The sequence below is a fragment of the Megalobrama amblycephala genome, linkage group LG20 (assembly GCF_018812025.1).
Source record: "Megalobrama amblycephala isolate DHTTF-2021 linkage group LG20, ASM1881202v1, whole genome shotgun sequence".
Lineage (NCBI taxonomy): Eukaryota > Metazoa > Chordata > Actinopteri > Cypriniformes > Xenocyprididae > Megalobrama > Megalobrama amblycephala.
In genome coordinates, this window is record NC_063063.1 from 22,037,717 (window position 1) to 22,181,895 (window position 144,179).

The following is a 144,179-nucleotide window of genomic DNA, read 5'->3' on the forward strand; positions in this document are numbered from 1 at the left end:
GATTATGTCTGACAAAAACAAAAATGGACAAATCACACCGACTCACTAATAATGGCTAAAAAAAACCCAAGGCTGTTGCTTAAAATCAGAGCCTGCAGGATAAAATTTAAGGGCCAATGAGTAGGCTATAACAAAGAACGTTAGTGGGCACTCCATCCCCTGCTCAAGAATTCATTACAAGCTGATTTCAATGAATGATGACAAGGACCAAGCAAACATAATTTCCTTACCATTTTTTCCCATCAATTTTTATTGAAAACAAGTATAATAAAACAAGTAAATGACTGGTAAATATCTGTAAGAAATGGCTTTTTGATGCATTGTGGATCTTTTTAGTAGGACTTTTTTTTTTTTTTAAGATTAAATTTATTAACATTAGTGAATGCAATAGCAAATGTGAATTTACAATGAACAATAATTTTAAAGCATTTCCTGATTTAGTTCATTTATAAATACACTAATACACTTTGTACAAAGTTGTACAAATTAACTTCTGTTAATGTATTATGAACAAACAAGAATTAACAATCAAAAATATATTTATAAATTAACCTAGATTAATAAATGCTGTAAAAATGTTCACTGTTACACCTAATGCACTAATGTTTGAACTAATGTTAACTCTTTACAAAAAGGTTCAAATTTTATCTTTTTTTTAATATATATAGAAAATCCTTTTAGATTCACTTAAAGTTAACCAGGCAGTTCTATTGTTCTTGTTTATGGTGAGATTGTATCATTTCAACTTCAACAATACCCATATTCAGGTCTCATGCAGTATCATCATCTCAACTCTTAAACCAGCTTAGAAACATCAGCTGGTGTGAGAATCGAATTCTGTTGCATTCCAAACTGTCTCATTAAGAGCGTAACAGACCCTGATCCGATGGGCCTGGAGTCACAGTCTAACAGAATCAGGTGCGAGTTGAGGTAGACTCAATTGTCCTTGGAAGCTCCCTTCAGGCTGGATTTGAATTTCTTCTTCTCTTTTTGTCCCATTGAAGAGAAAGTCTTCTTTCTCTCCTCTTTCAGCCTTTTCAGCCTCTCTGCATCCTGTTTCTCTTTCTGCTTCAGGAATTCACTGTGCTTGGCTTTCTGTTCTGCTTTCGCCTTCTTATTCTTGTATGCGTAGACTGAGCTCAGAGCTTCAAGCAATGCTGCCACCTGGTGGAAAAGGTTAAGAGGTTTTATTAATAAGCTGAGACATGAGCCCTGAAGGGTAAAACATAACATATCAGGGTCCCCAAAAGCACCTGGACACTTAAAAATAAGTCACTCTTAACAAAACAAACCAAAAGTTTGGAACCACTAAGATTTTTAATGTTTTTAAAAGAAGTTTCGTCTGCTCACCAAGGCTACATTTATTTAATTAAAAATACAGTAAAAACAGTAATATTGTGAAATATTATTACAATTTAAAATAACTGTGTACTATTTAAATATGTTTGACAAAGTAATTTATTCCTGTGATGCAAAGCTGAATTTTCAGCATCATTACTCCAGTCTTCAGTGTCACATGATCCTTCAGAAATCATTCTAATATGCTGATTTGCTGCTCAATAAACATTTATGATTATTTTCAATGTTGAAAACAGTTGTGTACTTTTTTTTTCAGGATTCCTTGATGAATAGAAAGTTCAAAAGAACAGCATTTATCTGAAATACCAAGCTTCTGTAGCATTATACACTACCGTTCAAAAGTTTGGGGTCAGTAAGAATTTTTATTTTTATTTTTTTGAAAAGAAATTAAAGAAATGAATACTTTTATTCAGCAAGGATGCATTAAATCAATCAAAAGTGGCAGTAAAGACATTTATAATGTTACAAAAGATTAGATTTCAGATAAACACTGTTCTTTTGAACTTTCTATTCATCAAATAATCCTGAAAAAAAATATTGTACACAAATATTTTGTACAATTGTACACATTAAATGTTTCTTGAGCAGCAGATCAGCATATTAGAATGATTTCTGAAGGATCATGTGACACTGAAGACTAGAGTAATGATGCTGAAAATTCAGCTTTGCCATCACAGGAATAAATTACTTTGTCAAATATATTCAAATAGAAAACAGTTATTTTAAATTGTAATAATATTTCACAATATTACTGTTTTTACTGTATTTTTAATTAAATAAATGTAGCCTTGGTGAGCAGACGAAACTTATTTTAAAAACATTAAAAATCTTAGTGGTTCCAAACTTTTGGACTGTACTGTATATATGTATATATATATATATATATATATATATATATATATATATATATATATATATATATATATATATATATATATATATATATATATATATATACACACAATACACACACACACACACACACACACACACTCAAAAGTTTGGAAACATTACTATTTTTAATGTTTTTGAAAGAAGTCTCTTCTGCTCATCAAGCCTGCATTTATTTGATCAACAATACAGAAAAAAAAAACAGTAATATTGTGAAATATTATTACAATTTTAAATAACTGTTTTCTATTTTAATATACTTTAAAATATAATTTTTTTCTGTAATGCAAAGCTGAAGTTTCATCAGCCATTACTCCAGTCTTTTGTGTCACATAATCCTTCAGAAATCATTCTAATATGATGATTTGATACTCAGTTACCATCAAAGTTGGAAACAGTTGTGTTGCTTAATATTTTTTGGAAACTGTGATACTTTTTTCAGGATTCATTGATGAATAAATAGTCAAAGAGAACAGCATTTATTCAAAATAGAAATATTTTCTAACAATATAAATCTTTACTATCACTTTTTATCAATTTAACACATCCTTGCTGGAAAAAAAAGTATTAATTTCTTCCAAAAAAAAAAAGAAAGAAAAAAATACTGACCCCAAACTTTTGAACAGTAGTGTATATTGTTACAAAAGGTTTAATTTAAATAAATGCTGCTCTTTAACTTTTTATTCAAAGATAAATAAATAAAAATAAATAAATAAATCACGTTAAAAAAAATATTAAGCAGCAGAACATAAATATAGTAATAAATCAGCATATTAGAATGATTTCTGAAGGATCATGTGACAGTGAAGACTGGAGTAATGATCACAGACATAAATCATATTTTAAAGTATATTATAATAGAAAACCATTAACTTAAATTGTAATATTTTATAATATTACTGTTTTTTTCTGTATTTTTGATCAAATAAATGCAGGCTTGATGAGCAGAAGAGACTTCTTTCAAAAACATTAAAAATAGTAATGTTTCCATTATATTCCTTGACTGGTTAATGGGCCAGAATCCTCACAAAAAGACAGCAGGTTGCATTGAGAGTGACCAAAAAACTGGAAAATTATGGGCTCTTAACCTTGTGTTCCTTCGAGCGACTTGTCCAAGTAATTACTGTTTTGTAACTGAATAAAACCACAAAGTGAGCATTTTACTTGTAAGAATTAATACACCAACCTCTAAAAGAATGATTAAAAAAAGTCTTCCAGATTAAATGACGGCGATGATTAAAAACTCTTTATTACTTTCTCACGTCAGTGCCTACCATATCTTGGAACAAGGAGTAGAAGAAGAAATTGATTAAAAATGTAACCCCCTGTGTCATCTTTCAGACAAGAGGATTTCAAAGGGGATTGGTAAAGAAATTGGCCAGCAAGCTGTCTTGGTATTTGCCAGGGACATGGATTAAAAAATATGATATTTCGCAGCCAACACTCTGGAGGTTTCCTTGGTGGATTAACTTTAGACTAATAGTGGATATTAAAACCGTCTTAGTATAATGACAGTAAAAAAAAGCTCACAAAGGCATGACATATGTAAAACAGAGATGGACAAGTCAGACAGCTCTCCAGACCTTTTTCTCATGGGGCTCTCGTATGACAGCCGGTCTCTGCAGGTCCCGTGGGGTTTTGCCTTTGGCCTGCCTCAGTTTGGGTTTGCTCTTGAAGGGGAGGGCCTTCTGCAGCTCTTTTGGAATGTGGAGCGGGTTGAAGTGTCGAACTTGCCTCTCAACCGGCTGTGGAGATTAAAGGACAAGGTTGAAGATGAAGAGGACAACAGCGAATAATAATAATAATAACAACTAACTGGTGACTTAACATTTCTGGAAGAGGGCTTACCTTGTACAGAGAGTCCTTGTTGGGTTTATTGCGGATTCCCATATCGTGTTTAAGTTGTCCAAGGGTCCTCATACCTGCCCATGTGTCCTTTTGTCCAACCGGCATTAGTAGAGATGTCACTGGATTATATAGCTGAGGAACCGAGACCGGATACCAGGAGCGCAGAAACACAATATCTAAAGACACACATTCATATAAAATACAAGACTGCACTATTTGATAAACAATTGATGCAATTATTTTATAAACTGTTATAAAATATTATTGTAAATATTATGTTATTATATATATATATATATATATATATATATATACATATACACACTCACATGTGTTTTGAATTGCAAATAAATAAACATTTAACATCTTACATTGTTGGTGCCATTAGTTAAAAGAATAAAAAAGGCATTAAGTCATTGAACCGGTGGATTTCCTAACCATAAAAGTGGATTTCTGTTCCCTTATTTTTTTTTCTTTTTTTCTTTATTTATTTATATTATATGCACTGCAATTCTAAAGATTTGGGGTCAATAAGATTTTTTTTTTTTTTTTTTTTTTAAGAAATAACACTTTTATTTATTAATTTGATCAAAAGTGACAGAAAAAAAAACATGTTAAAATGTTACAAAAGATTTCCATTTCAATTAAATGCTGTTCTTTTGAACTTTCCATTCATCAAAGAATCCTGAAAGAAAAATGTATTACCGTTTCAACCGTATTAAGCAGAACAACCGTTTATTATTACTGATCATCATATTCATCATAATCAGCATATCATCAATCAGATGATAACAATTCATCATAATCATCATAATCAGCATATTAGACTGACTTCTTAAAGGGATAGTTCACCCAAAAATGAAAATTATCCCATAATTTACCATCAAGCCATCCTAGGTTTATATGACAATCTTCTTTCAGATGAACACAATCCGAGATATATTTAAAGGTGCCCAGGAACTTTTTTAAAAAAAGATGTAATATAAGTCTAAGGTGTCCCCTGAATGTGTCTGTGAAGTTTCAGCTCAAAATACCCCATAGATTTTTTTTAATTCATTTTTTTAACTGCCTATTTTGGGGCATCATTATAAATGAGCCGATTCAGGGCTACTGACCCTTTAATTCTCGTGCTCCACGCCCACGGAGCTTGCGCTTGCCTTGAACAGTGCATAAACAAAGTTTACACAGCTAATATAACCCTCAAATGGATCTTTACAAAGTGTTCGTCATGCATGCGGCATGCATGCGTCGGATTATGTGAGTATTGTATACTGTTATATTGTTTACATTTGATTCTGAATGAATTTGAGGCTGTGCTCCGTGGCTAACGGCTAATGCTACACTGTTGGAGAGATTTATAAAGAATGAAGTTGTGTTTATGAATTATACAGACTGCAAGTGTTTAATAATGAAAATAGCAACAGTTCTTGTCTCCGTGAATACAGTAAAAAACGATGGTAACTTTAACCACATTTAACAGTACATTAGCAACATGCTAACGAAACATTTAGAAAGATAATTTACAAATATCACTAAAAATATCATGGATCATGTCAGTTATTATTGCTCCATCTGCCATTTTTCGCTGTTTTCCTTGCTTGCTTACCTAGTCTGTTGATTCACCTGTGCAGATCTAGACGTTACTGGTTGCCCTGGTCTAATGCCTTTCATAATGTTGGGAACATGGGCTGGCATATGCAAATATTGGGGCGTACACCCCGACTGTTACGAAACAGTCGGTGTTATGTTGAGATTCGCCTGTTCTTCGGAGGTCTTTTAAACAAATGAGATTTATATAAGAAGCAGGAAACAATGGTGTTTGAGACTCACTGTATGTCATTTCCATGTACTGAACTCTTGTTATTCAACTATGCCAAGATAAATTCAATTTTTCATTCGAGGGCACCTTTAAAAATATCCTTAGTTCTCCAAGGTTTATAATGGTTGTGAATGGTAATACACATACTGAAGACAGAAAAAATGCATCCATCCATAAAAAAAGTAATCCAAACGGCTCCAGGTGGTTAATAAAGGCCTTCTGAAGCAAAGGGATGTGTTTTTGTAAGAAAAATATCCATATATAAAACTTTATAAATTCAAATATACAAGCTTCCGGCAGACGACCTTATGCATACTGCGCATGTCAATTTGGGCGGAAGAGCAACTTTTGACCTGAATGCAATGACGTAATTACGAACGTGGAGGCGAAGAGGAGAGAGCAAAACAAAACACTGGTCGCAAATTACAAGTCAAAAACGAGAAATTTTAAAGATGTCGGAGGATTTCGATATAAGAGAAGAGGAGCTTGAGTTTGTTGCCCAGCCATATTTGTTTAAACCGTGAGAGGCGTCTAAGCTTACGATACTCCTACATCCTGCGTCATACATCGCGTCAGAGGATTACTCATTTGGCGCAAGTCAACTTGCGCATTCTGTGTGCGGTCGTCTACCAGAAGCTCGTTATTTGAATTTATAAAGTTTTATATATGGATATTTTTCTTAGAAAAACACATCCCTTTACTTCAAAAAGGCCTTTATTAACCCCTTGGAGCCGTATGGATTACTTTTTTATGGATGGATGCATTTGTCTGTCTTCAGAATGTTTATTACCATTCACAACCATTATAAACCTTGGAGGACTAAGGATATTTTTTAAAATATATCTCGGATTGTGTTCGTCTGAAAGAAGATTGTCATATAAACCTAGAATGGTTTGAGGGTGAGTAAATCATGGGATAATTTTATTCTATGTCCAACTGCGTTCAGCACTCTGTTAGTGAGGTCTGATCTCGCTCTGACAACGGCAGTGATGTCTAGCACTCATTGAAGTATAAGCGCGAGACATCACTTCCGCTGTCAGAGCGCGATCAGACCTCACTAAGCGAGTGCTGAACGCAGTTGGACATAGTGGTGTTTTAGAGGTAAAAAATGATATAAATACTGTTCGGTTTCTTGCACAAAACCGATCGAGCCGCAGGGTTTAATTTGGATTTGTCTATGCAAGTTTTATTTACTCTTATAGTAGAAGTTCCCATTCACTCCTATTATTTGACTGACAGACTGCAGCGGTTGCAGTTAAAAATCATCATTTTTGTTCTACTGAAGAAAAAAAGTCACCTACATCTTGGATGCCCTGGGGGTAAGCAGATAAACATCAAATTTTCATTTTTGGGTGAACTATCCCTTTAAGGATCATGTGACACTGAACACTGGAGAAATGGCTGCTGAAAATTCAGCTCCATCACAGGAAATACATTTTAGAATATATCAAAACAGAACACAGCCTTAGTAAGATAACTATTTAAAAAACATTTAAATCTTACCAACCAAAAAGTTTTAAACAATGTTATATTAGACTACATTAATATAATAATAATAATAATAATAATAATAATAACAACAACAACAACAATAACAACAACAAAATTATTATGAATAAACTATTGTTGTTATTATTAACAATTGTTAGTAGTAGTAATAGTAAACGTAATAAAAAAATTATATATTTCTTGTTGGGAAACTAAAGAAAAATATTTGTGTAGCTGAAGGTTTTTTTGTTTGTTTGTTTGTTTGTTTGTTTGTTTGGGTTTTTTTTTTTTTTATTCCTTTTCTGTGACCAGGGGCCTGTTTCATAAAACAAGTTTACCAAATAATCCAGGTTTATTTCAGTAAGTCTGATTTATTGTCAGTTGATTTGGTTCAAAATAATCAGACTAACTGAAATAAGCCTAGCTTATTTGGCAAACTTGTTTTATGAAACAGGCCCCTGGTGTCATGTTATTAGATTTGTATAATTCTTTGTAGCAGCCAAAATGTCTGGAATTATACAAAGTGAGCATTTTGCCTGTGCTTGGAGTAAGCTATGTGTAGCAGAATACATAAACCACAGAATCATGCACCTTCACTTTGAAACACAGTGCATGCATACTTTTTTTTTTTTTTTTTTTTTTTTTTTCATATTTTAATTAAATCACAGCCTTGTGTGTTTTAATAATCACACAAGGCCATAACATGATTCTGTTTTATTATTCCGATTAATTTCACAGCCCTAATATAAACAATCATCTAATAAAAGATGCAGTAGACCTAACAAGCCTCGAATCCGCAAACTGCCTCACTGCAAGATTTTCCACATGCCCGTCTCTCCAGAGAGGACCATAATAATCAGCAATAATACCCTCCATTTTAACAAGGTGGTTGTTTATGTACAACAGATCTTCTTGGGAGTCATTACATTTGTAGACTTTCTGATAAATAAAGCATATTGAAGTCCCCAAGCACAGCTCATATACAAATACAAATAAATAAATACTGTGGTAAAAAACTGAGGCAACAAAAATATTTATAAACAGAGAAATAAGTCTGACTCACCACTCATCAGTAGTCTGTCCTCAAACGTGGCTCTTAAGGCACCTGGCGGGGTGCGCAAGGCTTTCTTTATCTGCCCTTTAATGCCGCTGACTGTGCGGATGGACGCGCCCTCAAACTTCGCAACCTCCAGGACGGTGTTAAACATTCCCTTAGAGTCCGAAAAAAGACAGAATGTTATAACCAAAGATGAGAGGGTCCAATTATTCCGAGAGAGGATGAGGAGTATATTATTATAGTTCCCTGGTGTGCTGTGCCGCTACGCTACAGAGAAACCCCTGACTCTGCAGGACTCCCTACCTGGATAAAGCAGGTGTTCTTAAAGATTTTATAAGGGTATCCAATCAGTTTGAGTTTCTTCACAATAGTAACAGATTTGTCCAGGTCCAGAACCACTCCTGTGGCAGCAATGCGGAAACTGGCCTGAGGGGAAATAAGATAGGATGAGTCCAAGAGAAAAGGCAAGCCTTTCATCTGGCTGTGGTTGTTGAACTGGGGACTCAGACTGAAGCTGTGACCCAGGCTGCTCCTGTGCAACCATCATATGCTGGTGTCTTACCTTGATACCTCCGACCGTCTGCACAGCCAGGAAGCCTGTACCCTGGGGTGTTATAGGTCCTGGAGAAGAGAAGAAAGAAAGAGTGGAATGTGCATGAGATGACAAGAAAGAGAAGTGAGAGACAGAGTAGAGCTTCACAACTAATTGTCAGCAAGCTTGAGCCGAACTGCTCAAGAATTTTAACCCTGGTGAATACTGACATTGTCATCCTGGAATATGGCCATGATGTGTCTTCCTACACGGTTCAAGAAATAAAAAGCTACACGTTCCATCTTTAAGGGTTAGAAGAACCGTTGCCAAACGTACACTGCCCTCCAAAAGTTTGGAAACGTCCTAGAAAAGTGGGGTTTTGGACAATATTGGCATGAATCCTTTTTAATTTGTGATAATTTTGCACTGATAAGAGACAACACAAACTATGAAAACATATTTTATTACATAAACCGTTTATACATAAAAAAATAAAATAAAAAAAAACGTATATTTTCGATTCATCAAAATATCCACCATTAGCAGCTATCTGACCTAAACTGGGTTCTAATTGGTTCAATGTATTCTAAACTTAATTGGCAATTAATTGTTGAAGCTATTAAGGTGTGCTGACCCAAACATCTTTTACAAACCTCGGTCAAGTTTAAACCAGTAACCAGGCATCACAGCTGGCAAAGGGGCATGTCTGACTTTGATATGTATATATTGCCATTATTATGTAATCAAAATGAAAATTATTATTGCAGGTCTTCAATGATAAATGTCAAGTTACTGTAACGTATTTGCACCAAAAAATGATAAGGATTTATGCTGATATCGTCCAAAACCACACTTTGCCAGGGGTGTTTCCAAACTTTTGGAGGGCAGTGTATAACATGCTAGAAACAAAATGATCACTGCAATAATGATCCATTCATGGATTCTTAAGTATTTGCCAATTAAAATCCAAACAGGAGCTAAATATTATAATAATAATAATTATTATTATTATTATTATTATTATTATTATGGATGCACCAATATTAAAATTCTTGGCAACACTATTTTAAGGCGACATAGTTATTACTACATGTCGATACTACAGTAATAACAGTAAATTATGCATAATTACAAGTAACTAACCCTAATCCAAACCCCAACCCTAACCTTAGTAAGTACATGTAGTTAATAATATTACTGAGTACTTATTTGAGTAAGTAAACTTTAACTATTTCATGTCACCTTAAAATAAAGGGTTACACTATGCATTTAAGTACTGTGTAATAATAATTACTTGCTACAGGGTTAGGATTAGGATTGGGGGTTCGGTTTAGGGCTAGTTACATATAATTATGCATAATTTATAGTTATTACTACAGTAACGACATGTAACGTGAAACAAGAACACTATAAAATAGAGTAACCAAATTCTTAAATGTTGATAACCATCTTCATGGCCATAATCCATATTAAAAATCTCTACAATTTATAATCAAACTGAAAATGTATTGGCATGAAGTATTATTATTATTATTATTATTATTAAATATATTATATATTTTATTTAAAAAAGAAAAATATTACAGATGCACCAATAGTAAATCATTTTTATGGTTAATAATTATCCATAAATAGTCAATAATAACATTATATACTATTTATAATTACATAGAAAATAATTTTATATTTATAAATTGAATGGATTTTTTTAAATCAATCCTTTCAAATATTGCAAGTTAACTTTAGGCATCACATTTTAATGTACAGTATGAAAATAGATATTCATTTTGAGATTTTCTAAAGATTACATTTTTTACAATTATAAAATTTATATTAGTGTTTTAAATATTACATTTAATGAGCGTTAGATGGTGGGAAATGTAATCTAAATGTAGAAATAGGGAAAATGAGCATGTTACATTTCCAATATCGGAGAGGTGTCTGTACAGTTTGTCTCTCACCCCAGATGGTGGCACCGCAGTGCATGTGTTCAGGTGTGTATTTCAGCAGACGGTGACGCCCGTTATGGTCCTCGATGTAGTAGAGGGGGATGGTCTGAAAGCGCCTCCAGCCCAAAGACAGGATAAGAGGGTCACGGGTTTTCAAGATACGATTGTGCCAGCGGTGTTTCTTCAGACGCATCTGTGAGGAGGAGATAAAGAAAGGACCAGAATTTTTTTTTTAGCAAGTCCTGCCTTGTAATGACATTTGGCTTGGAGTCACAAGTGTCCTTCACTTTATTCACAAGGTTATCAACTACACTAGAAGTTGTAAAACATACAACTGTCCAAATAAGTCCTTATAGGCTTACCTGCAAGTAGCCTACATTGCCCTCACTCGCTCCCAAACCGCCAAGGATGATGGGATAGTGGGGGTCAAAGTTGGTGACGAATTCACAAGGTAAAGCAGGGATCTCAACACGCACATACATGCCAGGCCTGAAGCCCTCGTACTGAACTCGAACTTCATCCTCCATGTCTTCGAACTCTTGCCTGTTCAGCTACAAAATGAAGGGGAGAGTCGATATAAATTAAATTCTCGATTAGAAAGATAGTTCGCACAAAAATTAAAATCTTTTACTAATCTGTATGAACTTTTTTCCTTCTTTGGAGCACAAAAGAAAACATTTTAAAGAATGTTTCAACTGTTTTTGTCTATACAGTGAAAGTCAATGAGATACAAAACATCACTGGACCCAACTTTCATTGTATAGGCAAAAAAAAAAAAAAAAAAAAAAAAACTGGGGCATTTTACAAAATATCTTCTTTTGTGTTCCACAGAAACAAACAAATGCATACAGGTTTGTACCACTAGAACAAAAAAATTAAGTGTTACACTTATTCTTGCTCTCCTCTACTAGGAGTCTGACTGTTACTGACTAAACTATGACCTCTGACCTCAGCCTGTTTCTGCATCTCCTCCTTCAGGTCATCAAAGTATGTGGCATCACCATCATCATATTGTGCATTGAACCTCTCCTTCAGCCGCCTCTTCTTCTCCAAATGCTTGTTCTTTTGAACCTCATCATCATCAAGTTTCACTTGGGGAGCCTCCTCTTCTTCATCATCATCATCGCCATCATTCTTTTCATCATCATTCCCTCCCTGTGTTTAAATAAACAAAATAGGCAATAAATAAAGCACCACAAAACACATCAGATGCAATCAGAAGATAATGCTTTAAAACTAGTTTGATTTTAATACCTCAGCTTGGTCTTTATCCCCAGCCTTTGCTTTGTGAACTTCTCCTGTTTCCAAATCTTCAAAATCTCCATAGAGTTCATCTAGAAAGATGAGAGGGATGAAATAAATGATATAATATGGATGTCACAGTACCAAAATGTCAGTAATCAATATCAAAACCAGTGAAATTTCATGTTTAATACCAATTCTAACATGGGCAAAGACAATGAAATTGAATTGCACTCAATTACTTAAAAGGTTACATTAATATAAATAATAATACATTTTAAACTTGTTAAATTCTAGAGGGCTAACAAATTGATTTTCTTGTCAATATTATTGTTATTAATGTTAATAACATACTAAACAGCGGCAAGAATTATCAGCTGCTGATAACGTCTGGTGCATTTAGTTTTCTTACCATCTTCCTTAAGCAGTGTTCTAGCATCTTTATCCTCATCCCATTTTCCAGTCACAAAACAGTCCTTGATAGAGGCTAGCATCTGAAAACACACAATTTTTAAGAAAACAAAACATGGACAACAAACGGCATATTTATACAGCATATCCTGCCTCTCACCTCCTCCTGATCCCAATCATGGCTGCTGTCTGGCTGAAAGCGAGAGCAGTCCATCGCATCTCCTCGTATTTTCTTACTCTTCTCTGGTCGGCTGACTTTAAATAAACCACCCAGCTCTTCTTCATTATTAGAATCCTCCTCTTCCTCCTCCGCCACTGAGAAACATACAAATATCAGATGCATTATAGGCACTAGCAGTTCATAAGCTTTATGAAAATGAATGTTCATCCTTATGTAGCGGCTTATTTTCAGTAAGTGAATTAAATGTCACTCCTCATACATATCATCAATTATGGCTTCAGATTCAGAAGACTTGGTATTCAGCAGCACACAGGTCACATGGACTAATTTTACAGTGCTTTTACCATTTTTGCAGTTTGAATGTCATCACTGGAAATATTTATTATATGGAAACAAGCCAATTGAATGGTTTTCAAAATTTCTAATTTGTTTTACTAAAGAAATAGCCAACATGTTGGAATTGCATTAGGGAAGTAAATAATATCAGATTTTTAATTTTGGAGTCAGCTAGATGATCAGAGACTCTTCCTTGTCCTCACCTGTGCCGTACACTAGCTTGCGCAAGTTTGGAGCTGCACGCTGTTGTCTTAAATATGCCTCTGTTGCTTTCTCGGCCAAACCTTCCTTCCACCGTAGTGCTCCTTCAACATAAACATCCACATAAACAAAATACATTTAAAATGGGCTTTCAGAGCAGTGAAATTCAATAATAATAATAATAATAAGACACAGAATTCCAAAATCTGAAAAAAATCAAGATTATTTGAAAAATAATAAAGTCCTGGTCTCACAAACAGGGTTTAGATTAAGCCAGGATTAGGCCTTAGTTCAATTAGGACATTTAAGCAGCTTTTATAAAAATGCCTTGGAAAAAAAACATTACTGGTGTGCTTCTTGAAACAAACTAATGGCACACTGACATACTTTAAGATATTTTAAGTTGCTTTCAGTTAAAACGTGCATTTTAGTTTGGGACTAGGCTTAAGCCTTGTCTGTGAAACTGGGGAAAAATCTGATTATGTTGAGATTATTTGGGAGAATTTACAGTGCACAGCATAAATGAGAACACCCCCTCTCAACAAATAGAAAAGATGTATTTTCTTTATGATCACTAATACAATTCATAGAAAGATGGCAAAACTAAAATGGCCATTAGGCCATTTTTTAAATTAAGGACTGCAGAAATGAGTACACCCTAGATTTAATTCAACAAATGTACATTATTCTAGCACTTAGTATGCTCTCCATAATTTTGAATATACTGCTCTGACCCTTCTTGGCATGGAGTGTACAAGTTCATGACAAACTGTCACATCTGTCCTTTTTAACTCCTGGATGATGAGCTCCTTAAATGTCCTGATCTTTAATGGGGAGTGTTGCTCAACTCGTCTCTACAGAATCCCCCACAGGCACTCAAGAGTGTTAAGACTGAGTGCAAGGTTTTTTACCTTGGGAGAATGCATATCCTCATTGTCATGTTGAAAAAATTCCCAACAATGCAGGGAATGAGGAAAGGGTAACATCTTCTGTTTCAAGTTTGTGTATTAAAGTACACAGTGGTGTGGGAATCCATGACAGCATTGATAAAGCACAACTCCCTCACACCTTCAGGACTCACACATCCCTATATAAGAGCTTTTCTACCACTGAACTTTACTGTGGGAACCAGGCACTTCTCACTGTACTCCTCCTCTAGCATCACCATAACTTTTTGGATGCTGTTAGATCCAAAATGATTGATTTGGTCTCATGAGACCAGAGCATTGATTCCCAGAATCTATATTTTGTAAATATGGGCTTTGGAAATGACTAACCGACTTAACTGTGCTTTGGCTACAGTAGGTAGTTCCAATGAGAACAACAACCATGCATGTCATTTCTGCATCTTACTTAAAACGAAGGCCTGATTATTTCAGGGGCCTTGTCACAAGTCCATTGTTTTTAAATTTCTGTGTTACTTTTGCTATATTTTCACACTTAAAAAGGTGCCGTAGAACGTGTTTTCAAAAGATGTAATATAAGTCTAAGGTGTCCCCTGAATGTGTCTGTGAAGTGTCAGCTCAAAATACCCCATAGATTTTTTTTTTTATTAATTCTTTTAACTGCCTATTTTGGGGCATCATTAAATATGCGCCGATTCAGGCTGCGGCCACTTTAAATTATCGTGCTCCCCGCCCCCAGGCTCGCGACTGCCTTAAACAGCATAAACAAAGTTCACACAGCTAATATAACCCTCAAAATGGATCTTTACAAAGTGTTCGTCATGCAGAATGTCTAATCGCGTAAGTATGGTATTTATTTGGATGTTTACATTTGATTCTGAATGAGTTTGAGGCTGTGCTCCGTGGCTAAAGCTAACATTACACACTGTTGGAGAGATTTATAAAGAATGAAGTTGTGTTTATGAATTATACAGACAAGTGTTTAAAAAAGAAAAATAACGACAGTCTTGTCTCCATGAATACAGTAAGAAACGATGGTAACTTTAACCACATTTACATTAGCAACATGCTAACGAAACATTTAGAAAGACAATTTATAAACATCACTAAAAATATCATGGATCATGTCAGTTATTATTGCTCCATCTGCCATTTTCCGCTATTGTCCTTGCTTGCTTACCTAGTCTGATGATTCAGCTGTGCACAGATCCAGACGTTAATACTGCCTTCTCTTGTCTTATGCCTTGAACATGAGCTGGCATATGCAAATATTGGGGGTGTACATATTAATGATCCCGACTGTTACGTAACAGTCGGTGTTATGTTGAGAATCGCCTGTTCTTCGGAGGTCTTTTAAACAAATGAGATTTATATAAGGAGGAGGAAACAATAGTGTTTGAGACTCACTGTATGTCATTTCCATGTACTGAACTCTTGTTATTCAACTATGCCAAGGTAAATTCAATTTATTTATTCTAGGGCACCTTTAAAACAATGATTTGGTAATCCTCTTGTAGCACCGTCCTCTTTTGTGCTAAAAAATAAGTCTCCTGATGATTCTCTCTCAAGTGGTTCCATTGTTGTCAGCATTAAGTCTGAGAATGATTCAGTGGGCTATATAACACTTAATTGTCAAGAAAATACTTCTCTTTCGTTTTATTAAGTAACTTTTAGGAGGGTTTCCTGAATAATTTTGACGTGCTTCTTTGGTAATTGATTAAGCAGACTTGCTGGAACATTACATCTCTAAAGAACCCTAACACGTCTTCTAAGCAATTGCTGACTTTCAGAAGTTTCAGAGGGAGTGTACTCATTTATACTGTAGTTGTTTATAGTTTCTGAGCAATGTACTTTTTAGAAAATTAATAATAATTAATTTTATTCATAAAATTAGGCACAAAATTGTGTCCTTTTTGAGCTTGTAAACACTCAGAAATTGGAATTATTGGAAGACAAAGTACCTGCAGTTTCATAACCCATCTCTGCATCCTCTGTGTCCATCTCTTCTTCCTCTGGGTGCTTGGAGGACATCTTTGATTTTAAATTTTCATCTTCTTCATCCTCATCATCTTCCTCATCCTCATCATCTTCCTCATCCTCATCATCTTCCTCTGAGCAGAGACCAGAGTCTGGACCTGAGGTTTTTTTTGCAGGCTCCCCTTTTTCCATCTCCTCATCATCTTCTTCAGTTTCCTCTCCTTCACTCTTTTCCAGTTCATCATCACTATCAGCAAATGCAGGCATCTCTGCAAGCTCCTCAACTTTCTGTTTCTTCACAGGAGGACCTGCCACCTCCATTGATTTCTTATCTTGTTTTTTCAGTGTTGCCACCCCCTGTTCTTTTTCCTCACCCTCTTCTTCTTCTTCTTCATCATCCTCCTCTTCATCACTCTCTTTCTCCTCTTCATCACCCTCTTCCTCATCTTCATCACTCTCTTCCTCATCATCACCTTCATCGTCATCATCATCATCTTCCTCGTCTTGATCAGCAAAGACAGCTCTCCTCCTCTCTCTCTGTGATTTTTCATCCCATTCAAGGCTTTCCATAGGGTTCTGCTTCCTATTGATTCATTCAAATGCATGCATACAAAAATGTTTTTTCATCAAACTTTGTTGTCAATTCTACAATCATCACATCACAATCCCTGTTTGCATTTCAATAACATAATCCGAGTTATTAAACAAATCTTACCCATTTTCCTGCACCTCCTCCGTTGTCAGTGCAGCAGTTCCTGTGAACAGTGACACTTTGCTGGCAGCCATTTTTGCATCCAAAGTGGCTTGCGTTCCAATAAGAGACTGAACGAGTTCAGTGGTGGGCCGTACCTCCTCCTGGGACAAACATTTCTCACACCATTAAAACACTTAATATCCATCAGATCACAAATCGTCTTTAAAACCTCAAGGTCATATTCGCTGATGGAACAAAATTGAGTGTAAAAAGTGTTATTACTTGGTGTAATAAGCTGTGACTGCCCTGTAAACTGCAGAGATTATTGCGTCTGGTATTAAATCAACTGTAGGTAATGCTGTCATGGGGGACGTGCTGAGACTGAAATCTGACCTGCTGCTGTTTGGCATGTCCAGAGGGCATATCGATGTAGACTGCATCCTTATCATAGACCAATCCACCTACGCCGGCCATGGGGGCATACAATAATCGTTCCTTTACATTCAGCGCTCTCTTCTTAATCACCTCTGGAAGAGGGCAAGGGTCTGGCAGGAAGCTAACATCCGCCACAGAGAAGTCCCCCACACCTGTAGAGGGAGTTATATGACATTTACCAGTAGTTCTCAACCTCATAATCATGCATAGTTAGCAGAGCAAAATACACACTTCTGTTTGGGATCTGTGAGGATTTTTTGAGGAACAGAAAGTTCAAAAGTAAATTTAAAATAGAAATCTTTTGTAACAATGTAAAAGTTTTACTGTCACTTTTGATCAATTTAAATGTGTCATTGATGAATCAAAGAATTAATTTCTTTCAAATAAAAATCTTTCTACTCTAAACTTTTGAATGGTAGTGTAGGTGTATCAACTTTTAAAAGAGAGTAGACAAAAATGGGTTTCCATAGTCTTTATTTTGCTGCTGACATCAAAGGCTGAGTGTCCAATCAAACTTATGGTGCAAATTCATCTGTCAGTTGCTTAAAGCTAAATTAACCAGATGCCAACATGGACAGGTTGTGTGACTTTCCCATATCCTTAAAAACCATGAACAAAACTATGTGAAGTTAACAGAAATATGACCCAAATTAAATTAAATGCAGGTTCACTTGCAGCAAACTGTTTCGCTGACCACAGTGTGCTTTGTGCAGCAAATTATTGGCTAACAAGAGCATAAAATAGACCAAATTCTATTTTGTAAAAAGAAAATACTAGGTTGCTACATGTATATCTGATTCTTGAAGCAAAACCTGTTTAAAAAAAAACAAAACAAAAAAAACATCTGAATATCTGTAAAGAATATTGCAAACATTATTGATAACTCACCAGGAATGTGGACCTGACATTTATTCTTCAAAAATGTCCCACGCAGGTAGCCGTACAGAGAGACGGTTCTGTCACATTTGGGATTTAGTCTTATCGCCTCAGGATCAGTAAGATCCTCCATACTGTCCGGAAAAACAAACAAACAAATCATTGCCTGATTATAAAAGGCAGCATATGCTTAGAAAGATCATGAACTGAAGAAGTGTTGAAAGAACTGAAGAAAGAAATGTTTCCTTCGGGTCACTCACCGGTCAGCCAACACATAGGGGTGAGAAGTCTGCCAGACAAGAGGCCTGAACTTCATGACTGAGATGAACCGCCCAAGATTCTTTATTTCCTGTATTTGGTACTCTCCATACACCATTCCAGACAGGTAAAAGAGCTTGGCACCCTGCAAGACTTTTATGTTTAGACACTAAACAGTTCACTGTAAAGATATGTCAGTTATATGCCGGGTTGTTGACGTACCTGGAAAACTTCGGTCCAGAATCTGTGCTTGAGGCGTTTTTTTGTTTTTCGTAATGTCTTGTTGTTCTTGAAAGTGTCCAAATGTGTGAGGACCCCCATGATCCGAGGGAAGCCATGAACTTGGCAAATATTCAGGAACTCAAAGGTCTCCATTTCAAAGCCAAAACTTGCATCTATCAGCATCAGAACCTAACAAAGTCAAAATATCAGTGCTGCTTTACTGAAAAACATAATATTAATACAACTAAGTAATAATACTGTCTATGAAACCTTTTTATTTTAAAAATAAAAATGTGGCTACTAGTTAATTCAGTTAGTACATGTACACTACCTTTAAAAAAAAAAAAAAAAAAAAAAAAAAAAAAACTTTTATTCATCAAAGATGCATTAAATTAGTCAAAAGTTACAGTAAAGACATTTGTATTACAAATGATTGCTATTTAAAACAAATGCTGTTCTTTTGAACTTTCTGTTCAACAAAGAATCATGAAAAAAGTAACATGGTATTTACAAAAATATTAAGCAGCACAGCTGTTTTCAATATTGATAAATGCTTCTTGAGCAGCAAATCAGCATATTAGAATGACTTCTGAAGGATCATGTGACAATAAAGACTGGAGTAAAAATTGGAGAAAATTTAGTTCTGCAATCACAGAAATAAATCCTATTTTAAATTATATTGAAATAGAAAACAGTCATTTTAAACTGTAATAATATTTCACAATATTACTGTTTTTATGGTGTTTATATCAAATAAATCATGCTTTGGAGAGCATAAGAGACTTCTATCGAAAAACTTTTAAAAAATCATCAAAATTTTGAACAGGAAAGTAGGGGGGCACAACACATTCGCAAGGCAAAACAATGCATGTTTTTTTTCTCATAGTAAGTTATCATTTAACTTATGAATTGCTTTCATAAGTCAGCTTTACTGATGATGCAGGCCTGCACTCACCAAGTCAGCAACCTTTGCCAAATCAATCATGGTGTTGATGTCATTGTTGCACTCAATGAAGGTCAGGCGACGTTTCTTTCCTACAAACATTTACAAGAAAAAAAAAGTCACCTCACAGCTTATTGATTCTGTCTGACAAAGTCAGTACACTGTTGCTGCCAATAATATGTCAATCTTACCAAAAATGTGACATTACTTTTGACATGTGACACCCAAGGCAGATGTTAATACCAGGAGTAAATGGGAGCTATTCTACACGTTTATATATATATATATATATATATATATATATATATATATATATATATATATATATATATATATAGTACAGTCCAAAAGTTTGGAACCACTACGATTTTTAATGTTTTTAAAAGAAGTTTCGTCTGCTCACCAAGGCTACATTTATTTAATTAAAAATACAGTAAAAAACAGTAATATTGTGAAATATTATTACAATTTAAAATAACTGTTTTCTATTTGAATATATTTCACAAAGTAATTTATTCCTGTGATGGCAAAGCTGAATTTTCAGCATCATTACTCCAGTCTTCAGTGTCACATGATCCTTCAGAAATCATTCTAATATGCTGATCTGCTGCTCAAGAAACATTTAATGTGTACAATTGTACAAAATCTTTGTGTACAATATTTTTTTTCAGGATTATTTGATGAATAGAAAGTTCAAAAGAACAGTGTTTATCTGAAATCTAATCTTTTGTAACATTATAAATGTCTTTACTGCCACTTTTGATTGATTTAATGCATCCTTGCTGAATAAAAGTATTCATTTCTTTAATTTCTTTTCAAAAAAATACAAATAAAAATTCTTACTGACCCCAAACTTTTGAACGGTAGTGTATAATGCTACAGAAGCTTTGTATTTCAGATAAATGCTGTTCTTTTGAACTTTCTATTCATCAAGGAATCCTGAAAAAAAAAGTACACAACTGTTTTCAACATTGAAAATAATCATAAATGTTTATTGAGCAGCAAATCAGCATATTAGAATGATTTCTGAAGGATCATGTGACACTGAAGACTGGAGTAACGATGCTGAAAATTCAGCTTTGCATCACAGGAATAAATTACTTTGTCAAATATATTTAAATAGTACACAGTTATTTTAAATTGTAATAATATTTCACAATATTACTGTTTTTACTGTATTTTTAATTAAATAAATGTACCCTTGGTGAGCAGACGAAACTTCTTTTAAAAACATTAAAAATCTTAGTGGTTCCAAACTTTTGGACTGTACTGTATATATGTATATGTATGTATGTATGTATGTATGTATGTATTACAAAACTGACCAGATACTATAGTCACAGGTCCACAGATGTCAGAAAGCTTTTGCCGTGTGAAGCTTTTAATCAAGCATCGAATGAGGGTGCTTTTGCCCACTTTTGGAGGTCCCATCACCACTATAACAATAGGCGGGGGCTCCAGGGGGGTCCGGTCTACCAGGGGAATGTGATGTTTCTTTGTTTTAATATCCTGAGTTCTACAAAACAATGTTAAAAGAGATTAAAAGCAATGAAAGGACAACTAATTTTACTTCAATTATAAAAAAAGTGAAAGTTATTGGAATAAAGGGAATGGCATGGGAATAATCTGAAACTATTATACTCATTAATAATGTTGAATGAAGCTTTCTGAGCACTGACCTATGGAAGGTCTTTGCCATGCGAACAGCTGACTTAACACTGAACGCTCGTGGGTTCCTCTTGCGCTCATCCTGCTCTTGTTCAGTGCCATGCAGCTTCTTTCTGTTCTTCTTCTGTGCTTTGGGCCCACTGTGCTTATGCTGGTGCCGCTTATGTTCTTGCTTCTCCATCTTTGCTCTTCGGGAAATAAGACAGGTTATCAGCAACGATCTTTATTTGACTTCGTAGAATGATGTAGATGTCTCCCATCTTGGTATTGACTAGGCTAAACCCTGCTTAACTTTAATGGGAAGCAAGGCAAGAGCTGCAGTGTGACAGCTGCTGTTTTTACATTGCATATTGATATTCTCCTGCATCAATTTAAAATCTGACAAGTCAAAAAGCAAACCACACCTATTGAACATCCAGCATTAATATGACATTACCTGCTCCTAAGCATTCCAATAACAATTAATAGTTGTGAATATTACACTGGCTTTAAAGACAGAATAAATTACACAATGTGTTTCTACAGCCACACGCACTGGTAACCTTCAAACAACTAGCAATTACAAAAAAGACAATGCATGAACAATGTACAGAATACGACTTGGGCTAACTGATTATCTATTGTATTTTAATTTCAGGTATTTTACGCTGGAACAATTGAGGAATAAATACGTTTGTCTTTAAATCAACATCAATGCAGTCACTTTTAGGCATGGGAAATATAGGCTCACCTTTTTGTGTTTACAGTTTATTTCAATCCGCTCCACATATGATCTCAGAATTCAAAACGATAACTCATGTTTTCACATCAAGCGCACAACGTGAATCCCTCCACTGTTTACACGTGTGCTGCACTTCCGGTTAGAGGCGGAAGTGGTTACGTTCGACAGAGTCTGTCGTGTTAAACAGGACCCTGGAAAGAACGATCTTGTCACACGTTCCGCATACAAAAGACTTTTCCTGAATGCTGATGTTATGGTGCTGGTAAAACTGAACGTTAGAACAAGTTGTTTAGCAAACCATAAACTCGTTAAATGTGCATGCGGTCTTTGAGGTCAAATGGAAATGTCGAATAGGTGGGAAATGTCTTAAATGAAGTCAAGAGATATTATTATTTGTTTCTCAATTTTTTGAGTGAATTACTGGACTTTAATGAATTGATATTTTTAGCGAATGAAAGACTTTTTTTTGTTGAAGAGAATCAAATATACTACTAAATGTTAAAGGTGAAATATGTAAGAATTTTGCAGTTAAATATCCAAAAAAAACACTAGGCCAGTGTTATATATTTTATTCACTTGAGTACTTACAACATCCCAAATGTTTGCAACTATTTGTAAATCTTTGAGAAAATTGCAATTTTAACCAAGGCTACGGGACGTGTGAGGAGTCGTCTGTCAATTGCGTCATACCCGCGTTACCCTCGGTTTCCGGTTTTATTTTGTAGAAACCATGGAAACACCAAAGACGCTTTAATATATTACATGTTTTAATAGACAAGGGAACGACTGTTTTGATATATTTATAGACAGAAAACTACTTATTGTTATAGCTCAACACGTTTAGTCTTATTGTTTAAATCTAATTTTCTTGATTTTTTGCGAGTACCATGCTTTACTATGCCTCAGAGAAAAACACTATGTTGTGAAGTAGCTAACATAGCATAATCAGATGCAGCTTTATTTGTAGTAACAGTAATACAGAATTTTCTCCATCATATAATATATTTTAAAATTAAGTCCATGCTATTTATCAACACAAGCCATCCAGCATTTAATATGATATTCTAAAATCGATCTATCTGAAGTGTGCAACAGTGTCTCACAGAAGCCACCGAGTGAACGCACAGAGTAACGTTATAACATAATTTTCAACACACTCAAATGTATCTAATATAATAAACAGAGCTGCATTACTTCATACTCATGACTGGAAAAGCGGAAGCGGCGCCAGTGACTGCGGCATTATAAAAGTTCTGCTGCTCGTGAGGCGTGTGTTGCACACCAACAGCCTCGACAGCGACCTCGTTCAGCTCCCACAACACTCGGTCCTCTTCTGCTTTATACTACAGTAACATTAATAATCACATCCATGAGCATGATTTCTGCCCGAGTCCTATCCTGATTATTTTCCACCGGCTGTGATGTGAAGACCACATGTCCCAAGATTCCGCACTCAAATTTGGCATCATCAAACTACACCTTTGTTTTGAATAGGCCTCTAGCGACCTCTAGCAGACAGAAAATGTTACATATTGTACCTTTAAGTAGTCACCCTGTATGTTATCAATGTAATACGTCTGAGCATATTAGGCCTTCATTGGAGTCGAATCTAACCTTGTGACTTTTGATTCCCAATGCTTCGGAATCAATGAATTGACCCTTTTTGATGAAATATACAAAACAGTAAATAAAATTAAATGTGTAAGCAATCCAAAGACAAGAATTCATACATTTTAACATTTTATTTCAAATAAATATCCAATATTTTACAATGTGACAGTATAGGTTGTGTGACCTTCATTAAATGTAGAAATAAATATCCCAACTGCACTGTAATACCTTAAAAAGAGCATAAAGAATAAATAAGTTACTTTTATGGTGCAACCGTAGGCTACTGTTTCCAATCTACTCCTTGGTAGAAAAATTTAAATAAATAAAGTCCATTAAATAACTGTCCAATGTGGATATCTGATATTGCTCTGTAACCGGCACTTGCACAATACCATGCTAATACAGTTCAAAAGAAAGAATCCTTCCCCTCAAGTTAAACCCATGTTAAAACAGTGTTTGTCTCCTTTAGGTTATGGAAGTTTGCTAGATTACTGTAGATCCATCTGGCCATTGAAGTTCCACCAGGCCGGCTCCATTTCCCCAAGAACATCCTCCAGATACTGAGAGGACAGATCTGGAAGTGGGGCCACAGGCTGCTCCTCAGCAACCCTGTCCCATGGGCTTCCACAGTCGGTGTCTGGCACAGATGGAGAGCAATTTTCCAGTCCCATGTCCCAAAATGCTGAATCAGGAGAGGCAGGAGAAGTTGGAAGTGACTCAAGGCCACTAACACACCCAACTTTGGCACTTCCATGTGGATAAGGAGGTGGTGGGTAGAGGAAGAAATGACTCTCATCCTTGTAGGAATCCCCAAAACTCTGTGCTGGTAGACTCCATGTAGACTCAGGAGAGGTCTGTGTGCTTCCTCCAGAGCTCCAGCTGTCTGTCACAGCTTGCAGATCAGAGGGAAGAGAGGGAGAACAAGAGCTGGTTCCCATCAACCTGTTTTGCCGAGGCTTAATGGCAGGTGTGCTATAGTCACTTGGAGGGAAAGTAAAGTGCTGAGGAGACATTTGAGACATCTGAATGTTGAAGGACGCCTCTTGAATGCCTCTCTGTTGGCCACTGACCCCAACGCTAGCCATGTGAGGGGGTAGGAAAGGGCTGGGCAGAGGAGAGGTGCTGTCTAGCTGAGGTGAGTTCTGAGTAGCTCTGTTCTTTAGGGTTCTGGCTCTCTTGTTCTGGAACCACACCTGTAAAAAACAACATTTATGTTAGAATGTTGATATATTATACATTTTTTAATACTTTTTAAAGTTTTTGAAAACTTTAAATTGTTATTTTGTTATTTACATACCTGAATACGTGACTCGGGTAGGCCGGTGGCTTGAGATAGACTTTCCCTGACACTAATACCAGGGTAGGGGTCCACACTGAAAGCCATTTTAAGTAGTTCCAAGTGCTCTTTGGTGAAACAGGTTCTCTTCCTGCGGCCTGCAATTTTACTGGCCTGTGAGTTTCCATCCTGAGCTGTAAGAGTAAAAAGATGTATGTTATTATAAAGGCACAAAATAAATAATTATTCCAGAGGAAAAAAATCTTAAAATCTTAAAAATAAATGAATAAAAACAATAATACTTACAAATGCAGTCAGTCCACATGTCTTTCAAGGATGTTTTGATTATCACTTGTAGAATGTAATTCTGTAAGGACTGAGTAGGTCAAGCTGAATGCTTTCTTACTGCTCCCTGTGCTACTGACCAAGAACTGAGAGTTACCACTTTTTATACCTGCCCACTTTGGTCCAGAGGGGGCGGTCCTAACACTTGTACACTTTAAAATTTAAGTGGGCTCTATGATCTCTAATGGGCAAGTCACACCTTCATACATGCCACACCTTAATTTACACTTCATTCATCCATCCTCTTTTATTGTTCATCACAGATACTTGACAAATTTGCAAGTATGTCAAGACATTTGTAAAACTGTTTATGGAAATATTACTTATGATATAATACTGCTTACTACTTAAAAAAGAAATATATTTGCAGATAAACTGCCATATTTTTATAGTAATATTACATGCTTTTAAATTTCTTTTTTGTAAATAAATAATGTAATTATACATTCAGCATGGATTTACATTTTACTTTACAGTTTTACAAATATGTATATACTAATTTACATGTACTTATATGTATAGACTAATTATATTTATATACTATTTAGTTTATACATTTGTTAAGTAAATCGCATAAAAATGGTAATATATAATTTATGTAAATTAGTATATACATGTACTTTATATGTATACACTAATTTACATTTATAAACATTTATCCATTTTATTATTTGTAAATATTATTATTTTAGTTATACATTATAGTAATATATTGTTACAGGATATACATAAAAATAATATAAAAGTAAATGTTCTTATGTGTTTATTTTATAATCATTACACACACACAGTTATATATATAATTCAAATGCAGATCATGAGCTATTTTTAAGTACCATTAAAGTTTAATGTAAAACCACAGTGATGTTTTACTGAATCATGTAATATTCTAAAGAAGGCTTAAAGCATTGTTTCATTATTTAATATTGATATAAATATTTATGATCATCCCACAATGTTTTCATCACTCTTTACTTAAAGTTTGTATTAAATGACCCTAGAAAGTATCAAGTGTAGGACTAAAACATGATTCTGTGTTGAAACATAAAGAAGTCACATACTGTATTTGTTTTAGATCAAATAAACATAAATAGTGGGTTTTCATATCATACAAGAGAAAGATTTTAATCTGCACTCAAATTTCAACATTTTGTGCTAATCAAATTTGAAAAGATTATGACTTCTGTCATAGGTGTGAATAGGTTTGATGAATCTGTTTACACCTCTTTGATTGATATGCCCCAATCAATCTATACAATGGCTCCTATAGAGCTAATTCATACCCTTTAACAGCTGTGAATATGCCTTTATTAATATGAATAGACCCCAGTCATAGATGCTTAGGTCTATATGATTTTTTGTTGTTGTTGACAATTATAAAAGTGTGATTAATTAAACACCTATATCCCAAGCTACTTAGGCTATAAAAAACATGTCAAAAAGCATGCACTGAAATGCTCTTATTGAAACAATGAATACAATAACAACATTTATGTAGCTCCTACCTGACAATCCCTGGCTATACTTATTTCAGGAAAGTCTATTTAGTATCTTTTATAAATCTCTCAAAATTCATGTTCCTGATTAAAATCTTTTATATGCTTCAAGATAAATGTAAAATAATACTACTAATAATAAATAAACACAACCAACAATTCTATCATGCATGCAGACTGTTTGACTCTACTTGAATACAGATCAATGTCAGAAATTATTGTTTAAATAAACTGCTATATTAAATCACTACTAAACATATAATATGCTTGTGCCTAGAGTAGAATATTAAGACATATATTTGAAATAAATTAAATTCCATAATATTTTCAATATTCATTTCATTTTTGTCACTTTTGGTGACCTTATTGCCCCAAGGCCTGGTAAATTTCTCTTTGGTCATCATTATATTATAGCTTATAGCTTATGGCCTACAAACAACAAACATTCAATACAGTAATACCACAAATCTGAATTTTGTAGTAAGTGGGCTGTATGATCTCTAATGGGCAAGTCACACCTTCATACATGCCACACCTTAATTTACACTCCATTCATCCATCCTCTTTTGTTGTTCCTAACACTTGATCAATTTGCGAACATGTCAAGACAATTTGTAAAACTATTTATAGAAACATTACTTACAAGTATTACCGCTTACTACATTTAAAATACAATATTTGCAGGTTCATTACCATATTTTTTTCAGCATATTACATACATTTTCTTTTCTTTTTTGTAAATGAATCACTGATTATATGCAGCTTACAAATAGTTTATGATCACTTTATTGAATTTAAAATAGTAAAAATACACAATAGTAGACATTTTATTCAATGCCAGGAATATTTTTATAGAATAGGATATTATAAAATATATCTGAAATATATCAGAGTAACATTTTAAATATTTAGGTAATTTTTGTCCCAGTTATTTTTTCTGACCCTTCATCATTTACTCTCTCGGCCTACCTATGGCCTGTAATGACAAACAGCATAAATTACATAAAGTTCTTCTTTTAGGAGCCAAAAGTTGCAGTATTTTTCTGAAAAGGACCATGATTGTCTGATTTGTCGATTCACATCATTGTTATTTAGCTATTTACATAAAAACAACAACAGCAGCTTGAAAATGTTTCTTTGATTTGTGTAAAAAAAATCATGTTTTTATGTAATTTATATTGTAGAACAAAATGTAAAAGACTTGTATTAGGCTAACTAAAACTGTATTAACATTCTTTATAATAATATGTTGTATGAGCATTTGTTACATAAATGTTACATAACTACCATGAAAAAGTAGGCTATATCTAATTCCTCAAATGTGAATTGTAAAGCCTGCAGATGCATTATAAGAACAATTAACATCACTGTTGTAGGCCTACTTATTTACTTATAAAGAACTTACAATAAAACAACAGCTTGAAAATGTTTGTTTGGTGTAAAAAATTAGCCTGTGTTAGTGTGAAAGCCTTATCAATTTTTGAATTAACATTCATTGAAGTAATAATTTTACTTAGTCTACTATTGAAATTATGTTTACCCTGATATATGCGTGTTTTATGATCATTTGTTTCATAAATGTTAGATGACTACCCTGGTTGTAATGTATTATTATCATTATCATCATCTCACTAGCACAATATACATACATACATATATTTGCGGATCTCAGTGCGCCAGTATTTATAACCTAGTAAACACTATTTTAACTCTATCAGAGTGAATGATATTGTAGGTCAAGATGGCGCTCCATGATCTAGAGTGAGTCATGGCGTCCCTGGAGTCTACAAAACAGCAGTATGCACGGCCACTTTTATAGATGGACACAACTGCATCTGAAACAGAGCGAAAACTACACGGACTTTAATTTAAACAACACGTTCTATTCCTTAATTAACCAAAGGAAAATTGTATTCCATTTAGAGAACTGGCTTTGGGGTTTAAAAAGAAATATATGTTTGTAAAGACGACCTAATGAGTGTTTCAGGTAATCCATATTCATCCGCTCTGAGTTCCTGCCTCACGCGCATTGAAGGCAGCGGAACCCGGATGGAACTGTCATGGCTGCCGTCACCGACCTGCCAGTCTAAAGAGAAAAGAGAGGTAAATTTCTCTAAACAGCGTCTATTTGAAACAGCGCTTTTAATTAAGACATAGTGACATTAATTTCTAATACAACTGTGACTTTTTTGAGTAGTGCGCTTTTGCGTTGACTTCTTTGTTTTTTAATCGTTGATTACATCCAGCGTGGGTGGGGGCGAGTTGCTTTATTTTTGTTGATGTGGATAAATAACATGGCTTATGAGTGAATTACTTTGAGCGACGTTTGTAGATGTGTTCGCTAAGAGAGAAGCGGGATAGTCGGTCTGCATCCAGAAATGCACGGCCATAATTGTCGTGTTGAGTCGATTGACATGGCACTTCCTTTAGTTGGCTGTGCATTGTGCGTGTCCGCGTTGCACAAAGTTGGTGAATGTCAACTTAATTCAAATAACTTTATTCATTCGCAGATGCATGGCTTTGTTGTTGGGTGTTGCTGGTTTTGTATTATGTTTTTAAAAAGTTTGTTTGCGCATCTGTAGGAAGATTGTGAAGTAATGAAATTCTGATGAAAACTTTGGCTAATATAGCAAATGTGGAAAATGAGTAAAGATAAATCAACGCTGTCTGTTACAGATGTGCACGGTCGGATATGCGGATGAGATTACGATCATGCAGATGGAGTTTAAGCTACAAATGAAAAAATGTTCCATGCATCACTTCACATCTTGTTTGTAAAATAGTTTATGGAGGTTATCATACAAACATTAATCCATTTAATACCAGTGTTCTTCCAGCTCGTTAGATGGCACAGTAAAATGAACTGCTTGCATTTTCTACAGTTTTGAAGTTAGTGATGCTGGTCACTCACAGTTATAGCTATTGGGAGTCAGATTGCTTAGTAAGACCCAATAGTTGACAAAGGATTTATTAATTTATTTATTTTACTATCAAGATATTCTGCAGAAAAGAGGAATAATAATAGAATAAATTCATTTTTACTTGGTTTCGTTTTTGTAACAATGATTTGAAATCTAAAATTGAATTTATTTAAAATAAGTCTCTGGCTTTTCCCACTGTTCACAAACTTGACTACTGGCATGTTTCTGCTACATGTATTACGATCCTAGTTTGTGTGCCAGAACAATTTTAAAAGTACATTAATAATAGACTATTTTGTCTTACATATCTTAGTTCTTTGTGTATTTTACATGCTTGCTTTTGTCTTTTATGTTAAACTTTGACACAGATGCTAATTTTTCAGAGGTGTAAACTAGAATTAAACTGCTGTAGTCATAAGACAATTTACACCAGTCATGTAAAAATGATTCCATGAAATCAAAACAGTCTGCATTTTAATATTTGACAACTATGTGTATAATACATCAACAACTTTTTTGACCACATGTTACAAGTGAGATTAAATTGGTTTATGGCAGATTTCAGATTGTACTAATTGCTGTAGAACTGTTGGATCCCAAAATCTCTCTCTCTCTCTCTCTCTCTCTCTCTCTCTCTCTATATATATATATATATATATATATATATATATATATATATATATATATATATATATATATATATATATATATATTATATACAATTTGATTTGATAGATAGTGACAGAGTTCTAAATTATTAAGTTTCAACAGGCTACAATGTACTTAGTTAAATTTGCATTTCTCAGGGTTAGACACTTGGCATTCTTCACAGAACACATTTCAGATAGTATTGTGTATTAAACGGTGTTACAGCAGCTGTTGTTGTATGACCTACACTACATCACTTTTGTGAACCACAAATGAATGGGAAGTGCTATATTCTGCACAGCAAATGGTGTACTGCTCATTTTGGAAAATGTAGTGGATCGTCCATATATTTTATACATACAGAAAATTTGCATGCCATGCACTGTATACACGTTATAAACTGCTGCAGTAGTATGATAGTATGCTGTTCTGAACATCTTTTAAACAGATAAAAATTGTGATGTGTAGGTCCACATGGAAATCTCTGCAGATTTTTACAGAATTTGAACAACCAATAATCACAAAATTCTTCAGATCCTATGCCCCTTATCAGTTTATTTATCAGATATTGTGATTATACTTTGTTGATTATAAATCTGAGTATTATTTTATTTATTTTTTATTTTTTTACAATGTTTAAATCCATTCTGGTGAATATTCTCAAAATTGGCACAGAAAATGACAACTAACTCCATTTGGGCTCATAATTATTACATTTTTGCAACATTCATAATTACAAGTTTTTCACACTGCTTACTGCTGTAGTATATTATTTACTGTAAAGGGCTATAATGTGACATCCAGTTTTTCCGGATGTATGCAACTGAGGTGAATGGCATTAAAATGTTTTCTGTTCTGCTTTCTTGAAGCAAACTTTAAGACAACAAGCATGAAAGGCAAGAAGATGTTGCATGTCATTTTTAAACAAATATTAGTATTGTAGACTGCGCTGGAGAAAATATGTAGCCTATAGTAACTTAATTTTTTTTTTTCACAAAATGACTTAAATTAATTTGTGTAATACTTATATACTCAACATGTTGCATATGTTTTTTTAAAGCATAAATTAAAGCATAGTAGCTCTTATAAAATGTATTTAATAGAGGTCTTTTTCCTTAAATGCTGTAATACATTAACTGTACAGTAGTGTTATTCACATATTACAATATAATAATGCTTGTTTGTTTTTGTTTCAAATATTGTAGGAGCCTTTATTCTAAAGCATGGAGGTTGACCTGACAGCATCAGATGATCCCCCTGAAAGCCATGACCAGAGCCAGGATGATGATACCTTACTGGACCACACTTTGCCTCTTGAGTTGGCGCATCAGCTTCCAGAGACAGCCCCTTGCAACGAGCATTGTGACCAAGATGAAACACCCCCTGAGGAGTCAGTCACTGATAATCTTCACAGCAAAGCTTCTGGAAAGACTCCATGTAAGATGCAGCAGGGTGCAATCTTCTCTGGAAAAATACTGAGTTTTTGTTGCTCTGAATGCAAAGACGACACCACTTACAGCCCCAACGACTTGCTGAAACATTTTCAAGGATCTCACAAGGGAACCCTTCCAACTTATCCTTGTGATCTGTGCTCGTTTGTCACCAATGAATTCTCATCTCTTCAGCGTCATCGCATCGGACATCGAAACACTTTGGTCACGTGCGAGATTTGCAACGATGGGGTGCAGTATTCACTTCTTTTGCTCACCAGGCACTTTACCAACTGCCACAGCCGTAATGGACAGTTTCGCTGTAAAAAGTGTGAGTTCTCCACCAGAGATGCAGGAACCTTTGTTCAGCACACCCATCATCACAACGAACGTAATCACAAATGTGTGAAATGTCCGCATGGTAGCCCCACGCAAGGAGAGCTTCAGAAGCATACCTTGGTGCATTCTGGGACTTTTCCTTTCTCTTGTCAGATTTGTGGATATAGCGCAGCTCGCAAAGAGTACCTGAACAAACATCTTACAGTGGCTCATGGTGAGGAGATGAACAAGAGGAGAGCAAATGAGGACAATTCTGGAATCAATTCACCTGGACTAAAAATCCTGCTTAAGAAGTCTCCTCCTGTTGGAGGATCTAGAGAACCGCAGTGGATGTCAAAACTTAACTCACTCCCTGGTGTAGGTCTGCTCGATCATAACGGCAGGTTGTTTAATCCTGAAAAAACCTTGGAGGAGACCCAGCAGTTTCTTGAAAGAGCTGTTGGGGTTAAAAAAGAAAATAATAAATGGACAAAGTCTCCCGTACAAACCGAGCCACAAACTTTGCACCTTATTCCGTCAACAACGCCACAACCAAAGTTACAAGAGCATGAGATTAGTCCAGGAAGTCCAGGACTTCTGAATTCAACCAACAGCAATGGACTGACTGTTCTTATGGTGAAAAATAAAATATCTATTCCACCAAACTGTACCACTAAAGTCATGGGCTTTAAGATAGTAGATGGTAAAAAACATTTAGTTCTAAAAGTCATACCGACAAAACCAGAAGACTCCACTGAAAATGAGCTTTCTGATTCACACCTCGGTGAAGATGAAGATAAAACAACCAGCAGCCCCTGCTCTTCATCCTCACCAATCATAGGATCTCTCCTCAGTTTAGAGTCTGGAGAATCAAATGAGCCATCTTCAATAAAAGAAGAGTCACCAGAAGTTGAAAATCACATTGGCAACCATCTCCCCCTGACAGATGAGCACAAAGTTAGCTTTATGATTGCAAGTAAGGCAAGGCAGGTTACAAATGAGGATACAGAAGTCTCACATGGTGTTAAAGTACTGTCTACAGCATCAAAAGATGCTGCGCTTTCCCTGAGTCAGAGCCGCCAATCGAATGGGAGGTCATCGCCTCATCTTCATGACGTATCTTTCCTCTGTTCAAGTGAAAAAAGCTACATTGATAATATCCAAACAGCAAATCCAGCCGCTTCACCTCATGTTTCAAAATCAGAGCTTCCCTCTGCTTATTCTGAGAGCACACTCTCTAATTTGCAAATTGCTCAAGTAGACTCATCTGAATATGAGGCTACAGCATTAGCTACAGTTATGGATCAACATTCAGGATTACAGTCACCTGGTGATGCAACCACACATCCTTCCTGTGACTCTTCCGATTCAAAATCTGACCCTGAAATGTCTGTAGATGACAAGTTCACACACGTTGATATCCTGGAATCTAAACTTCCAACTGCAGATGCAACATTTTCTGTGCTGTCAGAAGAATCTCTTATCCAGGAACCTCGATTCAGTTCAGTGGCTGCAGAAGGGCAGGATTCTGACAAAGTTGAGACATCTTTTTGTGAGATGACTGACATTAAGACCTCTAACGCAAAAGTTGGAGAGAGCTCTCAGTTTTACCCAAATGCTCCTTCTGACTCAAGTCAGACTAAAGCTTCAGACAGTGTAGTTGTAAAGTTCTCTGAAGTAACTAAAAACAAAACAACTGAGGCAAACTCAGAAAATGAAACTAGTAAAGGTGCATCACCTGATGCCAAAGATTGTAACACAGAGGTTGAAAATAACTTTCTCAATTCCCCAAGTCAAGAGGTCTTTAGTTTCCACAATTATTCTAAAGATTCCTTCGGGAGCTCTCCTGATTCATTGCAGCCTGAGGAAGACTCACTGGAAGGGCTGGAGGAAGAAGAGTGTGAGGAAGATTTTGGTGACTGGAGCTTAACTCTGCCGGCATCGCCTCCTCTTCCAGCTGAAGAAGATAGCAAGGCAGTGGCTAATGTGAGTGATCCGCTCTCTGAAAGTGGAGAGAGAGCATTAGAGCGAGTGTCGGATAGCGATATCGAGGTAGATGAGTGCATAGCTACTGTTGATGATTCACTCATTCCTGTGCTTCCAGAAAAAGGAGTAGAAATGGCTTGTTCATCAGCATCAGAGAAGAAACCAGAAGGCATCACATTTGCAAGTGAGAACACTGCGGCAAACTTGACTAGTGCAGCTGTTTTGGGCAAGATACTTGAAAAGCACTCGGATGCTATTATCAGCCAGCAGCTTGAGAAAGAAAGAATGAGGACTTCAGCTACAGGACAAGAAACTGTTAGGCCGACCAAAACCACACTTCGGATTTTGCAAACACCTGAAGGAAAACAGCAGATGTTCCTTCAGACTACAGACACTCCATATGCTGTGCCAGTTCAGCTGAAAAGTGGGGCTGGGTTCAAGCTGATTACTAAGTCCAGTTCTCCCAACATTAATGTGTCCTATGTGAAACCTGGGATTGAGACGGCCAGCAAGACAAAGGGAGTAGCTCTGACTTTAAACGGAGGCAGAATTGGCATGTCTGCGCAAAGTTCAGGTCTGGAAACTAAAGGTCAAACGTCTATCCAAATGGCACCGAGCGGCAGTGGAAATCGCTACTTTGTCAATGCTGCAGCTCTTAAAGCATCTCTTCTCTTGTCAGGTGCTGTCAAGTCCTCATCCGGAGAACAGGCGACCAACGTGCCACAGACTTGTTATTTAGTTCAGAGACCAGTCCCCGTTACCCCAGTTAGTAGCGAGTCAAATGGCCCAAGTTCTAAGACTGTGCTTGCAACTCGTCCTGTATTGGCCATGCCTGTGAATTCAGCAGATAAAACCAGTCCCTTGCAGTCTGGGAGACAAGCTTACCTGGTTAGATACATTTCTCCAGCTAAGTCAGGTATACTTTTAAACAATTCAGATGGGAAAGCTTTGAACCAGGGCAACCAAGTCAATGAGGCTGGCAAAAACAGGGTATTCCTTAAGATAGTTAGAGGTCCCAACGGCACCAGATTTCTCTCCACCACTCCATACACCACATCCAAAAAGTCAGTATACCTTGCCACAAGCTCTTTACAGTCACCTTGCTTGTTAATGTCTTCAAATAAATCTTTAACCAGTGTGTCTGCAGGTCTGAAAACCTCTACTAATTCCCAAGGTCTCACTCATAAACTCGTCCCAGCATCCCAGCTTAAACATATTCTACCCCAATCCAGTGTTCAAATCAAAAGCAGGGCTGATCATGATGTAGCATTACAGAAGTTGCCACTTGTTCCCAGTCCCATCCGTCCACGAAGCCAAAGGAAACGGAGCCGAAGGGCTTTGTTTGAGGAAATGCTGGAGCGCTCCTCCAAAACGAGGAGAATCTCAAGCAAGTCGACTGAGAAAGATGCTACCTCAATTTGGGAGCCTGTTGCGAAAGATGCAGTGAGAACGCTAAAGCTCTGTCCCTTTAGTCCACTTCAAGAAATCAAATGTCCCCGCCGAAACCAGCCTGTGGTTGTGCTGAACCACCCAGATGCAGACATTCCTGAAGTTGCTAGCATCATGAGGTCAGTGAACAAATACAAAGGTGAAGTTCTCAAGGTGGCACTGTCCCAAAGTACAGTTAAAGCCCTCTCTGAGTCTCCAAATACACTTTCAAAGCAGAATGCTTTCAATGGAAATGGGAGCGAAAGATCAAGGCCAGTTGGAGGCACTGTTCAAGAGAGATTCATACTGAAACTAAAGTTAAAAAAGACTAGCAGAAATAAGTATGAGGTGGTGAGGTCCTCATCCGCCGGTTCAGAGCAGCAGTCAACATTTTGTTGCTGGTTTTGTGGCCGAGTTTTCAACAACCAAGAGGACTGGATCGGCCATGGTCAACGGCATCTAATGGAGGCAACACGAGACTGGAATAAGCTGTTCTAATGCAACTACAGAGCCCCTGGATTGGGCCAAATGCCATCCTTCATTGTAGAAAACAGATTTTTTGTAATCTTTTCTTTTTTTAATAGTACAGTAAGATACAGTTAACCTGTTGATATTATTTTTCCATAGATTTTTCTCCAGAAGCTTTTAAAGGGTATAGTGTTATAGAGAAGAGTTTGGTACCTGAAACAAGTTTGTATGTAAATAATTTTCACCCTTGTATATTTAAGTCGAAACCCTTGAGTATGTACAGAATGGAACTGTGAAAACTGGACACACTGTATGTTTATGGTGCAAGCAAGAAGATCACTGGTATAAGATGGTGCTGTCTCTTATAGACCTTTTTTAATGCAGACAATTGAACCAATTTCTCAGGTAATTCCATAGTCTTTGAATGAGTGAATGGTCCAGTTGATAAAGAGGTAATTATCTTTCATTCTGAAGCTGTGTTTGTAGATTGAAACATTATGTACCATTTAAGTACAGTTTAAATTGTCTACATATGTCATGCCTACATCACTGAACCATACTGATTTCACATTAATGTTCTTTGGGGCTTAGATATTGTGAAAAGTTCAAAATACATTGATCTGCAAATTTAAAGAGATGGTTCACCCAAAAATTAAAATTGTCATTTAGTTCCAAACCTTTATGTCTTTTTGTTCTGTGGAACACAAAAGATGGTATTTTGAAACATTTCCTTTGTTTTTTGTTCATACAATGAAAATCAGTGTCGTTTAATGTTGTTTTGGACCCCGTTGGTTTTCATTGCATGGACAAAAACTGAAAAAAAAACAACATTCTTCAGAATGTTCCACAGAAGAAAAAGTCATACAGCTTTGGAACAACACAAGGGTGAGCAAATGGCTATTTTCATTTTGGGATAAACTATTCCATTAAGTATTATTTTAGAATATTGCCTAAAAACAAGCCCAACTGGTTCCTGTGGAAACCATCCTTTTGAAATGATGTGTCCTTTGAGGTGGTTTGCCATTAATACGCTGAATTTGTTCTCATGTTGTTTCTTAGGGTCAGTTTTATGTTTTGCCTGTACCATTCATCTCCCTTCATTACATCAAATCAGACCCGGTGTCCTTCCAGTAGCAATAATGGACTTTATAATAGTTGGAATGTTTTTCTCTGTAAAGATATGCTGAACCTACATCTGTTAGTTATGGCTTTGGTGCTTTTTGTTTGTCCTTTCCCTTATTCGAAATGAAGAAATGCACCTGTAAATGTACTATTATGCTTTACTAAAAAAAGATAAAACGGGATGTATTGAGATGCAAGCCAACAAACCTCAAATAGCCAACCAAACACTAACTGTATTTTCATTTTCTGTGATACTTGAGTGCCTCATTCTGCCTCAAAGTTTTAACAAGAAGGTCTGTTTCATTTCATTTTAAAGTCCACTTTTGTAAGATTATTGTGTGCTTAGCAGAGTTAAAAGATTGACCATTCATTTGCGCTAGACTACATTGATTTTTGTTTTCAACTGATTTGTAAACCATTGAAGTTGAGAATTCCTTTAAACTATTTTTGAGACACTGTTTTCTCATTGATAGCCCCAATATCAAGTCTTTTCAATATGGGTTTCTGTCCCGTATGAACAACTGTTTTTGTTAACATTAAGTATATCCTTTACATTAAAAGAATGCTTTACTAGACATTTGATCCAACTACTGTTTATGTCAACTCAGTTAACACTGACCAGAACTGATACAGTGTACTCAATGGTGCTTTTGAATTGATCTGTCAATCTGCTAATTTTTGAGTTTCTTTTATAGAATTTCTCTTTAATTCTAGATAAACGCCTCACAAGTGCTCTGATCTGCTACGCCGAACTCTCAATGAGAAATCTCTGTAATTGTAAGGACAGATGTATTAATTTGTCTGTGTATATTAATTGTTTTCTGTCCATTGTGCTTGAAAGAAGCTTTGATGGCAGAGAGGTAATAATCCATCCTTGATTTAAGTAGCGAGTGTTAAGTGTATTATAGTTGTCAGGATAAATCAGTGATTTCTCTGTAGCTTTACTTTCCTGTGTTTGGTCATTTTAACTGTTTCTAACACATGAGGACTGTTGTTGGCTTATAGCGTTTTATTTTCAATATTCACTCAGTATGTACGTCACCCTCTCTGTGACATGACAATCACTGTTATACATGTGAAGTAGTGGAATTGTTTATGCAAACCATAACAGTTGGCTAATATTCAGCTCAAATGGCCCAGCTTGAAACAAGTAATGTTATGCCATGAATGAGCAAAAAATATAGTCCTCACTCAGACACCTGTCAACCAAATAATGTTTGTCTTGAGGCAAAAATGTCCTTCCTTTTTGTTGTAAGGCCCATGTCACACAGGTTTTATTGGATTCTGAGAGACAAGTTTATTTTTTTATGCTAAGTGCCTAAAATGTGATGCACCAGGTTGACACTATATTGTACTGTATTTACCTCCTTGCAGTTCCTTCTTTAATAAATGTAAATACCTTTGAAGATGATGGGTTTTTTATGACTGAAAAAAATGTTTTCAGTTGTATTGCCTCTGGGGTTGCCTATTTATATTTTGGTATTTATGTGACTCTTAATCTTGAAAATGGAGGTGTGAGGAAGCACTCACCTCTAGGTGGCAGTATTGCATTAAGTTAGTAATTTAGTACTGCCATTATAATATAATTCAGAGGGTGTTTTACCAGCACATTGGCACAATTTTAACTTCATTGGTATTCAACAGTATGATGCAAACACAGGAGTATCTTTATTCTGGTAAGAAACATTCTCAACTCCACTTACTCTTGTGCCTTCTCATTCAAAATACAGCAAATGTATGTTGACCAAAGCATTATTTGCTGTGATGTCTAATAGTATTAATCTAATAGTATAAATCATTCACTTAATTTTCAAATATATAACCAAGTTGTAGATGCATGACAGATTAAGCATTTAAGATAACTATGCTAAATCTGTGAGCTGTGTGTATTGTAACAAAACCACTCCTTATATGGACAGCAGCTTGTAACTTTGCACAATTAACTTTGATTGTGTCTTTAAGTGTTCTAAATTCACTCATCACTTTCATATTCTCTTAAAGGGGTAGTTCACCCAAAAATGAAAATTCTGTCATCATTTACTCACCCTCAAGTTGTTCCAAACCTGTATAAATTTCTTTGTTCTGTAGTACACAAAGGAAGATATTTGGAAGAATGTTTGTAACCAAGCAGATCTCGCCCTCCAGTGGCTACCATAGTAGGAATATAAATACTATGGTAGTCAATGGGGGCGAGATCTGCTTGGTTACAAACATTCTTCCAAATATCTTCCTTTGATTACAGGTTTGGAACAACTTGAGGGGGAGTAAATGATAGCAGAATTTTCATTTTTGGGTGAACTATCCTTTTAACAACTACATATTAGTAACTCATCCCTAAACTAAAAATTTGTATGTCAATTCGTTAGTTTGTGTGTAATCAAATTCAACACGAGGACCAAGTTGTCACAATGGGAACCTGCCATTACACCACCTAATAAAGGCTTTTCAGCATAATGTAAAAAGTAAAACTATTATGAAGCACAAAAATGATTAAAAAAATCAAAATGCTAAAGATAACCTTCTAAAACATCACAATATTGTTTGGGCCAACAAATATTGTAATTTTATAAATATAAAAGTTGCCTTCATTAATACTTGCCTGAATGTGTGGTTTTGTGTTCTCTTGTACAAAGATTTTTTTTTTAAATAAATTCTAATATGGTTCTGAAACCAACACAAAACCACAGCTAGAGAAAACATGCATCACTGGGCTTTTGACTCAAAACTTGAGATAAACTGTGACAACTAGCCCCAGTCTCTCCTATAACCTGGGCTATTTTGTGCAATCTTTGTGGATCTTGTACTACGAAGAGTCATACAACCCTCTCTATCCGGTAAAGCTAGTGTTGATGTTGCATATCAAATTAAACAAGAGAATCTATATAGGCTATGTATACAGTACATGACACTCCAAATGAATGCATTTATTATACTATTTAAGATGCCGTCCCATACACGCTCTAATTTACTAGGCCTGGTTCGACTTTCACCTTCATTTTCATTAAGGCTCTGTCATCATAATAAGGGCAAAATCTCTACCCAGGCTATGATTTGCCGTGAGTCATTATCCTATGTCACGATGAGGATATTTGAGATGCGCAAATGGGGCGTTCTATCAGGAGAGACTTATAGCCTCATGAGCGGATCACATGTCACCCACAATCAAAAGAATCCCAGATCTGAGACTGACTGTTTAGTCTGGGATCAACTGAATGATTGTATGTGCTGGCATTCAGTGCTGGGCTTCAGAAAACCTGTGGACCATCACTGAGCAGGAAAGTGAGAGACAGGTCGGCTCGCTTTGACAGGATTTAAATAGGTCAGGCTTGTACCAGAGCTGTCTGCAGACTGCCTCTGACTTCCTGCCATTGAAGTGGTTCAGGCCATGGAATGGCCTGCGGGAAGGAAGGATGGCAGCCCATTCAATGAGAAATGAAGCATTAACACACAAAGATAAGAAAAGCAAGGAAAAAGAGAACAGACTTCACTGATTAAGCTATTGTTATACAGTCACCATTTTGTTTCACTGCTCGATGAAACAAATAAAGACAAATTCTGCTGTATTTAAACTTCCATTTAAACAAATTAACTAGGATATTTAGTAAGTGACTGCAGAAGTAATACCCCATTTGCCATTTTTCAATGTTGAAGAAAATGTTAAGATGGAAAAATCTCACAAATACTGCAGTTCAGATGAAGTCAAGATTAATAAGAACCCAACTAATCAATAAATGTTCAATAACTAAATAAATTAATAACTGGTGATGTGATACATTTGACATCATATAGTCAAGAATTCCAAAATGTTTAAAAAAAGAACCACCCTTACATTTTTAACAAAGGAAGCTATTTATAAGATACCTGTCCACTTCTCCAGCTCACCACACTGTTCTATTCCTATCCTGTGCCATCCCCCGCCTATGGATCTATTTATCCTCCTTCCTCTTCGGTACATCATTTTCACTGCTTCCTCCTACTCTCTCTTTCTCTGATAGTTTGTCATCTGACTTTCAGTTGTACGATCTGTCCATTACCACTCAAACCAAAACCAGAACATCAGAGTAACCGCATGCCCGCATCTATATAAGGCACAAAATAAATAGGTCACGCAGTCCCATGAAACTCTAAATAAGTAATGTCAAAGGGTGAAGTAATTGTAATGTTTTTAGTGGTACTCAAATACTATGCGATTCTGAGTGTAGACAGTCATATAACCACTAAGCAGTGGATTGGAAATTGTGAAAAGGCTTATCAAAAAAGAAAGAGAGAAAAAAAAGTAGGGCAAGACTTAATTTAGTTAATCAGGAATTGATTGGATATTAGAAAGTGGAAGCTGCAAACTAGATGGAGGTAGATCTGAATGCAAGTTTGCAAACAGTTGTGGAGTGACAGAATGCTTGAGGGGAGGGACTGAAACTTGTGGCCATTGGGGGGGATATACTATGAAAAAGTGCGAAATTAAATACATTTTTTAACGTATATAATCTGAATAATCTATAATAAACAAGGGGCATAGGAATGATCTGAATAGTTGGGTTGGGGGCGCTGCATGACTTAAATCCCAGACAGCAACATACTGTTGCCCAGATCTGGCCCACATCTGGTACATGTGGATTACACGCGGATCAGATGTGGACCGGATCTGGGCCGACACTATGTTGCTGTCAGGGATCTCATTAGCCGCTTTTCCACTGTCGGGCCAGTGCGAGCCAAGGCTAACAGCGTGCCGGGCTGGGCCTATGGCCACAGACATTAGGCACCGAGGCCAAAATCAAGTTGCGTTTCCACTGTCGGTCCGCTAGCTCCGCAGCACTGATCTAAAAACCGCCCTTAAACACACCTCCCTTGATCAAACGTCACACAACCCAACCCATTTCAGCGTGTAGACCATCACCTGACTATGATTAGCTCCGCCTTTCACCTGGACCGCGCCTCAAGCCCCAGCTGGCCCGCTTTGGACCAAGGTTTTCAGCGGGCCAAAAAACCCGTGCCTTTGGCACCGAGGAAGCACGATCAAGCCCCGGAAGTGGCAGTGGAAACGCGACCGGCCCTGGCACGCACTAGCACGCCCGGCAGTGGAAACGCGGCTATTGAGCAGTTTTAAAAGGCTTCCTATGAATATTTCAAAGCACAACATAACATTTAAGAAACGTCAGTTAATCAAGCATTTTTTTTTTGTGCAAACAATTTTTGCAGCTATGTCATACATTAAAATGCATATTTTGGACATCAAACAGAACTTACAGAACTATGGGCTGGTGGTGGAACTTGATTGGTCATTCAGGGTTTCTGTGAAAAAAGACTAAAAATCATAAGGTCCGGCATTAGGAATACATTAAACATTTCTTAAAGGGATAGTTCACTCAAAAATGACAATTTTGTCATTACTTACTCACCCTCAAGCTGTTCCAAACCCGTACGAGTTTCTTTCTTCTGGTGAACAAAAAAGAAGATATTTTAAAGAATGTTGGTAACCGGACAGATGACATCACCCATTTTCCATAGTAGGAAAAAAAAATTAAGTCAATGGGTGCCATCAACTGTATGATTACCAAGATTCTTTAAAACATCTTTTTTTTACAGAAGAATGAAACTCATACAGTTTTGGAACAACATGAGGTGAGTAAATGACAGAATTTTAATTTTTGGGTGAACTATCCCTGTAAATGTTAAATGTTTTTATCTATTTAACAACATTGAAGGGTTAGTTCACCCAAAAATGAAAATAAATGTCATTTATTACTCACCCTCATGTCGTTCTACACCCGTAAGGCCTTCATTCATCTTCATTCAAAAAACAAAATAATGACTTTTCAACAATATAGTGATGGGCCGATTTCAAAACACTGCTTCGGAGCTCGAATCAGTAACTCGGTTCTCCTATCAAACGGCTAAACTGCTGAAATCACGTGACTTTGTCTCTGAGTCACTGATTCGATTCGCAAAGCTCCAAAGCAGTGTTTTGAAATCGGCCAATCACTATATTGTTGAAAAGTCGTTATTTTGTTTTTTTGGCGCACAAAAATATTCTCGTCGCTTTATAATATTGAGGTAGAACTACTGAACTCGCATGAACTGTTTTAAATATGTTTTTAGTACCTTTATGGATCTTGAGAGAGGAAATATCATTTCTGTGAATGCAGACCGCACTGAGCCATTGGATTTAATCAAACATATCTTAATTTGTGTTCTTACAGGTGTGGAAAGACATGAGGGTGAGTAATAAATGACATTATTTTAATTTTTGGGTGAACTAACCCTTTAACTTGTAATAGTCAAAGTATTTGCTCACAGATTGCAGCTGCTCAGATACATTTGAAACGGTGAATGGTGAGTACAAGTCTGTGGGGTTAGCATTTGCACATTAGTCCCATCAACTGCCAAAGCAAGCAGCCATTGGTTTATGTGTTTTTCATCAAAAAGTGGGGTTATAAGTAATTTCGGGGGGTGACCAGCCTGACCAGCTAAGGCCACCCTTCTAAAACCAGCCTGCTAAACCAGATATGACCATGCTAGAAGACCATCTTCAGACCAGCCTACCAGCTTAGGATGGTTCTAGCTGTTTATTATTATTATTATAGTATAGATATGTTTGTAAAACAGAATCTTTTAGTTCAATTTAACTATTGTCACAGTGCACATTTTTCGTCCTTGCTATCATTATGAAATCAAAGAATCCTTGAACAATGAACAATTTGTTAGTAATTTTGTCTTAGGACCAAATACAGACTCAAACCCATCAGCTCAGGCAAGTCATCCCATGACTCTAGCCCAAATAACTCCCTGACCTGAGCCTGTCAAGTCTATATTCTGTCGGACAGTGTTGAAATCCACCAGCAGATGGAAGTGAGGAGCAGCTCCCCTGCAGTTCTGACGCGATTGGAAGCGAAGGCGCTCATCTCCACAGAACATTTTAACGACAACACCCAATGGGTTACTCAGTGAACACGACATTGCTTATACGCATTTAGCCGTGTGAATTAGTTGTGTGGCTTGAATGCATTTTGCTGTTTGTCTTCCACTTCAACAAATGACCTCTTTGCCCCTTGCATTTGCATTCTTCTTGATCTGAATTCTAACGTAGACTTAAGGCCTCTTCAATTAAATATAAAGGGCTTTTTTGTGTTTCTACTAGTCAGGACCTCAAGAAGCCTTGTGGGCAACTAAGTGTTGTAGCAAAATGTTCAGTATAAAACATTGAAGTTCCCAAGCATGTACCAGTGGTAATCTCTCACAGCTGTTGAGTTGGAGGCTAAAAACTCCTATAGAGGTTCAGTAAGGATAAGCTGGCAGTTCTTCATCATCTCTTGGTTCCTACAGTTCCGAGCTGATGTCAGAGACCTTGACAACAGAATGCGTGAGCAGGGATCAGCTGCAGAACGGGGAGGACTGATGAATAAACAATCGTCCAGGCCCTGCAGCTCTGAAGACTGTCAGCAAGAGCTGAGACACAGCCACGATAAGCACACGCCCGACTCAAGGCAAAGGCGATGCCTTTTCTTCCTGCTGAATTCAGGGATGATTTTGACAAAGCGCACTGGCCTTCACACAACACTGCGAATGGGCGGAATGAGAAATAGATCTAGTTAGGGAAGCACTCAGGCAACTTTGGGCATTATGCATTGCATTTTCGCACAATACTTTGAAGCCTCTAGAAAGAGAGAGAGAGAACAGGAACACAGCATCAGGTGATAAAATACATTTATTGGAAATTGTGACGTAAAAAAAAAAAGAAAAAAAAGGCTTTGGGTCAGGTCAGAGCACAAATCACATGTACTCAAAAAAAAAAAAAAATCACTGCAGTTCTTTCATATGCTATAAATGACAGGTGAGTCATGTGGGTGAAGATAAAGCACAACACATGGCAAATCAGGCAGCTAGACAAAATTAATTTCCTCCAGGGATTCAAGGGAAGGCTTAATAGTATTCATTTGCTACACATCTGCAGAAGCATGGGTTGGCTGGTGAGGGGCATTTCAAGTTAAAAAATTATTTTATTATTATTATTATTTGGTGACACACTCTGGGGGACAATAGCCAATATTAATTCCATGCAAATTTATATCTTGTGTGGTTGTACTTGTGAAAAATGTAACATGATCCCTGAGCTCACAAAGAAACACGACAAAGAATTTTCCAGATGTTCCACAAGACACTTCTGTTGGCATTCTGACTAAATAATGGCACACAGTATTAAAAACAAAATGAGACAAATATGACCACATGGTATTGAAATATATATATTACCCCTTAAATGTGCACAGAAACAAGTAGCTATTTGCTAATTTCTGTGGTCATGTGTTTGCCTTAATTTAAATCAAAAATAAAATAGAATATGCTCACCAAATCACATATTAAATTTAATGAAAAGACAAAGTTGCATCTGCGCCAACTTATATATTATAAATCAGGTGTTGCTTCAAAATGAAAAAATGAATAAATAAATAAATCAAGAATAATTAACATTCAATAACCAAATTACATATCAAGTTCAATGAAACCAAGAAAGCCAAAACTAATGATCATCAGTTTTACTGGGAAAAAAAATCTAATTTACATAATCACTCTTTAGTGACTTTTTAGTTGCATTTTGTAAATTTGATTCATTTCTTGAATTAAAATTCAGTAAAACATTTAAATATTGCACGCCTAATGTTTCAATGAACTTATTATATTACTTACTATATGATAATCAGGGCTTGACATTAAGGTTTTTTGCTCACCAGCCACTGTGACTAGTGGCTTTCCAAAGTTATCAGCCACTCAGCATTTAAACTGGCCACAATTTTGACATTGATACCATGGGGAAAAACTGCCATATAGATATTTTTAACATTATCTTATAATTTGGCAGCAGGTATATTAGGCTGCTGTCACTTGAAGACCTGATGCTTGGATCCATTATACTGTTACACATGCGATTTCTTTCTCAACTGTTTATGTTAAAGCATAACTGATGTGAATATTTGCATTTTGACATTATTTTGTATGTATTTCACTGTTTAAGCACAATAAGCAGTGAAAAATAACTCACTTTAGTACTGAGGCGGCTTTATGTGAGAGCAATTTGGGTGCAAGTACAAAATCTGCAGGAATGAGTAAAATTATGCACAATACGTGCAATCCCACGCCAAAATTCAAGCGCTGTAACATCAACGATATTCATCTGGAGAAAATGAAATGAGTGAGCAAGGGTAGGCTGAAAATGAGTATTGGAAGTGTTTCAGATATTTTTCATTTGTATTGGAAAAAAAAAAAAATTAGATGTTTTCAACAACAATACATTGCACTTAGTTTATTATTTCAGAAGACTTTTACAATTGAAAATTGTATGTGTGTGTGTGTATATATATATATATATATATATATATATATATATATATATATATATAAATTCAACCCACGCCACTGCTGAAATCCACCCAGATTTGGCGGGTTGGTGGGTGTTAATGTCAAGCCCTGCCGATAATAACTTACAATATGAGTTGCCGCAGATTTTTTTTTTTTTCTTAATGGAAGCTCATCGGTCAAATGAGCAGTGGGTAAATTATGTTCAAATCAGACAATTTTTATGAGAAAGTGAGTTGGCACAGTGATATAAGCTGTTAATGAGTCTCGTATCTTCTAACGTAGAAAGTGAAGCCCTCGATATTTGGCTCAGAATAAATACCATGAGTGTTTCCAGTAAGCTAAGATGCTTTCCTGTCAATCACATGAATGTATGTAGCTCATTAGATGTGTAAATGATTGCTTCCTAGATTATAGTGAACATGCTTTAGTGCAACGTAAGACTTTTGATCAATGCAAAACTGACGGGTTCTGTAAGGCCATTGACTTGAACTGATTGCACCTCAGTGCCAGTAACTAAATACTGTATATGTGCATACATCACATGTGCAGTTCAAAATGCATTCTGACTGGGTACCTCTCTTCATTATTTGTCACCATGGAAACACAGGGAGACTATTTGTTTGCTGTTTTTATGTCTGTAGAAGAAAAAAAATGACAGCTTCGTTTTGACAACCACACACCATTATCCACATATCACAGATTGCTTGGTACTTTGGGGTAGATCTCAGTTTTAAAAGTCTTATTTTAATTATTGTACTATTTGGCACATATAACTCGCATACTATATGCTCATTGATTAATCTTAATTTCCTTAGTGATAATTCACAGTTTTCTTTAAAAGTGAAAATCTAATTAAGTGCTGGTGTTTTTTACACTTGGCAATCATTTAGAGTTTTTTACTATAATACAAAATGGAAATGTGGGAGATTTTGTCTCTAAAAGAGAGGACTCATCTTGCACGAATGGAAATCTTGCTATCTGGTATATACACACAAGCATGTCGTCACATGCAAATAGACACAAACACATGCACTCGCTTCTTTCTTACCTGCTAAACACACACACACACACACACACACACACATCCACAACAACATAATTGCACATTATGTTACCATACCCAAAAACACATGTACAAAAATCAGTTTGATTATAAAATACCATCCAAATTAAAATGTATGGCATGTGATCTTTGCTGCCATATCAAAATGGCAAGAGAACCAACCGAATGGAGCAGGGATGAGACATGAAATGAAGTCTGAGAAGAGGTAAGCAGAGGTTCAAACCTCTTTAAAGGGGAAGAGAAGGTATATGGGGTGGGTGAGAAAGGGAAGTCACAGCAGAGGGACTACACAGTAGCTTAGCTCAGAGAAGAGAGGGCCTTTGGGTAACAGCCCTGGGACTACACAGTAGTTTAGCTCAGGCGAGAGAAACAGGTTTGCACATCATTCACAAGCCTACACGGTTGTCTCGTTTTTCCAAGGTCCAGTCCTAATGTTACCTGTGGAATCAGAGGTAAGTAGGTAGTCCTCCTGCTGACTACTGTTCCGACTCAGTGTCCCTCTCCGGCTGAGGGTGCCTTTCCTGCCAAGCGTGGCCTGGGAGCACGACAGAGGTGCCCGCGGAGGTGTTATATCCAAGTGCAGCATGGCTTCGTCCTGTTTATCTGCCATTTTTGCGCAACTGTACATCAGCGGACCCATGTCAGGATCCTCCACCTGGCAAGGGCTGACAAACGGTTCAGCTTTAGGGCAGCATATGCTCGAGAACGGGTCTGCTTTGGCACAGCACATGTGTCTGTGGCAGGAGAGCTGACTGTCCAAGTGCCCGCTATGGCAGGAGAGGCTATCGTGAAGGCTGTGCGAGGCCAGACTCTCGAGGTGAGGACTAGGACTGGGGCAGCGTAGCTGGTTGTCCGGATGGGGGCTGTGACAAGAGAGTTGAGTATCCAAGTGCGACGTGTGGCAGGTGAGAGGGTTGTCCAGGTGTACGCTGTGGGGGCTGTCCAAATGGGAGCTGTGCACGCTGCCATCCATGCTGGTGGAGGTCATGTGGTAAGAATAGTCCCTGAGGCAGGGCCGAGGTCGGTTGAAGGAGCGAGTTTTAGACCTGTCTTTTAGGCAGCTTTGCAGGGGAAGGGTTGGCCGGGGCAGTTCATCAGGGAGGGACTGCGGACGGGTCACATTCCCGAGCAAGGAGGAAGGACTGTGAAGTGTGGCGCAGCAGGTGCTCGTGTGGTTTTGGGTGGAAGGCAGAGTACCCAACTTGCAGTGCGGCGATGGGGAGTGGAGGTGCGGGGAGAGCAGAGGTTTTCCCAGGCAGGACGAGTCGACCTGGCAGTGGATTTGGTTCTGCCCGTGGGATGGGGTATGGCTGTGACTTTGGGTGGCGGGGACAGCGTTCCCCGCCGCTTCCCCATTGACTTCCACCTTTGGTTTGTTGGGGCAACAGGCCCACCACCGGTGCCACACGTCATCACGTTTTGCACAGTGCTGAATCAGCAGAAAAAGCCCCAATGTGACTGAAAATGCTCCGTACAGGCAGCTGAAGATCATGTCTAGAAAATGGCCCTGTGATACAGCCAGTGCTCCAAAAACCCAGGTGGCCAGGAAGAGAAAGAGCGTAAAGGCAGTGGCCCTCAGCTGAGCTTTGAAAGAGTGCTCGTTGGCCAACATAGAGGCTGTGATGGCCGTGCAGCCTGTGTGATCACCGTGCTCACCTGGCTCTCCACTGACGGCGTGGCAGTGGCCGATTTCAGCCGCGGCTAGACGCTGCTGCTCTTCGGTCATGGCCTTGAGCTCGTACTTGCGCTCCGGGTGCCGCTTTAGCTGCACGAATGTGCACAGAAAGTAGATGCACATTACCAAGACCAAGAAGGCAGTGGGTCCGTAGAAGCCCCCCAGACTGGGTTCCCAGGCCATCCAACAGCTGCAGCACAGACAGTGACAATGATTTAACTGACAGTGTCGTTACCACCCACATCTAATTACAGACCTCATGGTAATTTGTAGCATTAATCAAGACATCTCCCGGAATCAGTGACATTTGTGATTTTTACTGGCATACAAAAAATGGAGTAAACATATTAAAATTGACAGCTAATTGGGCACTACCAGTAAATATGATACTTACTAAGGAGCGTCATCTCTGCTGCCGTAGTTTTCCAAGCTAACAGCCGCTGTAACGCCCACTATGATTAGGGGTACCCCACCACTGACCAGATAAAACCTGACAAAGAGGTCAAAGAGGTGAAACAGATTTTCATTTTTATAAGGAATTTCATATCTGATGAAAATGATACTTGTCTAGGGATGGCAGTTGTAAAGCATCTAATTTTGGTTCCCTAATGGTTTGTTTTTTTGTCCTTTTTGAGGAAAAATGATTATATATGTTTGATCTATCTATCTATCTATCTACAAACTATACTACTAACTTTCTATTCAGGCCTCCTCAAGCCAACATCAAAGTTTGTTCACAAACTTTACTCCTCTAGTTTAACATCAATAATGAATCATTATTAATTATAAAATCCCTTTTATTTGACTGAACATTAAGATCAAACCACATTCTTAAAAGAAAAAAAATACACACTACTGTTCAAAAGACTGGGGTCAGTAGAATTTTTAAAAAGAAACAAATACTTTCATGCAGAAAGGAATTTCTAGTTAAAATAAACGCTGTTCTTTTGAGTCCTGAATAACAAATGTTTCAGTTTTCACAAAAATATTAAGCAGCACAACTGTGTTCAACATTGATAATAATAAGAAACGTTTCTTGAGCACCAAATCAGCATATTTGAATAATTTCTGAAGGATTATGTGACTAAACACTGGAGTAATGGCTTTGCCATAACAGGAATGCATTTTAAGATTTATTAAAATAGAAAATGGTTATTTTAAATTGTAATAATATATCACAATATTACAGTTTTTATTGTAATTTTGATTTTAAAAAAATGCAGCCTGTGAAAACATTAGAGATATGACATACTAAATACTCCTGAATGTTTTGAAAAATAAACTCAGTTCTTAAAGGTGCTCTAAGCGATGTCACGTGTTTTTAGGCCAAAACATTTTTTGTCACATACAGCAAACATCTCCTCACTATCTGCTAGCTGCCTGTCCCCTGAACACACTGTAAAAAAACACGGTCTCTGTAGTCGCCACCAGCTCCAAAAACGGCAACAAAAACTACCTGGTGCAGCCTGGACCATGAAACATAATAAACATGCTCCAGCCAATAACCGACAAGAATGATTTTAAATGCGCGTTCATGACTGTTTCAGGAAGCACGGAGGGGAGGAGGAGGAGGAGGAGGAGGGAGGGTCTAGCTAGCCTCTGTTTTGTTTGACAACACTTCGAACTTCAACAGGAAGTTACTCCACCCAGGATCGCTTAGAGCACCTTTAACTAGAATTCTCAATCATTAGTCAATTCAAGGGCATTCATTCCCCGTACCTGAAAATGGTGGCTTTAGGGCGTGGTTGTGTGGGAGGGTCCCTGTCCTGAGGTATGGGCGGAGCCTTGGACACCTCCTTGCAGATATTCCTGGCAGTGAAGAGCAGCCAAAGCATGCTAGAGAGGGAGGAGTAGTGCAAGATAATGCCAACCTGTCAACGGACAAGATGAAACATTAAACATTGAAAGCTCACTCACAGAGAGCAGACTGGCACAGAAAACCTAAACAGAAGTGTGTGTGTGTGTAGCCGCCTTGGTGTGTGAGGAAGGATGCACTGAGGGGGAGTTTGAGGTAATCCTCCTCAGACAGTGAGGTCATGCTGTTGTCCTCTTTGCTCCAATGCACTTACTGCATCCAAGAAACCTACCCATCCGTTCATATATGAAATGCATTATGTTTATATGGGGCACTGGATGTAAATTATTATGTGCTGTGAGTATCTGTCATGTTTTTTCAATAAATTGTGTAAATGTATAAAAAAAAAAAAGTGAATGTGAAATTCCCTTTTTGTTTACATTTAGGAAAATGTAAATACTGTCACGTAAATATATTAAATACTTTTTAATATTAAACTAAATATTTATATTATGCAAATGATTCCTAAGCAATGTGAATGGAATGATCTAGCAGGAATGCTTCCAGAAACCAGACAGGTGTACTCAATATGAAGAACACTTTTTCCAAACTCTTAAACAGTTTTCTTTTTCAACATACAGCTTGACACAGCGGTTAAGCACCAAAACACTTCATACAGGTCTCAAAATCAACTCAATCTACCATAAAAGCAGACACTCACACCTAAAACACTTCAGCCTTAAAACACTTAAACCTAGTAGAAGTACAAGACTATTTCAGGCACACTACTGTTCAAAAGTCTTGGAAGATTTTTTTAAATGTTTTTGAAAGAAGTCTCTTATGCTCACCAAGGCTGCGTTTATTTGATTACAAAATAGAGTAAAAACTGTAATATTATGAAATATAACTATTTTAATTAACTGTTTTACTCTATTCAGCAGCCATTATTCCAGTCTTTAGTGTCACACGATCCTTTAGAAATCATTCTATTATGCTGATTTGGTGCTGAAGAAACAAACAGTGCTGGTAGTATTTCTGTGGAAACCATGATAATAAGATTTTTTTGACAAACAGAAAGTCTAAAAGAACAGCATTTATTTGAAATAGAAATCTTTTGTAACATATACTGTAAATGTCTTTACTGTCACTTTTGATCAATTTAATGTATACTTGCTAAATAAAAGTATACATTTATTTAAAAAAAACACTATATAAATGGCAGTGTATCATGTATTTCAGATTTTTTACAATCTAGCACTGGATCATATATGGAATAAACCTCAAATGTTCGACAAATGTTGTAAATGTTTCCTTTAACATTAATCATTATTCATATTTTGTGAAATGGGAACATTTGATCACTGAAATACAACAAAATTTGGCTTGGATAAGCGAATTTTTCTGCATCTGTCATGACTCCTGTTTATCAGACAAAGATGACATGCACTTTATGGCGTGCCCTCCGCATCCTTCCCTCTGATGCCCACCACCTTCTCTTGGCCCATGTCTGCTTCTTTGAGAAGGCAAGAATCTACATTTATCCATAAAATACATCCATACACAATTAGCACGATATGAACACAATGCTAGTCAAATCAGCAACATTTGGCCACAAGTGCTCATCTACATCACACTGTTTGTCCATCTCTGGCTATTCACCTGGGGGGGAAATGCATGGCAGTGTCCCATTCAACTGGCCAAACGTTGGCATATTTCACATCATTTGCTCTCTGTCTTCACCTGGCACAAGTCTTCCTTTGACATCATCCAGCAATGAAACACTACATTTTGTATTGTGTGACTCAATTACAGGTTCCTCCAATCAAACTTCCTCTGTCAGCCATGATTACATACATTACTGATCATGAAATTTAGAATTTAAAGGGTTAGTTCACCCAAAAATGAAAATTCTGTCATTTATTACTCACCCTCATGTCATTCCACAGTCCTTCGTTCATCTTCGGAACACAAATTAAGATATTTTTGAAGAAATCCTTGATTTTTTATCCCCTATAGACAGCAATTTAACCACCATTTTCAAGGTCCAGAAAGGTATTAAAGACATTGTTAAAATGCTGGCTCAGTATTCAACCGCCTTCAGTATTCACATTATGAAGAAAGTGTAAACTGGCATTGTGTCAGTTACTCTTTCGTAAGTTGAATAGGGAAGGTGTAGGATGTAGCGTAAGCTTTTTGAACTTCAAGAGTTTTACACTTTCTTCGTACCTTGAATACGGAAGGCAGTCTAGCGGAAGCTAGATATTTTACTTCATAACTTGTATAAATATGGATATTTTTTTACACAAACGCATCGCTTCGCTTCAGAAGGCCTTTATTAACCCCCTGGAGCTGTGTGGAGTACACTTTTATGATGGATGGGTGTGGGTGGAAGCACTTTCTTTAGCTCATACTCATTGGTCCCATTCACTGCCATTATAAAGCTTGGATGCGTCAGGATATTTATTAATATTTCTCCGATTATGTTAATCAGAAAGAAGAAAGTCATATACACCTAGGATGGCTTGAGGGTGAGTAAAGCTTGGGCTAATTTTCATTTGAAAGTGAACTAATCCTTTAAATTGCTGTCTATGTGTGATAAATAAAAACCTCTCAGATTTCATCAAAAATATCTTAATTTGTGTTCCAACATGAATGATGGATGGATGGATGGATGGATGGATAGATGGATTTTATATATTTAATCAGATTTGATAAATGTACTGATGAACACTTTATTACCCAGAATGCATCATCTGTATTGAATTTCTGTGAATTGCAATCCAATAAATTTCTCTTCCTGTCATTCCCATTCAAATTCAACTCACAACCCTGATATTTTCATGTTTTTTGATACATTTTACAAATTACATTTTTCACATTTTTAATGTGAAAGAGGAGAAATCTGACAGTCATCACCGCCCTGGTGTATATATATACTGTGAACAGGCCGCATCTCAAACGCATATTCATTATGTGTCCAGTCATAAACCTGATGCTTTTAAACCTAGAGCTTTACTGACAGTGAATCAACTGCTGTCATTAAGTAAAATATGTTTAATAAGCAAGCAGCAAACATAATCAAATTAATCTAACTCACTGATTCTGGCTGGAAATGGTCTGTGATGAAGGAATAAGTGCTACACTTTGAAAGGCTATGGCAATCCTAGAGCCCTGGTGCATTAGCCTCTCAACACTGAGCAGCCCTGCCAAACAAAGCCCTCTGTGCCTTAGTAAATGGCGACCATGCTAATTCAGGAGTCAAAGAGGCCATATGCTAGTGACTCTGAGCTGAGAGCCACAGACACAGGGCATGAATAATGTGGTTCACTCAGGCCAAAGAAACAGGGTAGAGAACTGGGAGACTTACCACTTGACAGATCACAGGGTACTTGATCTGGTTGATGCCTCCTGCAAACACCCCAAACGTCATGGCAGTGTGGAAGAGGAAGTTGAGGAGCATGTGCCATCCTTTCCTGCTGATTCGGATTATGCTACAGAGACACACACACTCATATCAGATGAAGAGACAGTTGCGCCATGAGTAATGCATCAACAGCTAACTACTGAAGGGAACAAGTAACTGCCTTTGAAGCACAATGCTATGACTAAAGAATCTTTTTGACCCCGTCTGCAGATTGTCTTAAAGTAGAGTGGCTTACTAAATTTGGCACCAACCCTCTAAGGTTAGAAGTAGTCCCCTCTCCACAGAGCAAGCATTACTCACTGAAAATAACTGTGACAGTCAGGGGTGATGATACTATAAATATTGGCGGTCTGACTCAGGATCACAGCGCCATCGTTGCAGTCTGTCCCAAAAACAATCCCTACTGTGACCTTCCAGTGTTAGTACTGGTGCTACAAATGACCGCTGTATGTTTTCAGTGGAGGAAAGCTTTAGAATATTTTTGACTGAAGCATATGGTTCAACAATACAAAGAGGCACCATGTAAAACGTAACTTTTTGCTAGTAAACTTCATTGCTGAAATTCGGCTGCAGAAATACACAAATATATTATGACTGTACTATTAGTCATTTTTATTTATCAGTACCAGAAGGCCTATAGATATTTATTGGCCAACGTTTATTATTTAACTGTGGATTCATTTCAAACTCATCTCAGCTCCAAATTATCCTTGTTTATTTATCCATTTATAAGTGTAATTATTCATACTGTGTCCTCCATCAAGCCTTTGAGTTTATACACACATTCCACACACAAACACTATTATATAACAACCAAAGTCTTTTTAAGGACAGTCGAGCAAGCATCCCAAAAATCCTACCTCTATTATAAATCTTGTTTTTCTCATTCAAACAATGTTTTCAAAAGTAATATTGATCCATCTGTCATTCTACACACTGTAAAAAAATTCCCTGTTAAATTTATGGTAAAAAACCTGGCAACTGTGGTTGGCAGAAATTCACCGTAAAAAATATATTGTGACAATGTTTCCAGTTTTACAGGATGCCTGTATATTTTACAACTTATAATCATATATTTTGTAAAATTATATAATGTTAATATACCTACTTAACTACTAAACTAAAATCTGCCTTTTTACCTTAAAATGTACTAATAACCACCACAATAATACAGGTGGCACAATAGAAAGCCACATAATGAATCAAAGTTCAGTTCATTGTAAGCCTGTTATAAAACATGCTCAATACTTCATTAGATGGTGCACAGGATCATACATACAATTTTTTTTTTTTACCATAAATTATATGGTAATTCATAGTTTTTACTTGCAGATAATATAAATTTGACAGCTTTTTACAGCAAAATTACATATAATGCGATGTTAAACCATTTAAAGTTTTTCAGCGTATATGGTAAAGGTAACTTACAGTTTTTACTGTTAGTTTGATCAAATTCAGATTTGGTGAGCATAAGAGACTTCTTTCAAAAGATCTTACTGACCCCAACTTTTGAACTGTAGTGTATATGATATAATATCAGCAAGAATTTCACTATCAGTGCATGCTCAACTCTAATTAACTAATCTTTTTTTTTTTTTTCAGATCTATGCTGTATATTATAATTTATGGTGCAGCTTAATTAAAGTACATACCTGTGGTGTACAATGTATGTCATGATAGAAATCAGGAGGCAGAGCAACATCACTGCAGTGCAGGCGTACACCACTGGGTGCAGATAATCCCCTGGATATGGAGGAAAGGACAGCACCCTCTTTAAATCCTGTCAATAAAATCAGAATAAGTGATTACTTTCTTAAAAAGAACATGTCACACGATAAAAATGCAATAGTCTTTATATTGTACATGTGAATCTCCCTAATGGCGGCAGCCTGCTAATTTGTTTCTATATATTAATGAATAAATAATGTTAGTGTTCATCTTTGGTTGCAGACTTTCATCTGACTCTTCATACCATTTTGTTCATGTAGTGCTTGAAAAAGTTAGTCTCTTGGTAATAAAGTGTGTGATGGTACAGATGCACAACATGAATAAAGTTGCTGGATTTAAGAAACTGACCAGTAAAAAAAAGTTATATCTATTTAAATGTGAAATAAGAGGAAGAAAACGGGGGTGAGTGGGAGGGGGAGACTAGAAGAAAGAAAAACAATAGAAGGGGAGAGCGTTGTCCCTGTGAGTCAAAGACTACGCCCCCACACACATCAATCTCTTTCAGCATGTCTATTTTATCACCCAGCCCGAAGATCTCCTTTGTTGTATGCCTGAAGGGCTCCTTCCCCTCTGGAAAGCAGCACCACAGATGTACATGCATGTCTTTAAACTCCAACAGACTGAATACACTCTACGCTCAACATTAAAACAGCCACTTTCCCTTAGTCTCCATCTTTAAATGTGTGAATCATATGCAGACCTCATTCAATACCTCCTTCAATCTTCTCTGGGAGTACAGCCATTTATATTTAGGTCAAGAGAAATCATCAGATGAATGTTATTATCCACAAGATTGCCCATTTCAAAAATAAAAGACAGCCTTTAACTACAGTAGGACATATAAATTTGACCCACGAAGGTAAAAAGCAACGTGCATATTGAAGTTATCATACAATGAAAAGCAAATGTAACCCTAAAATTTACATGTCCTGCATAGTATATGATTTAGCTTCACTGTATTTTTTGCACTTGGACCCATTATGCCCTGTCTCCAAGAGTGCATGTCTGCTTCAATCCAAGGTGAGATCAGCACAATTGCTGCCCATTAATCAGTTTCCCATAAAGCATCACTCAGCGTCACATTATTGATCCTCTGACCTCCGTTCTTCAGCAAGATACCATACCTTTAATGCCCTAAGACATCAAACCACTGTTGTACTGAAAGTTAATGCTGATTAGTATCAAGTCCTTTAGTGCCCCAAAGCATTTGAGAGAAAGTCATTTCAAACAGTGTGCCCACAAAACATTTATCAAGGCTTTGGGGTACGCTATAGTCATTTCTCTATACGCTATAGAATTTTCTCTAAATAAAGATTTAATCAGTGTCAACTCAATACAGGAAAATCTAGGAATTTCACTGAATGCCTGCATAATATAGGCTTTATTAGTAAAAGCAGTGTTTGTCACCCTTTTAAGATATTTATTTGATATCAGTAGAGCCAGCCAAAGTTCTTGTTGGCACACCAAAGATTTGCTTTAAAGAATTCTCAAAATATCAAGTCAAATTACAATCTGCCATTAGGATTGGGTAAAAATAAACTCCATCTGATGTCATCGGTGATTAGACATAGCATAGGCGACACTGCAGCCGCCCTGCATACACACACACTCCATTGCTCATCCACCCATCCATTGCAGCTTGATGAGATTGTGCCCACTCTTCAAGTTCTGTGACCATCCACCCCTTTCACTGTCAATAAACTGTTTTAGTAAGTTTTCCAGGCAAAAGTTGCTTTAAAACTATATACATTACCGTTCGAAAGTTAAAGAAGTATATTACACTCTTTAAAAATAAAGGTTTTTTATTGGCATTTATGGTTTCATAAAGAACCTTTTCATTCCACACAAGGTTCTTTATACTTGAAAAAGGTTCTTCTGATTAAAAAATGAATGTTCTTAACACTAAAAATAAAATTGTTCTTTTAAGAACTGTTCACTGAAAGGTTTTTATATTGTATTGCTGTGGAAACTCTCTTTTAGAAGACTGCATTTATTTGATCAAAAATACAGTAAAAAAACAAACAGTAATATTGTGAAATATTAGCACATTTTAAAATAACTTTTTTTCTGAATTATTTAAAATAAAAATAATTTGTAAAATTACAAATTGAAAAGGCACAATATATAAGATTTTTGGATTAAAATATCCAAAAACCATTACAACAATATTATATATTTTGTTGACTTGTGTACTTACATTATGCCAAATGTTTCCAAGAATGGTTAAATCCAGAGAAATAAGCAGTTCTGTTTTGTAGAAACAATGGAAATACCAAAGATGCTTTTTAGATATTATGTTTTATTAGACAGGTGAGCGACTTTTTGGATGGATATATTCATTGACAGAAAATTAATAATGTTATATAGCTCAACACAGTATGTCTTATTGTTTAAATCTAATTTTCTTGATTTACAGCGAATACCATGTTTTACCATGCCTAATATCGATCTAGCTTACTGCAGTGTGCATTAAAGGGTTAGTTCACCCAAAAATTATGTCATTAATGACTCACCCTTATGTCGTTCCAAACCCGTAAGACCTCCGTTCATCTTCGGAACACAGTTTAAGATATTTTAGATTTAGTCTGAGTGCTTTCTGTCCCTCCATTGAAAATGTATGTACGGTATACTGTCCATGTCCAGAAAGGTAAAATAAAGTCGTAGTTTTTGTTATTTTTGGACCAAAATGTATTTTCGATGCTTCAAAAACTTCTAACTAACCCACTGATGTCACATGGACTACTTTAATGATGTTTTTATTACCTTTCTGGACATGGACAGTCTACCGTACATACATTTTCAATGGAGGGACAGAAAGCTCTCGGACTAAATCTAAAATATCTTAAACTGTGTTCTGAAGATGAACGGAGGTCTTACGGGTTTGGAACGACATGAGGGTGAGTCATTAATGACATAATTTTCATTTTTGGGTGAACTAACCCTTTAAGTGTCTCATAGTAGTCGCCGAGAAAATGCAGAGTAGCACTATAACAACTTCCAACACACAAATGTGTCTAATATGATAAAACAGTGCTGCTTTACCCCACATACGCTTGACCGGAAGAAGCGGAGACTGTGGCGTAATAAAAGTTCCGCTGCTCTCTGCTCACACAGCACTCTGCCCTGCTCTGATTTATACTACAGTAACATTAATAATCTCATCCATGAACAAGATTTCTGCCTGAGTACCATCCCGATTCTTTTCCACCGTGAAATCAAGGCGTCATCAAGCTACGGCTTTGTTTTGAATAAGCGACCTCTAGTGGCAAAAAATTACATATTGTGCCTTTAATACATCCTAACTGAATAAAATTATTAAATTATAAAAGCACATTTTAATTGACATGGTAATGTAGATCTATTTCTCTCACTTTCTCTCACGCTCTTTCACTCTCTTTCTCGATACTAATTTCTCCACCAATACCAATAACCAATTATTCAGAATGCTAACTGCCGATGCTGATACCCGTTATTTTATAACTGTAAATGGGTTATTGTCGTTCAGCACGATTCAGCACGAGAGATTTTCTTCACACACAGTATGATTCTGACACATATTTCTGCACTCATTTGATTGACAGTTTATTCACTATAGTTTAAAAAAACGGTAATAAAATATGACAAGATCTCAGAGTTGAGATGTTGTCATATGAGTTGAGTTTTTCTAACTGTGTCAGAAAAAAATAATCTTAATTAGTGTCCAAAGTGAACCACTATTTTTGGTTCCAAATTTTAATCAATTTTACTGGTAGTCCACTGTATGAAGAATTTTTGGGTATAATGTCACAGTTTACTTTATTTTGCTATCCTCACTTACATAAATGAACTATAGTGTCCTGCACCCACTAGTAAAAATATATCAAAAATGTATATATATGTATTGAATCATGTGACTGAACCTGCTAAATTCACTTCTCAATCTAAGGCCAGTTGCATAGCCGCTAACTTAAGACTGTCTTAAAAACTAGTCCAACAAACAGTTAATTAGGTCTAATCCGTATTACTTTTTGAATTCAAATTAGACCAATCTATCCTTTTAACATGACTGACTTAAAAAAAGTTATGACCATTCTTGAAGAAAAAAAAAATAGATGACTAACTTGTAAGACTACTCTAAGCAGTTTATGCAACTGGCCACCGGTCTACTCCAATCAGCAAGCAAGTAGAAAAAAGGTCAGTGTATAAAGAGCGAGTGAGATGTCACTTCAGGTCTCAGCCAACGAGCATGCAGAGAGGAAGAGAATCATTAGAAAACTGTACATGAGTCTGGCTCGTGCATCTGGTTCATCACTGACCAGAGAGAAGGATAATACTTAAAGGGATAGTTCACCCAAAAATGAAAATTATCCCATGATTTACTCACCCTCAAGCCATCCTAGGTGTATATGACCATCTTCTTTCAGACGAACACAATCAGAGATAAAAATATCATGAACAATGCATCCATCCACAATAGAAGTAATCCATACAGATCCAGTGGGTTAAGGCGGGCGTACGCGGTGAGTTTTTTGCTGTCGTACAAGCTTTTTCAAACGCGTGGAAATCATTGATGCTCGTATGGTCGTTTCGTGTGTGATGAATTATGAGCCGAGCAGAGTACCTTACGAGCACTTCCCAACCTCCTGATCATTTTTAAACATGTCGAAAAAGTTCGGGAGCTATCGGTTTGAATTCGTGAATTGTGCGGTTGAACAAGCCAATTTGTCTATCTATCTTAAGTTGACCAATTAGGAACTAAGGAAAATAACAGAAGAAGAATTTGGACCATTGAAAAGGAGGATAAACTCACTGAACTCTGGCAGGAACAGCGAGCGCTGTATGATGTGTCAAGCAGTGTGTACCATGATAGGGTCGTCCGAGAGCTATAGTTATCAGATGAAATGTTACCTATAGCTACAGCTATAGCTAGTTATAGTGTATAACGAGGCTTTTTAATTCTCTCTCTCTCTCTCTGTCTTTCTCACACACACAGACCGACACACACAGATTGCGTCGGAAATCGGCAGGTCGTAAAATCGCGTCGTATGTCACTGCATCTGTACGATTTTCAGATAAACTCACACGTGATGTGTGCGTGGACATATGATCTTCCGAACGTCAGAATTCGCACCATGTACGCCCGCCTTTAATAAAGGCTTTTTTAAAGGCATATTTAAAACTATACATTCAAATATCTAGCTTCCGTTAGGGCTGCACGATTAATCGTACGATTTGAAAAAACCCATTGAAATCGCGCTTAAACGATTTGTCTTAGTGCGATTATGAAATTGCATAGCTGCAATTATTTTTTTATGTGTGGCTTGTCAATGAATTATGGCTCCAAATGCTAATCCATCTGAAAACATCTGAAAGTTTGAATCGCTTATAATGTGCATTTGAAAAAAACAACACGCGTTAAACATCTTTCCAGACATGAGAAGCGTTTATTAACATCTTGTCCAACAAAAGAAAACATTTAATAATGTTTTACTCCAAACTCACTTCATAACAACAGTTGAGCATCCCTCTGTCAGATGAAGTGGCTTCTTACACAGAATATGGCAGTCGTGTGTTTATTAATCATGTTTAATCAATCAAAACGTTTCAATCTTCTGTTTATTCAGCTACAGCGATTGTATAGGATTTCCTGGAATGACGCGTGTTCAGCAAGGCATATTTGCAGTTTCTGCCCGAGAGCGCCCTCTGGCTTTCAGATGGAGAAGCATTTACTACTGATCACAGAGCCGTACAACTCTGACAAGCTACGCATGAAATAATCGCAGCCTTTGCCAAATCACGTGCGATAAATTTGTGATAAATAGTGCAGCCCTAGCTTCCAGCGGACGACCAAACACATACTGCGCAAGTCGACTTGCGCCAAATTAGTAACCCCCTGAAGCGATGTATGACGCAGGATGTAGGAGTAGCATAAGCGTAGATGCCTCTCACGGTTCAAAAAAATAGGGCTGGGCAACAAACTCAAGCTCCTCTTCTCTTATATTGAAATCCTCCGGCATTTCTCTTTAAAAATTATCGTTTTAGACTTCTAATTCGTGACCGGGGTTTTGTTTTGCTCCATCCTCTGCGCTCCAGTCATCGCGTCGGGTCAGGGTTTACTGCAAATCAATGCGTATGGCCTTCTGCCGGAAGCTAGTCCCTGTTTGGACGAGCTTGGAGGGGCAAGGATATTTTTAAATATATCTCCGATTGCATTTGTCTGAAAGAAGATGGTCATACACACCACATCATGGGGTAATTTTCATTTTTGGGTGAACTATCCCTTTAATGTAATGAACTTAAAAGTAGAAACTGATACCATTCTGCGCACTGACCCTCTTTCTTCAAGCAGTTTTCAGAGCACATTTTGGTGGCAGAAGTGTAAATGCAATCACAGTATCACAGACTTGCAAAAAGAAAACTAAATATACTATGTGGATGCTATAACTGATAAAACATGACATCTAAAATCAGTTTTAAAATGTGTGCCATTGAGAGACGAATTGTTGGGAGTTTTGAGAGGGTGAGCATATGAAAACTGACAGATCCAATTCTAAAGCAAATGGAGGCAGTGAAACAATGGGAAAGGACCGGCTGCTGTCACTAAGACACCATGCTTTCTCACTCAGGCTGTGTTTGGATTCAATATGATTAGCGAAATAGCTTCAGCCTATGGCTCTTAAATTGATTAGGGTACATTGTACGTTCAGGGGCCAAAGTGATTGACACTTTTCTCACAGAAGTATGAGGAAAGTGATATTTAATGAGGCACTGAATTGATCGATCAATACAACGCCTTCACAAAGCTGAAACTGTTCACTCTCATAAAACTGTTCATACTAATATGATGTTATAAAAATTGCTGTGACTCCTCCATATGTAGGTCTTTGATGCATCTTGAGCATTAAAAGTGTTCTTGGCTTCTCCTTCTGTGTGCCTCAGTGAGCATGCTTATCTTAGAGACAAAACTTGGTCAATCAGTCTGCTCCAGTGCACAGACTCATCTTTCCAACAGAATATGACGGTTTGGGTTTGTTGCAGGCGTTTACAGATGTATTCATAAACATATACCAACTGTGCACACTCACATTTACACACATGTGTACAAATGTTGCAAACATACATGGCCTAATATATAAAATTCACATGCAGATGCATCCAGAAGGCCCATAGGCTTTCATGCACACATTCACACATATTCTCTCTTTCACACTTGGCACAAAACAAAAAGCAGTAAAACACCCATTATATAACAACCATCTTTGTATTCTTTCTACAAATACTGTTTAATATTCAAGATTTCCCTCCCGTATAAACAACTAAAATAAATTACCATATGAAGTATAATTAAACTAACTTTAGAATGCAATTCAATTGTCATCTGCAATGTTGGTGGTAGGGAACTATGATCTTCACTGTAATCCTTGTGGAAAGTATGCACTTGTGTGCTGTTTAAAAAGGCTGCTCTGCACATCCCTTGCACTTTCATGTCCTCTGTAATCTGAAAAAGCTCTTTTGCAAGGTCTAATGGATAATGTGGAGCTCGGGAGAACATACTTTGTATTTTTACACAGCTCTCTGGAAAACTCGATTCTGATTGGTCACCGCAATATTCAGCAGTCAGATATTTTTATATACGGACAATGCTGCATAACTGACCGCTCATCCAGGATATCGGTTTCCTATTTAACTTGTGTTCTGTCTCTCCACAGTTCGCTAATGAAATAATCAATATTTAATGTTCATTTATTTATGTCTATTAATATTTAAATATCTTCAGGGTGGTCATGACCACCTAATTTATAGAAAACAGTAGAAGCTGGGATATTAATTAGAATAAAAATGTCATACCCATAAGGCACTACATAGAGAAAACCGATTAAACAGAAGCAGCACGGGGAAACTTGCTGCTGATTACATTTAAATGCATTTTTAGATCTATAGACATACATTTAGATAGGGACTGTAGGAAAATGCACTGATATTTGGGCCCAAACTACTTTGTTTCAACATTTATTTATTTAATTAATTAATTAAATAAATAAATAAATAAGCATGCACCCTGTATTGCCTATGATTAGTTTCACTGACCAGACAGAAGGATAATGCTTAACGAACCTAAAAGTTTTAATGACACAGAAGGGGACGGTTCAAAATAACTCAGAATGCATTTACAGAATAGGTCAGCTGTAATATATAAAATTGTGGATCTTAAGAAAAGTATATAAATGAGCCTTGTGATATGAGAGAATAAATATTATTTTTTTTTACCATGAAGTACACCCATGCACCAACATCAACACTCCTGTGATTCGCCGTTTTAAATGGTGGTTTGTTTAAAAAGAATATAATCTCATCTTAATCTTTTCGCCTGCCACCTTGCAATATGTCCCTATTTTCAAAGCAAACCTACGCCCTTGCTGAGATCTATGTTGTTAAAAAATTATTAGATCAAGGCAATTTTTAACACTTGTCATTGACTGTTGGCCTAGTTGGTTCGGGTCTCTGTCCTTGGTGCTTAAAACAGATAAAGCGCTAAAGGCACTCTCCATGGTGCTGCTGTGATCTTGTGTGCTTTTTATACGGTGAAAAAAAAAAAAAAAGCGTTTGCCTGGTTGGTTGATACCAGTGACTTGATTGGCTGGATATCTGAAAAGAGGAAGCGGCGACAGCCGACGTCATACAGCCAATGCAGACGTCATAACGCACACAATTAAAACCTCTATCCACGTCATACAACCACGAGTAGGCTATACTTCGGTACTGGCACAGATAAAAACAGTGTAATCGAAAAACAAAGTAAAATCGCCTTTGCCTCAGGGATAACCAAGGCCACGGACACGCCACAGCCCCTTGTGATGATTAGCTGACAATGACAATTGATATTCATCGCACGCGCTCTCCAGCTTCCAGAGCCACCAGTGCGGTTACCCTCTGACTAAATCCCTTCTACACAATCTCTACCATTTTCAGAGATTCAAAGACAGTGCGTCGACTATACGTAATTGAATAAAGTTAATTTAACAGTGCAGCGATATTGAGCAAGTGTCTGGCACTACAACAAATGGATGCTCTTTCTCTGCCCCTGAGAAAATGCAACGTTAATCTATGATGCGATGCCATTGTGAGGCATCGCTTTAATTTCGTATCACATCGAAGATCAATGTTACTGCCCATGTGAAAAAACTCTCAATTCACCGCTATTACTAAAAAGAGAAACAGTTGGTCATATCACCGAAAGTTTTTTTTTTGTGTGTGTGTGTGTGTGTGTGTGTGTGTGTGTGGATAACATATTAAGAGACAGCAAAGTTTTACCTCGTAACATGAACAGCCCTAAACTGTAACTAAAAATATAAATTAGGTGCTTGGAATCACTCACCATCAGATCCGCAAAGTTAAGGTCCAGCTTTAGTGCAATAGTATCAAGTATCACAGTCGGTTATGATGTGGCCATCTGGCGCGTGGCCCTTGTGCACGCGGAGAGAAACGGCATTCCGACAGGAGCTGAGGGGGGGTCATTCTCCAACAGGAGAGGCTGCAGAACATCCGAGAAAAAGCAAAAAACAAAGCGAACATCAACACGAACCGTTCCTCGTTAGAAGTAGGCTCAGAATTATTGAACTTAAGTAATTTGCGGCGATTTCCTTTAGGCACGTGCGCATTCGCCGTGACGTAAGTCTTTGTAAATATCACTCGTGCAAATGTTAAAGCACAAGCATCCCAGAAAAAGAGCAAGATGACCTCTTCACAACGTAGGCAGGTTTTAAAAATAGTCTTTCTGCTATTTGAGAGCCCTAAGAACGGTTTGACACTCTCGTGTCTCCAAAATCGTAATCCTATGACGAGCAAACAAAGCCAACACCCCTTACCTATACCAAAATGGCACACTCAAGACTTTTATCGGAAAATGTTTTTAAATGAACGTAGGTGCGTGAATTCGTGAGCTACCCTATTTTGTGAATATCAGAACGAGATTGCCAATACTATCTAAAACGTAACGTTTACTGCATCCTTACCTATTTTAAAGAGAGCAACTGGTGTCGTACCCCATCTTTACGTCCCGTTATCTGAAAGGCTTGGCGAGCGTGAGCCCATGTAATACACTCCATCTCTAAGGAAGACAAAAATCAGGTCTTGGGTTGTGAACCGAGAACCGAAGAACCGGTTCCATTTTTCAAACAAAACAGCAGAACCAAATGATTTTCATTTCCGTTAACGGTTCGTGAATCTGCATTGTTCCGCCAATGCAGAAGGAACACCGTGGCGAAATACTCTGACAGGGTTTCCCGTACTACCATGCACAGCAACACCGCCACTGAATCAGCAGGAGACATACTACAGCGCGACCAATGTTTAACGAAAGAGCCGGTTCTTTTAGTGATTCAAAAACATATACCACAAGAGGCTAGTCCGATTCTCGAACAAATGACTCTTATGAGCCGGTTCTTTATACTGAATCAAAACACTTTTGATCATTGTTACTGAAATTGTGACTCACTTGCTGAACCCCAAGGTAATACTTTCCTTATGTCCGACTAGAAATGAACAAAGAACTGTTAGTAGGCTCGTGAGACTGGTGACTTGTTCACATGATGCGTTTGATTGTAATCAGTAATATTTTACAAAAACAAATGAATACATGACAATGTTACCACATGTTTTGTATTCATTTGTCACCTCTAATGACCTATAAAAAAGTAATTTTGAAGTAGGCCTATTCGTAAACATAGCCTACCTTATTTGGATTAATTCTGATTTGGCTATCTGTTTCTGGAATCTGAAAAGATCCATCATTAGCAACAGGCTGCCGATGGCCTTGAATTTGAAATGGAAACAGCTGCTGTTAAAGCAATAATATGAAGGGGAGAAAAGTAAAAAAGTTTCTCCAGAAATATCGTGGGTCGAATTCTTGGTAAATGTATTCTTTCCCCCTTGAAGGCGTCTGATAAGTTTTCACCTTAGCGTAGGATCTACCAATCTGTAGAAGAGAGAATGTGAGTGGAAACTGAATGTCATCGGTCGCGTGAGAGGCGCTGTTGAGAGCGCGCGATTAAAGTTACCCATTGCAGAGGTGGAAATGGTTGTAACCATCTAAGCTCGCGGGCACATCAGCGCTGATTTAAAGAGACAACCTACCAGGTTTTACCCTTCGCAAGCAGCGCGTTTTGTAGAGTCGCATCGGGAGGTTTCACCCCACACTGTTATTGCTTAAAAGCCACACTGAAGTGTGCGTTTCTTAATCATCCTTAAGATTTCTATTTGTGTTTGCCTGCTTAGCCTATATATGTAGACATACAGCCTATGTGTGTGTGTGTAAAAGTGAGAGAGGGTTTTTTCGGAAAAGTTTGCGTTACATAGTAAATTTTGGCACCAGCCGTGCCATGCAAATGACACCATGACTTAATGTCACCATGGAATCAAAATTGACTTTTTATGGAGTATTGCAGTTTTTATTGTAAATTATTTATCCGTGCGCATGATTTTTTTTTTTTTTAATTTAAATCATGTGCCCTCATAATCTTTAATCAAAATAAGTTCCGCTCCCTCTTGCAGAAACAACTCTTCTGATGACGTGTTTTTCGGCTAGTGGGCGGGACAACCTGTCACTCACATGAGATAGCGGCAAGTTCAACATTCAGGTCCTGAAGTAGGCTAAACTCCATTAATTTTCTCCATAGTAAAATTGATTTTTAATGATAACTTACTGTGAGCTGCAAGTTTAATCAATGGTATATGCTTCTGTTGAAGCTGTAAGCCTGCATTATTTCAACTTATTTTTTAAATGACCATGTTTAACAGTGGAGTTTGTGGTGAAAAACTACATTACCCATGATGCTGTACAGAAAATTCCACCAATCAGAGTCGAAACAAGCAAACCTTGCCAAAAGAGCTCTTGAGCTCAGTCTACTCCAAGAGGCAACCTCCCCCTGTTTCTCGTGAAGCCAATACGGAAGTGAATTAAACTGCAATTCACCGACTGGCCGCTAGGGACAGGCTGCAGAAGTGAGCAGAATCTCATTGACCATCATGTTAAATTAGCCAAGTTTACAGCAGAAAAAAACATGTTTACAGTCTGGTTCATATTGTGGTTTTGGTCTATACTGCGAATTTTGCCCTTCGTGACAACTCTGAGGGGGGTGAATTTTTTTTATAGCTCATCTGTTTAAATTATATTAAGCCTTAAAGTTCTGCATAATTAAGGGCGTGGTCACTTGAGTGACAGGTATGCCGCTGCTGTCTGTGAGCCGTCATGTTACCTCAGCAGCGCATTTCAGCCGCTGAATTTGGCATCTCAGTCGTATTTGTGCTTTTTTCTGTATTATTTTATACAATATATGGCTTGCTGCATACTCAAGACAGATGTCAGTCTGTGTACATGTGCTCGCATGCGGAACACACGTTGTTGGATCGTCGTGGCATTGGCTAAAAGTTTTGTTCCTGAGATTTACTACAATGACAATACCAGGAGGATATACAACTCTGACAGCACTGCTTGGATATTATAACTAAAACTGCTGCACTATTTTGAAAAATTATACTTTGGATACGTGCTCATTAGTTTGAGAGAACATTTGAGAGATATACATCTGGTACATATATATATATATTTTTTACCCAAGTGCCACGGATTGGATTCATCTCGCGATCTCTATTTTATTATAAAGGTATGAAATCCCATTTGATTTGTGTTATTTGCACACTCCACACAAATTAATTAGCCTACTGGTGTTGGAGCATCTATAACGTTATCGTAAAAAAATCACCGTAGATTGACAGTAATCCTTTAGTACTTTCTAATGATATTGCTATCTTTATTAATATTTTAGATAGTATCTAAGATAGATAGCTAGGGCGGGCGTGGTTTCAGCAACAAGTCACATGGGCTCCAACTTCGTCCCGCCTCTTTGCCCATTTTCAGTTATCCGTGAGTGACGTGCGGTCACGTGCAGCTAAGATGGCCGCGGCCTCATTTACGTGTCAAAACTGCTATTCAGAACTCTATGGGTGACATCACGGACACTACGTCCATATTTTTTTACAGTCTATGGTCTACTCCCATGAAGCACTGCGAATGACGTAATCAAGTTGGTCTCCCTACACTCAAATACTGAAATATTTTCATGTATATGCATATTTTGCATTGAACTTAAAATATGCTGTTTCCATAGATAATCAACATTTTTAAATGAGTAGTTTTATATTTCTACATCATTTTTAATTTGATAATGTTGTTCACTATGCTTCATGGGATTGTAGTTCTTTTCCTCACTAAAGCTGTTAAGCCATACACAGTCTTGTACTTTTGTATCTTTGTCCAATTTTCAAAAACTTTTTTGCTTCGAAACAAAGTTTGTAATGTTATGATTCACCTCATAGATGGTTGGCTTGGTTCATGGCTTTACGAAGCCTTACAAGCCAACAGTTAACTTTTTTTTTTTCAAATCCCTATGGGAGAAACGCATGGAAAAAATACTGCCGGAACCAACACTGCTGAAAAAAAGGGCCGGCACTGTATAGCAAACTGCAAAAATCCAACAATCTAATCAATTCCCAGTAGACAAAATCCTGCCCTATTTTTTGTTGTTTGAGAAGGCGTTTCACTCGGATATATATCACAATAGGGAAGAAAAGACATGCCGACTTTAATAGTAATAATAATATCCAATATCCCACAAAAACCCACAGTTCACATGTCACCATGCCACCAATAACATGCAAAAACACAATATTAAATACATAAAGTAGCTTTATATAAATAACTCCTATAATCCATAGAAAATAAGCAATAAACATAAGCTTATATGCTTGGGGAGAAAAGTTATTTAGGAATTTACATTCAAATGTGTAGACTTTTCTAATCCACAGTTACACTCATGCAAGTAAAAGCATCTTCCAATTATCTATAAGCTAGGCTTTTATATCTGGTTTAAGGTTAGAAGCAAAATATAGATAGGACTACTACAAAGACATCTATATATAAACCACAGATGTGTTGTTGTTTTTTCCTGATGCGGTAAGTCTGTACCTTTTTTTAAATTCCTCTTCAACTATGACCACCCACTTGTTCTGTACCATGTTAGGTCTCAGTATTGCAATGCCGTGGGGCACACTTCTACCCTGTCACCCACGTCGTTAAATGAAAACAGTCCCCAACTAAACATTTACCTGTTTTATCAGCAGTGGAACAGCTGCTAGCTTTCATGCAATGCCCTCATGATTTTTTTCACAAGTGTTCCTAGTATTTTGTTGTTGTTGTTATTGTTTTCTCTAAGACTCATTATATGCAGTTACACTACAATGGCATTCAATATGGTTATATTAGCATGCTAATTGAAATTTATAAAGCAATTGCCCTAGAGAATGCTGAAAGGTCCCTGATCCAGTCGTTGTTGCGTTAAAAGCACAACTAGCCAAGCGTAATTAAACCCTGTAACTTGGTTTCTATGCCAACAATATCCCTATTGAATGTTTTCAATTTAAGACAAGATGAAATAATTGCTTCTAGGAAAATTCTTGGCAATTCCGATGTATTAGATTGTGCGAATAGATATTAAATAAACTGACCTATCGTTTTTGCCAGACAAGCACACATTCAGATTGGTTAGATAAATGGTAATATCGTCAGTCTGGGTGAATCGAATCTGATTTTATATTCTGAAAGTGCTGTTTATATGAACCCGAAACTTTGCAGTCCGATTCACATTTTTGTTTACATATGCATTATATGTATTCTGAACAAAACTTAAGCACATGAGCAGTGCCCAGTCACCACGTACAGAACAGGAGAAAGTCATCGCAATAATGTCACTGGAGCTACAGTGAGTATAATTGTCATTTTTGCCATGAGGACATCTAAAAAGAAACCTGACATAAATGTCAGAATAGCTTTTATTAGGATAGAAATATTCAATCCGTAAACATAAAGATCACGGTGCTGCGTACATGCACAAGGTATTTTTGAATCCTATTGAGAAAATAGTCAGATTCAAGCATTTACATGCTTAATTTTTCCTGTTGAGCAGATTATTTTAGGTCTACACCATGCCTGCCAATCCAATAGAAATTTAATACAGATCAACTTCAATCAGGGCTGCGTTTCTCAAAGGAATCGTGAGCTAAGTTAATTGTAGAGACCATTGGTGCCAATGGTTCCACGATCTACTTAAGCTTACAATGCTTTTGAGAAACACAGCCCAGATCGATTTAGACATTTACATGAAGGCTTTTCAGTATTATCGAGCCATCAATGCTAATGGATTATTTGGTTGCGTGTAAACGTAGCCATTGATGCATACCAAGCACAATTTATAAATCATTTGTTGACTTTGTTGATGAATGTTTTAAGAACTAATTGCCTTGGCTTAACTTGGCTCATACTGATGGTCTTGACAGTAGGAAATGCAGAAAAGAGTCAGTGCGCATGACAGAATGAACTGTGAAATTATTACATGATTAAATCCAAACTGTTTACTACTCAAGATGTGCAACATCTGCCAGAAAAAAAATCTGTATTTCTTTTAGCATAATGGCTCACAAAAGTCTTACTATATTGCTAGATCATCAAAATGGGAGACTGACTGACATTCCAAAACCTCATTTGGAATTTTGTGGCTTATAATTAATGTCTGTTAGCTGTGAGATCATCTACTGTATATATGCTAGTGTAAGCCTTACAGTCATTGTTTTAAAGGGAAACTAGACCAAAATGATGACTCTTTCCCTTCCCTTTCCTTTGCCTTTGCCTTCCCCTTCGCCTTGCAACAAACATAAACAGTAAGCTGGTAAAATATCTATTAGCCTATATCAATCTGATATTCTGTGGCCTTGCTCCTCCACATGAGGCTGCAACTCAGTGACAGCATTGTCTTGGACAGGAATTGCCTGTCAACTGTCACATATGATTTACAGGCAGGTTAAATATTTTGGAGAGGCTGCCTATTCTCTAGAAACATGCATTGTGCTACTGTTAAAATACAATAGGCTGGTGACTGCTGTGATGACAGGCTGGATGGGGCATCAACCTCCCAGCACAGCTCTGTGAGTGTCACATCCCAGAATAAAATCATTCTGTAGATACGGATCACTGTGCAAGCTTCAGCAGAGAGGGGTGCAATTGGAAAGTTAGTTTAAATGCACTAACAAAACCCAAATGCAAACTTGCCTGCTAACAATCAAAATGCCATTATATGTTAAGCATGAGAGCTATTTGGTGTTTTGTTCATCTTTATCAGTAGCATAACAGTATTGTGGATGCATTGTTATTTTGGGATTTTCTCTGGAGACTGTGCTAAATGTTGGGCAGTAAGCCAAAGTAATGAATGCACAATAACTAGCTGGTGGCAGCACTATGAGTGTATAGGAGAGAATTTCCTATTCATCAAAGAATCCTAAAAAAAAAAAAAGCATCACAGTTTCCACAAAAAAAAAAAAAAAAAAAAAAAAAAATGAACCCCACTGAAAGTCTCTGGAGCAAAGCTAAATTTTAGACTACAAATGTCTAATTTAACAAGAATTCAACCACAGGTGAGTCTAATTATTCATTACACAGGTGTCCAGCAGACAGTTGACTATAAAAGGGTGTTAAAACCCCTTCCCATTTCATGCTGTCAGCAATGGCACCACATGGAAGAGAAATGTCACAAGACCTGAGAAAGAAAATAATTTCTTTACACCAGAAAGGTGAAGGCTACAAGAAGATCAGCAAAGCTTTACTTATCAGTCAGAATACTGTAGCAAAAGTGGTACAAAAATTTTAAAAAGATGGAACTGCAACCATCTCACAGAGACGTCCAGGTCGTCCACGGAAGTTAACAGAATATCGGCATGCAAGTTCACTGCAGTTATCTAAAGAAGCAGAAAGCCAAACTGGGGTGACTATTTCCCATGACACAATACGGTGTACACTGCAGAGGAATGGCATGCATGGGTGCCGTCCACAAAAGAAGACTTTCCTAAAGAGCAGGCACAAAAAAGCCCGCCTAGAGTTTGCCAGGGCTCATGCTGACAAAGATGAAGATTACTGGGACTCTATACTCTGGAGTGATGAGACCAAGATAAATGTTTTTGGAACTGATGGCTTCAAAACTGTATGGCATCGAAAAGGTGAGGAATACAAAGAAAAATGCATGGTGCCTACAGTGAAACATGGTGGTGTCAGTGTCCTTATGTGGGCTGCATGAGTGCTGCTGGTGTCGGGGAGCTGCATTTCATTGATGGCATCATGAATTCACAGATGTACTGCTCTATACTGAAAGAGAAGATGCTACCATCACTCCGTGCCCTTGGTCGTCAAGCACTTTTCCAACATGACAATGATCCAAAACACACATCTAAGGCCACTGTTGGATTTTTGAAGAAGAGCAGGGTGAAAGTGATTCAGTGGCTCCTGATCTGAACCCAATCGAACACCTATGGGGATTTCTGAAGAGACAAGTTGAGCATCACTCTCCATCCAGCATCCAGTCTCTAAAAGAGGTCATTCTTGAAGAATGGAAAAAGATAGATGTTGAAAAATGTCGCCAACTTGTTCATTCCATGCATGCCTAGAAGACTTGGTGCTGTCATTAAAAATCATGGAGGCCATACAAAGTACTAGATGGAGTAGTTTTTGTTGTGGGGTGTACTCATTTTTGCATCAATGTGTAATCTAAGTTATATTATTAACCTTACTTTCATGTTATAAGTTAAATAGATGTTATATTAAACTTAGTCTTGTCAACATTTTGGAAATTGTTTTTGTGTTCATTGAGATATTGTTTAAAATGTTACTTTTCAAGGGGGGTGTACTCATTTACGCTGAGCACTGTAATTTATGTTTTTTTTAAACTTCTATAGGTGCCATTTCAAACACTGATTGTTAATATCATCGTAACATAATCCGCAAGGATGAGCAGAAGAAGGGATGCCCTATAGTCCTTTAATCAAATGAAATGCAATTATCATCAGAAATCATAACAGCTTGTATAAATATACACAAGACAATACCAGATGAGAAACAGAACCAAACTTAGGACATAAATACTAAGGAGATAACAATGAACTAAATAAGACACATCTTATAATTATAAGTAACCATAGTAAAGAAAAGAGGGACATAATCAGGCTGAATCCAAAATCGCCCTCTAAACCCTCAATTAGTATTCCCTATTGTTAACCTTTTACCATATGCCTTGGAGTATCGCAAAAATATTGTATTGTGAGTTCAGTATTGTGATATGTATCGAATCGTGACATGAGGATATCGTTACACCTTTATAGTCCATTAATTCAGTTCACTTGAAAGAGTGAATGAAACAAGTGAGCACACTCTAACAGCCATTTAGTGAAGATTGGTTGTACACTCGTTAGTGTGGTGCATTGTGGGATTGAACGAGTGCACTCGATAATGTCCACTATGTTTTCGGACACCACTACAAATGGCTGTCCCCTCAAATAATGACCTAACTGAAGGAAATAGGGGGCAATCTCAGAATCAGCCTCAGAAACAAGGAAACCAAAACTAAACAGAGCAGGGAAACAGGAACTAAGGGAAACAAAATAGAACATCAAAATAAGAGTCCATAACCATGACAATCATCTAAAATTTCTAAAAAAAAAAAAAAATCAGTAAATTATAATGGATTATGACTAAAGCAGTTAAATTTCATTTCATATTATATTTAGCATTTGAACTGCACTTTTAAATGGCATTCTGTCTCAGTTCGATTTTGATATACATAACCTTAATACCTATGAGCAGCCAAATTCGTTATGGAAGACTAAATGGTTTTTTGGTCCTTGGTGGCTAAATATGAGATCATTCTGAACTAACTGATTGCGCACAAAGAGTTTCATAAATGTCAAGAATAAAAGAATCCCTTATAAATGATTCAAATTACTTTCAACAAAGCAAAGCATGTGCTGTCACAGGAAAACAGCAAGGCAACAGCATGACTGAGAGGTGATGATATGGTTAAGCGACAGGCAATGTCACCTGGGACAGTGAATCACAGTTCATTTTCTACATGGATCCGCACACATCTTTGTTACTATGGAAACAAGGTCAAATGAGGTCAGGGGTCAACAAAGTTCGAGATTGATATGTTAAGGTTCCTTATCAGATCAGATGGTGAAAACAAGTGCCATGACAACACTTCCCAAACAGTCAAAGAGCACTTAGGAGACAGCATGTGATGAAGGGTTTTTACTGTACATCAGTCCATGTCAGTGATTTAAAAAGTCATTAATATTGTATGAGAATGTGTTGAAAGATGCAATGACACACAAGCACGAGAACATACACTCTGACACATAAGCAAACAAACCCCTGAAAATGGACGTTACTCTAACATTTTAAGACACGTATAAAGCTTGAATGAGCATCGCCGCTGCACTGTCAGTAGTAAGATGAGTCAAAGAGATAGCTTGACAGGGTTTTAAAATCTCAGGTGAGATGCATCTAAAGATTTCAGAAGGCTAAATCACATACCTCCGATAAAAATAAGGAACTCAAAGTATAAAATTAAACTCAAACCAACTCAGTAGGGCTTCTAAAAATGCAACATTGGGGACAGGAAAATCTGCTCAATGCAATAGGCAATTTTCTTTGTAAACAGAGTTAACCCACTTTCTACAAGGTATTTGTTATCAGATTTCACAATGATTCATGCTGATTACAATGAAGAGTGCAGAGCTCTCTAAACATATGTGTAATGATTTCTGTGGTATTATTCCCCTCAGCACATCAATTTAGAAAGCTCTTTGTGGATAAATTGTGTGAACTTTTAGAAAAATATAATAAAACAATGGTTTTGAGTGTGACTCATCTAATCAGAATTTAGGCTCTTTTATAATGTAATTAAAGAGTGATGAACCACTACTAAACAACATTCAAATGTTGGCTACCTAGTGAATAATAGCACTGTACTGCTAACATTAATACTTGTACAATTCTCCCTTTTTCATAATTTGGTCAAGAGGACTGATATCCTATAATGCAGATACCCTGCATTTTGGCACAGAAACAAGAAAGTACTCTTATTCTTCAAAGAGAGAGAGAGTGAAAGAGTGCTGGAGAGCAGAATGTACATCACCATGCAAGTGTCAGTGCTGATGGCAGATAAGTGCACTGATAGCTATGCACAGTTTTACTTAATCATGTAATGAGAATGGTGAAAGGGGGCAAACCCTGAGAGCAGCTGCAGCAAGAAATTAACACAAATGAAGAGCTTTTTCAGCATACAGCAAAATATAGCCACTGACATGTCCCCACCAATAAAATTATAATAAGAGGTTCTGTAAAAAAAAAAGTGTTGTATCTTCAGTGGTCATTACTTTCAGGTTTCTTTCAGGAAAGCAAAATCTATTAGCTGCATTACAGTCATTATATATATTAAATATATAACAATTTATTCAAATCAAAATTAAACAGTAACAAAGTCTTATTTGGTAAATGTTTTTAACACAAAAATATTGAAGGGAACCGGACTGTTGACAGTAGCCACTGACTTCCATGGTATTTATTTTTTCATACTATTGAAGTCAATGGCAACAGTCAACTGTTTGATTACCAACATTCTTCAAAATCTTCTTTTGTGTCCAACAGAAGAAAGAAACTCATACAGTTTTGAAACAACTTGAGGGTAAATGATGACAAAATGTTCATTTGTGGGTGAACTATCCCTTTAATGACTTATCAAGAAAAGCAATTTTCAAGAATGTTTCAATTATATTTTTGTCTAATGAAAGTCAGTGGGGTCCAAAACAATACTGGACTTTTGAATTTCACAGAAGCAGCAAAGTCCCACATTATGATGACAAATGTTTAATTTTTAATACAGCTATATTGGAAACCGACTGCCTGAGAGTTAATCATACAGTTTATTTTTTAATTATTAAAAAATATTTTACCTCAGAATGCCACAACTGACCAATCAGAATCAAGTATTTCAGTGAGAAATATAATAATATCTTTTAATTTACTCATATGTTGCATCAAAATTTCATTTTTATGAGTCATTAGCATCTATGAAACACTTGCTATACACTGCAGTGGTGAACAGCTGATAATATGTTAATCTATTGATTTGCAATGAGCTTGTTAACTACTGTAGTTAACCATATTGTGGACCAGAGCTGGGGCTTCTGTGGGATTTCTCTCATGGTGCCCAGTTGGGGAAAAAAAGTACATTTCTATAATGTACTTAAAGTGCTCTATTTTCACACACTAATTTTGTAATTAATATACAAAAAAATTCTTCTTTAGTACTTTTTAAGATAATCTTAAGAACCATGAAATATGAACTAAACCCTGGACCACAAAACCAGTCATAAGGGTACATTTTTTAAAATTGAGATGTATGAATCATCTGAAAGCTGAATAAATAAGCTTTCCATTGATGTATGGTTTGTTAGGATAGGAGAATATTTATTTGAGATACAACTGTTTGAAAATCAAAAAAAAAAAAAAAAATCAAAATATTGAGAAAACCAAAAAGTCCTTAGCAATGCATATCCACTCACAAAAAATAAATTTTTTATATATTTACAGTGGGAAATTTGCAAAATATCTTTGCATAATTTTTGACCCATACAATGTATTGTTGGCTATTGCTACAAATATACCCGTGTGACTTATGACTGGTTTTGTGGTCCAGGGTCACAAATGTGCTTTTAACATATCTCTGTATTTAAAAACTGTATATACCACTTATAGTACTCGAGTCCATAGTGTACTACAAGTGGTAACTAAATACATTTTTTTAATACAAAGATAGTATGTTAAAAGCACATTTAAGTTCATATACATAGTATCTCAAAACAGCACAGTTGAGTACACTTAGATGTTCTTAAGATTATCTTAAGAAGTACTTAAGAAGAATTTGTAGTATATTAAGTACAAAATTAGTGTGTGAAAATAGAGCACATTAAGTACATTATAGAAGTGTACTTTTTTTCCACCTGGGTGCAGGAGAAGCGTTATAGATTAGATATTTGCATTAGATAATGTGTAAAAGGATTATCAGTGTCCTGTGGCAGTCACAGCAATCAATTCATTAAACTATCAAGAGATGTTACTTGTTTTCTTTCTGAAATGCAGTTGGCAGAAGCTTGGTAATTAAGGAACAACATCTGTTCGTGTTGTTATGAGGTCAACATCATGTACAATTTGTGCCATTAGTTAAACCTCAAAAGAGCACAGAGGTGCTAAAAGGTTGTGACATAATGCCGGAGGGTCAGGTTTTGTCTTAAAAACAGCACTTGGTTGCAGAAAGAGAAAGTAGTGGTGAATATTACAAAATTGATGTTCAAATATTCAAATGACATCACAGGACACTTTAAAGGTGCCCTTGAATGAAAAATTGAATTTATCTTGGCATAGTTAAATAACAAGAGTTCAGTACATGGAAATGACATACAGTGAGTCTCAAACTCCATTGTTTCCTCCTTCTTATATAAATCTCATTTGTTTAAAAGACCTCCGAAGAACAGGAGAATCTCAACATAACACAGACTGTTACGTAACAGTCGGGGTGTACGCCCCCAATATATGCATATGCCAGCCCACGTTTCCAACATTATAAAAGGCATTAGACAAGGGCAGCCAGTATTAACGTCTGGATCTGTGCACAACCAAATCATCAGACTAGGTAAGCAAGCAAGAACAATAGCGAAAAATGGCAGATGGAGCAATAATAACTGACATGATCCATGATAACATGATATTTTTAGTGATATTTGTAAACTGTCTTTCTAAATGTTTCGTTAGCATGTTGCTAATGTACTGTTAAATGTGGTTAAAGTTACCATCGGTTATTACTGTATTCACGGAGACAAGAGAGCCGTCGCTATTTTCATTTTTAAACACTTGCAGTCTGTATAATGCATAAACACAACTTCATTCTTTATAAATCTCTCCAACAGTGTAGCATTACCCGTTAGCCACGGAACACTATCAAACTCATTCAGAATCAGAAGTAAACAATATAACAGTATACAATACTCACATAATCCGCCGCATGCATGACGAACACTTTGTAAAGATCCATTTTGAGGGTTATATTAGCTGTGTAAACTTTGTTAAGGCACTGTTTAAGGCAAGCGCGAGCTCTGTGGGCGGAGAGCACGGGATTTAAAGGGGCCGCAGCATAAAATTGGCGCGTTTATAATGATACCCCAAAATAGGCAGTTAAAAAAATTAATTTAAAAAAATCTATGGGGTATTTTGAGCTGAAACTTAACAGACACATTCAGGGGACACCTTAGACTTATATTACATCTTTTAAAAACATAATCTAGGGCACCTTTAAATTATTTGGATGACAGAGGCCTTTGATGCAAAGCAAAATAAAAACTCAAAATTAAATTAAGGCAACATTTTCAAACTACTTTTTGTAAGTTTAGTGAACTTCTTGGTATTTTGAGTTGGTAAAAATCAATATTATGTATTTTACTGTAAGCTAAAAATGAAGTAGAGTCTACAAGATAAAAGCAAAACATTTGAGTTTGACCATTGTGACAAAGAGCAGCATATTGAACAAATCATACTTAGTTAAAATAAGTAACATTTAAAATAAAAAAATAAACTTTTTGATTTTAATTAATTCATTTACTCTCATTAATTTAGACAAATTATTTTTTTAATCCACTTGAAATAATTAGTTAGCATTGCCATAACTTTAATAAATAAGGAAAGAGAGGTATTCGTTTCCAATGTTTATTACTCTATAACAGCTGCCATATAAAAACAATTGCGTGCACTAATTTTCTGTAAACAATTTTAATGTTAATGTAACACAATAATGGTAATGTAAACATTTTAACATTAAAAATTAAAGAAACTTCTGATCTCATCAGCATAGAACACCTTCAAAGTGCAATCTGTGTACTCTTAACACTGACATTAAAATACAGTGACTCTTGACCTGAGCGATTTACATAAAAGGACTGACTTTAGTGCACAGTACAGTACCTTTTCATATGTATTAAAACATAAACTAATACAAGAACACGTTTTAAGTACAATCTGTGCCATATTCTACTAAAACATTTGACAATGAAATAAAATAAAGGGCCTCTGACCTCAGCATTTGACATAACAGAACTGACTTCAGCTCAAGTGCCCAGCAGCTGGAGGCTTATCCAGGAACTAAAGAAGTCTTTGCTTGACTACCACGTTGTTCTCAGTTAAACTGCCCACCGAGCAAGAGTGGTGAAGCAAAGAATACATCAAAAAAACAAAAGCATAATCTTACATATATCGTTACAAGGACATAAAATAAAACACAGTGTGCAGGTGCCAAGTCCTGTTGGAAAATGAAATCTGCATCTCCATAAAGTTGGTCAGCAGCAGGAAGCATGAAGTGCTCTAAAACTTCCTGGTATATGACTGCGTTGACCTTGGACCTCAGAAAACACAGTGGACCAACACCAGCAGATGACATGGCACCCCAAACCATCACTGACTGTGGAAACTTTACACTGGACCTCAAGCAATATGGATTGTGTGCCTCTCCTCTCTTCCTCCAGACTCTGGGACCCTGATTTCCAAAGGAAATGCTAAATTTACTTTCATCAGAGAACATAACTTTGGACCACTCAGCAGCAGTAAAGTCCTTTTTGTCTTTAGCCCAGGCGAGACGCTTCTGACGCTGTCTGTTGTTCAAGAGTGGCTTGACACAAGGAATGCGACAGCTGAAACCCATGTCTTGCATACGTCTGTGCGTAGTGGCTCTTGAAGCACTGACTCCAGCTGCAGTCCACTCTTTGTGTATCTCCCCCACATTTTTGAATGGAACTTGTTTCACAATCCTCTCCAGGGTGCAGTTATCCCTATTGCTTGTACACTTTTTTTCTACCACATCTTTTCCTTCCCTTTGCCTCTCTATTAATGCAAGGTGTCAATGGTCGTCTTTTGGACAACTGTCAAGTCAGCAGTCTTCCCCATGATTGTGTAGCCTACAGAACTAGACTGAGAGACCATTTAAAGGCCTTTTCAGGTGTTTTGAGTTAATTAGCTGATTAGAGTGTGGCACCAGGTGTCTTCAATATTGAACCTTTTCACAATATTCTAATTTTCTGAGATACTGAATTTTGGATTTTCCTTAGTTGTCAGTTATAATCATCAAAATTAAAAATAAACATTTGATATATATCAGTCTGTGTGTAATGAATGAATATAATATACAAGTTTCACTTTTTGAATGGAATTAGTGAAATAAATCAACTTTTTGATGATATTGTAATTATATGACCAGCACCTGTAAAACAAGGATTTTACTTCTGTGAAGCTGCAGTTGAAAAATATGATAGTATTGTTTTAAATCAAGTCTACTTGCCACTGGAAGACCAAAAGGTTAATGTTGGACACTGGTTCCTGCACATACATTTGGGTGTTTGTAGGTGTGTTTTTGAACTGTTGACAGAGCCAGACTAGCCATTTCCACTGAATTATAGTATTTGTTCTAAGACAAGCTAACCAATCCCCAACTCCAGTACTAAACTCAGACAGACATAAGATTGATATCTGAGGAATAAGTGCTTTTCCCCCAAAAAAGTCTACTATGCTTTTTAAACAATACTTACACAGTAGTCAGAGATGAGCTCTTGCCCACTCTCTCCCATGTATTCAATGAGGCATCTCAGAGTCACATCTCTCTTCTTCACCACAGAGGTACTTGGATCCTATAGTTGGTAAGTGAATAATGAAAAACGTAATCTTGCAGGCAATATAAATAGAAACATACAATGCAATTATCAGTGTGGGTCTGTACTACCTCTTCAACAGAGCTTATATATACTTTTTTTAAATATTTAACCTTAAAATGAATTAGGAGCTGTAAACAAAAAGGTTTTTTTTTTTTTTTTTTGCAATATTCACCCAATTAGGCAAGACAAGAGAATAAAGTACTTATTGTATTAATATGCCCCTGCAACATTGTTACCACTTTTGCCTCACCTGTATCAGTTCCATTAACAAGTTCTTGATGCGTTGACCAACCGCTCCACCCTTCGCACTAAACAGGTCGAGAAGTTTTGGAGTGTACTTGTCCAGCTGAGACATAAACACTGATTCTAGTGGAACTGCAGCACACCTTCGGAATTCTTCATTTATCTGTAATACATCAATTGTTTGACTGTTATTTGGAACACGCAAGATGTGTAAAGAATTGGCAACCTTTCATTTTTATGCAATCCAATACTTCATAAAATATGTGGGGTGGGTCTTCAGTGTGTTTTCAGCAAAAAGTGTGTCTAGCATCACATAAACAAGCTTGTTCACTATTATTTGCCTTTTTAAAAAAACTGAGTGAGCAGCATGTCAGTGATAAATCATTTGCCTGGAATGGTTCAAAGAGGGCAGGCCATCTTTCTTTAAATTTTGCCACATTTGGGGACTGGACAACTACTTCCATTCTTCTCCAGCTATATGTCCTGGCCATCATGTCATTTATGCTTTTGACGTCCCTTTTCTTGCTGGGGATGATATATATATATATATATATATATTTTTTTTTTTTTTTTTTTTTTCCCTTTTTTCCCCCCGACTCTCAATAACTGACTTTTGGTTACCCTAATTCCTCTAAAAGACAGATAACAACAAACCTCTGAAACATTTACCTCAATTCCACCTACTAAAGAGCTTACCTACTCCATGAACTCCTCCTCCCAGTAGATCTGATGGTCTTCTAAAGAAGCAACACAAATGAAAGAAGAGTTTATTTATGAAAATATCAGGATCATTGATGTTATTGCAATGAAAAAGAAATATTTAATCTTTCTACTTGAACAAATGGTTTCAAAATATATCAGACAAATATCGCAACATATTAAGTTAAAGCATTTAAGAAAACTGATAAAACAATGTTAAAGCGGACTAGGTCCATAAACAGCTGCTTTGCTGAACATTATGTCCTCGTCTTTTTCAGTCATGCAGGGCAACAACAGTAACTACAAACATAGGAGTTAACGTAACTTTTAATGTTAATGTCAAGACCTTCGGTATAGCCTCATGCTGCGCCTGCAAAACTGACAAACTTAACGTTTATAGTGCAATAAATGCGTGCTCATTCGGCTAAAACCTAACTTTATGCAATGTAAATAGTTACTTACATCGGTTGCACGTTGTATAAAGCCCTCAAAAACTCCACAGAAATCCGAAACTGGTGATAATCCGGTACAGGTGACAACGAGCAACGATCTCGTTGTTGTTCTGCTGCAGCATGTGGGCGGGTCGTGACGTTTTACTTTGGATATGAACACTTAAATAGAGTTTTGTAGAAGCAATTTATTGTGAAGGTCAGTAAAATCATTTTTTGATAGGTAATAATAAGTTACAAAAACATTCACACTTTTTACTTATGTAAAACTTAAATGAATTCAAAAAGAAAAGGGAATCAATTTATTGGAAGAAATATACTTTTTAAAATGAATTCCTACAGACAACACCCTTGAAGGGCTTTGTACAGTGAACTTTATATATAACGCTCAGTGATAAACAGGAAAATAGTGATGCAAACGAAATTCAATTCTGCAGCCTTGAAAATACAATAGTAAACGGTCATTGTTCAGTTGAATTCAGTTCAGTGTTGATTCAGTTTGGTTCAATAACTGTGTCAAGTTCATCAATTATGGAATGAGTTCATCTAGAAAACAGTGATGTCATCATCCAGCTTAGTTCGGTTCTCATCCAATAGTGTGTGTCAGTGCATTCAGGTCAATAATATTCCAGAATATTAACTGTCCCCAACTAAGCAAGCCAAAAGGTGTCAGGAACCCAAAATCCATTAGTGACCAAAAACCTTGTGAGAAACCAGGCTCAGTCCAGGGAGAGGGCAGGGGGTCAGTTCTTCTCTGTCCAAATGAATGAACATAACCCCTATTCGGACAGGATTAGTTTTACATGGAGAGGTGGGGTAAAGTAATTATTACCAGAGCTTCACAGTGATTTTAGTTCTGTCCGAAAGTGCTAACTCAGTAATCGTTACGGACAATTTCAGTACACTCTAAAAAATGCTGGGTTGTTTCAAACATAAATTTGGGTAAACATGGACAAACCCCACCGTTGTGTTAAAAATTAAATTGTAAAATTTAACCCAGTGGCTGGGTTTGTCCACATTCGACCCAAATTTGGATTGGGTTTTAGAGTGTCCCAGTTTCTATGGGAGATTAAAAAAAAGTCTCAGATTTCATCAAATATATCTTAATTTGTGTTCCGAAGATGAAAGAAGATCTTGCGGGTTTGGAATGACATGAGGGTCGCGTAATGACTGAATTTTTTTTTTTTTTTTTGTGAACTAACCCTTTAATTTTCAAAGTACAGGTCATTTTCAGAAACATCTGATATTAGCACTTGGCATATATGTACAATATTACACAAGCATTGGATAGATTTCCCGACTTTCTCATGATCAGGGTCATCACAGTCATTCCAACACAAACTCTAATGCCCTTAGTTCAAGGGCTGTGACAAAAGCCTTCGGCTCAGCTCTGCTAATTAAATTAGTCTCAACCTCGAAGCGTGCAGAGAGGCAATGAGGGAACATTAGTTATTTTATCTTGATGCCTCTCCCTTCTGTCTCTCCCTGATGTATTAATTGTAGGATGGAGAGAGTGAACAAAACTGTTGTTTTTAACACTGTATCTGGCAGATTCTACAGGATGGTCAGCTGACATTTAAAATGATCTCATCAGCTGGCATTTTTTTCAGCCCTAGATGCAATGAGTCATAGACCAGGATGGTCAATCATTAGATCAACCAAGAAATTCATTGCAAAGTCTACAATCTGATGCATATTGCATGGAAAGTGCTGGCTGAAACTACCACTTTTAATAGAATAAGTTACAATGAGGAATGGACTTTATCCATAGTTAAAATTCTGGCTACCTGAGCCTATACGCTGAGTGTAGTAGTTGTGAAAATATGAGGTGAGTCCTCAAATGGGTTTACAGTAAGTGTAACTGCATTACTTCTTGCACTCCGGTGGTACCCACAGTGTTCTGCATGTTCCCATCACTTCTGTTCAATTCATCCAATGCAAGAAACATGTCTCAGCTAGTTACCTTTGCAAGTCCAGCACATAGTTTAAGGGGATCCGCTGTCATCATCTATCATTAGACATGTCGTACATGATCAGTCATATAAATCTCTCCATCACTCCCTATCTGCATTCTCTTGCTCCTGTCTGCATTTATATATGCTGTTTGCAAATATAAACACATTTCTGGGTCAGTACAAAGAGTCAACATGAGGGCAAGTATTCAGACATTAGCATGATCAAAATCTGGTCTGTGCTCTTCCAAAAATAACAACACAGCCACCCTGACAGATTGTGTGAGCTTAAGTGTGTGTGTGTGTGTGTGGGCAATGAGCATCTATGTAATGTTATGCATGAAATAACAATAAACTCTTTCTCTCTCTTTGGACTACAATGGTAATGGGAGCGGTCCATGTCTCTTCGCCTTTCTCCTTACAAAGGTTAATCTCTTCATTTGGTGCTGCTCTAAAAAATAAAGGTCTAAAAATCAGCATAAAATGCCATTTGCAATCCATTTTATTTATATAATATGATGTATTACCAAGTGAACTAGCGTATTAAAAGAGAAAACATAAATCATGAATTAATTTTTCCCATTTTACATTAGCTGGTGAAAAATGGGGGTTATGTACCAGAATGGAGCCTAAAACACTATAGCTATTCAACTGTTGCTTAAAATAGGCCTATGTGTTGATAGTCAAACTCCAGCTCTGACCACATCGTGGAGAAAAAGCAAACAACATTTTTTTGCTGCTGTACTGAGGAAACATACATACACTTACGACACAAGTCTGAACGTAAAGCTGAACAGGCAGAGGTGAACAAACAGCACTGAAACGTCTTTTGTGACCTTTGAATTTTCCACTGTAATGTGATCTCATGCATAATACAATGCAGTGATTGGATTAAAAGTGTTCATTCAAGAAACTGATGACGTAGACACGTACTCTCCAGCCATGCCAGCCAATCTCCACCAATCACCAAATTAACGCATATATACCTCACTTTTCGCGACGTTGGTTCAGCTTTATTTTTTAAACCGGAAGAACAAAATAGTTCAGAAAAATGAAAAATAACCACTTTTCCCTTAATAATATACATAATAAGTGATATTGTTGTTTTCATTGATCTGCAATGTGTACATATCTGTTAACATCTCAAAAAAAATGTGTTTTAGGGTTTCGTGAAATCATTTGTGACATAATATTGATTATCAGAATTGTTCTGTCTTTTCTTTAAGTTAAAAAGAAATAGAAAATTCTGGGTTACAGTAAGGCACTTTACAATGGAATGCCAATTCGCAAACATTAATGTTGTGTAAGTAACATGTGTAAGTTCCAATTTTACAACTTTGTTGCCATGACAATAAAATGCTGTAAAGTGTAAACCAAAAAATGACTGCAAAAATGACAGCTCAAATAATACACGTTTTAACAGAAGAATTAATGGTTTTTTTTTATTATTATTATATGCTTCCCATTTCTCTTTTTAAATAATCCAAAACCTGCCCCATTCATTTTCATTATAAGTGCCTTGCTGTAACATTGATTTTTGTCTCTCTCTCTCTTTTTTTTTTTTTTTTTTTTTAAGAAAACAAGGGACAAGTTAAAATGATTTTTGTGGTAATCAACATATTACCACAAATGCTGTTGATTGAGCTTAATTTATAATGAGATTTTCCTGTTAACATTTTCCAATAGCTTGTATGGCCTAAAGGATGTCAGATAAAAATGAAAATCATTTCAGAGGAAGGATTATTATATTATATTTTGTTTAAAGCTTATGAAGATTTTTTCCTTTAGAATAAGCAACATAACCAATTAATCATTCACAATAAGACCAAGAGCATGCACTAAGACAGTAAATAGGTTCCATTTTGATTCAGCACTCTGTTATACTGCAATAATGGTTTCCATTTATATAACAAGACCTTTTAAACGCATTTTTTTTTTTTTTTAAATCGAAATGTGTTGACCCCTGAAACATGATGATCTGATCTGAAAACATCCATGAAATCAATGTTTCACAGCCTAGGAAAAATGCTTACAGTTCCAGTGAGGCAATTACTACAGTGCCCTCAATGTTATAACTCAGTTTTTCTTTTCATTAAAACAGAAAACAATATGATAAGCCAACGGTCACCTATGCTCAATCTAATTAGTATAAATAGCCAATATACTCTGATACCCTAAGATACATTTTTTACCACCCAGGCAGATATAGTTCCTCATATGAATCACCATTTGCAGTGGTGAACCACACTGACTTCCTTCTAATTAAAACTGTCCTGCTCAACAGTGCTCGCCCCCTCCCCCGTCCACAAAATGTTTGCATCATTTTGCACAAGCTAGAATGTCGAGATATATCCATGGAAACAGGGCCCTCCATGTTTGGGCCCTCTGGCTCTTTATATATGCACTTGCTGTGTTGCCCATGGACTTTCTGAGTGTGTTCAAATGTGCTAGCGCATGTATGTGTGCCTTTGCCGGACAGCCAATGGCCTAGATTTACAGCGTGCCAAAGAACACCACCCCCTGTGTGGGAGCAGTGTGCTCTGAAGCGTACGCACCCTGAGAACCGCACCGTTCTTTTCATCATTCACACATTCCTCTCTATCCCTTGCTGTTGCTCTTCCTTTTTTCCTTCATTTTCTTTCTCTTAAGTGCCTTGTTTTGCATTTATGAACACGTGATCAATTGGAAATAGGTCAATGTGTTAATACTACCAGATAGTGATGCAAGACTATATAATGCTTACAGCTCTAACCTAAGATTTATCTGCATGCCATTACAAACATGAGCTGTATGCATTTGCAGTCTCTGTATGCCAAGTGTAAAACAGACATTTATGGTGCACTGCAGTTATGTGCTAAAAGCTTCTGAGAATGTACATGTATAATAGTTATTTTTGCATTTGTGAATCTCTTCTCATAAAAACGGGGAGATGAATATTCATGAAGACCCTTAGGGATAGATTGCTGCGTGTCTGAAAACTAAAAATAAAATGAAAAAAGATACAAATGTGCTGGGATCGAGTCCTAAACCTTATGTGAACCCTGCATGCTATGGCAGTGTTTGAATGAACAATTCATATTATACACTCCTCCATATCTACACATCTGAATCCAAACAGCTTCATCAGATGATATGTACCAGTTAGGATCTACTGGCAGAGGAAATTATCTTGAGGAAAAATATTCTGGGACTGTGTTTAGCCAAAAATCTGCCTCTATGGCTACACCTGCACCTTACATCTTAGCTTAGGGTTTTCATATCTGCCTAACATATCAACTCGGTAAAACACATAGGAGTGAAGAGTGACTGGATTGGACATGATGTGATTACCAGCAGTTGAGTTAAGGTCCTTTTAGCCTTCGCATTTAGACTTTCATGACAGAATTTTGTATTTTTTCTTTCATTGCATTGCTTTTGTGTTGTTATTTGGTGGTTGAAAGAATCAGTGTGTGGATGTCAAATGGACATCAAGTTTTTGACGTCAGTGTGATTTGCATTTTTGACCTGTTTTTTGACATCAATTTGATTTTTTTTTTCAATATCGATTGGACATCAGTGTGTGGACCGTCAAATTGACATCAAAAAATTGACGTCAATTTGATGCTTTTTTTCCGATATCAATTGGACATCAGTGTGTGGATGTCAATTTGATGTTTTTTTCTCAACATCAATTGGACATCAGTGTGTGGACGTCAATTTGACATAAAAACATTGATGTCATTTTGATGTTTTTTTTTCGAAATCAATTGGACATCAGTGTGTGGATGTCAAATAGATGTCACGTTTTTAATGTCAATTTGACGGGGGGTTTTTCGACATCAATTGGACATCAGTGTGTGGACGTCAAATTGATGTCAAGTTTTTGACGTCAGTGTGATTTGCATTTTTGACCTGTTTTTTGACATCAATTTGATTTTTTTTTTTCAATATCGATTGGACATCAGTGTGTGGACATCAAATTGACATCAAAAAATTGACGTCAATTTGATGCTTTTTTTCCGATATCAATTGGACATCAGTGTGTGGACGTCAATTTGACGTAAAAAAATTGACGTCAATTTGATGGGTTTTTTTCGACATCAATTAGACCAGCGTGTGGACGTCAAATTGACGTCAAAAACTGACGTCAATTTGATGTCAAAATATATACATATATAAAAAGATACTGCTGCTGTACAATATAGCGTACATGAATTACCTGTAGCAGATCTATACAGGTGGAGCTGGGGAAGGTGGAGGGCTTCTGAAAGCGTGGTGCACTGCTAGGGCAAATGCTACTCATGTATTTGAAGATTGAGCTTGCAAGCTCATTGGCTACTAATACAGCAGGAACCAATCATCTGTGTCCTATAGATAAGGACACAGTTAAGGACCTTTTACTTACTGTGTCCTTAAGATAAGGACACAGTAAGTTGAGTTAAGGACCTTTTAGCCTGTGCATTTAGACTTTCATGACAGAACTTTGTATTTTTCTTTCATTGCATTGCTTTTGTGTCATTATTTTGGTGGTTGAAAGAATATCAGTGTGTGGATGTCAAATTGACGTCAGTTTTATTTTCATAGCTTTCTATTCTATTGCATTTATTTGTGCTGTTTGCCATTTTTTTATTTGTTCTTATTTTATTACTGAGTTTTACTTTCTTTTTTATGAAAATAAAACTTTGCATTGAAGAAAATTAAATTTTTGTTTGTATATGCTTTCAATTATAGTTCTTAGAAAGAAAATCGGAATCTGCAAAAATAGGTATCAGCAGATCATACTACCAAAAAATCAGAAATCGGAATCAGCCAAGAAAATTGCAATCGGCGCATCTCTAGTTCCAACGAGAGCCACAGCAGAACTGCGACTCATATCAATGTTTTGTGAACAAATCTGTGGCTGTGAAAAAAACATGAGAGTCAATGATTCAATTACCCTTTCAAAAATACCACCACTTGCTTCGTTACTGAATGATTGAATGACTCGATGACTCACTCATTAAAACAGTGACTTACCACCACCTACTGGTGGTTTTAGTTTAATATTTAAAAGTATCACTCGTTTTAACATCATTGCTTATTTCTCTTTTGGACATTTTTAATTTAAAACATTATTTATTTTATAAAGGTATTTATATAAGCACTTTAATGCACAATCAGTTTAAGGGGGAAAATATAAGTTAAAAATATTTAACTTATGGAAAAGATGTGACTGCAGCAGTCTAAGTGGAAGAGAGGGGGTATGCAGAAGAATGTTAAATGCCTCAGGGGGTACGCGACTGTAAAATGTTTGGGAACCACAGCTGAAATTAATTTAAAAACAAGCAGGCAGCTAATATGCATACTTAATTATTAGTTTCGCAAGTCATCACCATTGCAAAAAACCCAGTTGGTTTATTGTTTAGGCCTACATTTTTTTTTTTTAGTGACACCTGTGTTGCTTGTTATTTTTTTCCATTTTCCATTGGTAGTCCAAAATGTGATTGTTACACTATAATAAAAAAGACTGAAAATGTGAAGTTGCATTTCAGCTTTATGTGACTTTAGTGAAATTGCTATACCTAATGTAAATAAAATGGCCTTTTTGATCCTATAGTGTTGCTACTCTGCACATGCTTTTTGATCATTACAAATAATAATGCAAAATAATTATATTAGAATAGAAGATATGCTGTCTCTCGCATCACATAAATTATCAATAGTTATGTACGTGGTCTTGAAGAGGATTCTTTTTTTTCTGTCTCTGTCTTGACTGTCTCATTTGAGCTCGGCCTTGACTTGGACTCAATCCTCTTTGGAATCGATCTTGACTTCTTGACTCGGTCTCGACTAGTCCTGGACTTGGACTTGTCTTGGACTCGACAAAGGTGGACTTGACTACAGCCCTACTTCATAACATTAAGGTTGAACCACTGTAGTCACTTTGACTATTTTAACGAAGTCTTTACTACTTCTCTGGACCTTGAATGTGGTAATTTCGTGGCTTTCTATGGGAGATAAAAAAAACTCATCAAAAATATCTTAATTTGTGTTCCGAAGATGAACGAAGGTCTTGCGGGTTTGGTACGACATGAGGGCAAGTAATTAATGACGGAAATTAAATTTTTGGGTGAACTAACCCTTTAATTGAAAATGTAAAAGGTAACATAAAATATTGTTTTCACTAACAGCTTACACCAATAAAAATGTGAGAACCTGCCCTGATATATACCTTCATCATAGTGACCATGGAAGGATCCTAGTGTGTTTGTTATGAGTTTTACCTCTTAACACAAAAGCTATATAGCTATCTGCAACCCAAGCTACTTGTTTTCTTCTATTTTAAGTCCTCTCTCATCCAGCTCATTGTGCCTCTTACAGGTTCCTTGTGTTTCCGAGCAATGTTTTTGTTTCGTTTTCGAGCTTCGATTTATGTTTACGACGACAGCTGTGCTGAAGCACTCCCGGGCCATCTTTAACCAGGCCCGGCTCCAGATATGAGATGAAAGGTGGGCCAAATGATATTCCAGGTGGGCCGGTCGGATTGGTGGGAGGGTGGTGGGCTTTAATGCTTTAATCTCACATGTCTATTGATATAGATAAGGCAATTGTTAGGGTTGTTTGTTATTGTTATTGTTATTGTTATAAACTATCCATGGGTTTCATGTGACGTCACTGTATTTTATCGCCGCCATATTTGTGTCCGGTCACAGCTGCGCGCTCTGTTTAAGTCTATGGTGACAGCAGCTACAACTACCAGAGGAAGGCCAACAAAACACTCTCAGAAGGTTCACAACAAATTTACAATATGTCTGGGATATGTGGTGCTGTTAGCCGTTTCAACAGTCGTCAGAACTACAAATTTATTTGATCCCAAAGGAGTTAGATCGGCGTAATTATTGGCTTCATTCAGAAGGGACCACACCACTGGCAGCCAAACAGCAACGCACAACATTAATAACTGCTGGGACTGTCATTTGCATAAGATTATAATTGTATACAATATTGTATTAAAATATTGTTAATTCTAGTTGCTGTGTTTCGGCGTGTTATTACAGGATGAACAAATTCACGACACGAGCTGACTACATTAGTTCAAGTACATGCGTGCATGATTTTGTGCAAATATAAGTTGTAATTTTATGTCTATCTTGTATAAATATATATGAATTACCCTATATAGGATGTGTTCCTTTGAGTTAACCTTCTAGCAAAGTGCTTCATTTTACGGGTGTTCATTCAGCGCGTGCAGCTCAAATAATATACTGTTATCAAAATTAGATGATTTGAGAAAAAAAGCTGTTATTGTTCGTGATCCTTATTAATCATGTGTTGCTGAATATAATACGAGAACAATATAAGAGCTAGTTATTAAAAATAATGCATTCATTTTTTTTTTTTTTTAAATATGAAAGTTTTAATATTACTGTAAACATTTTAATGACTTAATCATTGCTGTTTGAGCTGCGCACGCTGAAGTTGAGAATAAAAACTCATAAACTTAAAGTTAATTAACTCAACGGAACACATCATAGGCTATATAAAATAATTCAGATATTTATACAAAATGAAAATAATACTACAACTAGTATTTGCACAAAATCACGCATATATGAACTTGAAGTAACGTCATGGAACTCCGAAACACAGCAAATAAGCCCAAATAATTCACAACGTTATGTTACAAGTATATACGATTATAATATAATTTATAAGAAGACAGTCCCAATCATATTAATGTTTTGCCTTACTTTTTGAGCGCTCGCTATATGATCATCAGCTCTGTGGGTTATTTCCTCAACGAAACACATCCTTTATGAGAATAATCAGATACTTATACTTAATAAAATTAATATTACAAGTTTTATCTGCACAAAATGACGCGAATGCACTAATGAAGTTTGAACAAGTTATGTAGCCTAATCAATGTTTAACTCCAGTTCCCACAACAACACGCTGCAACAACAACATAGAGAATTCACAACATTTTATTACAATAGTGTTCTCGTTATAAAGTTATGTAAATTACAGTCCCAGCAGTTATTAATGTTGTGCGTTGCTGTTTGGCTGCCAGTGGTGTGGTCCTTTCTGAATGATCTCCTTTGGGATCAAATAAATTTGTAGTTCTGACGACTGTTGAAACGGCTAACAGCACCACATATCCCAGACATATTGTAAATTTGTTGTGAACCTTCTGAGAGTGTTTTGTTGGCCTTCCTCTGCTAGTTGTAGCTGCTGTCACCATAGACTTAAACAGAGCGCGCAGCTGAGACCGGACACAAATATGGCGGCGGGCATAGCGGAAGTGACGTCTTTGAAACCCATGGATTATACTATTTTGAAAAATCACATTACAAAATATAATGTGAGATAACACACATGATATTTGCAACATTTATTATTTTAATTGTTTTGCACGAGCTGTTTATACTGTACGAAATTAGAACTTTTGTCCAATACCTCCTCTAGGGGGGTCTGGGGGCATGCACCCCCGTAAGAAAATTTTGTACATTTTAAGGTTAAATGCATCAATCTGGTGCACTTTGGAAGCTCAAAATTAAGAGCTTCAACTCATGTACAGTGTGCACACTGAACAAAGAAACAGCATTCAAACATCTTTTTAGTTGTGATATAAAGTCTACATCGTTTTAGGTGTTTTAGGATGCCAAACAATTATAACAATAAAATAATAATATAATAATGTTTTAGGCCTATATAATTATACATATGACAGTAATATCCATATAGGCTATTGTAACAAATGCACTCTAATATATATATATATATATATATATATATATATATATATATATATATATATATATATATATATATGGTTAGGCTACTTTACACAACGTATAGGAAAATTAAAATACTTGTAGCCAATTTCTAATCCTTGAGCTTTAATTTTGATCACCAAATCGCCAGCTGATCGTGTGAGCAAAGTGCACACTTCTCTTTAAAACACGCAGCACAAACAGACTAAATATATACTTAATCACTGTATTTTGGTGCTTTATTAAGGCACAAAGCCATTACGGTTTCGATTTTAGTTCATTGGCAAAATACAATGTAGAGACCATTTATGTTTTAAATTTTCGGTTCATTATGAAATGGTGGCGGCGCACAGGGTCATTAATGGGAAACACTGAATGAATGAATGCTAAAGTTGTCATATCAGTTGTTATCATAACAAAAACGCTTCAACCGGACCGAACGAGAGTCTCGAGGCCTGCCGCTGCTCTGAGTGAGTGACAGGAGGCTGCGATGTGCGTGAACTCGCTGTCATATGGATACTGTAGAGAAGCGGTATTGAACGGTTTAATATATTTTAGAGATATGTTTAGAAAAAATATATATTTTAACAGCACTATTAAGAAACCTCTATGCTGTATGCTGGCCAGACTTTTTTGCAATGTATTTGCGGATTATTTTGAACAAGATATAAAACGGAGACATTTCCGGGGACAGCTCCAGTCGGGGACGGAGCACCAAAAACCGGGACTGTCCCCGTTTTTTATAACGGGGACGTCTGGTCACCCTAGTGTATTTGTGCTTTTGACACCATCGGAAGCTGCTGATGAACTCGACTCATCAATTTCTCCGACCTCATTGCCGCAAATGGATGAGGAGGTGGTAGCTGTGTCCTGGTGAGCTAAAATGGTTTTCTTTTGTCCTTTCGGAACAAGAAATCTGTGCATGTTGTATTTTATTAGGCTACTATAGTGTGTTAATTGAGTTCACTAACAGTTCTAATTATTAATAAAATGAATTGGCTGTTACTGTCGTTTATTGCTTTATAATTCAGCACGTCCCTTTACCTCAAAGGTTGCGAAGTGAATGAGCTAACGTTAAGTCTTGTCTGTCTCGGAGGGAAAAAAGAGGGGGTTGGGCAGAAATTAGAAAATAACGTGTGGATGAGTGCATAGTGCACAAGTACATAGTGTATAAGTGCATAGTGTATAGTGTGTCATTTGGGACGCAACTTATGGGTTTTTTTGAATGGGTTTTTGCTAAATCGCCTAAAAATAAGGTCTGTGCTTAACAAAGCCTCTAAATACTTTCACGTTTTGATCTATGACATAAAACACACCAGTTATAACCCACTTGTGATTTTTTAAACTTTTACTGTGTCTTAAAATCGGCGGTTGCTAACAAATTGCTAAAAGGGACTACTTCCTTTGGCGGGGACTTTAGACGGCATCATTAAAAACAGGACATTTGGACAGCATTTCTCATGAAAAAGTGGATAAGTATTCATAACAGCACAGATCATAATCAGCGAGCATGTTTATAAATAAAGTTGTTTTCTAAATAAAGTTTGAGGAAGTTTGGTGGTGACGACGTTGATCCGCGACTATGGTGTGCTGTAGTCCGTTTATAGCCTACTGTTAGCCTTTTATATCTGACGACTTTATTTAGGCTTCAAAATCTATAAATGTTGTGTTAACTTGTAAAGATTATCTTGATAGACAAAATGTGTAAGTATCATAACCCTTTGTTAAACACAGAGCTTATTTTCTGCGAATTTCCAAAAGTCTATGGGAAAAATGCATAGGCTTTCAATCGAGGGAACCCGTGCGCCGCTAACTTCCGGGATGGCCTGACAATCGGAATCAAATTGCCCTTATTGCCCACAAAAAGCTTTTGTAGCCTGACCAACAGTGAGACATGTAATGTTGTCAGTGGAACCTGCCATTAAAAAGCCTAATAAATGATGTACAAAACTGTGTGTTAACTTACAATAATAATACTACAATATTGCAATTAAGTAATGTATTTTTAATAAATTAAATTTATGAAAAATCTTATCCTTGGAATATTTTCACTTGTTTCCTGACTGTTATTAACTTATGATGTTTGTTTAAGGGTGTTTAGAACTATGTTTGGTTGAAACCAACAAACAAAACCACTACTATACTTTTGTGTAATTGTAACTCAAAACCTTGTAGCTGCCAAAATACAACCCTTTTGACAATATTACCTACTCATGTGACAACTAGGCCCGGTCTCAACAATATGAAAACCCTGACTGAGGCAATTCAGCTCCACTGTGCATTAGTTTGAATCTGTCAATCAAAAGTGTGTCCAGAGTTGAGAAAGCTCATTTTAAGAGTGTAAGAGTGTTCTATAACTTTCAAGGAGTTATTGAACAACTTTGTCTCCTGAAGACAGACACTCAGGCATATTGAGACAAGCCATCCACTTTTACAAATAAACCATACGGGAATATGGTCTTTCTGACAAAATCAATAATAAATTGTATATATAAACAAAATCAATAATAAATTGTATATATAAACAAACATTGCTGGAAGATGACCTCATCCATAATTCAGTTCTCTACTGTATTCTTCAGATAGCTCACGCCCAACAGATACACAAACACACACAAATCTTTGTATATACATAAGTTGCTGCACACTTGAATACAAATGTTGGACATTCTGCTTAACTCGCACATTCCTTTGCATCATGTAGACAGAATATAAAGTGACTGGTGCTTCACATGTGACCCGAAATCTGGAAATAGAGCAGAAGGGGCAGGGCTTTTACCCTTAACGAGAGAGGAAAAAAGGGGCAAAAGTGGAAAATGATCCATGTTGTACAGCTTCTGACCTTCCTGTCTCTGAGCCACATGCATACCACCTGGCCCTCATTGCTCCTGGTGCAGACAGAATGTACTGGCTCTTTTTCTTTATTCGCCAAATGTGCTTGTTGACTGAGAGAGTTTAGAGAGTGTGGTAGGGGAGTAGAGAGCAGCTCATCTGTGCAGAAAGTGGTGTGACTCAGTGACATAATGCACCGTGGCTGCACCTCTCAGTGTTCCGCTGAGCTAAATAAATAAAGGCCAAAGCTCAAACATTATACGTGCTTCACAGATTCCCTCTGGATGATTTGTATGAAACTAGTTTCTGTGTTACATCAAATGAAATCATTTAGGCCTATACACATACATACACACACACATTATTTTATATTATATATATATATTATTTATATTATTATTATTATTTATATATATATATATATTTGTGACACCAACATTTCAGATTGTCCTGTTGCTTGGTTAACATTAAACGCAAAGGGTAGCATTATTAGGATGCTGTCACGGATCATGCGTTTTGCATTTGAGTTCACTTAAGACATAACCGACTATGTTTACTAGTCCACTACTATGGATATTCACCGAGACAGGCGGGTTTTTTTATATAATTTTGAGTGAATTTGTCCATTGAGGTGCAGGAAAGAGAGCTCAACTTTGCGCGTTGTCTGAGAGACTGAACACACTTCTGATGTTAAAGGTGCCATCGAACGTTTTTTTACAAGATGTAATATAAGTCTAAGGTGTCCCCTGAATGTGTCTGTGAAGTTTCAGCTAAAAAAATCTACCCCATACATTTTAAAAATTTTTTTCATTTTTTAAACTGCCTATTTTGAGGTATAATTAGAAATGTGCCGATTCATGCTGCGGCCCCTTTAAATTGCGCGCTCTTCACCCCCTCCCGAGCTCTGGACTCTATCATTGCATAAATAAAGTTCACACAGCTAATATAACCCTCAAAATGGATCTTTACAAAGTGTTCGTCATGCAGCATGTCTAATCGCGTAAGTATGGTATTTATTTGGATGTTTACATTTGATTCTGAATGAGTTTGAGGCTATGCTCCGTGGCTAACGGCTAATGCTACACTGTTGGAGAGATTTATAAAGAATTAAGTTGTTTATGAATTATACAGACTGCAAATGTTTAAAAATAAAAATAGTGATGGCTCTTGTGTCCGTAAATACAGTAAGAAAAGATGGTAACTTTAACCACTTTTAACAGTACATTAGCAACATGCTAACGAAACATTTAGAAAGACAATTTACAAATATCACTAAAAATATCATGTAATCATGGATCAGGTCAGTTATTATTGCTCCATCTGCCATTTTTCGCTGTTGTCCTTGCTTACTTACCTAGTCTGATGATTCAGCTGTGCACAGATCCAGACGTTAATACTGGCTGCCCTTGTGTAATGCCTCGATCATGGGCTGGCATATGCAAATATCGGGGGCGTACATATTAATGATCCCGACTGTTACGTAACAGTCGGTGTTATGTTGAGATTCGCCTGTTCTTCGGAGGTCTTTTAAACAAATGAGATTTATATAAGAAGGAGGAAACAATGGAGTTTGAGACTCACTGTATGTCATTTCCATGTACTTAACTCGTTATTCAACTATGCCGAGGTAAATTTAATTTTCTATTCGATGGCACCTTTAAACTTCCCACACAGCACGTCAGTAACAAATTCCCTTTCGCATGTTCCAGTGCTTGAATATTTACATTGGAAAGGCTGAAACTTTCGTGATGATGAAGCACTGAACCGAAATCCCTATTTTTTCCTTCAAAAAATTCTTACTGGCCTAACTGGTGACTGCCACCCTTTCATTCACTCGCTACGCCGATTTCTGCTCGCATTTGGCGCTTGGCGAGTTTAATTTTAGGCCCTGTATCAGGGGCGTTTCCTCCAAGGAGACAAGGGAAGCAGTGCCTCCTCCAAAAAAACTGTATGAGAAAATAATTGATATTACAAAAATAAAACAACGTTTTAATTGAAAGTAATTGATAATGAATGGGGGAAAGTCACGTGAGAGGAGGCAGTGCCTCCATCGCGCTATGATTGGATATGATCGGTTACGATTGGACATGATTGGTTCGTGCGATAAATCCCGCCTCTTGTTTTCGTGCGCGTTCTGATGGCGTTAATGGGAAGACTAATTAAAAAGTAAGCTGTCACAGCTGTCACTTACATATCACTGCTTTATTTCATATCAAAATCAAACTCAAAATGGCCTGAAAACATGATGACTCGGGGGGGTTTAAGTGAGCAATCAGCGTGGTGAAATTAAAGGTACATCTTTGTGTCTGTGAGTGAGTGACCAGTGTGTACAAGCTTGATGACTGCTGAAAATAAATTGACTATTAAAAAGAAAAGCTGAATATTAGTTTATAATAATATATATTGTTTAAATTGTTACTGCCTTTAGTTGTTATTTTGGAATAAATGTAAAAATGTGTAAAAACACTATCAATGAAATTTATACTTGGTTTTAATAACTAGAACATTACATAGTGTAAAAATACAAAATAAAATTGTATTTGGTTTTATGTAATGTTAACTTAAACCAGGAAAATTGTCTAACAGGAACATAAATGAGGACGTTGCCTCCTAACTTTAAAACCACCGCACACCACTGCCCTATTGAATGCAAATTATTGTACTTTATATGTGTGTGTGTTCAAACAAATGTTTGTTTTAACTTTTTAAATGTTAAATATATATATATATATATATATATATATATATATATATATATATATATATATATAGGCATGGCATGGCAGCCCCTGCTTTTGATATCCATTCCCCTTTTGTGTGAACCCTGATGGAGCTGGAGAAAGAGCCTGAGCATGGCTGACTGGACATCTCACTGAGAAGTTAACAACACCATGGCCCATATTCCCATCTCTTAATCTATTTAACCATCTCTGACATGCTATCTTCTGCATTAAGAGACAGCTGATTATACAGGTTTGGGACCAAGGTAATAGGTATTGGGTCGTACTCAAGAAGAAAATGATTGAGACTGAGATTCTTCTTAATCGAGAAAATCAGTGAGAATTGCTGTGATGTCTATTTTGATCTGAGCCTTTTATTGTGAAGTTGACATCACAGCGCCACCATGTGGTTTGGTTTCATCAAGATATAAATAATGAATGAAATGCTGGTAAAGGAAGGTAAGAGGTCACATTTTTTGGAAGGTGAAAAACAAATAAAACAACAAAGGTACAAATATTTAGATTTTAGTAAAAATATTTTATTACCCTAAACATTAACTTTACATGCATAGTGAGACTCACTAAGATATGAGTATCATACTACATAATAAAATAAAATAAATAAACGAAATAAAAAAAATCTACAAAAAAATATTGAAACATTAATTTTATGCCATTTAAGGCTCAGTTTTTAAACGCAACATCATTTTACACATTAACAGTGTTAATTTAATTTACATGCTGAAATCAAATTTGTCCAGTGAAAACAGCATTTAATAATATATTATAGGCTACTATAAATACTGCAAAGGAATGTGCATAAATTGAGTAAACAAACGGTATGCTATTTCCATTTTTAAGGAAATGCTAAAGACTGGATGTTAAAACACTAGCTCTTTGGCATCAGGATCAGCACTGACAACATATTAACCTAAAGGCAGTAATATGCTGCAGTGACAGATGTATTGCCAAGTGCGTCTTTCTATATCAAGTTGGTTCTGGATTTAGATGAGGATAAAAATAAACGTAGAACGCGTTCCAAGAACTGGACTCGCCGGTAAGGGGCAGTAGGACTCTAAGATGCCACTGCCATTAAAGGATTTTGAGGCAGGTCATTACAAGAGTTTGCTAAATTTCACTACCATTATTTGTTTTTGTACAGTACAGAGAAACCTGGCAGCTGACTGACCTGACAACTAAAATGTATTTTTTAAACAAATATTATGTTCTGTCTCGAAATATATTATTTTAAGCCAGTCTTAACTCTTTATTATATCCAAATCTCTGAAAACAGATGCAGAACTCTCCATGCATTGAAAAACATAGCAACATGGCCTGCTGTCTCTTTAACAATTGTATGCAACTTTCATGCATTATTAAAATAACAGTATTAATAATAAATATTATTTGGTGAACATCATTTGCAATATTTAGCCAGTATATACAAAAACAAAATGCTTCTTGGCAAAATAATATTGCCTTTGTAATTCAAAATCTCAGTGCAAAAGGATAACATAAAAATATTTGTACAGCTTAATTTGAGCACAAAATATATTCACCTGTAAGAAGTATGACATTCACAGTAAAAGAAAAAAAAAATACGCACAAAGGTCAGGTGAATAACATGTTCTTGAAAAAGATCATATAAACCAGCAGGTTCTCTATGACATATCGATAACAAAACATGTTTACAGTGGAAAGAAATGTATATTGCAAACTATATGCAAATAATAGCAATTCAGACATCAACAATGCATAAAAATCTGCCAAGAAATCGTGTAAATGTCAGTGTTGAATATGCCATTAGCAAATATGCATCAATGTTTTAGTTTTGGCATTTGCCCAAAATAGTCTGCTATCAAAAATACCGTAGTGCAGTTCTTAATGGCCAAACTTTAACTAGGTCAAAAAGCCTTAGATTGGATAAAAGCATTTCATTAACGAAAAAGAAATAAATAATTAAATACAACAATATACGCAGAATAAATAAATGAGCATGCAAATAATACAGAATCATTCATAATTAGTGCTTCTGTCCCTAAGAGAATATTCTGCTACGACTCACGCAGATAAATCATCAGGAGAAAATGAATAAAACCGACTTGATTCCTGTTTGCCAGCTAATAACAAGACATATGACTGCTGAATTTGCTAAATCATACAGCATATGCCCCAAAAACAATGTATAACTGGTGCTCATTTGAATTCAGATTGTGATTATGAACAATAGATACACATTAAATCTTTGGTCAGGTTACTTATTATTACTGTAGCTGTCAAACATGCTGATACGATTCTGATGTTCATTTCATAAATTAAACATTTTTTTCGTTTCATGAATTTCTTATGGTTTGTTACTTGTGTCAACGGTAATTTATAAATCATGCTTTTTCTGTTAAACGACAATGTAATCATACTTACATTCAAGTCAATTTTAATTTGTTGTACGGACATCATAAAATCATACTGCAATTTACAGCTAGGCCGATTTTTGTTGTGGATTTGAGTGGATCTAAAGCTCCTCGGAAAATGAAGGCCACATATTCCTGACACAGAGATGTAGATGCATCATCAAGGTGTAGACATAGTAGAAATCTGCATATATCTGTGCAGTCCAAACTCAGTCAGATCCCGCATACCACAAGAAATGACGCATATTTGGGTGACGTGAACAGTCAGTCATTCTCGGGTGACATGAGTTGAACTGAAATGCATGCTGTCATGTAAGAGTATAAACCCTTAGGTAAACTGTGACACAAAAAGGGACACACGCTTAAATCACTATAAACCCCTCAACAAATACACACACACACCAACTGCAGGAGCTTTAGAAGTACAAGTAGTAGGTCCAGTAGAGAAGGTTGATGAAGATGAAGGAGAGAGGGAAGGTCAGCCGTGAGTAGTTGTCGATGTAGTGCGGGTTCTCCACTTTGCAGCAGTACAGACAGCGCACGATACGATGTGTTGTTGACATACACTTGGTGCAGCGGCTCTGTGGCTGAGAGGAGTTGATCTCCTCCTTACTTTCACTGGGGGTAGGGTTGCTGACACTGCCCATCCGGGACAGCATCTCCTCCCGTTTACGGGCCCGCAAAGTGTGGCTGCCGATGGAAGTCACAATGCCGTTCATCTCGTCCTCACGCTCCTGCATTTCCTGGCCATACTAATGCAACAGTGAGACATAAATGTGTTTGATTATTGTCATGACTATGGCAAGGTGAAGATGATCTTATTCATGGCCATTATGATATTGTTACTTGGCCTCGTTTATTCAAGTAAAGGTTCTCACCATATATGCATTGGCAGCATTCGGTTGGTGTAATGTGCAGAAATGGGCAACTGCATATTCAATCAGTGCGCCAAATATGAAGCTGAAGCAGATGCCCAGATACACGTCGATGGCTTTAATGAAGCAGTTGGCATTGGGTAGAGAGGTGCGGGCTCCCATCATCAAGGTGGTCATGGTCAAGACTGTGGTCACTCCTATGAGTAAACACCAAAAAGTAATAAAAGTCATAAAACATTAGGGAATCCTGTACTCTGTCAAAGTAATTCGGCAATATGATTCCTTACTGTAAAAAAATCCAACTTTCAAAAATGTAAAAAAGTAGCTTTAACAAAGCTTTTTTTTAATAGGAGCAGCCAGTTTCACTTTGTATTGTAGCTTGAAATAATAAAAATTAAAAAAAAAAACTGGTAAATGATCATTTATTTACATTTTACTGTCTTAATTTATGCCACTGTTTGAGATTTGTGTGTTGAGGTATATGCTATATAATATATTTGCCTACCAAGATAATATGTTTGCCTCTAGTTTTATAATGATTATATCATACAGTGGATTTTGAAAATCACATGTAAAGGTGAAAGAACAAGGTTTGTATCTCCTTGCATTGCTAAATCTTTAGTTGCCTTGACAAGAATGTTAAAATTCAATAGACTTCCTGGTACTCATTAAATGAATTTAAATATTTAAAGTTTTCAGTTGCTAGTTGAGTTTACTTAAATCGATTGTAATAGGTTGCCTTATTTTATTAAGTTGACAACCTTTTTACAGTGTATAATGAAATTAATCATTTCGTGTGAGCTGGTGTCTGAACGCATCTCGTTTCCCTTTCAGGGAACCAGGTTACATACATAACCTAACACATTCCCTTTTGAGTGGAACTCAACGCCACATCATGGCTTGATGCTATATGAACTTTACTACCAATGTCGCCATGCCACAGGACAACACCTGCCCCACAAGGCTGTGTATCTACACAGACAATTGTTGAACGCAAGCTGAGACAGGATCAACCAGATCGACTATAAAACCTGATGAATGTCTGTCAAAAGGACCATCCTGCAGCAGCACTAACATCTTGTAAGGGTGCACCCCTAGCAAAAGCCTTAGAGGACACAACACTCCTAGTCGAGTGGGTCCTAACTCGTAGAGGTGAAGCCACTCCACACGAGATGGAGAGAAGAAAGCATGCAAGAGCACTGGCTGACCAGCCAGAGAAGTAATTTGGAATATAGTCCGGTCTGGGGTGCATAACAGCTCTGACATCACCTGGAGCAAAGTCTAAGCAGGAAGAGTCAACTAACAGGGCTTGCAAATCTCCTACTCTCTTAAGCGAAGTCAATGCTAGTGAGAGAGCCACCTTAGAAGATTCAACAGTTTTTCAGAAACTGACTCCAATGGCTCAAATGGTGCTTCTGTTAATGCTCCCAGGACCAATGCTAGTTCCCATGAAGGAACTCACGACCAGCAGATAGGCCTCAGCCATCTGGCACCGTGCAAGAACTGAGACACCAGACACCACTAGGAGAACGTGGACTCGGTCTTGGCAAACACTGGCTAGAACCCACAGGAGCAGAGAGATTGGAGGAAAAGTGTAGAGATGCAGCATCGTCCAAGTCTGTACTATGGCATCCAGCCCCAGAGGAGCTGGAGGTGTGAGGGCGAATCACAGAGGACACTAGGTCATCTCCTCGGAGCCGAAAAAAGTCCACTTTTGCTTTGCCATACCTCTGCCTATGGATTCCACTACTTGTGGATGAAGTCACCATTGAAAGGGCCTCAGCCCCTTAATCGACATGATGTCTGCCCCCAAGTTTGCATGCCCCGGAATGTACATTGCTTTTAGCGACTTGAATTTCTCTTCTGCCCAAAGCAGGATTTGCTGCGCCTGCATGGAAGGGGGGTGCGAATGCAGTCCGCCCTGGTGATTTAACTACTGATGTGTTGTCTGTACAGACCAACACATGATAGCCCCTCAGGTGTATTTGCCAAACATGATGAAAGTCCCCCCAACAACAACTGGCTGGGCGGCCATCGAGAACCGCACCCCATCCCATGAGGAAGGTGTCTGTTGTTAAAGTCTTGCGGTAACACGCCCCGAGAGCCTGGTCCTTGTTCAGGAACCATGGCTCCTAAAGCCGTAGAGCATGTAACCCATGGCGCGTGACCTTTGCGACCCTGGAGAGATGGTTCAGAGGATTAAATCCTCTGTTTTTGAGCCAGAACTGGAACAGTCTTCTGTGGAGAAGGCCTAACGAAATTATTTTGGCTGCTGATCTTGATGTGAAAATAGGCGTCTTTTAGATCTATCGTCACAAACCAATCCGCGGATTGAATTTGTGACATGATAAGTTTGAGGGTTAGCATCTTGAACCGTTATGTCCAAGAGTACAGTTCAGACCCCTTAGATCTAAAACTGGACACAACCCCTGTCCTTTTTGGGCACAATAAAGTCCCAGCTGTAGAACCCTGAATCTCTCTCTGGGAGGGGTCTCTATGGCCCCTTTTGCCAGGAGAGACTTTAGTTCCTGATTGAAAAAGACTTTTTCTCATTCTTAAACATACCACTGTTGCTACTATGCCATTGAACTGTTACCTGTAAAAAATTAACCTTTTCTTACAGTATTCAGGACCTACTTGGCAGCAGTAGCTGCCAGAAAGTCTGACAGAGGGATAATTTTTTGATGGAACTGGCCTGACTTGAATCAGAGAACTGGCAGGGACCAACCAAGTAGGCTGAATGGAAAGATTGCTTGTGTGTGAAGATGAGTGAATGGCCCGTTGGGCGCCTCCACCCCCAAACAATGTTAGTGGCAGGGTAAGTAGAGATGCCTGCCGAGGGCTCAGAGGAAGGTTGGGCACATGATGTTGTTGTGTTGTCGCCCTTAGGGGCCAGGGCCCACGACAGTCAGGACTTTTTCTTAGCCATCCTGGAGGACCTAAGGTCCTGTCTGGATGGCTGTGTCCGAGCACACTTCCTGAATTATCTGAGAGCTCACACTTGTACCACGTGACCGCTGTACCACCCAACTGCTGCAGATTAATTTAGGTGTTGATAGTGTTGCCATTAGTAACGCATAATTCTCAGACTGAGGACGTGCTCAGAATAGAACGTCACGTGTTGGCAATTTGAAAACATGGTAATTACAACATTTTACAACATTACAACATTTTTAATTTAATTTGGCTAAAACTACAAAAGCCATGGTGTGAATGGATGTTTATGTTTGGTTTATATTGGAAAGTTACTGTTATCTTATGGGATTTTGGGGAAGAAACACAGACCTGTTAGCGCTTAATGTTATTGAATAATGGAGATTCAGAAGGTGGTTATTGTGGTGATGAAGAGAGTCTGTTGTTAGGTCAAAAACAAGCTATTATTAGACGAGAGTGTTGCATAAGTTGTTTCGGTGAAAAATTAAATCTAGTTCCACTGCATTAGCTATGTCGTTAGAGTAATGGATTATGTGATCTGAAACTATTAATATAAGAACAAAATCTGTTCTTTTATTAAGCAGTTACATCAGCAAAGAGAACACTTATTTAAAATGAGCAAGGTGTCCACCAGTGAGAACACAACAAATGAAACAAGTACAGCAAAACAATATCAACAACACTAACTAAAGATAATACTTTACCACCTTTGATTCTTAATTACAACTATATATGTTCCTGTCAGTCCCAGTCAGAATGTGTTCGAATTTAGATAATATAGCTGGAATTTAATTTAAAGGACCATTTTCCACTCTTTCAGTCTTTACTTTGAGGACTTATATACATTTCCATTCAAAAGTTTGAGGTCAGTAAGGTTTTTAAATGTTTTTGAAAGAAGTTTCTTATGCTCACCAAGGCTGCATTTATTCCATCAAATATTCAGTAAAAACAGTAATATTGTGAAATATTACAATTTAAAATAACTGTTTTCTATTTGAATACATTTTAAAATGTAATTTATTCCAGTGATGGTAAAGATGGACCTCTGTTGACATTTGTGTCATTCATTAATTTTGTGTAAATCATATAAGTTTCTGAATACTAAGAGGTGTTGATGTTTGATGATCATTAATTTGGTAATGACTGCTTTACATTCCTACCTATGCAGATACGAGCAGGAACTGAAGACTGACTGATCCAAAATGAGACCCAGGACAGGACCACCAGAGCACTGGAAGGAACATACGTCTCCAAAATGAAATATAAGATGCTCCGCTTGAGTTTGAAGTGGAAGATCAACTTTGGGTAGTTTCCTGTTACATTATTATTAAATAAAAGAGAAAGTAAAAACATCAGTACAGCATGTAAAGTCTTCAAAATATCTGTGTGTGTGTGTGTGTGTGTGTGTGTGTGTGTGTGTGTGTGTGTGTGTGTGTGTGTGTGTGTGTGTACATACCAGTCTCGTAAACAGCTTCAGATTCAGAGGTGTAGTGATCCTCAAGGGTGTACTGAGCCAGCTGTAAATTATCAAGGCCGCTAACTGATTGGTTTCCCCGTGTCCAATAGAAAACAACATCTTTCACGTTATATCCCCCTGAGGAGAACATAATATAAATCGAAGAGCCAGTTATCACTACACAATAAGTAATTCCAATGCTGAGAGCTACTGTATTTCCACCAAATTACACTTACAAAGCAGTAAGTAAGCATTTGATTACCCCTGATTTTATATGCGGTGCTGCTAGAGCACTATGCTATAATACAGGCATTACCATAAATTCAATAATTTTCAACAGAGCTGTTCAGTCATTTTGTAGGCCAACCTGAAATGCTAATTCACCATATAGGTTCCCTAAGGAATTTCCAAACAGTTGTCTGACTCACCTAAACTGCTATATAATAAGCCTAATTAGGGATAGTAAATATCCATATCCAAAAGCACAAACATAAAATATATTAAAAGTTTTAAACAAATTGTAATTACTATATTCAGTATATATATGTATATTCCATTCATGCATGACTGTGTATTCTGTTGTAATACATAACCTACACCTCAAGATGGCACTCTGTCATGCAAAGTTTAGTGTGCAAAAGAGTGTTCTCATAAAAAAAAAACCTTATTTGCAGATATTAAATATTTTTCCTTCATCTAGAGCATAAAACATTGTGAACTATGTTGCCCTGATTCCACCCAGTACTTAGTTATTTCATAAAAAAGAAGCATATCTGTGAAGAGTAATAAACTCTATAGCTGTCACACTGTTTTTACAAGCCTAGCTTGTGTTGCTAATTTAAAGTCACCATGAAATCTAAATTGATAGTTCTTATTTTTTACAAAATATTGCAGTATTTATTATGAATTATTAATCTGTGCACATCTTTACTTAAAAAATAAATGTGCCTTCGTAAACTTTATTCAAAATAACTCACATCAGCAATAGCAAACCACAATGATTTAATAATCCAATCAATTCCAGATGGACAAAATCAAGCCCTACATGCCCTACATTTTTTCTTGTTCAAGAAACCGTTTTACTCTGATACACGTCACAATAGGGACGAAAAGTCTAACGAAACTTTAGACTTTAAAGACTTTAACTTTGCTTATATGTCCTGCTGAAAATATTAGTGTGAACAACCATGAATTTACATGCCTGTCCAGGCTGGTTTATGCTTTTGGTTTGGAGATGGTCTGGCTCATTTATCGCGTCGCATATTTATTGAGTAACCCTGGACCTAAATGTTTGGTTACATAAATGTTTGGTTAAAAAAATGCAGCAAGCATATTATTAAAAACTGCTGATGTGTCGCATATGGAACATAAAGTAAACCCAACCTCACACAGCAGTCTTGGGTGAGTGAGCATATGCAAGATCCTCTATGGAGATTAATTTTTTACAACTTAAGGGACATTTATGGTGTGTACACCTGGAGCATTTATCATTATGAAATTAATATTTCACAACAGTTTCATACATTTAAAAAGGCTTGAAACATGCATGTATCTTAAAGGGTTAGACACGCTTATGCCTGCCTCACAGCAGTGTACCAAATCACAAGCAATATGTAGAGCTGATTAATGGAGAGACTAGAAGCACTGTAAGGTCAGCACATAACACCCCTGTTGAAAAAAAAACCAGCATGTGCTAGTTAGGTATGTTTTGAAGCATGACAGCTGGTTTGAGCTGGTTTATGCTGGTCCTTAGTTGGTCATGAGCTGGTTTAAGCTGGTCCCGAACTGGTTACGACCAGCTTAGGACCAGCACTTGACCAGCTCATGACCAACTAAGGACCAGCATAAACTAGCTGCCATGCATACCTAACCAGCATATGCTGTTTTTTTCAACAGGGACAGAACACTGAAAATTCACTAATTGGGTCTCATTCACTAACTGCGTATATGTGTGTGTGTGTGTGTGTGTGTGTGTGTGTGTGTCCTGTTAAACCCTACATTATGGGGACCAAATATTTCCACAAGGATAGTAATACTGGTCATTTTGACCATATGGAGACATTTGTTTGGTCCCCATGAGGAAAGAGCTTATAAATCATGCAGAATGATGTTTTTTGAAAATGCAGAAAGTTTTCTGTGATGGGTGGGTTTAGGGGCATAGGCTTAGTGTTTAGGGTTAGTGTTTTAGGGTATAGGGTTAGTGTTTTTTTGTACATTATAAAAATCATTATGTCTATGAAAAGTCCTCATAAAACATGGAAACCAAACATGTGTGTGCGTGTGGGGGGATCTATATGTTACAAATGTTATGTTTGCATGATTTTCATATATATTTCATATAAATACTGTTCTTTTGAACTTTATATTCATTAAAGGTCCCCTAGAACTTTTTTTAAAAAGATGTAATATAAGTCTAAGGGGTCCCCTGAATGTGTCTGTTAAGTTTCAGCTCAAAATACCTCATAGATTTTTTTTAATTCATTTTTTAACTGCCTATTTTGGGGCATCATTATAAATGAGCCGATTCAGGGTGTGTGGCCCTTTAAATTCTCATGCTCCACGCCCACAGAGCTCGCGCTTGCCTTGAACAGTGCATAAACAAAGCTTACACAGCTAATATAACCTTCAAATGGATCTTTACAAAGTGTTCGTCATGCATGCGGCATGCATGCGGCGGATTATGTGAGTATTGTATACTGTTATATTGTTTACATTGAGTCTGAATGAATTTGAGGCTGTGCTCCGTGGCTAACGGCTAATGCTACACTGTTGGAGAGATTTATAAAGAATGAAGTTGTGTTTATGCATTATTCAGACTGCAAGTGTTTAAAAATGAAAGTACATTAGCAACATGCTAACGAAACATTTAGAAAGACAATTTACAAATATCACTAAAAAATATCATGGATCATGTCAGTTATTATTGCTCCATCTGCCGTTTTTCGCTATTGTTCTTGCTTGCTTACCTAGTCTGATGATTCAGCTGTGCACATCCAGACGTTACTGGCTGCCCTTGTGTAATGCCTTTCATAATGTTGGGAACATGGGCTGGCATATGCAAATATTGGGGGCGTACACCCCGACTGTTACGTAACAATCGGTGTTATGTTGAGATTTGCCTGTTCGTCGGAGGTCTTTTAAACAAATGAGATTTATATAAGAAGGAGGAAACAATGGAGTTTGAGACTCACTGTATGTCTTTTCCATGTACTGAACTCTTGTTATTTGACTATGCCAAGATAAATTCAATTTTTCATTCGAGGGCACCTTTAAAGAGTCCTAAAAACATTATTGCAGTTTCCACAAAAATATTAAGCAGTACAACCATTTTCAACAATAATAAGAAGAAATGTTTCTTGAACACCAAAACGGTATATTAGAATGATTTCTGAAGGATCATGTGAAGCTGAAGACTGATACAGTCATGAAGCTGAAAATTCAGCTTTGCCATCACAAGAATAAATTTCAATGTAAATTACAAATGTAATAATAATTGTATATTTATTTTTTGATTAAATAAACGCAGTCATAAGTGAGCTTTCATAATGGCTACTGATACATAATAATCATTATTTAAATATAATGTGTATAAATTCTAAATAAATATTAATGTAAAAAGACAAATGTAATATATATCCAACCCTACAATGAGTCTTTCTTATTTCAGAATAACAAAAATGATGCATTAAAATATGGTGCATTCATCTGGTATGGTTCTGCATAAAAATGAGGTCATGTGAAGTAGGCATATATAAGCGTTGTATATTGTGAACACGTACACAATTACTAGTGAACAAAACCCACTGAGTTGTAAATGATCTCAAATCTGGCTATGGTTTCAAGAGAAATAGAGAATTATTTGAGGCCTACAGCTTTCAAGTTGAAGCATGCACGTCTGCCTGTCCATGGGATATTTGGTTAGATCCATACTGCAGGCCACTGTGGTGGTAATTCTAGAGAAACAGAGAGGTAAAAAAAGAGAGACATACTTAAGAGAATGTTTGTTGCTTATATAACAGTGTAAATCAGCTCACTGTTTGTAGATGCTACTTTCAAGCTTAATTTTTGATGCCAGCTGCCCATCTGTACACAGGCTCTGCGTCCCCTGCCACCGCCTCTATTCTTACCCTATTTTCCACCATTGTGAACTATTCCACTGGCCCATATTTATCCCTGCCTCTTTCTAGTTGTCCTCTCATGCCCCATCCCTCTATCAACCTTCCAGTCAGTCCTTCAACAGTAAGCCTGTTCCTCAACAATCATACAACCCCAGTAACATCTGCCTTAAGAACAGACACTGTGAATGACACTTCACTACCTCAGGGCATACAGCACAGTTCCGTTGGGGAATATCCGGATCAGTCTGTTTTCGACAGTGATGTCGTGCAGGAAGGACTTCTTGGAATCCACAATGAACGTATCAGGGACCCAAAGGAGCTCTACCAGTCTTCCATCCAGACTCAAGCTCTTATTGCCATCAAAACACAAGCGTTCATCTGTCCAACGCTGACGAAGAAAGATGGTGGCGGTGTAATCCTGGAGGGGTTAAACAGAGATTCTTAATTCAGCTTTGTGCACCACAAGCTTAGATTTACATCATACACTCAGCTCTTATACAACTCTGTCCACAGATCAAAGAGGCTCTTTGAAATATGGGCCAATGATGTGACTTTTTTTTTCTTTTTCTTTTTTGTCTAGATCTATTGAGATAAAAAAAAACTACATTAAAATGCAGCTCATACAGAGAATGACTTTGTACACGTCTTCTATAATTCAAAATTCATTTAGCAGTTTATTTTATTATATTATATTATATTATATTATATTATATATATATTATATTATATTATATTATATTATATTATATTATATTATATTATATTATATTATGAGCTTTTGATGAAAAGTTAAAGTTAGTTCAGGCAAAATAGAATTGCGCAAAGAAAACCGACTTTGAAAACACTTAATATAACTATTATAAGGATGCATTCTCTCAAGTGTATTTAAAGCATAAAGAAAATATTTTATTATTTTTTACTTGTTTTACCAAAAATCAAGTTTTGATATTTTATTTAAAATTTGTGTTAATTTAAAAACTCGATAAAAAAAATAAAAAAAATTAGTGTTAATTTTCATGAATGAATCATTCAAAATAAGATATGTAATAAGATATGTATTCAGAAAATATATATGATATTGATATAATGGATGAGAAAAGATGTTCTCATTTCATGCTGACTTTTATTATGTTGTTTTTTCCCTAAAATGTTATATGCATTTTTAAACTATATGAACTTGCGCTTGCATTATGAACAAGTTTCTCTTCTTTTCATCACCTAAAATGATTTAATTATTTATTTGTTTGTTTGTTATTGACCCCATATGCTTTTATATTAGTTGCATATTCTTTGAAGAAAACATTTAGAGACAAATGTTTATAATATTAGTTTACAATATAATACAATTTGAGATCTGTCATGACAACTCTCAGAGTGTTTGACATTGTAATGAATAAGACAATGTCGATATGTTTGTCTTGGTGGAATAAATCTGCTACACTGCTGCTGCTGCTGGTGTTGGTTATTGCTGCTGCTGCTGCAGAGCAAGTACAGGACTTGCTACTGTCAATACATACACAACATGTTGCTGTGAGCAAGATATGCTGCTGATCATGCAGCAGATCTATACAGGTGGAGCTGGGGAAGTTGGAGGGTTTCTGAAAATGAACTGCAAATGCTACAGCAAATGCTAACCAAGTATTTGAAAGTTGAGCTGTAAGCTTATTGATTATTGATACAGCAGGAATCAATCAGCAGGCCCCTAAAGAGAACAATGTGAATGCAAGCAGCATGAGTTAAAGGGTTAGTTCACCCAAAAATGAAAAATCTGTCATTAATTTCTAGGGCTGGGTAAAAAATATCGATTTCTCGATTTTAATCGATTCTCATTTTTACGAACCGAAATCAATTCTTAAATCCCAAGAATTGATTAGTCTAGTCTGTTTTCAGTTGATGAACGAGCAGAATATGTAGCGCCTCCCATCCAATAAATCGCAATAGTCTTTGTGCTTTGTTGCTTTTGATATGAAGCAAAGTCTCAGATTTCAAATAACGTCTTATTATGAGATTCAAAAAATAAATACCGTTTTGGCACTGTTTAAAGGTGCCCAAGAATGCTTTTTCACAAGATGTAATATAAGTCTAAGGTGTCTCCTCAATGTGTCTGTGAAGTTTCAGCTCAAAATACCCCATAGATTTTTTTAAATTAATTTTTTTAACTGCCTATTTTGGGGCATCATTAACTATACCCTGATTTTGGCAGCGCCGCCCCTTTAAATCGCGTGCTCCCTGCCACACAAGCTCTCGACTATATTACAGTGCATTTACAAAGTTCACACAGCTAATATAACCCTCAAATGGATCTTTACAAGATGTTCGTCATGCATGCTGTATGCATGCTTCGAATTATGTGAGTAAAGTATTTATTTTGATGTTTATGTTTGATTCTGTATGAGTTTGAGGCTATGCTCTGTGGCTAACGGCTAATGCTACACTGTTGGAGAGATTTATAAAGAATGAAGTTGTGTTTATGAATTATACAGACTGCATATGTTTAAAAATGAAAATAGCGACGGCTCTTGTCTCCGTGAATACAGTAAGAAACGATGGTAGCTTTAACCACATTTAACAGTACATTAGCAACATGCTAATGAAACATTTAGAAAGACAATTTACAAATATCACAAAAAATATCATGCTATCATGGATCATGTCAGTTATTATTCGGTTGTTAAGTCTGACGTCATGCGGCAGCGCTTCCAGGTCCTAACGCTCTATCTCATACCACAAGAAAAACAACAAATGGTGCTAATATAGATTCATCTTTTATAAATCATTAAAATATTAATATCTGTGACGTTGTGAGCACGGAGACTGTTGTGTAGACTGTAAGTATTTAAAATGTTTAACTTTTTAAAATGATTGAGGTTTAAAATGAATAAATAGCACTCATAAACGGCCGTCAATGGCATTCTCAAGTGAAACGAGTCGAGGCTTGGACCCGGAAACGGCGTTCCTTACGTCACGACTTAACAAGCGGATTGCTCCATCTGCCATTTTTTGCTGTTGTTCTTGCTGGCTTACCTTGTCTGTGCACAGATCCAGACGTTAATACTGCCTTTCCTTGTCTAATGCCTTGAACATGGGCTGGCATATATGCAAATATTGGTGTCATACATATTAATGATCCTGACTGTTACGTAACAGTCGGTGTTATGTTGAGATCCGCGTGTTTTCCGGAAGTCTTTTAAACAAATGAGATTTATATAAGAAGGAGGGAGCAATGAGATTTGAAACTCATTGTATGTCTTTTCCATGTACTGAACTCTTGTTATTTAACTATGCCCAGATAAATTAAATTTTTGATTCTAGGGCACCTTTAATGTGACGTGACAGATCGCTTTAGCGCCTTAGTTAAAGAGAAGCGGCAGCACGGAGCGCATGTGAACATCCTCTCCTCCGCTTTAATACCAGTTACAGCGCGAAATAAACATCTGAAGGTATGTTAAAATATACAGTACAACTAAGTGAAATCCGTATCATGTCTCGTGTAATAGCTCAATCAGTGTTTCAACCTCGGAAAGACGTCAATAAAACAGCTTGTAAACAGAAAAACACCTCAGAAAAACATATTTAGTGACGATAAACTCATTAGTCAGCTAGAAAAATGAAAACTCTATAGAGAGCAGCATTCTGATAAATATATGCACCATTACATATTCATTATAATTTTTAATGTTCTTCAATATTTAATGCATGTTTGAATAAATCAGTTATGACAGCCGTGATTTGAATGTTTATATTTAAAAAAAAAAAACGAACTGGAGTAGAAATATGATTATGTAATTCTAAACTTTATTTATAATAAAAACATCATTGAGTGTAGTTTAAGTGTTTGTATATAAATAAGTTAATTTAACCTTAGTACCAACTGACTTACATGTGTAGTTAACAGCATTAGTTAAGAGATTTTTTTCCTCTACAAATGTACTGTAACTGAAATACTACATCCAAAATAATCGATATTGAATCGAATTGAAAGCATGTGAATAGTAATCGAATCGTGAAAATTGTGTCAATTCCCAGCCCTATTAATTACTCATGTCGCTTTACGCCCGTAAGACCTTCGTTCATCTTCGGAACACAAATTAAGATATTTTTCATAAAATCCGATGGCTCAGTGAGGCCTGCATTGCCAGCAAGACAAATAACAATCTAGCGTAGCGTCAGTTCTGGCAGGTCACGTCAGTCAAGCTTGCATCAGCTGACTCCCAGGTGACTTGCGTCTACCTATAGGAATACGACGCCTATTACGGCATCTATATATAAGCTCCTCCGTATTATCAGCAGCTATTGCATTTCTCAGGAGCAAATTACCCTCCTCCATCCCCAGCTCCTCCTCTCTTCAGTCAGGATTGGCCTTATTATTTCCCCTGAATCAGACTAATTCTCGAAAAATGTGTATGTTAAATCATGACATTTAATGATATCTGCATGTTGGTCCTGTTCTGTTTACCCTGGGGGGTTTATTGCTGCTCTCCCTGCTCTTATCCATGCTAGGCTGCATGGATGCGCAGGGAGTTCTTGCCCAGAACAGAACCATACCGCCAATACAAACTCTATGCATTATCTATCATATTTGACGATAGTGGTCCTGACAGAACTTTCAATGCCCAGAAATCTACTAGAGACGTATTGAAAACAGTTCATGTGACTACAGTGGTTCAACCTTAATGCTATGAAGCGACGAAAACACTTTCTGTGTGCCAAAAAAGCAAAATCAAAATAACGACTTTATTCAAAAATATCTAGTGATGGCCGATTTCAAAACACCGCTTCATGAAGCTTCGAAGCTTTATGAATCTTTTGTTTTGAATCAGTGGTTCGGCCTGCACCATCTAGAGTTTCATGACAGAACTTTGTATTTCTCTTAGTAATTTAGATATAATATTTGGATGTTTGTGGTTTGTAAGAGTATCATACCATGTTGATTTCTGATATGGTGTCTATACTGGCGATATCCAAACTCATGCCTACAGTAACAGGGCCATCTGAAGAAAAAAGAAAAAAAAACACATACTGCATTAACTACAGAGTGACGACACTGCTAACAGAGAAAGACAGTAGAAAAGGGTTCTTAATTTACATGCGTTACAAGAGTGGACTGCATCAACTCAAGCCTGGAGCGTTTCCGCTGAATTTAAATTTGTTTTAATTGCAGTTGTTGATGATGATAGGACTTTAAGACAAGATAAAAATCCACTTATGCAAGATAATAGTTTGTGTAAATGTAAAAGCTTTGTTCATCGTACTGCCAAAGAATGGCCTAAGGTATTTGTTGTATCCCTTCATCAGTTTCTGAATGGTGGGAGGCAAGATCTCCTCCGTGCTGGCGACGGAGCCATCCATGATCCTGTAAAAGCAGCAGAAGACAAAACACACACACATTATGCACTGCGCTACCTCAAAAGTCAATGCAGAAAAACAGAAAAGCAATGTTACTTCCACCGAGTCAAGGCATGTTTTGATCATGTGGACGTTATTGCCAATAACATACGACCTAGATTTGAAAATACTGTGTATTTTTAGGTTTCATCTTTTCTCTCATTAAAGCACTGCTGCTGACTGTGGCATGTGCGATTTAATCGTCCTTAGTGATGGTAGAAGCGACTGTGTTCTTTCCCGCAGAGCAAAGTCTCTGTTTCTACAGTGTAAAGGACCCGTGAGCTTCAGATATTTTTCAGATTCAGGGTAACAACCCCACAGAGCACAGCAGCACATGTAGAAAATACTTCAAGAGATGTCTGAAGAAAAAAACCTGCATGGGTGACACTACACAATATACTCATAAATATTCTAGAATGGAGAGAAACAAGTACTGTGGGCCAAGCACAGTAGGGGGACAGAGGTATACATGGATTTTTACTGCTTCTCAATGCGGCAAATCTCTTCCTTCCCTTCTGCTCTCAGACATCGCCCTATCCAATATTCTTCTTCTTCTGCTATAAATACACACAGTGAGATCCAAAAGTCTGAGACCACATTGAAAATCTGGCATTCAAAATCTAGTTGAAACCTGGAAATAAACAGAAGGTTTAGGGATTTCAAATCAATTAGAACAATGAAACATTCTGATTTAAAATGAATAGGAAATGTTTGAAATTCTTTGGTCACTATCAAAGTAAATTTGTGATATTGATCATGTGACTCCTTTATACTGACAGACTATTCAAATGTTTTTGCTTTCACTGAAGCTCAAGGTGCTCTTTGGATCATTTTCAACATACTGGATCACATGATCATCATCGAGTCGAGTGCAGCTGTCATTAAAGCAAATGATGGACAAATCAAAACCTAAGACATTCTGAAATTTTTGCACACAATACATTACCGTTTAAAGGGGTGGTTCATTACGATTTCACTTTTTAAACTTTAGTTAAACGTTAGGTAATGTTGCTGGTAGAGGACAAACAACATCTGCAAAGTTACGACACTCAAACTTCAATGCAAAGCGAGATTTTTTCTTTTAAAGAATTCTCTGTTTAAGGACTACAACAAACGGCTGGTAGGGACTACATCGAGCTTCTTCCCGGGTTGGTGACATCACTAACCCTAAAATTTACATAAACCCTGCCCCCGAGAACAGGCAGCAAAGGCAGTAGCCCCTCACTGCAGAACAAACGAGATCCAGGGGGCAGAGACGGGTAGGTTTCGGGATATGTAAAGTGTGAGGAGTTGGATCTAGATCCAACCCCGCCTCCTGGATCTCTTGTTCTGCAGTGAGGACCATCTCAACAAAGGGGTGAGGCCATGTTATTGCAATACAGTAAGTAACACAAATGCAATAGCATGTCATAAAAGCAAGATAACAACATAAATTATAACCATAATTAAACTAAACTATACCTGTTCTATCTTCATGCAGCATATATTCTCTGGCACTGTAGGCATCTTACAACAGTTCCCACATGAGCAATTTATAGATTAGAATGACAGAATATGCTAATCAATGACTTTAAGATAGTTAACTCCACATCAGCTACATAAATTCATCAACTAATCATTCAGAAACCGTCCTGTTGCATTCTACATGTTGTCACTTCTTCTTGAGTCTCTCCATCATTGTCCAACTTCGGTTTGAACATAAAAGTCTGAACAATTTTCTGACATTTTCAGTGAGTCTTCGTGAGGTAATCAGTGCTGCTAACACTATGTGCTAACATGAGCTCTTGAAACTCCGCCCTCTGCTTAGGAGCAGCAGCTCATTTGCATTTAAAGGGACACACACCAAAACTGAGCATTTTTGCTCATCCTCAAAAAGTGACAAATTTAACATGCTGTAAAAAATTATTTGTGGGATATTTTGAGCTAAAACTTCACATACACACTCTCATTTATCACAGTTTCCACAAAAATATAAAGCAGCATAAATGTTTTCAACATTGATAATAAGAAAAGTTTCTTGAGCACCAAATCATAATATAAGAATGATTTCTGAAGGATTATGTCACACTGAAGACTGAGTAATGACTGCTGAAAATTACATTTTAAAGTATATTAGAATGGAAAAAGTTTTTTTTATTGTAATGATATTTCACAATTTCACTGTTTTTACTTTATTTTTGACCAAACATATGCAGGCTTGGTGAGCATAAGAGTCTTCGTTCAAAAACATTAAATGATCTGACTGAACCCAAACTTTTGAATATAATTTGTCATATAATTTGTTACAAAAAAAAAATAAAAAATAGACTTTTGGACCACAAATTTAAACATTGTCTAATTGAAACCTGTAGCAACACTCATCCAAAACTTTCATATGAAGCATTTTGTCCAGATTTGATTATCAACCATATGATGTACAGAATTATGCATGCTAAAGTGCACACACTTATTTGAAGGAGAAAGACAGAGAACGACTGGGAAAGATCAAAAGAGAGGAAGTGAGACAGATGGTGAGAGAGAGAGAGAGTGAGAGAGACACAGAGAGAGTTTGGAAGACAGACGCAGAGCTTCAGGTCACTGACATGATGTCTCTATTATTACTCTCATTAAACTGTTACTAAAATCTAAAAAAAAAAAAGAAGTTTACCATGCAGGTCAATGCCTTTATATTAGCCCTTATAAACACAACATGGAACATTGTTCAAAACATTCCTCACCTCTCAGACACATTTGATCACATTCTGCATCACTGCACACTTGGCAGAAAAAAATGCTCTTGCTTTTTACATGATGTATATCTATTTTCACTGGTAAGTACAACTAGCATTTCAGAACATTTGTTTTTAAGTATGCTCCACAAGATGAAGTCTGTCTCCACATGCCTCCCATAAAGCTGAAGTGTGCACTATTTTGATGTTACAAACTTACAATATTTTCTCCTATCTCAGCTTAATATGCAGAGACAAGTAAAAGTAAGCCATTTGTAGGTTGTTTCTCACAGAAAAAGTGCAACACTGTGGTGTTAGCAAAACATTGCCGTTTGTTTGAGCATCCCGACACAGCGTAATAGGCTCAACCAATGACGTGACTTTAGGGGCGGAGATATCAGACAGTCTGACAAATGGCAAACGGTCATTATTTTTGTAATTATGTTTGGTGACACCAGTGGCCCAGAAATTACACACTTAAGCTTTAATGGACCATCCTAGTCAGAAAATCAGGATGCCGTCTTTACAGAAAACAAGTAATGCAGGTCAAATAAGAAATAGCCATATCATCAAAGCAATGCCATTTGTGTTGTTTTATCTTATCACACATACAAAAACTGTGTGTCATTTCAAATGAAACAAACTTTTTCTAAGTGGAATTGAATTAAACTAAAAAGCATGAACATATGCCAAACTTTATTTATGATTAGAAAATTTTTTTGTTAAATGACAACTCTCTGGTTGCTGCCCCCTTCAGGCTGAAGTCCAGTCATGTGTGAAAGGGATGCTGGGTTATTGGTCTGTGAATACTGGGTAGACTCAGTTTTTCTCTGCTAATTGCGGCAGTTGATAAGCATCCATCATACCCTTACAGGCATCTGACACCATACTGACACATTCTTTTGTTACATGCTTTGACTCTTTATGTCATGCTGCTGTCAGTGCTAATAGATAAAACTCTGCATTAGGGAAAATGAGAGTCATTTACAGTGGGTACAGAAAGTATTCAGACCCTCTTAAAATTTTCACTCTTTGTTATATTGCAGCCATTTGCTAAAATCATTTAAGTTCTTTTTTTTTTCCTCATTAATGTACACACAGCACCCATATTGACAGAAAAACACAGAATTGTTGACATTTTTGCAGATTTATTAAAAAAGAAAAACTGAAATATCACATGGTCCTAAGTATTCAGACCCTTTGCTGTGACACTCATATATTTAACTCAGGTGCTGTCCATTTCTTCTGATCATCCTTGAGATGGTTCTACACCTTCATTTGAGTCCAGCTGTGTTTGATTATACTGACTGGACTTGATTAGGAAAGCCACACACCTGTCTATATAAGACCTTACAGCTCACAGTGCATGTCAGAGCAAATGAGAATCATGAGGTCAAAGGAACTGCCTGAAGAGCTCAGAGACAGAATTATGGTAAGGCACAGATCTGGCCAAGGTTACAAAAAAATTTCTGCTGCACTTAAGGTTCCCAAGAGCACAGTGGCCTCCATAATCCTTAAATGGAAGATGTTTGGGACGACCAGAACCCTTCCTAGAGCTGGCCGTCCGGCCAAACTGAGCTATCGGGGGAGAAGAGCCTTGATGAGAGGGGTAAAGAAGAACCCAAAAATCACTGTGGCTGAGCTCCAGAGATGCAGTCAGGAGATGGGAGAAAGTTGTAGAAAGTCAACCATCACTGCAGCCCTCCACCAGTCGGGGCTTTATGGCAGAGTGACCCGACGGAAGCCTCTCCTCAATGCAAGACACATGAAAGCCTGCATGGAGTTTGCCAAGATGGTAAGAAATAAGATTCTCTGGTCTGATGAGACCAAGATAGAAGTTTTTTGCCTTAATTCCTAGCGGTATGTGTGGAGAAAACCAGGCACTGCTCATCACCTGTCCAATACAGTCCCAACAGTGAAGCATGATGGTGGCAGCATCATGCTGTGGGGGTGTTTTTCAGCTGCAGGGACAGGACGACTGGTTGCAATCGAGGGAAAGATGAATGCAGCCAAGTACAGGGATATCCTGGACGAAAACCTTCTCCAGAGTTTGCAGGACCTCAGACTGGGCCGAAGGTTTACATACATAAGCACACAGCTAAAATAACAAAGGAGTGGCTTCACAACAACTCCGTGACTGTTCTTGAATGGCCCAGCCAGAGCCCTGACTTAAACCCAATTGAGCATCTCTGGAGAGACCTAAAAATGGCTGTCCACCAACGTTTACCATCCAACCTGACAGAACTGGAGAGGATCTGCAAGGAGGAATGGCAGAGGATCCCCAAATCCAGGTGTGAAAAACTTGTTGCATCTTTCCCAAAAAGACTCATGGCTGTATTAGATCAAAAGGGTGCTTCTACTAAATACTGAGCAAAGGGTCTGAATACTTAGGACCATGTGATATTTCAGTTTTTCTTTTTTAATAAATCTGCAGAAATGTCAACAATTCTGTGTTTTTCTGTCAATATGGGGTTTTAAGGGGGTCTGAATACTTTCCATACCCACTGTATATCTGCACTTTTCTCAAATGTATCATTATAAAAATAAAGCCAACATCAATTCATCAAAATGAAGCCTTCATTTAAATTTTTCATTTAGCAGATGCTTTTATCCAAAGTGACTTATTTGAGATATGAAAAGTTATGAATGGCAAATGGGAAATGAGATATGAATATGAAACAGCATTTGCAAAAGATTTTACTTCCATAATGCTACAAATTTCAGTGAGAAAAGATAATTAACAGCAACCAATCTGTTCTTTTAAATTTCATCTTTTTAATGAACAGGTTCAACCAGTTCATGAAATCGGTCTGAGCGATTTTGTTAAAGGGCTAGTTCACACAAAAATGGAAATGCTGTCATTAATTACTCACCCTCATATCTTTCCAAACCTGTAAGACTTTCGTTGATCTTAGGAACACAAATGAAGATCTTTTTGATGAAATCTGAGAGCTTTCTGTTCCTCCATAGACATCTACGCAACTGACAAAAAGTTCATAAAGAGATTGTCAAACTAATCCATATGAACTGAGTGGTTTAGTCCAAATTTTCTGAAGAGATACAATCTCTTTGTATGATGAACAGACTGAATTTAGGCTTTTATTCACATATAAACATTCATCAGCGCATACATCAGTTGTGGTAAATGGAAGCTCAAGTATGTTTGCTGTGAATTTTAATGTTTACATGTGAATAAAAGCCTTTTCATCATATAAAGTGATCAGTCTCTTCAGAAAATTTGGACTAAACCACTCAATTCATATGGATTACTTTCACGATCTCTATGAACTTTTTGAAGCATCAGGCTGCACGATTTATTGCACGATACAAAAAATAACATTGAACTTAAACGTGATTATCGCTTAAGCGCGATTCTTAGTGCGATTATGAAATCACAAAGGCTTGACGATGAACTATGGCCAAATGCTAATCCATCTGAAAGCACTGTGAGTTTGCGTCGCTTATAATGTACATTTGAAAAAGTAACGATGGAGAAGCATTTACTACTGATCACAGAGCCGTACAGCTCTGACAAGCTGCGCATAAAATAATCGCAGCCTTTACCAAATCGCGTGCGGTTTAATCACGCTAAATCGTGTAGCCCTAGTCAAAATGTCAGTTGAGTAGCTGTCTATGGAGAGACAGAAAGCTCTCAGATTTCATCAAAAAGATCTTCATTTTTTTTCCGAAGATGAACGAAAGTATGGGTTTTCGAACGACATGAACAAATGGATTGTTTGGACATATTCTCTCTCGCAGTGATCTGTGATAACAGCTCGCAGACTCACTGAACCAAAAGCCATTTCTTTTGAACATGTCAGACTCATAATGATACGAGTTAACGACTACAACATACCGATGAGTGAAAGGATTTGAATTTGACTCATAGGGTGAATAGTGGAAATACGTTTAAGAGTTGCTTTTAATAGCTAGCATTAAGATTAGGATTATCTTTTCAGCCGAGTGATATAAACTAATTTTAGTTATGTAAAATAATTAAATTAAATATAAAACAAAATACCAACTAAATATAAAATTTGGAGACACAATAAATTACAATAAACACAATACATCTAAAAAAACATAATAATTGGCATTTAATATTGGAATATTAAGGAACCACGAAATGATACAGAATCATTACGTAAATAGATTTCTTAAACTGTTTCGATCCGGTTCTTTAGAACTAAATGTTCAAATTACATTTTATAATAATAATAAAACCACATGACTTTACTTCTAAATGTCCCCATTCCTAAAGACAAAAGCACAGGTGAATTTTAACAGACTAAGGATTATTTAGTTTTCTCATGTCCTTCCTTAGCTCCGAACCAACCTTGAGACTAAATCCAGCCCACGTCTCTGGTGTTTAGGCTGACTGACGTGTTGTGTATGCAATGCTCCTAGCAGGACTGTCTCCCCAACTGTTTCTGCTTTGGTCCACAGAGACAGTTTCTCAAGCTTGTATCAACTCCATCTCCCCGTCTACACACATCAGTGGCCATAGAGATATGAGCCCCAACATTGCAACTCTTTCTCTGTGAGACCATGTCCAGCACTGAAATATTAAATAACCTCAGAAAGTTTCAGAAGAAAATAATTTAAGTTTGTATTTTTTCAAACTGATAGAAAACAGATCAGCAATAAACCAACCAACCAACAAATAAATAAATAAATAAGCAATCCAGCAATGCGCCAAGCAATTTGTTTATTTATATTGAGTTCAGAGTGATGATGACCTAATTATTTTCATAAATCTGTATACGCTTTTGATACCATCAGTGTGATCCCCTCCTGTGGTTTGGATCTAGTATGGTTTATCCAGAAGTATGTGTCAAAGAAATTGCTTACTGTACTGAGGAGTTCATGCATTAAATATGGCTTTTAAAATAGAGCATTCAGCTGTGTCTCTCATCTACAAAACAGTATATTTATATATAGATCTCTGGCAACTGACCTATAAAATAAAACTTTAATCATGAGGAGTTTTCATATTAAAAGGGTCACATTATAAATATTTTTCTCTGAGGTCCACTTATAGTATTAGTATTTTTTTCAGCCAAAAAAAACGTATAGTTTTTCATGGATATTACAATGAAACAGACATATGAAATGAGAAACAGCACTTTCTCTGCCAAATCCTAAACCTTCTAACAGTGTTGTCATGTCTGCTTACTATAATCGACTTTGAGTTTGTTTTTACAAATTTGCACAGTTAAAGATTAAATTTTTTATGGGTTTATTTCCAAAATACGCATAGGTGTTCAAGAGAGAAAGAGAGAGACATATTGATTGAATTTGGTTGACTATTTGTATGCAGTAAACGAAACATTTTATTTTTTGTAATAGAAAATGCAATTTATGTTATATTTTATGCACTTTATGCTACAACAAATCAGATTTAAAATTTAAAAAAATGCAATTCTACTTAATTTAAAATAATCCATAATGTCTTTTCAATTATAAAAGGTCTATCAAATCTCTGAAAAAAAAAATCTTTCTTTCGTTGTGATTTTAGTTAGGTTGTAAGAAAGCTAACTGATAAGCCTGTTAGTTATTTGCATGATATCGGCAGTCACCTAATATAATCACCCAGTAGGTTTCATCGACATGTAACCATAAACATCAACTCCTTCCAAGTCGCAGAAGTACAGAACAAGTTGTTTTTGCAGCTAGGTTTCAATAAATGCTTTTTTGGGGGGGGTGGGGGGCTGGTAAGTAGGTTTTGAGTTCTGAAAGTTACAGTATGATTTCATAGTACCTCAAGCTCTTTTATCTAAAAAGATCAAGGAACATTTTTTTATGACGTGACCCTTTTAAACACTATTGGTTCTGTACAGACCTCATAAACCAGTAGTATTAAATTTCAACAAACAAAACATTTCAAGGCCCTTTGCAAAACTAAGCCTTCAATAGCGCATCCTTATCTTCGTGTGCTAAGAACTAAGAATCTAAAAAGGAGGTATTGCTCTTGTTGTGGTTTAGTCTGTTATGTGATGGAAGCTGAATTCCAGGCCAAGCTATATGTACACCCACTAAAGTGTCCCATCTTGCCAGGAAGAGAGACTGGAGATTGGAGGGGAAATGAGGACAGGAAGGGGGTGGGAATGGTGAGGTGAATTGATGTTGGCACACTTCTTCAACATCCCCCTTTGATCTACTGCAGAATCGTCCTGACCAGGTCCTATACATCTTCCCTATCAAATTTCAAAGGTCACGCCAGAATACCAGCATCGATGATGAGATGCATATCTCATCAAATGGAATCAACCTGAACTTTCATTGAACGTGGTTAAGCGACGGCAGTTCCAGTAAAATCAATGTCTTGTTTCGACACTGTAACCAGTAATCGCGTTAGCATTGCAGCTACTGTACTGCTGCATGGAAAGATAAGCTCAAATGGGCAAAACGGAGAGGAGACATGATACGAGGGCTGGTATTTCCATCTATAACCCATACATTGACTCCGACGGTCTCATTCAGGCTTACCCAAAAGTCTACATGGATTAGCTGTAATTCCATCCTTCCTTTAGCTACACCTTTCACCAAGCCCACATAATCCGTTGTGAATGGACACTTAAGGCATATAGTCTTTTATTTGCTGCCAAAAGAGTAAAACCTAAATGATACTGGCTTGTCTTTTCGGAAAAGACGTCACTCTGAAAGCTTATCAGCCGGGAGAACTTGTTGACAAAAATAGGTTTACCGCCTCAGCTTTCCTGCGAGGGTCGAGAAATGCTGTGTTTATCGACTTTACAAAGTTACTACTGGAGTGAATACACATCCTATACACTCTAGTATTAAATAAATTAAGAGGGAACAACATGAAAGCAATAAATAGTGTATGTTGCAGTCATATTTCGCTAGCCATATCACAATAAGGGTAGCAAAAGTGAGTTTATAATAAGACACCAGGAGTTTCTTACCTGCTGATGAAAAGGAGGAGGAGCAAAGAGCCCACAAAGCTACACAAATGCATGGCTGCTTGAGCGTTACGGGTCTGACTGAGAAATGAGAGATAAAGAATGAAGAGATTATGTAGAGACTCAACAGATTTGTACATAGAGATTAAGCATTACTGACAAATTTCGCAGTTAGTTTCACAAACGCTCAACATTTTAGCTTGATGAATTAGGACAGGTTTTCTCAATCCTCCTTAAGTGTATAGACTGTTTAGTGAGAAAATACACCCTTTTGACTGAAGCTATAAGGTGATACCTTTAAAAAAATAAGGGCTTCAAACTGCTATCAATAGTTATCATCAGTATACTATGAGAAACATTTTGACCAGCTAACCAATTGAGAAAATGTGAAAGTGAAAATGAAACTTTCATACAGGTTGTCCTTTGTAATCATTAACCTCAGACTTGTATGTGTAAATTTAACCATTGAAAAGAAGTACTCTGATACTGAATATAATCCCAGAACACATGAAATAATCCTTCAAAATGTTTTAATGTTGGAATCCACTCTTAGAACAGATTTACTGATGGTGACATAAAACTCGATAGATACTGTGCATATTTCTGGGAAATTATGTAAAACCACTTTAGCTGTGTGGCCACCGACTACGCAAAGACGACAAGATACAACAGTATAAGTAGTATTTAGGTTTTAAAATTATTCTCAATTCCCTAATTCTTGAATACTTTCCAGTTGGCTCTGAGCCTTTGAGTCTTGTAAATAAAATAGATTTTTTGTGGCCCTATGTTTCACAGATACTTTTTTATCTTCTCAATGTCTATTTTGAGCCTTGATGGCAAAAAATAGTCTGCGATTCTTTGCTCAGTCTTCCAGCACCATTGCAATCTGTGTGCAGCTGTGACGATGAGTTTGAGACAACAGACGTCTGCCCCGCAGCATGTGTTCATATACACACAATGTGCAGAAAGATGTAAAAATGCATTCGTTTGGATTGCATGGATAGTGCTACAAAGCATTTAAAGCGGGCATCTTGTCATGTTGACGTGGTTGTCATGTAGAGATGGCCAAACAAACACAAAGCTGTCATATTGTTAACATCAAAAAGAAAAAACTGTTCTTGACCCAGATTAATATGTTTTTTTTTTTCCCCACACAAACCAACACAAACAAAAAAACACAAACACTGAGATGTAATACTGTTCTATTCTGCCTGTCAGTGCTAATAAATCCAGATTGCGCCACATACAGCAACCCGTCTCTAAGATCAGAACATTTTAATTTCATTATTTATTATTTTAACACTCCTGTCTCTTTTATACTCATCAGCTCTTCATTGTAGTTTATGATGGAGTTGGGTAGCTGAATAAGTACCACTGTACAGAAGTACAAAATAGTTTTTCTTTTAAACTGGGGTCCGCAAAATTGAAACTCACTTAAAATATCTTCTTTTATGTTCCACAGAAGAAAGAAAGAAAGTCATACAGGTTTGGAACATCATGAGGGTGAATAAATGATGACAGAATTATTTTTATGTGAACTATATCTCTTTAATTTTTGTAAGCACAAGTCATCAGAAGTTGACACATCCTTACTAGGAGAAAATCTTGACATCTCCAGGCTTATTTGTACCTGCATACATGAAACACGCAGTCTTCCCACACGTATATATCCCACACTCAGAATTTCCTCAGTGCGAAAGCGTTCCTACCCACGTGGTTTGTGACTCAGTAGCTGCTTGAAGGATCCTGGTCTTAAGACTGAGATGTCACTCATTTAGAGTGACAGATGACATCTTTAATGAGTTCTGGACCTTGATAGGGAAGACCCTACGGGAAGGGTACACTGGACTTGTACACTTAACAACCTTACCAGGAAACCCAAAATGCCTGAAGCTGGGAATGGTTTAGTGGTTATGGCTATTGGATCTCCAGTGCTACAGATAACTGCTCTGCCCTCTTGACTCTCTCATGTAATATACTACCAAAACTAACATTTGGGTTTAAAAATGTAAAAAGTCTCTTATGCTCACCACTTTTATTTGATCAAAAACACAGTCAAACAAATTCCTTGCTGAATAAAAGCATCAATTTCTTTTTAAAAAACTCATACTGACCCCAAACTTTTATATACTGGTATAATTAGAAGACTTGACAGCTGGTCTGACATTGCTAAGCTACATCCATCTAAAAACCAAAGAGCCTCAGCTATTTTTCTTTATTGGCACACCTTCTTACATTGGCTTCAAACGGCAGATATCTCAGTGAGAATCTAGGTCAGAGAATGACTGAGTACTGTATCTCACAACGGCAGGGTCCAATTACTGTTCTTTGACAAACTGAAAAATATCTCCACGAGAACCTTCTGAATTAATCATGAAAGCAAAACAGAAGCATAATGTGAAGCATTTTATTTTTTAAAGCCTTTCTTAGCCTTGTAATTTACTAAAAATCCCTATTTATTTTTTGCTTACTTTTTTTTGTGTATGATGTAGCAGGGAAAACATCGCATCTTTCCTCTTAGAATATTGTAAATAATAAAATATGGATGTGGAAGAGAGACAGTTTGTGTACAGGGTAAATGATCATCCTGCCTTTGATAGAGATTATCTGGGCATCTCATGGCACCCAAGATAAACCGCTTTCAAAACAACTGATCATTTACCAGCTAACAGGGCGCATGAGAAATGCTGATTTGAAAACCAATGGAGAGCTTATCCTTAAGCCATCAGCTAATCACAAGATAGAAATCTGCAGTTTCTCATAGTTTTTCAGGCCACAGTCTATAGTAATGTATAGCAACAGAACAAACATCAATAAGCCATTATGTTACTTGAGGATGTCAAAATAATCTCAATTCAAGGGCCAAAAATGAAAATTCTATCATTACTTGCTCGTTCCAAACCTGTAAGACATTTGTTCCTCTAGGAAACACAAATTTTTAATGAAATTTGAGAGCTTTCTGTCCCTCCATTGACAGCCTACGCATTTACCACTTTCAATCCGCGGAAAGGTAGTAAAGACATCATAAAAGTAATCCATGTGACCCAAGTGGTTTAACCTTAATTTTATGAAGCATTTTTGGGTGAGCTAACCCTTTACACAATCCCTACAGACACAATATCTGTCCCAGTGTACATCACTTTTGGATGCTAAGTCAATCATGAGTGCCATATCACATTTTTTTTTTTTTTACTAAAATACAATAAACTAATGAAATGAATAATGGTGGTCTGTGACACAGGGCAGAAAAATATGACATTTTTCATAAATCATGAATCATGATGATCTTTTACTTTAATATTCATTGTGTTGAACAGTACTGTAGGTCTAAATGTAAGAAAAAAGACCAGAAACAGATCTGATTTTACTCATATCTTCACCAAATCTGAGTTTGATCATCTTCAGACCATGCCTGTCAAAATTTATTTTGTATTCAAAACTGTTTTCAAGCACTGACATTGAACTTGTTTCTTTTTTTTTCTTTCTTTTTTTTTTTTTTTTACCAGTAAGTTGTAATGTTCTTACACTTTATTTGTTCACTACAAAATGCTAGTACATTTCACAATTACAAAGAAATTACGAGTAACACATTGAATTAAATATGAAATTTTAAAGTACAAAGACTATAGTAGCCTATAGGCTAGTATTTTTACGTAGCCTATAGGTCTATTTAAAACATGCCTGTATCAGATGTTAATTAGAATCAGCTTTATCTGCATTTATTGTAGAAATAAATCCTGGTTATATTTTTGTGTCCCTAAAACTTTGTTCAAGACTTAAAGGGTTAAATCTGATGATCTGTCACAGTGGGACAACGTTAAATACAAACACAATATACACATTCGACACATGTGGAACTATTCACATTAATTATAAAACGCATTTAATATTTTACAGTAACACAAACTTAAAATTAAAACTAATTTCACACTAGGCTATTCATCAATCAACAAGCAAGTGATTTAAACAACAAACATGATTGCGAGTAGTTTTCTTTTCTTTTTTCAAAGAGTAAACTATAGCTAATAATAAATCCATCGTACAGTCCCGACTTTGTATGTTATCAAACATCAAAATATTTCATTCAAACGCATAAACGTAGCCTACATTATATCACATATGACTCACTGCGTACTTACATTTAAAGCCGGTCAATCCTTTGCATTTCCCAAACGCTTAAATAATATCGAATCACTCATCTACATATGTTGTATCGGTTGTAAGTCCGAGCCATTTAGTTCTGTGAAAAGAAAGACGTGACTTTAAGCGGTTTCCAATGCGCTGGAATCCGTCAGTGATGCGCAACTACTTCACAGCAGTCAGTCTAAACTACTGGTTGCATCCTAGGCACAGTATGCGCTGTGCTCATAGGAGAACCTATCAGTGAAAGACTGACGATTCAGTGGTGATTGGAGGGAACAGGCTTGAAAAGTGACATCTCACGTGTGGAAAAATATACATTGAATCACAGTGGCATGTAATTATCACATAGGCACACATACTCACATCATACTAATTTTCTATAGGCTATTTATTCCACATGCAAGCAAACCCTGTCTGTCAACGCTTTCTTTATATGTCATGTCACTTTGACCATGGGGTTATTTCCTTTCAGGCGTGACATTCTATTTTCACATGCACGCCCACTTCTGGCAAATAAGAAATGTTTGACATTGCATCATACAGAGATTATGCCGTAGCACTCAGGAATAATGCGGTATCAAGTGCAGAAATGCATTTGCTTCTTCTAGCGGGTTGTTAGAGGCTAGATTCTAAAATTTCGGGGTAAGCTCCAGTTCCAGCACCCACGGAACTGGCAGGTCTTCATAATAAACCCGCTTACTGCTGCTCTCCAACATATAACTGCCAACAGGCACAGATCTGATTGTAAGAGATTTCCCTTTGAAACTGATGGATGTCTTCACGGCATATTTCAGAGCTGAAAATATGTGCAGATCATTGTACTTTTGGCTGTAGGCTGTTGAAGTTTTGAGAAGGTAAGTTAACTAGCTAAAAATAAAATCCCAGAACATATTTGTTGAAAACAGTGTTGACTCTGATCTATCTTCATCAAGCACCTGTAAGTCCGTTGGTGCCAAAGCTAATTGACTGCATATATGCACATCAGCATGTTGCCTGTCAGATCAAACATTACACAAGATGCATTCAAATAGGATCCTCCCACATTGCTGCAGAATAAAAATTGTTTCAGGATTGCATGGCAAACGCTATGCTGTTCCTGTCCAAAAAGTTCTCTGCTCGCTCATGCAAATACAAGCATTGAAGGCTTTCCGCAGCACTCCCACTCAAGACATTTAAATATGTCCTTTGGTGTATCACCCCATGAGAACAGAGCAGAGAATTGTGAACCTATGAGGGATTTAATCCATTATTCATATAAAGAGTGACTTGAGACAAAAAGTAGCCTACATTAAAACAGACAAGACATTAATTGTGTAAAGTTACTGAGTGGAAAAATAAACAAAGCTAATTTGAGACATGAGACATGTAGATCAACTGAACAGGATTTTTATTCACACAATGGTTAAGATCTTTCAGATCATCAAGCAAGTAAGTAAATGGCATAAGCAGTTTGATTGGCAGTCACACTTAACTGCGGGATGGATGGTGGAACATACTGAAGATAAGCAGATGAAAGGATCAATGGTTAGATGAAGACGTGGAGGTCAGTAGTCACATGTAGTTGGGAACGTGCACTCTCTTGCATAGACTGACAAAACTGGACAACAGGTGAGTGTGGGCTGTGTGCCTGATGAGGATGTGACAGGTGTGGCAGGTTAAAATGAGTGAGAGGAACTGAAGAACCTGGTGCTGATGGCATGCTGACTGAAACTGTCATACAGAAGAAATGTATCAATCCTATCTATAACAAAGAATTAAAATCTGAAAATAGTATTTTGAATATGCAAGATAACATCAATCATCAGTGTTTTACTAAACCAAAGTGACATGGATTAGATATGCTTGTCTTTGTTTTTGTACACTAAACAAAATGTTAGTTTCATTGTGTTTTGGTTCTGTTTTCCCTATAGTTCTATGCAGCCGTTTCTGTTCAGTTGATTACTCTCCCTTGAGTTTTCTTTATTTCATGGTCTGGTATTGTTTAAATTAAAGGATTAGTTCACTTTCAAATTAAAATTACCCCAAGCTTTACACAGAGTTATATTAATAAATATGCTGACGCATCTACACTCAAAAAAATGAATTGTTGGATTTACTTAAAGTGTCAAGTGGTTCCACGCAATAATATTGAGTAATTTGTACAAAAAACTATTTAGTTCAATGAACAAAAGAAATTCAAATAAAGCTGACAAAATTTCTTTGAGTAAATACAAATCATTTGAATGTCACTGTTACATAATATTTATATGTGCAGTTTACTTAATAATGTTATGTTGATTACGTAAGGTGAACACATTTTTTTTTTTTTGAATAATCATTTAAATAAAAAGGATACAACATATCAGAATGCAGCCTCTCACCCCAAAATGCACTCAAAAAATAACTAATTGAACAAACTCAATTGAATTGAGAGCACGAATTTCATCCTATAAACATGCGTATATGAGTGCACACAGCCTAAACACAGGCGACACTCTTCTGCATAATGGTAACCACAAAATTCAAAAACATTACAGAAACTACTCTAAATATCCAACATAACTGAACATTAAACACTAACATAAACTAACAACATCTTTCCCTTTACTGAAAAACACATAAAATAACACTTTAATCCCTAAATTTACTCTCCTAATGCAGTCCCTTGCAAAGCATGCTGGGAACTACGGATCCACTGCACAGTTAGTTATGTCAACAATAATGTGTGCGTTTCACACAGCAATGTTAAGTTGACTGAACAAACACTTACTAAGTAAAGCTGACAATACTCAATTTTAGTAGAAACAACGCAGTTAAATTACGTTCATGTAGTTACATGAGTTCTTTAAGTAATGTGAACAAGGATGGTTTGAGTGAAACTAACAACAGTGAAAGTTAATTTTTGAGTGTAAGAGTGTAAGCTTTATAATGGCAGTGAACGGGACCAACAAGTATAAAGCAAAACGTACTCTATGGCTCCAGGGGGTTAATAAAGGTCTTCTGAAGCGAAGCAATGCGTTTTTGTAAGAAAAATATCCATATTTAACAAGTTATAAAGTAAAATATCTAGCTTCCGCCAAACTTGTTAAATATGGATATTTTTCTTACACAAACACATTGCTTCGCTTCAGAAGGCCTTTATTAACCCCCCGGAGCCATGTGGAGTACGTTTTGCTTTGGATGGATGTACTTTCTTGAGCTTTATACTCATTGGTCCCATTCACTGCCATTATAAATCTTGGATATGTCAGGATATTTATTAATATAACTCAAACTGTATTCATCTAAAGAAGAAAGTCATATACACCTTGGATGGCTAGAGGGTGAGTAAAGCTTGGGGTAATTTTCATTTGAAAGTGGGTAACACTTTACATTAAGGTTCCCCTTGTAAAGGGTTTATACATGTTTTTGTTAATGACTAATAACTAATTTACAAATGCATTATAAGTTGTTGCTAAGCAGTTATAACTGCATGAATAATTTTAAGCTATTTAATCAAGCTATTTTTAGCTTGCATGTTATAAATGCTTAATAAATGTATTTATTCATACAATGTAAAAAAAAATCCATAGTTTTTACAAAATAATTTTGGCAGCTAGCATAATTTTGGTTGCCAGAATAATTTTGTGAAAAATACAGAAAAACTGTTTACAGAACAAACTGTAAATTTTACAGTATAAAACTGTAATTTAAGAAAATTTGAATGTAAACCAATAAATTCAACAATGCACACTACTACTAAAATCTGTTTTGTACCTTTAACATATACTGACAACCACCATAATAATGCAGGTGGTAAAAGAGAAAGCCACATGAAGAATCAGAATTCATCACAAGTAGCTTTTCCACTAGCTGAAGTGTTTACTATAAAGAAGGTGCAAAGAGTCATTCACGCAAACGCAAAACACCATCATGGTAACCCACAATACTTAAATAATGCAATAAACTTTCATTAAACAACAGAAGATGTAACATAAAACCCTAATGAACATAACTGATAACAAAAAAAACTATTAAGAAACATGATTATTTAAACAAAATACTTTAAAATGTGGAGTGTCACACAGGGAATTGTGGGAACATCAGTTTACAGATTTTGACTGTAAATTACACATTGATTTTGTCTTTTTTACTTATAAAAATCGTAAAATTTACAGCATTTTACTGTGAAAATTGCATGAATGTCTGGTTAGAGCTTTTACTTTTTTTCCCTGTATATAATACGGGAACTTACTGTTAACCTATTTACAATTTTTTTTCCATAGTGTTTTTACAATATTTTACCGTTAAAATCACATTAATTTTTTACAGTGTACATATTTTACTCAGAACCAGATTTCTGGTTATTTCATGATGCAACAAAAATATACTGTATAATGCTGCATAATATACTGCATCTTATCGCTTTTTACTGTGTAAAAGTGCATAGTGCTTGATATGCTGTTTAAGATGTTGATCTAAGCAGTGACCGGACAGCAAATACAAGGAAGCATATTGTTCATCTTAATAAAAATAGTGGAAAAAGTGCTAAAATATACATGGATTAATCAAGCAAAATAAAAAGATCTCTCATGTAGCACTTTCCGAGGAGAGAAAAGCTGTCAAGTGAATGCTAACTGTCAACTTCAAACTTATAAATGTAACTAAAAAGACATGTACAATGAATGTTTTATTCAAATGCCTCTTGCATTGCTGCCTGATGTCAGGCTACACACTGCTTTTTTTAGTTTAAATTGGCTCCAAGTAGTCCACTGAGACATTTCCTCATTTTGTTTGATAAATCTTTAATTGTAGGAAGCCATGCCTTCTGTTAAGTTGAACCTGGGCCTAATTATAACTAATTATAGTAAGCATGAATAATTGATTTTTTACATTTTATACAATTATTTAAAAGATGTAATTACTGTTTTACTGTTGTTTCAGTGATTGCACTTGAATTGCACACATATTTTTAAATAATTTAGCTGAATGAAAAGTTAAAGGGCAAAAAGTACAGATTTTAAATTGCTAAAAATATACAGATTGTTTGGCTTGTGCAAGAGCTGATGTCATTTCCTGTGAAGACACATGGGATACTAACTGAAAAACAATGAGCCATAGTAAAAGAAGTTGGGGGGGGACAGGATTACTGTAATAGCAAAAAGAAACTGAGGCAACAACTGAATGAATTATTTACTGTCACTGTTTGAGACCTGTCAAGAAAAGAGTAAAAGAGAGGAGGGAGAGAAATGGTGTTTAAAACTCAGCTAACATTGCTCAGTCAACACCTATAACACTGTCTTATTCAAGCTCACAGGAAGGTTGAAAGTAATCTGTCAGGCAATCCAGTGCCGCCCACTCTTGTCCTGGAAGCTATTGGAAAGCCTGGAGTCCATGCCATGCACTCGATGCTGTGCCATTCTCTTGACAAAATGTCAGCGACATCCCTGTTGCTGTCTGTCTGCTCGTACCACACAGGGCAGTTCCCTTCATTGTGGGGGACAGGAGTTTCTGTGTAGGTTGAAGTTTTTGAGCCTGAAGCCCGTAGCTGAGCGGATAGACTGCGGAGAGCGAGTGCACCATATGGTAAAGCCTCAAGCCCAATTTTGACATGTATAGGGAAAGAACACTCTGGACTTACATAAGGATGTGACAGAGCGAGGGCCCTCGCTTGGGCCTCTGAGTAATGTTAATCAGGAGAGGGCAGGAGGTTTCAGGAGAGTCTGGTGCCAGCACTGCTGTCGACTGGCAGCAATGCCCTGTGTGTTGCTCGTGATGCACGAGCCCTGCCTCATTTTCTGGTCAGTTCCCGGGGGGATGAGCTTATGAAGTGATTTATATACAATGCTACACTGGTTCCACAGACACTTCACAACAACAAACTCACTGCAAAAGGGAAATTGATGTGATATGTTGTCAGGATAGATGCTTGGAAATGTTTCTCCTCATTCTGTCATTAAACTGGGAGGATCAGTGTCTCAAAAAGCAGGGGGTGGTGGGAATGTGCAGCTCAGCATAAAAGCAACCCACAGTAAAAAAAAAAAAACGGAAAGCTCGATGTTAGGTGACAGCAATTATGAACTAAAAAACACAAAACAGGGATGCCCTCCTACTATCGCTTACAACAAAATGGTTTTAGAATAATCAAGTAACTTCAAAATTAAAAATAAAAATAAAAATTTCCTCTCGCTTTTCCTTAGTGTTTAACAGATCTTTTATGGACTAATGTACACCACAATGCATGTATTGATAAAGATATGTGTTGTCAATGAGAAAAAGACACACCTGCTTATGGTTTTAGCTAAATTATAAACATAATTGAAAGAAGTGTTTGCTCACCAAGGCTGCATTTATTTATCAAAAATATAGTAAAACAGTAATAATGTAAAATATTATTACAATTTAAGTTTTTTTATTACAATTTAAGTTTTCTGTTTAATATATTTTAAAATGTAATTCATTTCTGTGATGGCAAAGCTGAATATGGCTGAATATGCTGATTTGGTTTTAAAAAAAACATTTCTTATTATTATCAATGTTAAAAAAAAAATTGTGGAAACCTGTTTTTGATGAATAGAATGTTTATTTGGAAAAAAGTACAGCATTTATTTGAAATACAAATCTTTTGTAACATTATAAATGCATTTACTGTCATTTTTGATTAATTGCCTAATGCATCCTTGCTGAATAAATGTATTAATTCTTAAAAAGAAAAAAAAAAAAAAAAATCTTACTGACCCAAAATTTTTAAACACTATAGAATCATGAAACACAGGATATGATGGTAAACTGCACATGAGGTTTGCCTTGATGTTGAGAGTGGCATGAGAGCTGTATCTCAGATGTGGGAAAGCTGTAAATTATGGGACACATCATCAAAGCTATAAATTTTGGGGCGCATCTTCAGTAGTGTACCTTTGAATCAGGGGGTATTTCGGCCTTTCAACACTAGACACCCTCATCAAAGGTGGCCAGCTACAGGGTGATCAAACCTGAGCTTGTGTCCCATGCCCAATCATGAGAATTGTCTGGTTGTTTACAGTTTTTCTCAGTCGCTTTGGTGCATTTCTCACATCACTATTTACATTTGCACAACAGTTAATGCAGTTCTCAAAACAATTAGTACAAACTGCAAAACCTAGTTGATAACCTGCAAAAGCGTGTCACTTGCTCAAAATGGATAGGTCATTCCTCAAAAGCAAGTATTCGTGTCAATGAAAGTGTCAGTGTCATCAAGATGAAAAGTCCTGACACCATTGTTTATGAACAAGATAGTCAAATGGCTTTGCCATGTTTTCATTATGACAGTTTACTCTGTCAATGTTTTCCAATGCAAAAAAGTCAGATCTCGGTGACACAACCTGAACATGCTTCAGACAGCACTATATACTATTTGCACAGCCATTTGAAAAATACAGTAAAGTTACACATTACTGTATTTAGTGAGGTAACTGAGTACAAGACACTGAATATGTATGTTTCACATTTTTACTGCATATGCTCTTTGCAATTCTAATTTGTTCACAGCATTGTGCAAAAGAAAAAATACACCCTTATTTGCAACAAACATAAACTCCCTTTGGGTAGAGCTGTGCACAACTGTAAACAATATTGCAGTACATATGGCAAATCTTTACTGTAACACTACTGTACACTACAATAAACTAAATGTGTGATGCAGTAAAGCTGTACGTCTAAATGTAAAATGTACAGTGACAAGTTCTTGTCCCACTGCAAGCTTCATGTATGACATGATGACAGTAGTGCAGTGCAGATTGTTTAGTGCTGAATTACTGTCCATTTATACACACCTGTTCTCCCGACAAAATGTTTGAATAATTGAATTTACAGTGGTTCTCCCAACATTTGGCTGCACCTTTCGACCAGCCTCAGCCATTGTGAGGCCGTGATTGACAACATGATCCACAATTGTAGCCCTGATTTCATCAGGGATCTGCCTATTGGCCTCTTCTTCCTCTTCCCCTGTTTTGTCCCCTTCCCCTTCTTCCCCGCACCCTTACTCCTCTTCCATGAGGCTGACCTTCTATTTCTGTGTCACAGTATTGTAGAAATGGTACACACTATGTCCTGCTTGGTTCGTATATGCTTGTAAAGTGGGGGTTTATGGGATTCAGCTCTGACAGTGATTGTAGAGAAGTGGCTTATCATTGGTTGCAACTAATGCTTCACACACCCCTTCTCATCAGTGAAAGTTGAGATCCACTTGAGAGAAATTGTTCAATTTAGGAGACATTTTCAGGAAAAAAATATTTTAAAAAAATGTGTAAAATTTGCTTGACAGATTTTGACAACTAGTTCAACATTTTTGTATGTAATGACTCAAGCAATGAAATGAGGACTATTAGTTTTATATGGAATGACTATTCAGCATTCACAAGTATAGTTAATTTTGGCTGACATGACATAAGCAAATGATAATGTTATAAAACAGCAGAGAGTTGTATGAAAGCAATTGATGCATGTCCAAAAGCATTTGCAATTTGTTCGAAGGAATGAGAAACTGCTACTATGATGTGCACAAATGACTAAATGTTGTGGAGGTTGAACTAACTGTTGTGCAAATGTAAATAGTGATGTGAGAAATGCACCAAAGCGACTGAGAAAAACTATAAATGGCGCAGCCCACGGGACTATGCAAGGCAGGAGTCCTCTTCCCTGAGTCAAGCCTAGAGCTGACTGCATACCTTGTTCACCCTCCTCCTGGAGGGTTGTAACCTGGGTTCTCAAGCGGGGTATGGGGTTGGGGGATTTTAGTGAGCGGGTCATGTTGATGCTCTTTGAGCCCAACAAGGGTTTCTTTTCTGTTGAACTCTCCCATGGGACTGTGAGCTCTATGATGTAAACAGACTTCAATGAAGAGGAGTACCAAGTCTGGTCTAAGATAACAGCAATCTCAGGTGGAAAGATTAGTTGCTGGCCAATATCAACTAGCATCTTCCAATCCCGGGCCATGGCTAGTTGTCCAGCTTCTGATTTGGTAGGGGGGTGGTTGGGCTTTTCCTGTCTCTCTCGGATGAAGGTTGGGGCCGTGATGGAATTGGTTGCTCTCAGGGGCAAGGAGTTGGTGGTATTCCTCTTGCTCTCAAGAGCTGCTGCCAGACTCTTGAGGACCTGGTTGTGCCTCCAGGTTTAGCAGCCTTGTGTAAGGCTGGTCTTACAACCAGTCAAGATATGTTTGAGAGTCGATGGAGTTGGGCAGAGGGCACAGGTTGGGTCCTCGCCATACCACTGGTGGAGGTTTTTTTGAGATGGGAGCACATCATAGGTGGCTCTGATGATGAAGCTGATGTTGCTTGCCTCCATTTCCCAGAGCTCCCTCCAACTGAGCCTTCTCCTCTCCAGGTCTTCCCACCTCATCCATTGTCCCTGCTTGACAAGAGAGACAGCCTTTGCGCTTCTTTCCGCCTCCTCCTGACAGCGCACCTCCTCGTGTAAATATCTAGAGTTGGCTTGATTTCAGTGATCTGATCAATGATTTACAAAAGTAATTGGAATGTTTCAAATTAAAACTAAAACCATCTAGTGTCACGCTGTGGTTGTACGAAGGGCATGATGAACGGAGCTGTAAACAAAAACAAATCTTTATTATAATCCACAAGGCAAACACAGGAGAACATACACGTGACATCTAGCCTAAATCACTGAATATTTATCTCTCTCTCTCTCTCTCTCTCTCTTGGGATGGGTGGATCATTCCAACTGTGCATCAAGCAGTTGTGTGGGATAGGAACTTTTTACCCTGCCCATCTGACCACAAGCAGAAATGCTGAAAGAAACACAGACAGTGCTCGCCTAAGATGCCCCATTCATTCAAACAGAGCAGAGCTTGCCAGAGGTCATGACAGAGAGAACGAGAAACATAATCTGGAGTTATTTCACACTACATCAAAGCAAACCATTGACTGTGCCATGGGGGCCAGGCAATAGAAAGCTAGAAAAATATGCTAGAATATTCTGAAGTAATTGCACACCACAACTACCTATAATAGGCTGATAATATAAAAAAACAAAAAGCCCAAAGTCGCTGCCCCTATAGGCTCTGTAAAGAGCAAACAAAAAAATCAGGGGATTTGTCTTCACTTTTTTAGTGTTTAACGCTCCCTGTCTGTCAAGCTTTCTGATGGGGTTTAAGAAATTTCTTGAGCTGTGATGTCAAATGCAGAATACAGGGAAAAACATAATTCAATTTCATGCCTTTAAGAACCCTCTAAAAGATCTGTCACTGGTGAAGCATGTACTATAATTTAATATAAAATGTGTGAGTCATATTTTGATTGAAATGCATTTAAATAGAAAGCATGGCTTTTCTTTAACTGTCAATAGAGAAAATTGTAATTAAAGCATCTACCAGCATGCAGGGCCTAACTGGCCCATATTAACCAGCCAAAACTTGACCCATTTTACTCTTAAAATTAAAGATTCTTGGCATTGATGGTTCCATGAAAAACCTGTAACATCCATGGAACCACTTAAGGTTCTTTATAGTGGGAAAAGATTCATTAGATTATTAATATGTTCTTAATTATTAATATGTTATTAATATGTTTGCACACTAAGAAAAATTGGTAAATTTAAATTCGGTCATTCCAAACCCGTAAGATTTTTGTTCATCTTCAACACAAATTATGATCTTTTTAAAGAAATCTGAGAGCTTTCTGTCTCCCATAGACTACTATGCAAGTAACACTTGACTCTTTAAAAAGTTCATAAAGGGATCGTAAAATTAATCAACATGAATTGAGTGGTTTAGTCCAAATTTTTTGAAGAGACTTGATTGCTTTATACTTGTTACATTACAGAAGGGACTGAGGCAGGAAGTCACAGCAGATGGAGTTTTTTGAAATCAGTAAGAGATAACGGCAGTGCAGGTGAGTGATAAGTGCAGCAGTGGAGATACTTGAAGTGCAGAGTGGTAACACAGTCCTTTTGTGGTTGCAGGAGTAATGGATCTTGGAGCTGTTGGAGATGGAGATTGCTGGAGACAAGGAGCACTCACACAGAGACGAGGAATCACACGAGGAGAAAAGGAGACGCTGGAAACAGGTAAGTAGATCACAGGGAGTCCTTAAGGTAAGCATACAGGTAAGTATAATGCAAACGAGACCGGACATTGGAGTGGTGTGTGTGAGTGCTCTTTATACTGGTGTTGATGAGGTGCTTGATGAGGTGCAGGTGTCGGTGATCAGTACTCTGGTGATTGAGTGCACTGTGATTGGTGGATGGTGGAGCCTGACGTGTCTGTGACAGTACCCCCCCCCTCCACGGCCCTCTCCTGAGGACCCCGACGTTGTGGTGGCCGTCCTCTTCCACGTGGGGCAAGTCTGTCAGGGTGATTGGTGTGGAAGGTCTGAAGTTGGGATCGAGTATGTTGTTTCTGGGGACCCACGAGCGTTCCTCAGGGCCATAGCCTTCCCAGTCCACAAGGTATTCCAGCTGGCCACCACGGCGCCGGGAGTCCAAGATCTTGTGAACCTCATACGCTGTGCCGTCGTTCAGCATGAGTGGAAGGGGGGGTTCGGCGGCTGCCACGTCAGGCCCTGTGGAAACAGAAACAGAGGGGTGGTGAGGCTTCAGGAGTGACACATGGAAAGTAGGGTGAATGCGATACTGTGGAGGGAGTTGAAGCTGATAAGTGACCGGATTGATCTGCTTGGTGATGGTGAATGGGCCAATGAACCTGGGACTCAGCTTCTTGCAGGGCAGACGCAGTCTGATGTCCCGTGTGGACAACCAGATCTTCTGCCCAGGTTGGTAGGATGAAACGTTGGAGTGACGAAGGTCGGCTGTCATCCTGCGTCTGCGCAGGGCTCACTGCAGTTGGTGGTGTGCTGAGTCCCAGACCCTCTCGCTCTCTCGGAACCAGTAATCCACAGCTGGCATGTCCGATGGTTCCCCGGTCCAATGGGAACAGTGGGGTTGGTAGCGGAGCACGCATTGGAATGGAGTGAGTCCTGTAGATGGCTGACGCAAGGAGTTTTGTGCGTACTCGGCCCAACCCAAATACTGGTTCCAAGAGTCCTGGTGGTCATGGCAGAAGGTACGGAGGAAGCGGCCGATCTCCTGGATATTCCTCTCCGTCTGCCCGTTCGACTGGGGATGGTAGCCGGATGATAGACTGACGGTCACACCTAGGAGCGAGTGGAAAGCCTTCCATACCCGGGAGATAAACTGAGGTCCTCTGCCCGAGACGATATCCTCAGGTATTCCGAAGTATCTTAACACATGATTAAACATTAGTTCAACAGTCTCCATGGCAGTGGGTAAACCTCTCAGTGGAATTAGACGACATGACTTGGAGAATCAATCGATGATTACGAGGATGCAGGTACAGCCATCGGATGCTGGAAGGTCGGTTATGAAGTCCACTCCTAGGTGTGACCAGGGTCAGTTGGGAACGGGCAGAGGATGGAGCTTGCTGGATGGAAGATGGCGAGGGCTCTTGGAGATGGCGCACTCGCTGCAGCCCTGCACGTACCTTCTGACATCAGATGCCATACTTGGCCACCAGAAGCGTTCCTTCAGCAACGAGAGGGTTTCATTGACCCCCGGGTGGCCAGTGCCAAGTGATGTGTGGGCTGAGTGCATAAGTGATAAGTGGAGTGCGTCGTGTCCTGGTGATGTAGAGCAAGCCTGGTGGGCAACCCGGCGGAGGGTTCGTGGAGGCATTGGAGGAGGGTATGGTCTCTTCTGACCAGGAGATGGGGCTCACGATGATGGAACTTGGAAGGATGGTTTCAGGTTCTTTGGGCTTTTACTCTGGAGAATGGAGACGAGAGAGAGCATCTGCTTTAACATTTTTTGAGCCTGGAAGATAGGAGATGGAGAAGTCAAAACGGGAAAAGAACAGGGCCCAGCATGCCTGTCTTGGGTTCAGCCTCCTCGCAGCACATAGGTACTCCAAGTTCTTATGATCAGTAAGGACGAGAAATGGATGTTTGGCTCCCTCCAGCCAATGCCTCCATTCTTCCAAAGCCAACTTCACGGCTAAGAGTTCTCTGTTGCCAATGTTGTAGTTGACCTCCACCGGGTTGAGCTTGCGGGAGAAGGCGGCGCATAGATGGAGCCTACTTGGTGTCCCCTGCTGCTGAGACAGGACCGCTCCCACTCCTGTGGTGGAGGCGTCCACCTCCACTACAAACGGTAGTTCAGGATTAGGGTGGATGAGGAGGGGAGTGGTGGTGAAGGCTTCTTTGAGAGTGTTGAAGGTGTTGGTGGCAGCTGAAGTCCAGGACAGAGACTTGGGCTGGTTATGGAGCAGGTTGGTGAGTGGATGAGTGATGGAGCTGTAGTTCTTGATGAATCGACGGTAGAAATTTGCAAAACCAAGGAAGCTTTGGAGTTCTTTGATGGATGATGGAGTTGGCCAGGTCTTGATGGCTTCCACCTTCCCCTCGTCCATCCGGATGCCACTGTGGTCGATGATGTATCCGAGGAAGTGTACAGAGGGTTGGTGGAATGAACACTTTTCAGCCTTCAGGAAGAGATGGAACTGACATAGACGCTTGAGGACCTCCGCAACGTGGTGGCGATGTTCAGCCAGGCTCCGGGAGTAGAGTAAATTAAGATGTCGTCGATGTAGACCAGTACGAACTTCTGGAGAAACTCCCGGAGCACCTCATGGATGAAGTCCTGGAATACGGAGGGGGCGTTGACCAGGCCATACGGCATTACAAGATATTCATAGTGGCCGGTGGGTGTGATGAAGGCGGTCTTCCACTCGTCCCCCTCGCGTATCTGGATGAGGTTGTACGCGCTGCGGAGGTCCACTTTGTGAACACAGTGGCACCACGGAGATGTTCCAGGGGCGCTGGGACGAGAGGAAGGGGATAACGGAATTTTACGGCGATCTTGTTGAGG

General features: G+C 37.1%; 5 protein-coding genes across 10 annotated transcripts; 1 reads left to right on the plus strand and 4 right to left on the minus strand.

Annotated features, from left to right (window-relative positions):
- Positions 1-218: 218 nt before the first annotated feature.
- bms1 (BMS1 ribosome biogenesis factor) lies at positions 219-22,171 on the minus strand. Its single transcript, XM_048169782.1, has 23 exons — positions 22,023-22,171; positions 21,304-21,480; positions 20,950-21,140; positions 19,637-19,716; positions 18,682-18,870; positions 18,462-18,604; positions 18,214-18,335; positions 17,284-17,477; positions 16,912-17,051; positions 16,181-16,779; positions 13,317-13,418; positions 12,757-12,911; positions 12,598-12,679; positions 12,198-12,277; positions 11,892-12,098; positions 11,306-11,494; positions 10,956-11,136; positions 9,025-9,083; positions 8,766-8,888; positions 8,469-8,616; positions 4,099-4,274; positions 3,834-3,995; positions 219-1,164 (listed from the first exon to the last, which is right to left on the minus strand). The coding sequence occupies exons 2-23, from the start codon at positions 21,471-21,473 to the stop codon at positions 937-939; spliced, it is 3,720 nt and encodes a 1,239-aa protein (XP_048025739.1). The 5' UTR covers positions 21,474-21,480; positions 22,023-22,171; the 3' UTR covers positions 219-936.
- Positions 22,172-23,792: 1,621 nt separating this feature from the next.
- Positions 23,793-25,450, minus strand: mxtx2 (mix-type homeobox gene 2). The gene is made up of 4 exons (XM_048170201.1): positions 25,445-25,450; positions 25,207-25,267; positions 24,922-25,094; positions 23,793-24,817 (listed from the first exon to the last, which is right to left on the minus strand). Exons 1-4 carry the CDS (start codon positions 25,448-25,450, stop codon positions 24,113-24,115), a joined length of 945 nt encoding a protein of 314 aa, XP_048026158.1. The 3' UTR covers positions 23,793-24,112.
- si:ch211-214e3.5 (zinc finger protein 518A) lies at positions 24,381-38,468 on the plus strand. Of its 2 annotated transcripts, none has more exons than XM_048169781.1 (2): positions 24,381-24,759; positions 31,516-38,468. In XM_048169781.1, exon 2 carries the CDS (start codon positions 31,534-31,536, stop codon positions 35,968-35,970), a length of 4,437 nt encoding a protein of 1,478 aa, XP_048025738.1. In that variant the 5' UTR covers positions 24,381-24,759; positions 31,516-31,533; the 3' UTR covers positions 35,971-38,468. The 2 variants fall into 2 exon arrangements, with proteins under 2 accessions (XP_048025738.1, XP_048025737.1); XM_048169780.1 differs by lacking the exon at positions 24,381-24,759 and adding an exon at positions 28,449-28,844.
- A 7,954-nt stretch (positions 38,469-46,422) lies between these two features.
- adgra1a (adhesion G protein-coupled receptor A1a) lies at positions 46,423-83,283 on the minus strand. 4 transcript variants are annotated; one of them, XM_048171417.1, is made up of 9 exons: positions 83,165-83,283; positions 82,700-82,740; positions 82,011-82,166; positions 81,638-81,736; positions 56,023-56,150; positions 54,314-54,437; positions 50,871-51,022; positions 49,546-49,641; positions 46,423-49,341 (listed from the first exon to the last, which is right to left on the minus strand). In XM_048171417.1, the coding sequence occupies exons 3-9, from the start codon at positions 82,113-82,115 to the stop codon at positions 47,871-47,873; spliced, it is 2,175 nt and encodes a 724-aa protein (XP_048027374.1). In that variant the 5' UTR covers positions 82,116-82,166; positions 82,700-82,740; positions 83,165-83,283; the 3' UTR covers positions 46,423-47,870. The 4 variants fall into 4 exon arrangements, with proteins under 4 accessions (XP_048027374.1, XP_048027375.1, XP_048027377.1 ...); XM_048171418.1 differs by lacking the exon at positions 83,165-83,283 and having other exon boundaries at positions 82,700-82,790; XM_048171420.1 differs by lacking the exons at positions 82,011-82,166; positions 82,700-82,740; positions 83,165-83,283 and adding an exon at positions 65,454-65,609.
- A 16,624-nt stretch (positions 83,284-99,907) lies between these two features.
- On the minus strand, positions 99,908-130,592 carry gabrz (gamma-aminobutyric acid type A receptor subunit zeta). 2 transcript variants are annotated; one of them, XM_048171260.1, is made up of 10 exons: positions 130,340-130,592; positions 126,204-126,281; positions 116,437-116,537; positions 116,108-116,175; positions 111,385-111,602; positions 110,937-111,019; positions 107,067-107,204; positions 106,771-106,923; positions 102,680-102,873; positions 99,908-102,553 (listed from the first exon to the last, which is right to left on the minus strand). In XM_048171260.1, the coding sequence occupies exons 2-10, from the start codon at positions 126,254-126,256 to the stop codon at positions 102,218-102,220; spliced, it is 1,344 nt and encodes a 447-aa protein (XP_048027217.1). In that variant the 5' UTR covers positions 126,257-126,281; positions 130,340-130,592; the 3' UTR covers positions 99,908-102,217. The 2 variants fall into 2 exon arrangements, with proteins under 2 accessions (XP_048027217.1, XP_048027218.1); XM_048171261.1 differs by lacking the exons at positions 116,437-116,537; positions 126,204-126,281; positions 130,340-130,592 and adding an exon at positions 116,271-116,417.
- Between the last annotated feature and the right edge of the window lie 13,587 nt (positions 130,593-144,179).

Excerpts from the sequence above, each read along its gene's own strand:
- bms1 (XM_048169782.1), bottom strand. The coding sequence starts at position 21,473 with ATGGAGAAGCAAGAACATAAGCGGCACCAGCATAAGCACAGTGGGCCC. Across the intron at positions 18,605-18,681 it reads TCTGGACCGAAGTTTTCCAG|GGTGCCAAGCTCTTTTACCT; the intron begins GTACGTCAACAA and ends AAAGTCTTGCAG. Across the intron at positions 16,780-16,911 it reads GAGGAGGTGCAGGAAAATGG|GAAGCAGAACCCTATGGAAA; the intron begins GTAAGATTTGTT and ends ATGAATCAATAG.
- mxtx2 (XM_048170201.1), bottom strand. Across the intron at positions 25,095-25,206 it reads CATGTGGACTGACTGCATTT|CTCAGGATGGAAACTCACAG; the intron begins GTAAGTATTATT and ends TTACTCTTACAG. Across the intron at positions 24,818-24,921 it reads TACCCGAGTCACGTATTCAG|GTGTGGTTCCAGAACAAGAG; the intron begins GTATGTAAATAA and ends TGTTTTTTACAG.
- si:ch211-214e3.5 (XM_048169781.1), top strand. The coding sequence starts at position 31,534 with ATGGAGGTTGACCTGACAGCATCAGATGATCCCCCTGAAAGCCATGAC.
- adgra1a (XM_048171417.1), bottom strand. The coding sequence starts at position 82,115 with ATGTCTCAGCTGGACAAGTACACTCCAAAACTTCTCGACCTGTTTAGT. Across the intron at positions 81,737-82,010 it reads TGTTAATGGAACTGATACAG|GATCCAAGTACCTCTGTGGT; the intron begins GTGAGGCAAAAG and ends TACCAACTATAG. Across the intron at positions 49,642-50,870 it reads CCTAAAGCCACCATTTTCAG|GTTTTATCTGGTCAGTGGTG; the intron begins GTACGGGGAATG and ends CCTCTTTGTCAG.
- gabrz (XM_048171260.1), bottom strand. The coding sequence starts at position 126,256 with ATGCATTTGTGTAGCTTTGTGGGCTCTTTGCTCCTCCTCCTTTTCATC. Across the intron at positions 111,603-116,107 it reads CCATATCAGAAATCAACATG|GATTACACCGCCACCATCTT; the intron begins GTATGATACTCT and ends TAACCCCTCCAG. Across the intron at positions 102,554-102,679 it reads ATGCTGCCAATGCATATATG|TATGGCCAGGAAATGCAGGA; the intron begins GTGAGAACCTTT and ends CTGTTGCATTAG.